Source organism: Phragmites australis, chromosome 13 (assembly GCF_958298935.1).
Source record: "Phragmites australis chromosome 13, lpPhrAust1.1, whole genome shotgun sequence".
Lineage (NCBI taxonomy): Eukaryota > Viridiplantae > Streptophyta > Magnoliopsida > Poales > Poaceae > Phragmites > Phragmites australis.
The window spans coordinates 19,909,045-20,039,248 of record NC_084933.1 but is presented as its reverse complement, the minus strand read 5'-3'; the positions used below and the strand labels follow the sequence as shown (position 1 = coordinate 20,039,248).

The window sequence follows — 130,204 nt, the reverse complement described above, 5'->3', positions numbered from 1 at the left end:
GTTCTGAGGCAACATGAGTCCACGGATGATATATGACTCATAGGTTCTATTCAAGACCATTTCATATGTCTTTGTGCATAAAAGATTGTAATTTTAAATCAACACGAGCTACCTAGAGAAAAAAAAATCCTAAGTTGATAGAATAGAGGAAAGATAATTTAATATCACACATATGTGTGTGAATTTTATACCTCTAATAACAAGAAGAATAATCTCAACAAGGTGAAAACATTAAGCTCAAACAGGAAAAACGAAAAATAACTCGAAAGCTGGAAAGACTTGCACCCAAGCCAAGAGAACCAAAAGAAAGAGATTATAAAGAGATGGACATAAGCAAATATGAGAAAATAAAACTTTATTAAGCACATAGATTAGCTCTATTTTAAGCATATTATAAAATATTTTCCTCTTACAATAACTATAACCTATTACAAAGACTAAGTCTATCTTCTCCTCTTCTCTTAAACCTATCACAATGCTCTCAAATGGCTGACTCAAACATTTCCTACATGTCTTACCCCTCTATTTATAGGTCTAGAGAGGTATCTTAGCCCTTAAAGTTCCTCATACCCAAAATACTCCTTGCTTACAATGGCATCATACTTACCACCAGGATATTTTGGTCCATTTTCCATCCTGTTCATTGAACGGCTATGATAACTTCACGACTTAGCTTCGCCTTAATGCTAGCTCCGTGATGATGTCACGTGCACTTCACCCCTCCACGGTTTTGAGATCAAACCACAAAACCACCTCGCACTCTTATCAAAACGTGACTCATAGCTACTTGCTTTGACCTCAAGTAAGTATCTCGATGTAACATGTATACTACATCTTGCGATCTTGACAGTTGGGAAGTCTCTCCAGCTCTCGATCCCTTTTGCAACCTTGTCACTTGCACCGGTATCTACTTCGCTTGACTTTATCAACACGTCGCCTTCATCATTCCTTTTAAGCTTTACTTGATCTCCATGTGCACAACTAGGATCACCCTCGACTTTGCCCAGCCTCCTCAATCGTCTGGCTCTAAGCACCCCGCTTGGCCTCAATCATTCAGCTATCGACCATCAAGTTGCATCTATTACCTATACATCATGAAACAAGCATATATGTATCTCCAAAACACCATATAAATCTATCACAAGTTAGATCAAATCAAATCCTTGATGAAAAAGATAGTCTAAAGAAAAAATATGGACACCAGATGTTTCGATGTGTACAGTCTCTGAACACCAGACCATCCGGTGAGTACAGTAATTTCTTCTCTGGAAACCTCTAGAAACTCTTTGGTGAGTACAAGGTCTATCACCGAATCATCCGATGAGTTCAACTACATCAGACCTCATTTTGTAACATCTCTGTTAAATGGTCCGGTGAAACCTCCGGTGCTCACACAGCTTATCATTAGACTATCCGGTGTGCATCTTTTCTCTAGCACCAAAAATAGACTTATTTGGACAACTGTCCGGTGTTCACATCCCCTGAACACCGGACCATTCGGTGCAACATTTAAATTTTACCGCCAAAAAAAAAAAAAAATACTCCGGTGTATACTATCTCTGATAACCGAACTATCTGGTGTAACATTCGAATTTTGCTACTACAGAAAAAAAAATACTCCGATGTGCACCGTATCTGATCACCGGACTATCTGATATATATAGTTTTCTACATGCCGAACCATCCGATAAATTTACTAAGAATAAAAACTTAAATTCTATTTCCTTTTCACTTTAAGCCAGATATAATAATATTTATAATATATAGACATGCTAAGTAATTTCAAATCGGCAAACTGAATCTTCAAATTTGTTAATCACTCTGTATATATAAACCAAGCATCAACTTGGTTTCTCGGCAAGTAACTTGTTACGCACTCAGGCAAAATATTTATCAAGCACTAGCATCGGTACCCCTCACCCTCCAATTCCTCATCATATCCAAAGCCCCCCTATGCCGCACCAATATCCCACCACCCTCCTCGTTTTGCGGCCAAGATGGTGCCTCGTCACGCCAGCACGACCTAGCATCATGTCTTTGCCAGGCCTCATACCTATCACTGATCTTAATGCATCCACCTCTAATGTACCTGAACGTAAACTTGTCGGATATGAGATTGTCGTCACTAAGTAGTGGCTATAAGAGACTTGGAAAACGAGTCGGAGCTTGAATCTTCAAGTTTTATCCGTAATTCTACTTAGCTGAATGAATTCTAAGCCCTGTTGCATGTTTTATCCGAAATATTTTATCCGAAATTCTACTTACTTCATAAAGCCGCCTCCCCACATCCTTGCACTGTTGCAAATGTACACGTTTAGTAGTTCCAGATTATTACACATATCATATTTCAGATTGTACCACTCCTTATATAATATTGTTATTTTTTTTTTGAGGAAGCATTTATAATTGTTATTAACCAACACTAGCATTATACAGGGAACACAGTTTGCGGCAATCCATAACATAAACACGGGTATTGGTACTACCTATATACTGTATGGAGTAATTGATAACGGGCATTGGAACGGTCCATGTTCCCTGCCCATGGCATTCGAGCCACACAGGCTTGACCTCGTGTCTCACGGGCGCATGTCACTAAAATAAAAATAGTTATCTTCTACGCGTGAAGCCACCTTGGGAGTACGACAAGTCTGTCATTCATCAAACTTGGATTATTCCGTCAATCTCATTAAGTACGTGGTGATCTAATTTGTGTGTAGTATATAGATCTGATGCGCATACGAGTAGTTATCATTTGCCACACATTTTTATGGATGAACTAGTGACTACCTTCGCAAATCACAACCGATAAGCATAATAGCTGTTTGTGCACGCATTACTACGCTCCTTTTCTGGTGAACATTTTTTCCTACGAAAATTTGTTTTTTTTCTTTCTTCCCTGACGAAATACATGTAGTTCGTATATTTTTGGGTTATGAAAACGTACGACAAGGCGCAACATACCATTCCTAGAAAAATTAATCAGTCTTCAAGGTAAACGAAATTTGGATGGAATTTTTACTTTTAGCCCTTTAAAACATTTTTTTTACAAATAGGCTCTTAAAAAGCTCCAAAAATATATTTTTTTCATGACACTACCACCAGTGACGCAATTAGTAAATTGCACGGCGCCATAACGCCGTGCTATTGTCACGTACGACGTTGAATACCTTGCCAACACAGTCTAGAACTGAAGGAAATTATACGAGACTTTTTACTGAAAGATTTCTATGAGATCTTAATCTATATTTTTATTTTCTGATTTAGCGACTGATATGTTCAACTGAGATAAATAAGGAAGACATGTGGTATACATAAAAGAAAATCTTTCTGTGAGATCAGGTCTTATAAAATTTTCTTTAATCTAGAACAATATATGACGCCATGTGCCGAGCAGACTCATATCATTTCCTGCCGTCTCTCCCTCACTCCTCCCTATCGCCGCCATTCAACAGCAGGTAGGGTCGCCTCGCCGCCACCAACACCGCCCGACCTCCATCGCCGCCTCCTTGTGCCGTCCCTCCCCCAACGTCGTCGCTCCACCACCGCTCAGGCCGTTGATCTTCTCGCATCGGCCATCCCCACTTCTTCCTGCAGCGTCGGTAAGGCCTGGCCGTTTCCCCATGTACTCTTTGGTATTGATAAGTGATTGACGTTTAAATTCTATCAGTAGTGGTAGCACATACCATATTTAGACTCCGTTTGTTTTCTACTTTTGATTTTGGTTCTACTACGTCAGAAGTTAGAAGCTAGAAGTCAGAACAAACAGAGTTATAGAGAAGTGCTTCTTACGAAGCTACAAGCCTGTTTCTGAAGAAAATAAATTAAAGCTGAGAAAGTTGACTTTTTCTGAGAAGCCAAAGATTTACTGTAGAAGTCAACATCCTATTTAAAAAACAGTTTTTCGGATAAAAAAAACACAGTTTTTTTTTCAAAAACCCAAAAATAAAAGTCCAAACACATAGACTCTAGGTCAATGCTAGGAAGCTACGAGTCCTACGGTATGAGGTGCTCCACATTGAATGATATTATTCGATTGCCTGGGCAGTAAGCGTAAACTTTACTGTGTTTCCTGCTGAAACCTACACTGCACTTGCTATGTTTGTATTGCAATAATTGTTGTGTAGTGGCAGCAAGTTCGACAGATTTGGTAGGCTTTGCTTGATTTGGCACTAAAAAACGTCTCCAGCTATGCATGCAGTCCACAAGGGAGAGAAAAAAAAAAGTCCAGAGAGTAGCTATGTGTGTGTGTTTCTGTTTGTTTCCTGCTGTACATATATCGGTTGCAATCGTTGGTTTAATGTGTATATTGTTTTAGGCTCATGTTTGGTAGTACTGGATCCATACGTATATATCAGTTGCAATCCATAAATCTTTACAATCTAAATCCTCTCGGATTTTCGGCCTGTGGTTGATCCACGTCATCCAGAAAGTGCCAGCCGTTGGATTGGAATTGTGCCAGCCGTTGGATTGGAATTGTGCGGTTGTGGTCTCTTCCGCCCCGTTCGTTCGGGAAGGCTCCAGCCCGTCGCTGCTGTACCGCATGATCTCATATCGTGGCGACGGATGTACCTCCACATGGCACCGTCACCGCACGTCCTCCCCTCCCCGTGCCGGTCCTTCCCCTCCCAGCGCCGACCCTCGCCTCCTCCAGCACAAGCACATAATATAGCGTAGCGTATTGGCACGCTGTCCCTATATGTCCCCATCACACTGGAGCCGCCACCCCATGGCGCCAACTACAGTGCTGTTACCACACCGCCCATGCTTGACCACTTGAAGCTGCATCTGCTGGCTGTCTAAGTTGGTCCAGTGCCATCACGCATGACGGCGTGGACGTCTGTCTTGCCTCCACACATCGAGTTGCAAGCACCATCGAAGGAAGAAGGGCGGGGAAGGAAGGAACCGGCAACAATGAACAGAGTCGGAGGCGGCGTGGTGAGCAGAAAAACCGATCCCCTTGTCATCAGGACACTCCTCCCCTGTTTGGATTGCCTTTGATGCTATGCCAAAATGGATGTGTATAAGAGTTAATGTAACAGAAGCACTCTATGCCCCAGAACTGTTCGATGAAATGCCAAGGTACCTTCAGTTGCTGCTAGTCAATTTTAAGAGCAATGAGGATAGTAATCAAGCAGCTATAGCTACGAGTCCAGTTGCTTTGTTTGGGTGCCAACTTTTCTAAAAGAGTTAATGTATGAATATATGTTTCTGATTTCTGAAGGGAATAAGAAGATGCTCATGAAAAGATACATTAATTTTTTCTGAGTAAAATTCATTTGTCCTTTGCCCACCATATTGGGTTTTATTCCTTTGTTAATGAAAGTCTTGCATGATGCATGTATTCAAATGATATAGTTGTTATCTTCCAAATACAATTAGAAAGACACAGTTTGAATTAGCGTAAAATTAGTTGTAATGAACTTGCTTCTGGATGTTTAATTTGACCTAAAGACTAAATTACTCTTGCAGGTTATAAGCATAAACCAAAGAACTAGCTTCTAGAGGTTGGTCTCAACACAAGGATTGTCTCCGCTGGTGGAACTGCAGGGTATGTTGTTGTTCGATACATTGAAGTTTTTTCACACTGTGAGTCATGCTTGCTTAGGATTGAACACATATACTTCCTCAGTTTCAAGAAATGGAGTCGTAATTTAAATTATTTGGATTGATGCATTATGTACGAATTCGGATGTATGTAAATAGCTAGATTTGTGAGGTTGAATCATGGAGGAACTGTTTAGAGGTACAATAATGATAGTGTTGTATTTTTGAACATGCTAGAGACATTGCTATTAGGTGAAACTCCGCCGTTGTTTACTTTGTGTGGCCGTGTCAAAGAGCGGTTGGGGTGGACGGAAGAAGGGGTTGATGTTAGGTTCGAAGAGAGGATTGATATGGGTTCGAATGGACCACGTATAAATATGATGGCCCAAATAGGTAATGACAGTGAATGAGATGCTTACATTAAAATCATGATGGAGTCAGAAGTAAGAGTTCTAGATTTGATGGTCAGAAAGGGGATGAGTGCTCCTTCGTAGCAATGTGGAGTTGAAGTAACTCTACTATTACAACCATCGATTGAAGATGATGTGGAGCTCAATTTGGATACCAAGCCTTTGGCACAGGATGTTCTAGAAGGTATAGAGGTCCCTCATGGTGACCTGATGGAAGCACCAAATGTTGATGATGTTGGAGATGTGGTTCATAATGATTAAGTTGGAGTAGGAATCGCAACCGATCGGGTGGACGTAGTTGTTTTTGGTGAAAACGAGATGTACGAAAACGAGAAAGCTGTTCACTTGAAAGATGATCAGCCGGTGGCGCTTTTTCCACTAGAGAGATTGCTGCCTTGACGAACCTAGTCAAAGGTCGTGATGCCCTTGTGCCTGATTTCAGGGATCTTAGCTAGGCGCATAGAGCAGTTGCTAATGCGTAGTACAGAGAGAATTGTGTCCCACCCGCTGATTCAGCAAATATCATTAGTAAGGGGATGGTCTTTCCAACTATGGAGGCGTTGAAGCTATGGATGCAGGAGTATGCAGTTTTTTACCACTTGCTCCATCGTGTGGTTCACTCGCACGAGAAAAGGCAGTACATAATAAAATACAGGAGGGGTTGTTAGTGGATCGTACGTGCGTGCAAGACTAGAATGGATTAATGGAAGATTACTAGTGTTGTGCAGCCTCACACTTGTGGTACCACTGAGCCTGAGATGAAGCACCAACAATTGATATCTAAGTTCATTGCTAGCCAGTTAGTCAATACAATCAAGCATATGCCTACGATGCCCGTATGCGCCCTTTCATTGAGATGGTTGCGGTTATTTAGAACTATCGCATTAAGTATGGCAAAGCGTGGCGCTTGAAGCAACATGCCCTGAAGATGTGCTGTGCGGTTTGGGATGAAGCATACGAGCGTTTGCTGGTCATGTTGCATGCAATGAAAGCAAAGAATCCTAGGATGCATTTCGAGTATGTGCCAAAACCAAGTGATGGGAGACACATATTCTTCAGGGTTTTTTGAACGTTTGGACAATACATAGAAGCTTTCAAGCATTGTCGGGACGTCTTCTCCATTGATGGAACTTTTCTGACGGGGAAGTACAAGGGCACGCTACTTATTTCTTCTATTGGGATAGATGAAGATCGTCGGTTGGTCCCTCTGGCATTCGGTCTAGTCGAGAAAGAGAGAACTTCTAGTTGGGGGTGGTTCCTGAGGCTTGTCAGGAGAGTGGTTGTGGGATATGCTCGTGAGGTTTGTATAATATCCGACAGGCACACTGTCATTTTGAATACGATCAGAGAGGACATACCGGGGCATAGACAAGTGCATCATCGGTGGTGCACGAGACACTTGGCGCAAAATCTTATATGGCATGACAAGATTAGAGATAATTTCAAGCCATTCGAGGAGGTGTGTCGACAAATGGACCACGCCTATTTAAAGAAAACATGAAGCTGATGTCGAAGACAAATGAGCAGGGGAAAGAATTCCTTAATGGTTTGATGCACAGCAAAAAAAAAAGGGTCCCTCATGCACGATTCAGGAGGTCAACGCAACATGGCCGAGATCTTCAATAGTTTGCTTAAGGGTGTCAATTAGTTGATTGTTACTGCAATTGCCTCGTACACATTCTACAAGTGTGTCGAGTGTTTTGTAGACTGGCTTCATCATGCTAAGGCTCTAACGGTAAGAAACAAGATGTGAGCGCCACGTGGTGCTAGTGAGCTTTTCAAGGCAAAGCAGAGCGTGAATACTTAGAAGGTTACCTATAAAGTATGTGGTTATTGAAGGAGGGGGAACGACTATGGGAGGAGAGCATCGTGGTGCACGAAAGCACAATGTGATTATCACCACGAATACTTGCACATGTGGTGTGCCATCCCACATGATCACAACTTGTTGAGTTTGTGGTCTTGATGCGGAGGCGCCAATTCGAATTGCACACTAGTATATTGTAGGGTCATTATTGTAGACCTAGACTCCTCGGTTCGATCCATTCCTTGATGAAGATCAATGGGAATCATTCTCTCGTTCATGGTACGTGGTGGATAAGGCTCTACTGTGGAAGAAGAAAGTTCCAAGGAAGAGGAACTGGTACAAGATAGACATGGATCGAGCATAGCTCGGTCGGTCCAAAAGGAGACGGGTGGGGACACACTTCCTAGATGACCCCGTGGCCACCCATTGTTAAAAGTGCCATAAGCCAGGACACAACAAACGTAATTGCCCTGAAATACAAGATGAGGTGTGAGGGTCTAAATTTGTTGTGTTTTGTCATTACTGGGATTTGTACTTTACATATACTCTATAATATTTTTGTTTATTCATTTGCTAACATATGCCATGTTTTTTATGGTAGGATGGCATGGTACCGGATCCTGGACGAGTACTACAAGAGGGAACACCGAGCACGGAGGATAGAGGACAGGGAGATCATAATGTTAGAATAATAAGAAAATGTATGTAACATAAAGGAAAAACATAAATAGCTCTTTAGTTACTATGATTACTGCTACACCCCACTCCTTCAACGGGCTAACCTTGTCACCGCCGCAAACATCGTCAAGCAAGGCATGCCACCTATCAACTCCGTTGCACTAACTGCACTCGTCAATAGATGGAGGCTAGAGACACACTCCTTCCACCTTCCTTGCGGAGAGATGACGGTGACCCTACGGGATGTCATGATCCTGGCGTTGCCAATCAGAGGGGAGCCAGTCACTAGGAGATGCATCTTGAAGGGCTGGTGGGATCGCGTGGAGGAGTTCTTGGGTGTGGAGCTTCCACCTCAGCCAGAGGGAAGGAAGAGCCATTTCTTCGGGGTCCCTATTAGTTGGTTGCAAGACCGGTTTGGGATTTGCCCTTCGGACGCGAACGTCGTTACTATCAACTTCTATGCACGAATATGTGTCATACACATGTTCAATGCCGTGCTCTTTCCAGACGCCACTGTAGACACAACCCTCCACCCGAGTTCGGTAAGCGTGGCCTAGTTTGATGCTTTCAACTTGTAATGCTCATTAATAATAAAAGTGTTAATGAATCAATTTATTTACTTTACAAGTTCAGTGGCAGCCGTACATTTCGAGAGAGGTGAAGGCTTTGGAGTATAGCTTGTGCCCCAATCCTCTCTGTCGGTGAGACGAGGACTTATGGACCATGAGGTGCCCATTGATCTGCTTCTATGTCGTAGAGCTAGACCTACCACATAGGGTGATGAGACAATTTAGCAGGCAATAGTTCTTCCCACCGTACGTGGTCTCCATGTCGATTGATTTGCACAAGTAAGATGATTTCCTTCATCGAATATTATGTCCATCTACGGTCATGTGGATGGGGTGCCTTTATTCACTCGTTTCTCCTCTCCTTTTTTTTAGGTTCGACCGGGTGCGTCAACAGTTCGTTACAGACTTCGCGTACCACCACCGTGCCCACATCAATGACTGGAGAAGGTTTGAGCATAATTGTGAGGGCAATTTTAACATGCATCGCGAGTCCACATTTCATGAGTACCCCACGTGGTACCAATCTGCCACTCGATGCAAGTTGAGGCAGAGATGGGTCAAAGAGAACTACTTATACATTGAGTCATCAGACGATGACAACACACCCTATGACTCCCGCACTCTTTCTTAAGGACACATTTGATTTGCAGGGTATGGATGTGAGGTAGTCTGTTAATGAAATTGGCAATGCCTTAAGGGTCCTCGTTGGAAGCATTGAAGAAGTGAACACCTTGAGAGGAACTTTGAAGGTACGACTGATGATTTATATGCAACCACTATTTTGTCCGCAATACAAGTCGGGTTTTTATCGATCGCAAGTAAACTTTTGCAGCACATCCAATGACGCCTTCGACAAGTGGCAGCTTGCTATGGTTGTTAGTCGCTCGCATTGGCGAATGTCGCCCCTCATGCTCAGTCTGCAGGCACCTCAGAGTGGCGGTCACTGGCGTCTGGTGCCTGGTGGCAAGGTCCCATGCCACCACAGGGTCCGCTGGCCAAAGTTCTTTGCGCACCCCTATGTTCTCTACTTCGCATGACAAGAATGAGGAGGACAATGACACCCATGACCACAATGAGATTGGAGCCTCCAGCTGGCAGATGCACCACGGCCTACACAGATATCTCAACGTCCTCATCAGCAGGTGGAGAGGTACACCCTGGGTACGAGGGCACTTGGTCGTGCCAAGGAAAAGGGTAAGAGGTTGAGGCAGTGATCGCTTCGCTGTAATATACTCTGACGTTGCTTTGCTCTATCGTCGGACCATCCGACGTGTTAAACTACACCAAACTGGACTTTGACATCTTCTCTGCAACAAATGCTTTAGTATGCACACTTCAATCACCGAACCTTTCAGTGTGTAGTCCTTCGGTCTTCCCATTGTTGCAATCCTCTCTGCAACAATTGCTTCGACGTATACTCCATCGTGTATACTACCGATCGTCAGACCTTCCGCGTTCATATCTTCACATCACCGGATCATCCAATGTGTAAAAACACCTGGCAAGAAAATAATCTGGCGTTCATAAATCCTCTGTGTCGGATCTTCCGGTGTGGTTATTTTTCCTGGGACTTCTCCAATTCAACTAAACTTTATCCCGCCTGTAGTGGCTTATTAATGTATTGTATCCATAAGACCTACTAATATATATATTTTACAAACATGTATGTATCGTTGACTAATTATTAATCATCAAAATCACGATCATGACATAATATGACCATTTTCGCTACACTACAACACCACATGTTATGGCATCTTACCCCGATCCCATGCCCAAACCTTCTGGGAACACGAGACCTGTGGCTTCATGCAATTTAAATATGGCCAATGGGACTTGGCGCTGTTTAATTTAAATATGACACCACAGATAATGGTGTCGTGCACCTTCTCGAGTGACCAAACCTTCTGCGTCAGAGAGATTAGTGGTGGTGTCATGAATAAGAACGACGCTACATGTAATGGCGTCGTATAATTTAAATATGACGCTACAGATAATGGGGCCGTACACCTTCCCCGGCGACCAAACCTTTTGCACTGAAGAGATCAGTGGCGTCGTCTTGAATAAGAACAACGCCATAGGTAATGACGACGTGGTCTATTCCAACCTGAGGCTATCATCCCACATGCATTTCATTTTATTTACTGCACAACAAATTTTTATTTGGATTATAATTATTTCAAAATAGTGACAGTTAACTATGTTTCATGAAGACCAATTCGTAGTTCACATCATGGCATTCGACCACAAATAAAGGGACTGGGGATAAGAGACACTTGTTTCATATCAAATTACAATATTAAGTTACACGAATTGAAATAACACATCAAGTGTGACATAACACTAACACATTATATCTGACTAGAAGTTTAATCTAATAGCACGTACATGCTAGTCATCGTTGCCATCAACTAGCATCTCATCATCACCATCATCAGGTACAATTACAAGCTGATTTGCAACAAGTCCTTTCATCATCTCCAGTTGCAACTCTTTAGCCACATCCTCTTGACCTTTGTGATTTCTATCATACCAATTCATAGCCTCCTTGCGTAACTTGGACTTCAGTTTTTGACGTTCTCTTTCCATCCGTCGTTGCTCATTCTCTTTACACGGCAGTGGGTACTTGTCACGATTCTTCCTCCACCATAGTCGCGCCTCCTCCATACCTAATTTCTCTTCCCTAATAATCTGGCTCATAAATCCCACGATGGAGATGGCACATTATACTTACTCCTCATCTCGTTCTTAATATTTTGAATTCTCCTCTTCTTTGCTAAAGGTTAGAGCCTGCGTATACACCCCCAACAGTTCATATCAACCTTCGAAAGTCTCCTAATTGCACCTCCGTGTCTCCTGCAGCATAGTTTCTATAAGTTAGACTTTCAAATAACCAACACAAATGCTTCCACAATTTGGTTACTCACCCAGTCATCGCCGACCACGTATCCATGTCTGAGCTCAGATGGCACTACATACTTCTGAGTAGGGATCCCACACTGATACTTCATCAGTGGGTTCTTGTCATATGACATTGCCACTTCTGCCTCCTCCGGTCAATACGACTTCGAACCATATATGAACTCTTCGAAGTTGCAAACAACCCAACCATCACGAAACCATATTAAATTAGCATAATACAAAATTGTTATTATGATTCACATGTTTCACAACTTACATGGTCCCGTCTCGAGCAACGAAAGAAAGGAGTATATGTCAAACATGCAAGTGGACGCTGCAGCTGTGCACGAACACTACAATGTCACAAGGGGGTTACTCACATGCCTAGCACTAGCTTCCTCCTTCTCCGCCTCCGTTATTTTTGGTGGGTTAGGTGGAGGCGGCACAAAACGCTTGAACTGACGGTAGGGAGTTGTGTGATGATACCAATGCAGGAATAGACAGATTCCCAAGTCATACATCTCCAACCCATCAATCCACTAGAAGAAAAAGCATCTCATGTTGTCCTGTCAAATTGTGATAAATAAATCAACAACCATATATTTTTTTATTGCTATAAAAAGACTAATATGCACTTAAATGATTGTCCACATAAGTGTAGTAAGCACGGACAGACATCGAATGATGCCTCGACTGTTTAACCTCGACGGGCATTTCACATATGCAGTTCGGAATGGGAATAACAGGAGGCACCAATGCATCGCAATCTTTGACGGTGGGATAGTGTTTGTTATTCCTTAGCCTAGGGACTCTATAGCTCAATGACATCTCAATGCTGCAAATTCCACCCTAAACTATTAAGATGTAATTGATACACATAAATCTAACTAAATGAAAATCTACATATATAAGGGCACCAAAACCCATTGAGTAAATACTTGATAGACATATGTTAAACTACCTTAAACACTACATATATAATTTGCCATAACTCACATCACTAATATAAAAAAATGACCTACCAACTAAATATTGCAACAAACCTTAGATTCTAGAGGTATCTCCCCATCTCATCACAAAGAGAATTTATATTAAAAAAATTGGTAGATAGAAAGGGGATTACCTTACTAATCTTTTTCCACCAAAAAGAAGGCTTCAATCCCTTCGGATTTTACGTAATTTAGGGAGGGGAGAAGAGGGAGGAGAGAGGGGCAGAGACGGTGTAGAAGAGAGGTTCAAAGTTGGGTGGGAAAGTGAGGGGGTGAGGGTAGAGGAAAACCCAGATTAAGTACTTCCGCAACATGACACTAAGTTACTAGCGCTGTTCCTTAAACATACGACACTAAATTTTTTGGCGTCGTACTAGGCCATATCACCCAAACACTATTAGCGCATATCTGATGTGGCAGAATATGGCACCAAAGTTTATAGCGTGGTGGAGTAGCGCAGTAAAAAATATCTATTTCTAAGCCTCTTTCTTTGGAGATCCATTTGTAAAAACTGTTTTTTAAAGGGAAAAGAACACACCAAAATCCAGATAACATGATACGTCGGATCAACAGCGACAGATGCTAGTGCTACAGCACAGGTAGAGCGAGAGATACGGCAGAGGGCGTGTAGAGAGAGAGCGGGGAGGGGCGGGGGGTGGATGAAGCAAAGCAACCAATGGCCGGCGTCAAATCAGCCGCGTCTGTCCCACGGCTCGGAGCTCCAGTTGGATCGATGGCTCCTCGTGCTGCTGCTTCACGTTAGTACGATCGCCACAGTGAAGATCTGACAAAAAAGCCTGCCTGTGGGTGGCCCAATCACGTCGCCCCACGGCGCCGCACGGAGATCACGGTACAGTAACCACGGAGGGGCGCCAATTATTGCCGACCTGAGCCAAGAGATATATATTACTACTCTGTCTCGAAACAAACTACGTTTTAGTGTTGAGTATATATATTAAGATAAAAAATACAATAATTTATTTTTAATATTATTTATTATATGAAATAAGACTTATATTTGGAAGGAATTTTTTAATGAAGGAGGTAAGACAGGGAAACTTAAGTTCAAATTATTTTAAAATTGTAGACCGTATGTTTTTTGGTGTTGAAGAAAATACTAAAACATCATGTATTTTAAAGCGGATGAAGTGTATATGGAGAGATAATCCAGCAATCCGATTACGTAGGGGTTCTTTTGGCTGAACCGGAATTAGCCGGCAACTCGGCATGCAGCGGTTGGTGCTGGGCAGGGTGTTGTGTTGTGAAAGTGCTATTGGCACGAGGAACCAGAGAGGCATCTCTGGTAACGAAGACGAGTTGTTTTGTCATGTTTGGAATGGGGTGCTGAGAGACTCAAATCCATCGGTCTCCGTATCAGTTACTTGAGAACATGTTTATCTCTCGATCAATTTTTTGGATAGTTGGATGTGGATCCAACCGTACCAGATCAACTCATCATTTTAACTCTACCCCTCTCTTCTCTCTCTGTTATATTCCATCGCTCGCACTCTCTCTTTCCTAAAGCAAAACATGATGTCGCCACCATCCGACCCGCCGCCACTTGCACCTCTCGAACGTTGGCACAGCACGCCGCCACCCTCCCTTCCTTTCTCTGCTAGTCCGCTCTCTTTCTTCCTCGACACTGGCCGCCCTAGTCACGGTGTGCCTCCATCTCCACTACCAAACCGACCGGCTCTAGCGGTTCCTTTGCCACTGGAGCTGTCGCCCTCTACCATAGCCAGTGCTAACCGTTAGGAGCACTCGTCTATCAGTTGCCCTCCGCCACCACAGTGGGTGGCGCCTCCATCGCCTCGCCGTCAAGCTCGCTGCCTGCCACCACCGCCGGTTCAGCCAGCCTCCCTCAGCCATCCCTGTAAACTCGCTGGAGCAAGGTAATCCCCACCCCGACCGTAAATCCTTCATCCTAATTCCCCCATCCCTTATCTCAGTTTCTAGTTCAAATTGATATGACTGGGAGATGCGCAAGTTCTAAGTCACCTGAGATCTGGCGAATATGTAAAATTTATTCAGATTTGAATTATATTTGCTCATTCTAGATAGACTTAAAGGATGATCTCTCTCCACCAACCCATGGTCGACCAAATTATCATCATTGTCGCCTCGCATGATTTGTAGAACCAACTGATAAGAGAAAAAAAAAGGTAATAACACAAATAAGCTTTTGTCAATCAGAGTTTTAAATCCCTCAAATTCTTTTCCTTTTAAGTAAGCCCGCGTGAAGGCGGGCGGCTGAGTTCAAAAAAATTCGAGAAGTGGTTCCAGTATCTGGCTCCACCTCCTCCTTGAGGAGGCGTGTTACGCACGAGAGTTTCGATGAGCATCGTCTGAGCTTTATGGTTTTGTTCTATTTGCATGAGAACATACGCCATACTTGACGCTGGAGGCGATGGAGGGATGTTCTCGTTAGAACCCTCGGGAAGATCTACGAGATGTTGGCGAGTTCTCATCCTGTTGTGGCGATAAGATGAGAGAGGGAAGGTCAAATTCTGACATAGCAACATAGCATTAGCCAGATATCACTCGCTTGGATGCAGAATACCATATTTTTGGAAACTCCAAGCTATATGAGCAATAGAAAAATGATGGCATACTCGATCCTTATCTATACATTTCTTTGCCGAGTGTATCTCTCCGCAACAAATATCAAGATCACATACACTTATATACACAAATGACTACCGATCATCACCCTTCCCGCTACCTTTTATTTCTCACGCGAACGGTTCTTGTGCATTTTACGCACAAACAATATTTCATATGCTATTACCAACGTATTCACTTCTCGTACCGTCACCTTATGTGACATCCCATGTAATCACCACATAGGTAGACGACTATAACTACCATCGTATGGTGGATGTTCATATGTTATTGCTAATGTATTCACTTTTCATACAATCGTCTTACGAAACATACCAGACCACTGCCTCACACGGATTGAGCTCCCGATATTTACCACCATCGGGATGCGTTCTGTACTTTTTTATCGATGCAACATGATTCACAAAGACATCACAATAAAAAAGTAAATAACTTAAATGAAGCAACCAGCCGTATATTACACTTAGGGACATAGTATAGCAATTTATACATATTAGTATGAAGAGGTAAAAAGAAACTTTAGTGGGTTGCTTTAGTAGATTCAACACCTTACTAACCCACGTCTTAAGTGTTTTGAGGCTACTTTATTAAACTAAGGTTTGATGGCACACTGCGCATTCTTGTAATTCATGTGTGGTTGGCATCTATTTTCTATTTTTCAAGAGTTGACTTGTCGAGCATGCTTGGCGCTCAGAAGGGCACGAGAGAAAAAACAAACCAATAAAAGATTAGAAGAGACGGAATTGGTAACATGAATGTCTTTTCGTCTTTTTTTGATTTTCTTCTCTCATTCATGGAGCCAAAAATCTACTCTCATTTTAAATCAGGGGCTCTTCAGAATGATTGGAGAGAGCCCCGCCTCCTCTTGGTTGGTGCCAGGCCCGAGAGTGATGGGAGGAACCGTCCAAATTGCATTCTAATTAATCATCAGGAATGATTATTTAACATAATCACATCTATAATAATTAATCAAAAATCCAATATCGGTAGTTCTGGCACGTGTTTTGTGCTTAAGATCAGAACACATGCATTTTCAATATATAACATCACAACAAAGCTTAAGAAAGAGTGAGTAATTAAATTATATTACAAGTTCTTAAGCATTTAACCATTTACACAATTTTCAACAAAAGGAAGCTAGGATGATAAATAACAGTTCACCTCATAACCAAAATTAGAAACTACGCAGTGAAAGATTAACAACTATGAATAAATCAAAACTAGGTGAAGCCATATGCCCCTACGCTCCACCCAAAAACCTCGCCACACGAGTAGTTTGCACTACTCATTTCTGCCACATACATCGATGAGCGTAAAGTAACATGAGCTCTTCCTCACCGGTAGAACCTAAAAGAGCAGCATTAGTACGAAGGTACTCGCAAGACTTAATCCATAATGAGTACATATAAATAACCGAACTCCAAGGATTATGCATTGAGTCATTAGCAAATAATAGGCCACAAGATTAAGTAAATTCACATGCATAAGCAACCTTAACGCCTATGTGTGAGTACCTATACTTAACCATATATACTTTTCTACTCTGTAATCCTCAACTTACATATAAATGTAAATGAAACCATCTCATGAACATAACTGTAAATCCAACCATCTCAAATCCATCCCATCCAACCATATCACACATCCCACATTCGCAACTCTACGGCTACTATAAATCCATAGAAGCATGCTCATGAATAAGAGCGTGGTAATTCGATTTATTTTTACACCCAGCACTGGATACAACTTTAATCACACGACTCAAGGACCATTCGGCTTGAGTGGCCACACAAGCCCACACAAGGGAATACTCATGTCAACCTTTCTCATACCCAGAACTACCCACTTGCACACGCCCCTATGGCACCGGGGTTATCGTGAGCGTGTCCTGCACACCTTCGACTGGCCCATCACCTTGCTTCTCCTTTTCTTTTTTTTTCTCTTACGCGTCATAGGGACACACGATAAGTATCAGCACGGCGTATAGTAATCGGCTTGTCTTACTATTAGATTAACATGTGGTTAGTACGAAAAGTGCTAGAACCAACTGCAACAATAGACGTTGCTAAAATGATGCAAGCGGTCTATGGCATTCGGGTTGCTCTCCCGAACTTCAACAAGGAACTCCTCTGGTGAAGAAGATACCACTAGCACCATTCACATCTCGCCTCATACTCACAACTCATACAACCTATATCATTATCACTGTATTTGTAAACAATAAGTAAGCCCTAAACTCACGAATAATGGTTGTACCATCGCTCGACTTTTACTGGGGATTTATACATTGCTAAGCATTTCAAATAACTCTTAAGTTAGACATCGACAAGGTTAACAAGGCTGCAAGGATATGGATAATCAACAACTCAATATAGAGGTAATACAATTCAATATATGTTCCACTCATATAAACCCGACATCGACTCGCTAACCATGCAAAGGTACATAAGCGACATCTTATCAATTTATACTCCATTCAATTCAAACAAATGTGCAATATACTTAGATGATTGTCTTGATGCTCCGGTGTTTGACTGATACTCCCAACATAACACTCACACAACTCAAGCAGATTAGAGTCGCCTTCACTCGCTTAGACCATCGGCACAACGCTCTCTAAATGAATCAAGAATGCATTACATAACAAATGAACGATGGAAAAATGTGCAAATGATACATGCTTTGATAATAATATAGCGTCGTGTTTCAAAAATATTTGCAAAAGATCGCAAAATGATTAGGGTTCCTTAGTTTGAAACCTTGGATAAGATAACCTAAGTGCACAAAGCCTTAAAGAGCTGGTGGTCAGACCGACGTGCAAGTGGCGGTCAGACCGAAGGAATGGCGGCGGCCAGACCACCGACCAATTGTCAGACTGGCCCTAACGGTGGTCTAACTCCTAAATTTAGATATTTTGAACTAACCTACTAGCGGTCAGACCGGCCCTGGTGGCGGTCAGACCGTTAGACCCTGCCGACAGCACCTTCATGTGGTCACCGGCGAGGACTCCGGTGAAACCTTGGACTAAGGGAATATATTATATGATTGTTCGAACGATATTCATGGTCCAAACATGTAAAACCTCAAAAAAGAGATCTAGACCTAGTATTCACTAGGGTTTCACGGCGAAAATGGAAACGACGATCTCCTAGGGCTTGGAAACGATGGGAAAATGGTAGGGGGTGTTTACCTCGCCATAGAGGAACTTTCTGTTGGATCAAAATCCTCCAAGGAAGCTTCGATCCATTGATTGGACTCCCAGATGGTGAATGAGCTCCCGGAGGAAGAAACAGCAAGGAAACCCTTCCAACGAGGAGGAAAGGGGCAGGAAGCTCGAGGAAGTCCTTTAGGAAGCTCGTGGGAGTCCCCAGCTCCGATCTCCGGCCGTTGACACATTGATTTGGAGCTCTCTCTCTAGGGTTTGTTGGAGTGAGAGAGTGAATGAGAGGGGAGAGAGAGAGGGAAAGAGTGAGAGAGGCGATCGACCACTTAAGGGAGCCTCTGTGCGCTGGCGGTCAGACCGTGGAAAGCCCACATGGCTGTCCACCTAGCAGTCAGACCGCGGTTGAGCCCAGTCGGACCGCGAGAAGGGTTTTTGCTAAATTTTATTCTAATTTCCTCTCGTTTCTTTCTTCTTTCTTTTCTTCTTTTCTCGAAGGTATTTAGAGTCTTCCTATCTCTTTCTATATCATTTTCACTCCCAAAATATCCAAAATAATAACTAATCATATAAAATATACCGCCATGATGATTATGCATGCTTAATTCTGTAATTAGCATTTTTGGATGTGACACCCTTTCCTCCTGAGAATCCATTTTGCTTCATGACTGCACTCACGATATGGTATACACACTTCATGATTCACAATTTAAACAACATCATAAGCATTATTTACATATCACACATTGACAAATTGTTCAGAACATTGATCGTACATTGTTTATAACTTCAACATAGGCATTTACATATCACAAAAGGTTAAGAACATCACACTGATGCACATTTTGCTATACACAATTGTAGGCTCAATGATACCGACTAGAAAGGGTGAATAAACAGTTTCAAAACTAGTTGCTAAGGTATCCAATAAAACTTGCGGAAATTAAACTAGAGAACACTAGAGCAAAAAGAGGCAACTACAACTAAGTCAAGACTTGCAATCCTAGAGTGACATGTAACAATTTATACTCTAGGAAGATAAATTACACGAAGTAAACAACACAAAAGATAACACACGAATTTTATCATGTGGTATCAGTAATTTGCCGATCACCCCTAATCCACGTTAAGGTGAGTTCAAGCTTCTAGTCACTCCTCTATCAAGTATGCAATTTTGACCATGAGAAAAGGCTCACACCAAGTAACATGCTGGATTAGAACAATGAACTACTCAATTCCTCGATTCCACTAAAGTAACACTTTACGCTCTGATGAGGCATGCCTAAAACCTCTCATAATCACCACTGGGTCTCCTTCACAAATTTCTTTGAAGGACTCAATGGTACAATCATCTCCAAGTCAACTAGGTAGCGACAACCTCAAAAAGTAACAACTCGACGACACTTGCTTAAGGATCACTTGTGCCACAAAACTCAAACTCTACAAAGCAATGCACTATATGCTCTCACGCTCTCATAGATGCAATCACTAAGCCAAGAGAGGGAGAGGAGGATGTCAAGTGATCAAGAGTTCAGAAATTAAGTGCTAGAGAGACTCCTTGAACCAGCAAGGGGGCTATTTATAGGCTACAACCTGAAATGTAGCTGTTACCTAAAAGTTGACTCCTCTACGCATCTGGAGGTTAGACCATAGTACAACTAGCTGTCAGACCGCCACTAGTCCAACGGCTATATCAGTGCAATCATTGCTCCGACTTTGAAGAAATTTTGACATGGCGATCAAACCGCCATAAGTCTTGGTCAGACCACAAACCTGGAACAGAGAGCCAAAACTCTTTGTTCCCCTAACGGTCAAACAAAGACGCCCCACGATGAGATCACGAGCCAGAGCAGAGAGTCCAAACTCTCTACTCCTTTGACGATTAGACATGGAATACCCACTGTCAGACCGCGACTCAAGAAACTATGGAAAATCTGCCCTTGCTCATTCAACAGTCAGATGGGCCACCCCTGGCGGTTAGACCGCTAGCTACTCAGAAACATCTCAAGGGCATTTTTCCTTTTCCTCTCAAAGTGAATTCATCATACAAGATTCTCGGCTTCTCTCAAAGTGAATTCCTCGCTCTAGATGAAATACAAGTTTGAGCAATTATGATACTTTTGATATCCCAAGTAAACGCACATCAACCCCTCTTAATAGTACGTCATTTATCATATCAATCCGGTCATTTTTTCTCTAATCATTATTGATCGGTAAAAGAAAATACCCTATATTTTATATCTTTGCCTTGAGCTAACCATTTACATATCTTTCGCACATGTTTCTTCTAGCTCCTCAACAATTCTTGTACTAATCTTCTCATAACTCAAATAAACATGTTATTCTACATCTAAATATTGTCATTAGTTTCTAAAACACAAAGTAGAGGCCTAGATGCTTCAACAATCCCTAGCTATACACATTTAGCTTGCACATGGACAAGATACTTGACATCATCGACGCAGTCTTCTAGAAGGATGAGATGGTTGACATCATTGGAGTCGCCATCTTCCAAAAGAATGAGATAATTTACATCATTGGTCGACGCTGTCTTTTAGAAAGATGAAATGATTGACATCATCTCAGCCTCATATGTTTCAGCACAATGTCAATCCAAGCATCATCATCAATGATCATCTTGCTATCATCCGAATGAGGCTCCATTCTGACTAAATAAGTCATGTGCAAGAATCAAATTGCATTGCTGCCAAACTGCGAACCACGATTAAGCAAGAAATGCGCGTTCAAACCAGTCTTACAGTTCACGAAATGTCTCCATTGTGACAAACAAGAATAGAGAAATTTCCATTTGTAAGAAAAGAATGTAGAATGCATTCATAGCAAAAACAGGATCTACAGAGGGCCATTCACAACAGCGAAGAACATGAAGTCCATATGACCGAAATCGACAACAAGCATTCGCACCGTGGAAGCAAGCATAGGGACAACCCCATCCTGCCAGCACTGATAGCGGTGAAGAGATACATTGCATATGTACGATGAAAACACCACATTACCCTCAGTTACATAGATCAAAGCAAACCCTATGAAACCCTAACAACACCGTAATGAAAACCCTACGATACTCACCTCGGTGCAAGGAAGGGGATTTGACGCCTAGAGCTTGCTCCTCCGATAGGAAAAAAACCCTAGCTAATCGTCGCATAGAGCGAGGAAGGTGAACACTCAATGTAGGGATGACAACGAGTAGAACGATGAAGATGAACACTCCTCGTCGCTTTATTAAGGGGAGACGGGCGGGTTGTATGTGTAGCAAGCCAAAGAGCCAGGGAGATGAACGAGTTGTGTGCGGAGGAAGCCAAAAGAGCAAGGAGAGATGAGTGATCAAATTTAAAACAATACCTAGTTAAGTACAGATCAGTTTTTAGAAAATCTGTCTATGCCCATCATACAGACACAGACGGATCTTACAAGAAACCATCTGTAACAATATCACATACATGTTTTTCTAATTGTCATCTGTGTCTATATGATAGTAACAGATAGATTTGTAAAAACCGTATGTGAGTTCAAGGACACGCAAATGGTGATTTTGTTACAGACACGTCTGTCTTAGTAACCGTTTGATGGTAGTTTATCAGTGATGGATCATAAGAAATCGTCCGTGACACACCACCTTTTTTCACTAATTATGATGTGGTTCCCCCTCCCCTTATTATCTCTTCTTTCTCAATTTTTTGAGTCCCATTTTTTAGCCAGGACACCCATGAAAAATATTGTCCACTCCACCACTATAAAAGCACGATAACTCTTCTCATCCCTCTTTGTTGTGGAAGCAGAAGGGTAGGTTAATGTTGTTATGTCAATGCTCGTACTTACGTTTGTTGTAGCTTGGTAGATTTTGCATTCTCGTCGCACCCTGGAAAATCCCATACTCACCCCCTATATGTTGTGCAGGGTTTAAAAGTTCGTTTGACAATCGAAATGCAGAAGTCAGCGATGTCATGAAATTCAACAAGAATTTGATTGAATTCACATTAAACTAAAAAAATGGTCGAATTGACCGAGCGAAAACCGAAAAATGACCACATTGCGGTCAAATTAGTCAAAAACCATTCAAATTTCTCGATTTACCGGGAGCATTGGTTGAATTTCAGTAACGCTCAAGAAAAACAAAAAACCATAAAAATCACAAATATCAGAAAAAATAGAAACAAATGTGGCATGACATTTGCTATATTTTGTTTAATCTCTACCATCTACTCCACGCATATGTCATACATAAATTGTCATTCCATTGTAAATCCTTTTCTATTCGAAGAATGTCAAAATTCCATTTCTATTTTGTATGATTTGGTATGTGTGGTTTGGAACCATTTTGCTAATTCAAAAATCATGAAACCAATTTTTCTATGAAAAATAAAGAAATATGACAAAATAAAGTTCATTACAAACTTTATCACTCACCCATCCAGCTGGGCCAAAACCAGCCGTTTGCATTGTGCATTCGGCTTGTTTTGGCCTTTTTAAATTTTTTTTGTCCTTTTTCAATCCATTAATGTTTGAGCACATACAATCCGATTTGAATTGTCTCTAGTTCTTTATGTTTTTTTATTTTTTTAATCTGATTTGAATTTTTTGAATTCAAATATGAATTTTGGTAGCATTACAAAACCGAACCGCACTGAATTGATCGAATTTATCGGTTTTCATTGAATTTGCAAACCTTGATGTCGTGTTGCCAATGGCGGCAATGTGCAAGAGCCAAAAGGACATCATATGAAGATATCCACTGAATTAAAGATGTTTTTGTCACAAGCATCTCTCTACCGCTGTTGCTATAGGTTTGCATAATAGAAGACCGCTGAAAATTGGCTTAGATCCGAAGGGAGAGGGTTGTCTCAGAGAGAAAAGAGGGGAGGGTTAGGCACACCACAAATGGTACCAACTAACGAGGATATATAATTATTATTATTATTATATATGCTGTAAATATCATATATCTAGAAGGGGTATATGATGATTATATGTATCCTACTCAATCTGAGGCTAGTCGTAGCCGTCAATGAGCAAGGGTATAGAGATAAAATACAAGTAAGATAATCGTGTATTGGATAGTATAGCTATCTCCTATTCGGTTGGAATCCTAGATATTTGGAAGTCTACCGATCCGAAAAGATTACGTCCGGAGAAGTCCAGGTAGATCATGCCCGAATTCCCTCGATTATAAAAGGAGAGGAGAGGGGTACATTCAACACATCCAATCCAATCCAAGCCAAGCTAATTGAAGCTTCTTGTGATTTTAGATGTCTGAACTCGTGAAACTCCGAAGTAGGTCTAGTTGGGGAGAACACCTACACCCATTGAAGATCGACGCACTATGACAGAACAACACATTAGTGACATATGATAACCGTCAATAGTGATGATATCGTACCTGTCACTCTTATTGCGTCACTAATGATGAAACATTAGTGATGAGGTGGAACCCGTCACTGATGACTATCACTAGTGATGGGTTATAGTTGAGACTTGTCACTAAAGTGCGTCTCCTATGGCTTGAGAAAGCATGTTGCCCATCACTGTGACTGTAATTAGTGACGGATGGTAACTACAACCCATCACTGTTGACTGAGTCATCTGTGATGGGTCTATTTACCACCCGTCACTAATGATATAGATAATAGTGATGGGTACATTTATCACCCATCACTAATAACCAAGTCCCACCGAGGGATTGAAAAGCTACGTGTCACTAGGACTTGGTCATCGATGATGAGTGAATTTACCACCCATCACTGGTGGCCTCTATAGTGATGGGTGAAGTTTTCACCCGTCACTAATGGTCTTGTCCACAGAAGGGATTTACTTGTTCCCTGGCTGCATTGTGAAGCAATGTCAAGATTTGACAGCCGTCTTCTCCTGCAAACAAGACACATTAAGATACCCACATCAAAATCACTCAAAACATTCATGCCGCACCATGCATTTCAAGATACCCACATTGTAGGTACCAAGTCACGAGATATGCACATATACATAATCAAACGTACAACGGCGCAAGTCCATATCAAGATAACTACAAAATACATGACTTGAAAGTGCAACCACAAATAACATAAGACAGTACACCGTGTCCATACAATAGAACTTGTCTTTCGAATAGATGACTTCTGTCATTATGAACGTGGTGATCCGTCCTCGAATTTGGTGAGTGAGACTCCTCGATATTGCCGTCTGGTAAGCTGAGTTCCTTCTGAATGAAAGTAGTTATGGAAAAAGTATGCAATTAGCGTCAGCAAAATTATTTTATCATCGGATATTAGTAATGAATAAAAGCAATTATGAAAATACTATGCAATTATCTTATATTTAGGGATTTCATGTACTTGGCTGCCAAGGTTAGCAGCATGTGACGTGCAACATAGAAGCCATAGGCGCTGCCCAATGGTTGTTGGTGGCACTGGAGAGGGAAAAACTGTCAGTTCGAAAAAAAAGTAGTAGTAGAGTTTTTGCAAATATGTATGCTGGCACTTACCGTGAAGCAGTCTTATGTGTCAGTGTGTGGGGTTTCTTCGGATCGTATTTTGGATCACAACGCATATACCTCTCAAAAGCCCTACATACGAAGAGGAGTCCAATAGCCAACACTTGTGTAAGTTTGAAAAGTTTAACATGTAACCTAAGTTATGAAGAACTTACTTGTTGAGTATTTGTTTGACCAAAGTATAGTCACGTACTCCTAGTTCATCGTTAGGTCCTACTGCTGGTCTTGATGAATCGAGGTACCAGATCAAGGTCCACTTGGGGCAATGACCAGTAAGATCCAATAACCACCCGTGTTGTGGGCGGCCATCAGGTAGTCCCTCTTCAAAAAGTGGCTCATTGCATTAGCCACATTTGCTGCAACGAATTCCCTTTGTAGTTCCATCATAGAAATAATCATAATTTGGAGGTCAAGGAATGCGAAGGGCTCCTTCTTCCTCGTTTCTTGCATCAAGTGTCTACAGATAAGAAATTAGTTAGATTGGAGAATTAGTGGTAATAATTAATGAACGTCTAGTTTGAAAGGGCTTACAATGTAAAGCATTACAATAACCCTACGCCGAGGCCATCGAGGTTAAAGAGGTCGTATAAGTCGTTGAAGCCCATGAGGAAGTAGCCATCCCCTTGCAAGAAGTGACGATTTTGGTAATAGATGACAATGGAATTCTTCTTCCCTCTACTGCCTTGCAAGTAGTAATAATGGAACTGGATAAAAGGTTGTCCAGCCTCTGAAGTGGATCTGCCGGCAGCAAGGGCTTCCGAAACTTGAATTTTGGGATGTCCTGAGTCCAAGCTGTCGCTATCTGGCTCTTCTCGGCGATTGAGTCCTTACTAGAGGACTTGAATTTCTTCGGTAGCTACTTCTTGGACCCTAGCTTGGACTTCTTATTCTTCTCTGGACTGCCCTGAGGTTGCTTAAATGGAGATGGCAGAGCAGGCAAAGGCGACACAACTAGCGCATCTCAAGGCTGAGGTTGGGGTAGGGAACTTGGAGCACTTGAACATCCAGGCAGATCGCTCCTAGATGGTTCTGTGTGCACCATGATGTCCTCCATCTTCCATTAGATCCTTTGAAGATGAGTTTGACCCAGTTTTTGGATCTCATCATTTGGGGGGAGGGGGGACGGAAAAATCTGTGTATATGGTATTGGTATGTACAAAATCCACAAAAACCACGACATAGTCAGGACGTATCGGGATCGTATGTAACACCTGAAACTTTCGATGCACCTGGCCCTTTACAACCTCAATATAGTAGTCACCATGTCTTATGACCAGCTAGCATGGCATGGACCCATCGAGAAGGTCTATAGTCTCGAGCCCCATGGATGGAGAGACAGGTTGTTCAACATCCTTGAGGCTTGACTACTCTTGTGTGCAGCATTGGAGCTATCATCCGCTGATGCACTAGTAATTACTACTCCTTGTGCCGCAAACCTTTGCAGGATGTCTTGATAAATGCTTTTCATGATTGATTGGGTCAATTCTTGCACATCGATTAAGATCGACCTCTTCCTGTTCTTATACATCCTGACGTGTTTGAAGAAGCCTAACTTTCAGCCTTGGGAACTGGACACGCCTCGAACGCGACCTGGGTGCTCAGGGTTTCCCAGCGCAGTGTAGAGCACTTCAAGTTCCCTGACCCGGTGAATAAACCTTTGGAGGAGTGGGCTACTATTTATTTCACCTTTTTAGTGACTGACTCGGTTTCTCTGGATTTGTAGTTGATTTCTCCACTATCTGACAGTGAACCCCTCGCTCGCAAATACGATTGTGATTGTCCCGGGAATTACCGCCAAGGATTTGCGTGGCCTGCGTTGGCTAACTATGCATTATCCGCTTGCCATTTATCCTTTTTCCCCATGTACCCGCCTATGCCCAGGTTATAATTATGCTTGTTCTTTGCCCGAAACTGCTTCTTTGCTGAACTCTTTGTTTGAAATGCCTATGAGCCCTTCAACCTCACAAAAGCTTCTCAATCCTCTCTTTCGATATATGGGTACTTGCTGAAGGGCTCCAACCCTTTTGCCATATACTCGTTCACAAGCTTGCTCTTGTGGTTTTTCCAAAGTTTGGCGATCATTTTCATAACAGCTTTGCAAGCCTTCGCCTTCATGTTCTTCGGGAACTCCATAAACATATTGACACCATCATTGAACAAGGCATTCTTTTGATCCACAGTGAGGTCATCAAAATTCGAAAGGGTCAATGACACCCTCTCCTGAGCATTAAGGCATGCAAGCTTCCATAACATCTACATGGCCTTCTTCTCCGTGGGCATGCCGTCATCATTGATTTTCATGACGGTAATCTTGTCCGTCAGTCACTTTTCTTGTGCCCTTGTCCTTCGTACTGGTTGCTCCACTGAGACCTGGTTGTGCAGACGTCTGACTGGGAGCTTGTGCTTCGTCAGAGGATCTTGATGAAGACTAGTTGGAAGATATCTAATAGATACGAATATGTAGATACAATTGATCCAGGATTAGTAACTATATTCATTTTTATATGAATTTATAAAAATAGGATGTATTTCTTATCTAAAGCGAAGGATCCTAGCTAGTTTCTAATAGGCAAAGATAGGTCCTAATCTCATTCAAGGATATGTGGCCCGAGTAGGTTTCCATGCTCTTGTACGGTTCTAGAGAAAATTTTGGCAGTACCTCTCCGCTATTCTCCAAATACACGTCTCAAAAACGAGTCGAGAGGGTGTGTATCTAGAGAATAACAGGGAGATGCCACCAAAATTCTCTCTAGAACCATACAAGAACACAAAAACCTACTACTCATGCCACATATCATTGAACTGTCCAAAGTACATGAACAATTTAGGAGCATATTCTTATAAATATGACGAGTTGCCAAGTTATATGTAGACGTAGGTTACACATGTACACTAAGGGGGACAATCCACATATATCAAGATCAGAGAGAAAGAGCAAAATTGATGATTTCAAGTACTCAAACTCTAGAATCCACCATGCATATATGAGTAAGAGGAGGAGGAGAAGAGGAAGGCAAACCTTCAAGGCCAGGGACAATCCTAACTTCAAATCACTGACATTTGATTTGGCCTCAACAGAATCGCCCAAAAATTGCCCCTTTGCTGAGTAACCGATGGACAGACACTGTCTGGTTGTGCTGCTCGGCGCATAAAATAATAGTAAACATCAATAATTAGTGATGGGTTAGAAGGATACTCGTTTCTAATAACGTCACATTAGTGACGGGTTGTAAGGAAACCCATCACTAATGACTTTCATGACACATTAGTCACAGGTGAAAACTAAGACCCATCACTAATAACTTCTACAACTTTCATAACAGAGGCATGTATGCAAACAGAGAGTAGTTCAATAGATCCCATTCAACAGAATAGAACAGAACTTCAATGAATGACATCCTGAAGCAATGTCAGGATTTGACACCCGTCTTCACATTTAAGAACACAGATATACATCCATAAACTTCAATTTCACTTAAGTCAGTCATACAATATAGTTATGCATACATTATGTACTTATCCAAATATCCGTACATCATTACACTTGAGCATTTGCCGAAACACGTAACCTGAGATATTTAATATAGTTCAAATCTACAATATTGTATCCTACTACTTCATCGATATACATTAGCGTATGAATTAGCGCACTCTCTTTCGCTTGATATGGACGACCGATGCTTTACCATAGATAGTAAACAATGTCTTGTTAGCTGATTCATTTTCTCTTAAATGAAACCTTATATCAGCCTGGAAGTTGCCTTCAGTAGTGAAGTCCACTCTGGGGCCATAAAAGCTTAACTCAAGATGCTCCATGGGTTGATCTAAGATAGCATGAAAGCTAATTGACGCAAAGGTGTCACCAAAAATATCCTACAAGCAATACACGCTAATAGTCATCTATATCAAAACAACTAGATTACATATTATTTTACCATATCATATTCATTGAAATGAGCAAGCTTCTCATTGATAGAAGCCAAATCCTCTTCGCCCTCCTCAAGTGCTTTTATTCGAAAATAGTTGTAGCCAGGCAAAAAGAACCCATGCTCCTCAAGCGCTCTCAGGCACCCTTCCACGGTGGTTTTTTGGGTATGCAACGCAATCGGTGATGCATTTCCATAGGCCCTAATAGTGATATCCCCACGAATTTCTCCCCTAAAATGTATGTCAAAAGAGATAGATAGCTCCATTGCATTAAAGGTACAGTACCACATATCGCAGGGATTACCTCTTTGAACCATATGATTAGTTTCAACATCTACATGATAGGATGATATGAATTGAGCCTAATGTCCTATAAACTCAATTAAATTATTGTGTCCTAATGAGTATTACTATGAGGCTAACAATGAGGTAGAAAAAGGAAAGAGGTTACGTACTATGCTTGGGCTCGATCCAATAAGTTGTGGGGTCATCACCTGGGACGTCACCGGTGGTCGAACGCCTGGAGAGTAGTGGATGCCTGGTGCACAAGATGATGGAGGAATCGTCCGGATCCATCCAAGGCTGCCGCAGCCACGGCCCCCTAGCTACCTTGATCCATCGCCCTAACCCTAGCAGGTAAAAGGGGGGCAAAGTTAGGCTATGGTGGAGGCGGGAGGATCGTGGCAGCATCGGGCAGCGCGGTGCTAACGACGGCGGTAGTGGGAGGAGGAGGTGAGCGGAGATGAGAGTGACCGAGAGAGAGAAATGAGCGGATAAGAGTGGTTGAGTAGTAGATACTTAGCATAGAAATTAGTGACAAGTGATAAAGACACCCATTACTAATAAGTTAGTAATTAGTGACGGGTAAGAACTACGCCCCATCACTACTTACTTTAATATTAGTGACGGCTCTAACAACAACCCATCACTAATTAGTAGGTTATATTAACGTGTGCCCTATCTACCTGTCACTAATTACTACATTATTAGTGATGGTTTTTAATGTTACCCGTCACTACTATCTTTAATGCGGGGATATTCTCTCGCCATCACTAATGAACCCTTATTAGTGATGGGTCTTGGTCGGGTCCCAGCCCGGGCTACACATTAGTGATGGGTTGGCACTGGATCCGTTACTAATAGTGCATTAGTGACACACATTGAGGATCCACCACTAATGATGTATTTCCTTTCATGGTTTTTTATGTAGTGACGATAGAATCAACCATCATCCGGCTAGATCATAGCAGTAGAAATATTGAGCAATTCGCCTAGTTCTTAAGGTTAGATCCATATACAACCTCTTTGTACTTTGTGATCCTGAGAACAATCAAGATAAGATATGACGTAAGGCTATTATTCAACTTGGAGACATGAACATGTATAAATCTGGTCCCTCTTTGCGATACTCTCCGAAGACTATGCATGCACTATTACAAAAACAATTTCCAAAGGCGGGCACCCGCCTCTAGTCGAAGGCATGTGGAAATAGATGATTTTCATATGCACAAAAGAGATCGCTTGTAGAAACCTATTACAACATGTGGTTCACTGGTAATAGATTTCTATAAATGACTCCTTAAGCGGACCGCATTTGGTAATCGATCCCCGAATTGACATTTTTTTGTCAAAAAACCCCCTTTTTTCCTGACCAGGCACCCTCCCCCAACAGCCAAGCTGTCGCAAGTCACGTTATTTTTTGCGTCACGCAATTTTTTGCTCGTGTGCAGTTTGTGGAACTAGAACCTAGAACCTCTCAGCTCGCGCGATACGTCCTTACCATCCTATCACAGAAGTACTAGTAATACTAATAGCATAAGTAATCCTTTTGATCTCTCTATCTAAAACTTCAAATGATTATTTGGATATTTAAATGGTCTTAAATGAAAAGCTTTCACTGCAAAGTTGTATATCTCATTGAGAGCTATAATTTTTATTTAAAGTTTGTCCTCATCCGACTTCATACGGAAAAGTTATGATTTTTTTAAAAATAAATTATCATCTATTACCAAAGATGAATCACATAAGTAACCGCATGTGTTAAACATCCTATTTCTGAAAGTGGTTCATATAAGAAATTATCGCTGAAAATGACCTTTTACACAAACGATTCATATAAGTAAATATATGTGGTAATTATCATAGTTTCAGAGACAATTGTCGTAAGCAAACGCATATAAAAACTTATTTTCATAGGCGGTCTAAAATCGTAGAGGCTTGCTCAAATAATTTGTCATATGAGCCGCATATGAAGAGATACCTAGATGTCAAAAATAATTTTTATAATAATATATCTCTATTTTTATATTACGAATAATAAACAACCATATACAAATACTCGACACCAACCAAATGCCTGCTAAAGAATATATATGGCAAATTGCGACTACAAACCAAACAACCATGGTCACCGAAAGGTTTCTTGAATAATGGTTGCTTCTAGCAATCTAGCTACTACGAGTAAATATCTGTTACGCGGTCTTTTGAGATATGGTTTCTCGTTAAATTAATTTTGCAGAATTCCTACTCCTATCATCCGTCTAGGCTTCTACTAACTAGGAAGGTGCATGCTTGAGCTTGACCCGGTAGGTTTTAGTTTAATCCATCGGTCGAGTCCAATCCATCTTTCACTTTCGCCGAGCTCCCCAGACATAAGATTGCGCGATTTAAAGAAAGCGGAGTTAGTGGGTGGGCGCGCGTGATGCTGCTGCGGAGTAAATAATCTTCTATCCCCCCTTGACATGAGCAACATTGTACTATTGGCATCGCGTCGATCACTTGATTAGCGCTCGAGGAAAAGTTTAATGAGTCTTAGTTTAGTTTATTAATCTCGTCCCGTCGTCGCACGCTCACGACTTTAATTACCTTTGATCATTTCCCGTGTGCCTTTTTCTTTTTTTTTTTGTTAAAATAATCTATACATCGTCTGGGCCGTCCATTAAATCATAGACACTAGTATTAATCTATTCTTGGGGATATAATAATAATATGGGAATCAATGAATAAGCATCTAAGAAGTCTCAAGGTCCAATATGCACGCAATGTACGTACGTGTAGCTTGTTGACGAGCCTTCTTTATTTTGATTTGTGTTGGCCTCTTGTTGGATCTTGTGAGTTTTATCTCTAATCATTAGTTGGAATTCATTAAACATCTAAGTAGTTCTTTTATTCATCTTTTTATTTATATCATGTGTGTTTTATCTCTATCCTATTCAACTTATTTGGGATAAATGCTTTGTTGTTGCTGTGGTCCATTGCTGGCCTCCAAGGACAATCTGTGTAGTCAGGGTAGTATCGTACATACTTACGTGCACCGTCAGATACGTGTGCATATAAACACTGTGTATATGGATGCTGGATTATTGCTTCTAGATCTAGACGACCTTCTAAGCGGAAATACTGTTGCAGCATGTACGTACGTACGTATAATGCCAGGAAAGTTCTATTTGGTAGCACAGAAAGTACGTGGATATTCCATGAGAACATCTACGGTGTGATTGGCCTTAGCTGTTAGCAGCTTCTTAACTTTTTCTTACAGCTATACTTTTCTATTGAAAGGTTTCCTTGCTAGTACTACTCGTCTACTCCATTTCAGGTTCAGGCACACTCTCGGAGTCCAATCGTTCCTTACTTCCATTGGATTCGTTTTGGTTTGTAAATAGGTGCCATTTCGGATTTTTCGACGAAATATTTTAAGTCGCCAATGATGTTAAAGAGCATCTAAAAAAAATGATGGTAAAGAAGTGCACGCCTGCACAATGAATAAGGGAACTAGCTAGAAACAAAAATGTATCAACTTTCTCAAAGACGCATGAAGCGCATAAAGGCGGCGAGAGAGGAAGAGGCAGATCGGTGAATGCAGACCAATATATTGAGGAGCTAGCGTGCTTGCGTGCGATCGTCCGTACGTACACATGCAGGTGGCTATAGTTGTGGTTGCATGTTCGGGAGCAGTACGGTGCACTAAAGCCGCTGGCCTCGCTTCATCTTTTCGGTCCATCGATGATGATGATCGATGATGATGGTATATATGTGCCTGCACCTTGCAACTCTCAAGTTGCAATTTGTGATTCATCCGTGTGCCATCCATGCATGACCGCTCGTCTCCTCGTCGGCGGTCAATCCGGCGAGCGGGAGGGGGTGGGCGTTGCAGATAGCTAGATCGAGCTAAAAGGTTTGAGGAATGGTACGGCGAACGGGTCATTAATTTTGTTATAGAACGGTAGAACCGGACCCGATTTATTTGTTTGATTTGAGAAATGGAGGGCATCACCATCTCAACTCTCAATTGCACGTATCTAGTGAAAATAAGCTACGGTATCACACATTACGATTAGAAGACAATACTGTGATAAACCAGTACGATGAGCCGTTGAAATCATTTGGATTTTGTGTGAACAACCAAAGTTTTTTTTTTTTTTGACTTTGTGTCAAGAACAATACGCAGTTCTAAGCCGAGGTGGAAGTTTTTGTCATTGGTGCTCACTGCCGGCCGGTACTCACACCATGTAACTTTCTTAGGACCTGATTTCTCGGAGGGTCATTATTTGTGACCAGAAATTGGACAAAATTTCAAACACACAGGTCATGCACGCTTTCTACTTAGACCACCTACAAGGATTTTCGTTAGGGACCAATATCTCTTCACGAAATTTTTTTTATTTTCTTTAGCGTTCTAACGGTTTCTCTTCACGATTCCTGTCACAAAAGAATTCTCAAGGTCATTCTCTTTAGAACGGGATTCTCTCTTTTTCTCTTCACGAAAGTCTTCGATGGAAAGCTGTTAGAGATGAGAAAAAATAAAAAGAATAAGAACAGAGAGAAAAATCGAAAAAAACAAAATAAAAAAATATGATTAGAGATAATCTTAAAACAACCACAATATGATAAAAAAAAACCATATAGTAAACAATAAATACTTGCTTACTACCAATAGAAAGCACTGTCAGAGGAGTTTGTAAAAAAAGCCAGCCTTACTGTTATTGCCAGCTATATACAAATAAAATATATTATCTTTGATTTAGTATTATTTACAAAAAATAAAGAAAATAAGATAATTGTTTGTTGCCTTCCGGGCGTTGCCTTCTAGCCATTGCCTTCCCGACGTTGTATTCTAGTACGAAGTGCCCATCTTCTTTCTACGTAACAGAGACACATCAAAAATAAAAAAAACAACTCTATATTTCGTCAAATACTATTAGATAAAATAGATCCCTCCAAGAGAAATTTTATGAACTTGCTAAACCAAGTTTCCCAAAACCAGTTGTCTGCTATGTCGTACAGTGTCTACCACAAAGCATAATTGCTATGTGTACACATAGCTTCGGTTTTCAAAATCGCAGCCAACTTTTGCGGGCTGAGATGGGACAAAGGCCATTGTGACGATATGGATGGGCTACGCATGTGTCGGCACGAGCAGCAATTTCATATGAGAAATTTGATCCGAAAAGTCTTATTCCAACAATATTGTGAATAAAATGCCAAACCCAAATACTACTCCGTACGTAATTTGTTAAAAGTCGAATTGCTTTATCACTGCAAAGGAGAAAAGGCCCGGTAACAACAATAACATTCAAGGGGACCATGAAGTTTGATGCCCCGTCATTTTCTTGCTAGAGTGACCCAAAGGAAAGGACCCCACAAACCATAGTATATGTTTTTTTGTTTACTACCACATACTCCATGGGAATTTCATTTATAAAATTATGTCTGCGTGTTTGCTGCTGCGGGTACCGAAAAGGTCCTAAACACTAATCATATTAACCATTTATTGAGTTGGGTAGAACAATGCATGTTCATCTATGAATAAGTATAATTTATACAACACCATTTCATCTTTGGTTAATGACCATATGGTCCTCGAGTTTGTTGCAAACCCACCCACAACAATTTTGCATCAATCTAACACCAAAGTGGTGCCAAAAAAACCTAGGTCTTTTGTTTGTTGTTGCCTTTTTTGTGTTTGGTGATGATATGCAATTCAATGTTGCTTTGTGGTAATTGTTGGTTATGGCACAATGAAGCAATAGGACACATTGTTGCTTTCCTCTAGCTGAACGAAAGAATAGAGGAACATGAGGAAGAATGCCAGTATGATGATCAGAAGTAACCTAGGTAGGATATAGAAATCTTTTCGGTGCTGGAGTGTCACCTCCCATGTATGATGGTTACCTAATAAGTTGGTTTCTTTCTTGGATGTGGAGTGTGGGGGGAGGGTGGGGGATATAAAATATATGAGTGTTAGAACTAGCACTACTTAAAAAACTTATATATGATGTCTCATTACTACCGGTTCCTTACAAACCGGTAGTAATAAAGCATTATCAAGAACCGATAATAAAAGTTCATTTAAAAAGAATTGACAGTGATAATTGACTATTTTATTGATCCTTCTTATAACCGATAGTGAAACTTGACTATCAGAGTCACTTCTAGCCACGAACTGACAGTGATAATAGATGATAATTTATTTTAAAAAATAATAACTTTTTCATACAAAGTTAGATGAGACAAACTTTATATGAAAATTGTAGCCCTCGACGCGACTACAACTCCGTAGTTAAATCTTTTTAAAAAAAATTAGGATTAGTTAAATACCCAAATAATCATAACAAAGTTTCAAGAAATAATGATAAAAAAATAAAGCATGTTTTATTATCATCACTAGTACATCTGTAGTGGAATGGTAAGGACGGACCGCATGAGCTAAAAGGTCCCGAGTTCGAGTGCCACAAACCGCATGCGCACGTATTTCGCATTTTCGCGTGACTTGTTACTTGTGACTTCTGATGGCGTGTGTTGGGAGTGTAAAAAATCATTTTTTTGGGCCAAAAAATGTCGATCGGGGACCAACTATTACTGTCAGCTCAAGGCTCCAACCGGTAGTAATAATAGTCAGGGACCAACTATCACTGACGGCTCCCAGGCTGGCAATGATAGTCAGAGACTATCACTGCTCGTTACCTACTGCCGACTGGAAACCCGGCAGTGAAGGTGGTTTACCAGCCAGCAGTGAAGCAGGTTTCTGTAGTAGTGTAGAGCACAACACCATGAATTATAAGTGAGTTGATCCAACTTAAAAACCAATACTACTGCAGAATAGGCTATCACCGATTCCAAACTAGCATCACTGCCAGTTTTGGAACCGATAGTGATAATCAAAACCGGTAGTGATAACCCAACTACCACTATCGCTTCTAGCCATGAACCATCAATGATAATCCATCCATATGTGCGAAAATACTCTATCAGGAATTATTCAGTATGGGGATCTATCTTAAGTTTGATCTCAAACTTGAGACATAAACTCCATACCTAAATATTTGTGGTAGAGTATTTTATATCTAAATGAATGGTGAAATCTAAATTCACGATAGAAACTCAATTATCATTAGAATCAATGTGCCTATGATGCAAAACTGCTCATAGCTCCTAGCTCCGGGTAGAGCGGTTTTGCACCATAAGGCACATTGATCTCCATGCTCAAGCTTCATCCTAATTTGAAAACACAATCTTCTTGAAACCGTAGTGACAAATAGGAATGGATGTTGAAAAACTGCTCTACCTGCAGCTCTTCACCTTGGGATCTAGTATTGCACCATACGTCAAAGAGCTCCTGGTAAAGCAGTATTGTACCATCCGTTTTACATCTTACGCTATCCGAGTGACAATAGTAAGTCTAAAAGAACGGTGAAAACACAATCATCTTGAAGTGAATATGTTTTTGTCACTCGTTTATATCTGTCTATTGCCACAATCTTGAACACTTAGTTTGTCACTTGTTTAGTTGGGGAGATGGAGACGGAAAGATGAGCTCGGGAGATGGGGAGACGGGGGGAACGGTCTCAGGACATGAGGCAACACGCTCAGGAGATGAGGAGACGTCTCGAGCGAAGGGGAGACAGTTTAGGGAAGATGGCTCGAGCGAAAGGGAGATGTGGTGGTGCAGCCGCACTAAGCACATCCGCGAGGTCAACGATAGGGAGGACGACTTTAAGGGGTAGAGAAGATTGAAGTGACGATAGTGAACATCGCACCAAGTAGCCACTACCCGTCGGGATTGATTTGTGGAGATGAGGAGCGGAGTGAGGGAGACGGGCTTGGGATTTATAGAAGATTATCACTGTCGATTCGTATTCCAAAGTGGCAGTGATACTTCAATATGAACTGGTAGTGAAGTATCACTATCAACTTAGAATACAAATTAGCAGTAATAAGGATTATCACCGCTGGTTCATATTGGCTCAATTATTGCTGTGTCGGTGAGCTTATGAAGTGTATGTATCTACCAGTTTGTAGCTAGAACCGGTAATGATAGTTGATATCTCTACCGATTTTTAATAGCTCAAGGTTAAATCTTTCGATTCAGCTCATGAACCGACAGTGAAAGGGAGGCAGGGATGACCAATAATGCAGGTTGTTCCAACTGTGATATCTTTGGATCAATCCTTTTAAGTGAAACTAGGGTGAACACGTAAGCAAGTTATTGTGTAGGTGTGGTCAACCTAACTTATGAGTGGGCATGAGTCACTTTCAGGCCCGATGTTACAAGATCTCAAAAAAATCATAAAAATAGTTATTCCAAATTGTTTACCCTTAACTTGTATGTTGAGAAATGTAAACTTTTTTGTCAAAATAACTTGCTAAGAAGTTGATGTTTGCGATAATACTCATGCACAATGACATTAACAATGTATCATTAAGGCTTTGGAGTAAACATCTTAATGTAGTCTATGATATCACTCTATACATAAACATAAAGTTGAAAGTTAGAATGAAATATGGTCATCTAAAGTAGGAGGAGCATATAGCTTTATAGATATACATCAGAAGAATAAATGTGGATATGGATTCACATAAAGAGAATCTATCTAAAACCAACAAGGAATCAATTTCAAAAGGTTGAGAAAAGACCCTCAATATATTCATGTTGCCACCTAACATATAATTCTTCAACAAGTAGGCAGATGAAAAAAAAAACCAAGTTGGAAAATTGATAAAATTAGCTGAGAAAATGTAGAGGACAACACGCAATCTTAAGAAAACTATATCGGAGCCAGGTGAGCCAAGATGTTGTCTCTTGGTAGCAGCCCCACGAATTGAATCCTCTAAATTAAAAGGTAAATGATTATAAGAAACTTTTTTATCTTAAGACTCACAACCTATAAATCATGAGTTTAAATACTATTCATGACAAATAAAAGCTTGGCCTAAGGTAAAAGTTAAAGTTGAAAAAAGACAAACTATGAAAAATTATACGATGAGATGAGGTTTGACTTAGGCAAACTTGGTAAATCTTGACCGATAGCCATCTTGGCCGAGCTTGGGCTGGGTTTTCTAGCCTGGAATGGATTGAATTCCATGGCCCAACAAAGCATATGCTCATCAACCCAATTTCACTTAGGTGTGAATAGAAGTCTTCTCCTTATCGGTAAAACTAAGGTTAAAATGCACCCATTTGTACCGTTGTTGATGACACATCGCGAAAATGTGCTAGTTACTGGATGACGCATCGCCACATATAATCTACTACTACCATGATACATGAGCATTCTTTCCTTAAAACTTTCACACTAGATGTGCAGATGATTGTATGCCAACTGTTGGATGATACATCGCAACAGTGTGCTAGCTAGCTGTTGGATGACAGGTTACCACAAATAATCTAATGCTATAGTGATAAAGGAAAAAATAGCATCCTTTTACTTAAAACTTTCAAACTAGATACTACATAGATGACTATATATTAATTGTTGTATGACACATCACGACAATATGCTACCTATTGGATGACACATCACTCCACAAACAATCTACTGCTACATGGATAAATGAGCATTCTTTTTATTAAAACTTTCAAATTGGATAGTGTGTAGATGATTGTATGCCAACTATTGGATGACACATCATGACAATGTGCTAGTTGTTGGTTGACGCGCCATCACAAATAATCTACTACTGCAGTAATAAATGAGCATCCTTTTACTTAAAACTTTTAAACCAGATACTGTAAAGATGATTGTATGCCAACTATTGATGAGACATAATGACAATGCACTAGTTGTTGGATGACGTGTTGCCACAAATAATCTACCACTACATGGATAAATGAACATATTTTTTCTTAAAACTTTTGGATACTCTATAAATGATTGTTTCCCAATTGTTAGTTGATATATCACGATAATGTGCTAGTTGTTGGATGGTGCGTCATCACAAATTACATCTACAATGATAAATGAGCATCCTTTTCCTAAAACTTTGAAATTGGATACTGTATATTTGATTGTATGCCAACTGATGGATAACACATCGTGACAATGTGCTAGCTGTTAGATGATGCATCGCCACAAAGTAATCTATGGCTATAGTGATTAATGAGCATCATTTTCCTTAAAACTTTCTAACTGGCTACTGCAGAGATGATTGTATGACAGCTGTTGATGACGCACCACTAAGTCAAAGAAACTGATATAAGGAGAGCCAAAGCAAACTTTGAAAGATTCCAAAGAGGCAAGCACTAATAAATAATGTAACTATTTTAAGGATGAAACTAGAAATCAAATTTGCATGGCAATCCTAGAAAACAAATAATGTGCATCACACAATTCTCTTTTCTAAATTTACACTTCATTCTAAAATACAAAAACATTTGACCTATTTTCTCTTTTAGTATTTATGGCCCTTCTTGTTCCCAAGTCTGGATCATTTTCTTTCTGCACTATGTACTTGAAATGTTGTTAGCACACATTTTGTCTTTATTTTGTTCAAGTATGAATATCTTTAGGTGTGTGAATTAGAATTTCAAGTACTATTCCAGTCTAGATGTAGGATGTCACAGGGTGCATGATGTAAAAATTTAAAACATACAGCTAGTATGTATCAGAATATTTAAATATGTGACATAGTAAAGGTATTAATAGATTTAACATTTAAAATATTTATAGATTGCTACAATTACTAAATGTTTTTAATATATATTTAAAAAAAACAATGGTCAAAGATGCCCAAATGTTGTAAATGACAGTAAATCGCATATTTTGAAAAAACCTTTTATAAACTATTTATATTTATGGATTGGTAAAATTATTAAATGTTTTTAATATACAATTATATATTTAATAGTTTCTAAAAATCATGGTATTGAGAAACTACATTTTTAAAAACAAGAGCCACATAAATATCACAGTTTAGAAAAAAAAATCTATGTAGAGTTCTTAAAACTTAAATAAAACCACATTTTTTGGTAATACTATAGTTTTCAAAACTACACTATAGATTTATATCCAAACACCTCCCGGTTTTATAGAATCATAGTATTTTACCAAAACTTTAAAAAGACTGAGGGCCATAGTGTTTTTCCGGAAAGAAAAACTGGTGGCATTTCGGAAATTTTCGTTTACGAGAGGACGAAATGGTGGCGCTTACTTCAATACAATCGGCAAGACAACAAAAGGAGAGCTAAGAGAGAGAAAGAGGAGTTGAAAAAAAAAGAAAGAGTTAGTGTAGGATAGGACAGGTCCCAGAAAAAAATACTAGCTCATATCCTCGGCTCAGCGTTCCTCTTCTTTTCTCCTTCCGAAAGTAAATACACACTCTCTCTCCTGCTCTCTCTCTTGAGTTGCTGTTAATGGTACAGTCCTGCCTTTGTCTTGGTGGAGAACCAGATGCTTTTGATGTGTGAGTGGTTGGTGTTTCCTTCTCCCCCTTTTTTTATTTCTTCACCCCTATCTCTTAGTATTGCAGTGTGGGACTAGGAGAGAGAAAGTGGGATACATAGCAACGCAACAAATTCAGCAGCGTCTCTCTCCCCATTTCTTCCCCTTTTCCTCACCTCTCTTCCTTCCCGTCTGCTTCCAGCCCCCAGAAATCAAAGCTCCCACCACCACAGAGCTCCTCACCATCCTCTCCATCTGCTCACTGTGGGGATCTATCAGGATGCTCGCTCTTGTACGCGCGCGGCTGGGGGAACAGATGTGATTTAAGGTGAGAACTTTGGTGTTCTTACGAGTTCCTGCTGTGATTTCTTAGCCTCTTCTTGGCTTCCTTACCTGAATCCGTGGGAATATTCCTGATTTATTGTGCGTCGCTGCCGCTTCTTGTTCACTTGCTAGCTGCTGGAAGACAGCCATCTACGGAGTGGATCTATCTTGGGCTTTCACATATTTTCTCTCGCTGCTTGTGCTAGATCTCCGCTGTTTTTCTCTCTTTACTTGATGCGTATGTTGTTCTTGGCTATGCAGCAAAGGATCTTGATCCCAGCGTCGTGCCTTTTCCAGATTTGGTGCAGATTATGCCCTGCGCTCCACTCTTGTGTAGTGCTCCCATGGCTCATCCTTTTCCAAGCCAAAAAAATCTCCATCAGGCCAGAGATTAGGCAGCAAAATCCTTCCTTTTCTTGATTACCCATCATATTTCTGGTTATTAATCCTCCTTTTCCCCTTCCCTTCTTTTGCTATTTATTTCCCAATCAAGAAAGCACTACCATACAAGCTCTCCTCCCGTGCTTGTTAACTGTTCATGTCTTGGTCACTGCTGTTCCCCTTGTGCAAATCCTTGCAAGAGCTGTGTGATTTTTGTAGCATTCCCCCTCAATCTGCTTCTTGATTGTCCCCTCTACCTTCTTGCCTCGGAATGATATTTCATGTGCTTTGAGCTAATCTCACAGCAGCTTCCTCCTCTCTTCTTCTCCTCTCCCTTCCACTCATATCTCTCTTGCAGCATCTATCTACATAAAATCACACCATTAGATTCCCCGATAACAGCTCTTCTGACGTGTTGACATGAAATAATATGGGCCTTGGTTTCTCTTTGCAGGTGCCTGATGAGGTAGTGAGCGGCCAAGGAAGCAAAGTATCTTGCTTTCCACCTGTTGAACTTACCATCTTGGTATGCTGGAGTGCAAGGATAAGAGCAGGCCCAATTGCTGCAGAGCTCTTGGGTTCTTGGTGCCAACTGTAGCTGTAGCAGATCTGGTGGGAGCAGCGAAGGCGTTCATCAGATGTTATCCTGTGAGCACCCTTCAGGCCCCTCATGCTCCTCCAAGTCTGCTGGCTCGGGTGTGAGCGCTGATCCGGCGACGTCCGCGGCGGAGGCGCCGGCGTGCCAGGATCCCAGAGATCTGGTCCAACCGTGCCCCAAGTTCTCAATAAGGTGAAAAAGAGGAACCTTTGATTCAATACCTTGGAAGATGGATTAGTCTGGGTGTTTAAGTTCATGATGGTGGATCTGTGTCTTTGTGATGCGTCGAGTAATTATTGGCTGCTACTTTGAGGGGTCGGATTGGGTATGAATGGTTGCTTTCAGGATTAATCTGTGTTATTGTTGGGGGTGTTTAATTAGTTTAATTTTCTGTTGATTAATAAAAAGGTGGCCTTTTTTTCACCCCTAGAATCTGAAAAATAAAAGGACGCTCCTTTGATGAATCTTTGTCCACTCTCTTCTTATGTTTTTCTTTTCCAAAACTTGGTGTTTCTGCAATAAACAGGCAGGCGACACATTTTGTATATTTCAGTTTCGATATGACAGCATGTTCAGTAGGTCCATGTTTATGTTGTTTCCCTCTCCTCTTTTCAACATATAGCGGAGCGGTTTGAATCTTATACAGTTTGGCAACACTATACGTGCAGTGTTCTTCATCTAGGTACGCATTAGCATATGCTAATGGGTTCATGTTTCTGTCCCTATTTCCCAGAGATTATGTTTTCGCTTCAAGGAGCAAAGGCGTCAAGAGAAGCTGGCCTTTCCATCCACACTCGTTGCAGCTTTGCCTGAAGCGTGGTGTGAAGGATCCATTGCCTCCATTTGAGCCTCCTGGTTTGATCCGGTCACAGTCATTTAATACTTTCACAGACGTCGAGCAATCTGCTGCATGTAAAGAAGCCATCGCTTGTGTTGGTCTGGTGAAGACTAGAGATGCTAGTTCGTCAAACGTGGATACAAGTGATATCAACTCCCAGTCATGCCAACCAGTAGATGAGTCACTTGGTCCGTCACCATACACATCACCAGAGGATGGGAAATCTGGTATCGACCAAGTGGGGAGTACAAATGAATCAGACCATACTGATGAAGCTGTAGCAGTAGATCTGCAAGATAATAGCTGTACAAAAGCAAGTCGACGAGCTGAGGTTGTTGTGCCCTCGTGGCGGTCTAGAAATCTTGACTCATCGTGTGAGCCATCTGAAAAGAAGTGCAAGTTTGTAGTCAAGTTAGGCACCCCGGCAGATATTCGGCGGACGGAAGACATAGCATCTAACTCTAGCTCAGTTTCAGACCCAATGGCTTCAAAGACTTGTCCTGTTTGCAAAGTGTTTGCTTCCACTTCGAACACCACATTGAATGCCCACATAGATCAGTGTCTTTCAGTTGAATCTAATACTGAGCTCGTTGAAACAGTTCTTGTGAAGCCTAAAGTGAAGCCAAGGAAGAAGCGATTGATGGTGGACATATACAAGACTGCCCTTCCATACACACTCGAGGATCTTGATCGAAGGAATGGCACTAATTGGGCAATTGAGTTGGCTATGCCTACTGTGAACAAGGAGGTTTGCACGGAGAACCGAAGCCCAGAAGTGGTACCATTTAACCCAAGAGATGATGAAAGAGAAGGAGATGTTTATGTTGATTCTAATGGCATAAAAATTCGAATTTTGTCCAAGTGTAGTGATGCACCTTTGGTGTTGGGGGATGAGCTTGGTTCAAGGAAAGTTGCAAAGCATGACACTGGGAAAGGTATACTCATGAGCAAAAAGATTTTGAAGTCGAAATTTTTGAAGAATAAGAAGCTCAAGATGCAAGGAAAGAAGTACGATAAAGTAAATCGTTTGAATTCCCAGGTACGCAGTGTCTATTAACTTGGTGTACATGTTGCTGTTCACTGAACTGCAGTACTGTATTTATTATCTGGCTTAATCTGATAGTGGACCATTATTCCATGGAGTGCATTTGTCAGGCCTCTTAGATTGCAGTTTAGAATGTTTGGACTGATGCGGCTGTTGTTTTATGAATTCGACCGACCCCGTCTCATTTTAACTCCACGTATTGTAAAAGATTTGTAAGAACCGAGGTTATTTGGGCATGATGCTGTTAGATCGCAAATGTGGATGCAAGGGTATATGCAACTGTTTTTCTGAACTATAGCTGATTGTTTTATTACTACTTGGTCTTTTGTTTCATAGAAGATAATAGTGGTCACAGCATGTTGATAGAAAAAAAAATACTTTTAGGTCCTGGAGACAATATTCTTTAATTGAATTGTTCATACCTTTGTTGGGTTCTCCATGAGTTAATTTATGTTTGATATTAGTTTTCCAGATGATTTTTTTTTGGGGGTGGATACGAAGATATCTCTTATTATTTTAGGTGTAAAGCATTCCTCAATTGCATATGATAATAGTTTGTTCTGCAGTCGATTTCATTCGCCTGCTTTTTCTATTTTGCACATTTGATTTATTCCTGTGAGACATGCACAGGTTCAAGCATACCCACGTGGAGGTATCAGTGAAGACACCTCTGAGGGGGAGATGCATATGTGGAATCCTACTGAAAGCACCAGCAACCATGGTTCGGGGACTATGAGGCAGTGGGTGTGCTCCAAGCGCTCAGATATCGCAAAGAATGCTAGCAGAAAGCTTGGTGACAAAATATTTGATAAAGTGACATCTGGAACTAAGAAATTGGCTAGGAGCAGCATGCCTTCCTTTGATGATTCTCAAATTCCAGAAAGTCCTACTGGGGCATTTTCTTCCCAGTTACCAGAAGAGACGGCCACTACTTCAGAAGCCAATGGCGTTGAACAGAGTAATGGTTCTTCAAGGCTGCTCAGATCAATTCCGAGATGGTCGTCGGAAACTCCTCGGCAGAGCATTGTCCCGCCAAAAGTACCTAGATCAGCTGCTGCTCTTGCCAAGAGAAAAATTAAGGAGATTGGAAGGAGAGAAGCTAATAAGCTAGATAATTACGATATAATGAGGGACTCCACCTCAGAGAAAAGCTCTGAAGCTAGGAGTCTTTCGTTCTCCATTGCAGGGCCGGGCGATGGACCAAATAGACTAGCATCTTCCTCTAAGAAGTTCCGGAAGCACAGGTCTCTGTTGAGGACTGGCAGGCGTGCATTTTCACCTTCTGGCGGTAGGCTAGCTCATGGTTTTGTCCAAGACTATGAACCTGATGCAAGACATGTAAACAAGAAGTTCAGGGTTACTAGTAACGGAGCCCCCAAGAAGTTCGTGAAGCATACTGAAGAGGATACTGCAGATAATGACTTCTCTTTTGGAAGTGACATGCAAATATTGGGACAACAGGATGATCAATATGATGTGGCACAACAAACAGACTGTACACAAATGGATTATGAATGTGAGGAACCTGAAACTGATACACCACGGGCTTCAGTGTCCAGGCGTAATCCTGCTGACTGTTGCAATGAAATACGCTATGGTTCTCCAAGTCCTGAAAATGACACAACTGCCAATGATGTTTTGGTTGAAGGCATTGGTGTAGCAGTGGAGGATCAAAGCTCTAGTGACCAATCAGCACGTCATGCTCATGAATCCAACAGTGCTGTCAATAATGAGATGGAGGAATGGCGGATAGATCCAGCTTCAACAAAGGAATCTAGTGCCTGCTTGACTAATAACAGAGACATGGGTCCTGGAGCTCCTCAGGATAACTCATCAATAACGTCAAATAGAGAAGACTCTAACCAAGAGCATGGTTTGCCATTCGAACATGACTCACTGGATTCTCCTATATCAACTGCCTCAACTATGTCTCCAACTGCTCTGAAGGATTCTAAGATTAAAGAGACAGAACCAGGTCCATCTACTGTTAAGACCATTGAAGAGCAAATCACTGGGGGCTTGAACCAAGAAATCAATTCTACGCCTATGGCCAGAGAAGGTGAACAACTGCCTAATGAGAAGCCTTTTTGTTGTTCTTGTCGGGAGAGCATTTCCAGAGAGTCTCAGCTACACCATCAAAGTGCAATAGACAGACCAATGCTGAATTTTACTGGAAAGAAGGTTCCACCGTTGCACATCGGTTTGAGGGCATCATCATCTTTCAGCACATACCAAAGAACCAGCACAAAGGCTAACCCTTGCTTAGATTCACATGATCAACCATTAGCGGCTAAGGTTTCAGCTGAATCTGCTATGAACCTCCCATCCTATACAACAGACTGTATGAGTCCCTCATTACAAACTCAGCTTCCTTCACCATCAAATCCTATCTTGAGACTGATGGGTAAGAATTTGATGGTGATGAACAATGAAGAGAGCATGCATCCTCAAGTACCAAATTCAGACTACATCCTGAGAGGGAATTATGTGGCACCTGTTGGTTTTGTGCCTCCAAACTACCAGCATCTCAGTGATTCTACATTTATCAACACGGCTCCAGCCACAGGCAATCACCAAATTCCTCTACCAAGTGTTCCAGGTGGCAACTTTGTTGTGCCACCATTGCACAGTGGTTCCGTGATGCAGTCCGACCTTCATTCCCAGCAGAAGTCCTATAGAAACCTTGTGCCAGTCATGCATCATCCAACTTACATGATGAAAGAAGTGATTGTGATCAATGACTCTCCTGAACGCAGAAGTGAGCCTCAAGTTAGCATGCTTCTCCCCTCTGCCCCTTCTCCGACAACAATCTCAGTGCCAAATGCTATGCCGCCCCGGCCATTTTACTGCCTTCCATCGCAAGGCTCAAGTTTGCCAAGGGAGAGGGCTGTTGGATCCCTACCTGGATTTGCAAACGTTGGCTCAATGGTTGGTGTCAGCTCATCTAGTCAACGAAGCCAAACAGAAGTAGCCAATCCTTACATGCCAATGGTTGGGGTCAGCTCATCTAGTCAACGAAGCCAAACGGATGTAGCCAATCCTTACATGCAAAATCCGTTCTTCGTCCAGCCTCAAACTGGTTACATAAGCCCACCTGTGTACTATTCACAAAATTTGCGGTGATAATTTTTCAGCAACTCAAATGACCAGGAGAGCTCCATTTAGCCTACCGGTCATCACTGTCAAAGTGGGGGAAGTGAGTTTTGTGATGGGTCTAAAATGCTGAGATTAGCGAACCTGCATGAGATGTCTGACTTTCATGAGGATTTTCGCATAGGTTGCTTCATTAGATTTTGCTTCAAGGTAAACATGTTTGCCTTCAAAGTATTTTAATTACATCCTGCAAAGCTGCAGTAAATTATAGTATGCAATGCCAATAGTTCTCCAAAGGAATATATCTCAGTATTTATCGAAAAAACTAACATCTTACATTCCAGCAAGTTTTTTCGTTGTTGCTCTGTCCTTTTATTCTGTTCTGTGAATGGCTGCTCATCAGTTTGTGAATGGTTACTAACACCTTACTATAGATAGCCATAATTTGAAATGGTGGAATTCAGATGGATCTATGTAAGTTTCAGAGTAATTGGAACTGTAAAAATCTTGGGCTCATGGTGTCCACCGACAGCATTGCCTGTAGAATTTGAATCCTTGCAATGATGCATCAAGATCACCTGAAGAACAACTAACCACATGTGATACTAGAGATCATTAGCCCAACCGAGTGGTTCCACTAATCTCTACTCTGAAAAGGTGTTTTCTTATATATATTCTCTTCATGTTTAGCGTGCATCATGTGCAACCGATTGTTCCTTAGGTTTGAAATAGTTGTCTGGTGAAGAGGGCGTTTGATAACCTTTCAAAGGGGGGGAAATAAACCTTAGGAATTACGCACAACACAATATGGTGATAAAATATTCACCTTGGATGCCGAAGGTTGAGATTGGAAAAAAAAACAGGTGGTATCAAACTGCGTACCCAACTCATCCTACCAGTTTCGTTACGACATTTCTGACTGTGCGGCCTTCTTGAGGAAGCTAGACGTTGTTACTTGCTAGCCAGGCTCTAAAAATCTGTCTCATCAAAACGGGTTAGGCATTTACAGTGTAAAAATGGACAAGGAGAACTTGGAAATCGGCCAATACGTTGACAGGAAGAGAGAGAGAGAGAGAGAGAGAGAGAGAGAGATTGCAGATTTTTTGGGAAAGGAGTAGAGGGAGAGTAACTAGCTGTAGCAACGAGCAAGTGGCGGTCGGAAAGTTTGGAAAAGACACTGGCGCTCCCTGCTTGCATGGCATGGCAGCCTTCTGTTGTGTTCTACGGCGTCCAGACTCCAGCCCAGCCTCGCGCGGTACGGCACCAATTGGATGGCATCATTAACATCCTCCTACTCCATCGCGCTTCTCTATCCGCAGACCGGATAGGACTGGAGTGCTGGGGCGAGCGAGAGACTTGGCCGGTCAAAGAGGCAGAGGCGGTTGGATTTCAGGGTCGGTGCCGGTGGGGATGCAGCAACGACGGACGGACGGGGAAGCGCTTAGGCGGGGCGTGGAAGGCACCGACGGTAAACAACGGCAGGACGGATCACACCGGGCGCGACGAGACGAGAGGATAGGTCCTCCAAGGTCCTCCTTTTCAGCGGGATGGTCCCAACGCCGGCAGCTGCCTGCCGACCACTAGCTAAGCTAGCTGGGGCCGTGCACGTAACAGCCGTCCGTGCCAGCAATCACTCCATAATTAGCCATGGCGCGCGGGGGCCGCAGCGTCACATGGGCCGTAGCTGTTGCGGCCGTACGCTCTGCTCCGTTTCTAGGTGCCATCGGTCCCTGCCTCCCTCCCTCCTTCCCTCTCGATCTCGATCTCGATCTCGTCAGTGCTTACTGTTCGATGGGGGTGCGACGACGAGACGAGGACGCGTCGTCTGGCCTTTTGGGGGGGCTGCTGGTAAACAGCACCCCAAATCGGTCCTGGAGAAGAGGGGAAAGGCATGGGGCGCGAAAGAGAGAGGAGGGGCCATGGGCCAACGCCCAACAGTGGGGTAGCGAGCGAGGGGTCAGTTCACAATAATGCCTTCTGGAAACTCACAGCTGAGCTGCTCCAGGGTCCTTTCTGTAAAAGAACGGGGATGTTATACGCTTCCTTCATAATACAAATCCCCTTTCGAAAAAAAAGAATGCCGCATATTTCTAGCAGCAACATGAAGCACATTTGGTTTTCTACCATTTGCGCTGCACTTTCGCGAATTCGGCTTGGAGCTCGGTTGGGTTATTTACTCCTGTTTGTAAGAGTTTAAGCTTCAAAAATTCTTGAAGTTATACATCTTAGTTTAATTTTTTTTAAGCTAGAGCTGTAGACATATTGAAAGTTTGGTTCAGAAATTTTATTCTTATTTTAAACTAAAAATAGATATTTAAATCACTTTATTTTATTTTATAAATTTTATATTTTATATGGTCTCGGAGCTAAAGCTCGGGCCGAATAGAATCTTTATCATTGTCGACTTTTCATCCCACGGCTGCAAAAAGGCGTCGATGTGCTTTGCATCCTAAAAGGATGGCAGGCAGACGTCTTGAAACCCATCAATGGCTGGTACCATCGCATCTTGTACCACAGCACATTCATCTCAAAGAAATCGTCCACGCCGTGCGGGGAGCACAAGACACGGAGGGCTCCTCCGTCCGGCCTTCCCTGGCGGTTCCAACATGGGCCGCTCTGTACCGCTGTTGTGATTGCAGTTGCTTTGTTGCGAGTTTCGCTGTTCTCTGTAATTGCTTGTGATGAATTGGGCTAGATCTGCATACCAGTGCGGAGAAATGTCTGAATCTGGATACTCGCTTACCAATTTGTGCATTTCCTTGTCCCTACACAATAAAGTAATCTTGTTTCAGACCATTGAGGCTTGTTTGCCGTGATGCTGAATTTTGACTGAAGCGGTTGCAAATGCCATTGACGCTTGTTTGCTTCAGAGCCATTGATGATAATTACAGTCATGAACGGATGACCGTTTCTTATGAGCAACAGAGCAGGTACCAGGCCATATGAAGTGCAACCTATTGCTGTGATAAACTTGGAGTTATCCTGATGCAACCACAGTTATATGCAACCTGATGACTTCTTCTTTAATGAAACGTGCTATGGTCATCACCCAACCAACCACAGCTATTGCTCTTTTCATTTATGCCTGTATGTCGTCTTTGTTTTGCAAGTGAAGAAAGGTAAATGATCTGTACTTCTCATGGCTGATGCTGTTGTAGAGTTTCAATGATCCTCATGGATGATGCTGTTCTGGAGTTCCTCACGACCGATGCCAAAGCACACAGCACGGAGGTTCATCAACCCTCGCAGAAGGATGTTGAGAAATAGTCAGAAGAGTTCAAGTGCTAGCTTTCTTTCTTGGAAACATGTGGTTATGATTATTCAATCCATTGGTGTAATCCAGCAATGTGAATATATCTATATTTGAACTTCTTCTCCGGTGAAGGAATATTGGAATTGTTCATTTGTGCATCCATCCCAGGTCCAGGACGTGGATAAATTCAATGCTGCCACACTGAACAATGGGGATAACTCCACCTCTGACCACATCACGCCCAAAGCAGCCAACCAAACATACAGACAGTCGGCAATGCAGCTTTGACCCTGTACAGCTAACCAAACACGAAGAAACGAATACAGGCTTAGCTAGCGCAGGCAAATCAAACACCAGCAAAAAGCATTGCTGAATCATGTGTTGGCCTGGATTGCCCATGCAACCAAACCAATCACGGGAAAGACTATACAACTAGGGATATAAGTTTTGCATTTTTTTAAAAAAATGCTAGATATTTGTCGACAGATTTAAGAAATCTGTTGAATTTCTGATCTTAGGATTCACAAGGGGATTCGTGCTCCAACCATCGTCTCCGTGTGAACTCTGGCAATGTCTTCTTCTCTGACGACGGTGAGGTTAAGATTAGGGTTTAGAGCTGTGGGGTTAGGATTTGGTGGTTGTCAGCTTAGAGGGAGGCCTAGGGAGGTTGTCGGCCTGACGGTGGTGGCGAGCGACGCGCGGGATGGCGAGGCGGTGGGGGCGCCGCTTGTCGCTGTGGTGGGAGACGGTCGGTTAGCCTGTGGTGATGGCGGGGACACCATGATTGAAGAGGCTAGCGTCGACAGCAGTCGTGGGTGGAGGTTCCAGCGGCGATGGCATCGTCGGAGCTAGGAGGGGTGACGGCGGAAGCGGGGTAGCTCGGATTCATGGCTAGCAACGGCGAAGAACCGCGGCGGAGGGGGAGGGGAGGTAGAGAGGGCGGTCGGCGGAGAAAGTCACGGAGGTCACGGTGGGAGGCTACGGGGAGGCGGCACGTGGGTGGAGGTGGAGGTGGAGGTGCGTGGCGGCAGTTGGGAACGACAGTGGGGAGGGGATTAGGGATAGGTTTCTTGTATAAAGTGCAAATCAATATCATCCATTGATTTAAGATCTAATGGATGGAAGTTTGATAGATTTTGCCCCATAAAATCTATCAACAGATAAATAGATTTTTTAATCATTGGATCAATCTAAAATAAAAATTAAATTAATTAAAAATTCACTCCCACCTAATTATATTAAGAAAAAGTGAATTAAGTAATGATTTAGAATTGCCTATTGGTTACTTGCATCCTATGTACAACGCACACACGGTTTAATGGCCCAGGTCGCACGACATATAGGTACACAATTAGATACAAATGTAAGATCCAAATATAACGTACATATGTAAGGCAAAAATCTTATAAATATAATATTGATATACGCTAAACACATTTACATTTGGTCGTCGTCATGACCTTATCTACATAACAGGTGTATTTTTCGAACAATACTTGTATGTATGACCTATTTCATCGCATTTGCTGTATCGCTTTACCCTTAGACCCACCTCGAATTCATCCATATTGTTTCGAATCTGTCGAGTCTATCGACGTCCCAATGTATATTTCATCCTCTCAAAGTCTGGCAGATAGATTCGCGAGGGACCTAGATTACTTATAAACGTATCAACAATGTCGTAGTAATAAAACTCATGGTTCCATATGTTCAGTATATGATCCTTCACAAAGTAGTGGGAAACATATTGTCTGAATAGTATATTATGCTCCCCACATGCAGCTATGACGCGTGTACACAGCATGTGTAGTAATTGTGGCTTCTGGCACGCACAGATGCATGTTCCAATCCTAAGCACGCACTCTTGCATATGACGCTCACGTCTGCCACCCTTACGACCCTTATCACGACCCAAGACATTGAATTTGTGCTTCGTAGTTCCCTCCTAATTGGCACGGTGCATATGTACCTTCTTTGTAGCCTTCTTTATGTACTCGCATAGCATCGATCCATACAGCATACGGTTCCCATTGCCTTTGAAGCAACTGCGTAGCGATCAATGAAATATCTGCAAATTCCATACATAATATCTTCAACAATTCTAACAAGTGAGAGGAACCTCATATCCCCTATAACCCAGTTGTAGATATCAGCAAGATTAGTTGTCATTATCTCATATCTTGCCTCTCTAGTGTCGTACATCAATGCTCATTTCTCTCTTGACTCATTTTATATCCACTGCGAAAAATTCCTAACAGCTGACCCTAACATCCTTATTATCTGAGGAGTATCTGTTGGGATGGGTCTAAGGGTAATCGGATCATCTCTTGTGTTTACTAGCTCAGTTATTTGCTTCGTGGTTAGTTCGTCTAGTCTTACCCATAGTGCGTTGAACTTTCTATGCTGATTTTGGCTACTCAATTTCTTGAAAAGATTTATCAAGTCCTTATTTTTGAATTGTCTATAAAAGTTTGCACACATATACCTTGTGCACCACCTGCTCTTCAAGTCGGAACACTTTTCTCTTACACACCGTCGAACACTGCCGTATTCCATATACAACAAAGCCTGCAACAGCCCTGCATATCTATCATGAATCAAACATACATCGAGCTGATCTAGAACAATAGCATGTTTGATCTACTCAAGGAATCAATACTAGCTCTCCCCGTTCTCACTCACCATGAAGGCAAATCTCAGTGGTATGACTTGGTTGTTCCCGTCTACCCTAATTACACACAATATCTGTCATTTATATTTTCCAGCGAGGAACATCCCGTCGAAGCAAATGATGGGTCGATAGTGTCTAAATGCATTGATGGTTGACATAAATGCAAAAAAAGCACGTTGCAATACTCGCTTCCCTCTATACATCACATCAGTCGAAAGGTAATGCTTGAAGTTAAAGTAACTTCCAGTGTTTCTTGCACATGTTGTAGCTAGTTGACATGGTAAGTTGTCATATGAATTTTCGTATGTCCCAAACCTCATCTCAATAGCCTTCTGTTTCGCCCTGTATGCCTTGGCGTAGTTTATTGTGTATTAGAACCTTTTCTAAATAGCACAGATTATTGATCGTGGCTCATACTTTAAGTTGTCCATAATCTCTCCGTGCATAATATTGGCAACAAAAATAGATGATAGGTTCCGGCGGAAGAACTCTATTTTCTCAATGTGACAGTTATGCTCCATAACTATTGAGCACTTCTACTAGTCAACCCACTTTCCACTGAATGCATGCACCCGCCACGGACAATCAGGCACCAAACACTTAACGTTGTACTCACTTTTGCTCGACTTCACAACCTTGAACTGCCTCCGAAGAGATAGCGACCAGAATTTCACTACATCAATAACACCCTCCTTACTAGGGTATATAGCACCATGAGACACCTCGTTCTCATGATATTTATATGGTGTATGATGAACTTTACTCACTACTAGCTTTGAAAAAAATCTGATTTCTCCACTCTGTAGGAACATAAGCATTTCCCTCCTCGTCGAATGAATCCTCATCGGCAGTGGCTTCCTCCAGCTTTTGATCCTCCCTCTCCATCTCTTCAATTATGCTAGGGATGTGCTCTCCCTCATTGGCTACATCCCTCGGTTTCATCTCCTGCATATCCCCAACGTTTTCTCGTCCCCTACAATTGTCGGGTCTGCTTCATCCACCGCTGTCTGATTTGTTCCTACTACTGCTTCCGTAATATTTATCTCTGTTAGATCCTTCCGGTACGCCTCAGCTAGCAGCACAAGAGTGAGAGCACATTCGTATGATATATCTACATACCGCCTCCAAGTAGATATCGCATTAACTGAGATGAGCTCCCTGAAGTACCTCTGAATAGCATGACTTAGTACAGCTCTTAGCTTAAGCTCATGTTGCTAGGGATCTTGTTGAAAATAGCGCATCAACTACTCGCACACGTCCACTATGGTCCTCTCATTGGCTCTACTAAGTCTCTTGACGACATGTTGAAATTCAAAGAGATCTACAATGCTAAAAGCATAACCAATCTAACCTTCACCATAATATATCTGAAAATATAATTGGACATCCCTAAAAACTTCCTACTTCTAATTGTTAAAACTCTAACAAAATTACCAGCACCCATGATCACATAACAATACGTTTTGTTCACTACAATCAATATTGCTCCTAAGCAAACTAACCGATTTAAATTAATTAACTGTCCACCTACTTAATAAAGTTTCTAATTATCTATAATTATTACCTACATTATTATTCTATAAAATCTAAATAATCGAAACTACCGTACTCTAAATACTACTATACATCCGATTACTATCATACCATATTGAAATTAATCTTTACAATATACAACAAAAGATAAAAAAAATATTATTTTCTGATTACCTTTTTAAATCCTAGGTATCATATAATATAATTAGTATTATGTCGCTAAACCCTAGATCTAGTGATACTTTAACTACTAATAAAAATATAAGTCTAAAAAATTTACCTTAAACCTATATCCAAAATCCACAGATAAAAACTGTAGGGCTACGTCGCGCTGTCTCCCTCTCATCTCCTCCCCCATCTCTTTCTTTATTTCTAGATTTAAATAGCTATTTTGACTAATTTTCAGTCTTTTTTATAGCATGAGGGCAGTGGGAGAGGGGGCAGGTGCGGGGGGCTAACTGCCCCTTAAGAGGACGGTAAGGGGCTATCCACCCTCTCAGTGAGTGGTAAGGGGCGATATAGCTGGTGGGTACGAGGGTGGGGCCTACCGTCCTCTCAGAGAACGATAAGGAGCGCTGCGCTCGGAGTGTGCCCTACCCGCCATCTGAGAGGGTGGTAAGGGGTGGCACTGTCACTCTAATATTTTTATCACTCTCTGAAAGGTCTGCAACCTTTTTAGAAGGCGATAGACGTTTATTTGTACGAATATTGTTATTAGAAGTTTATTTATTTAAATATTAATGATAGAAAATATAAAATAAAACCCACCCCGTTCCTTTTCTACTTTGGGCCGTATTGGGCTTTTTCTCGGACTGACTCGTCCCTTCCTTTTCCTTCTCGCGGCCTTCACGATGCGCCTGCCTGCCTCCCCTGGCGTAATCGCTCCCAAATCGCAGATGAAGCCTCTCTTAGAAAAGGAAAAAAATCACAGACAGAGGCGTGGGATAATCTAGATTATTCCACCGCCATGGTCACCCTCTGCCTCTCCGGTCGGGTAGCAGCGTCCGCGTCCGCGCGCAGCTTCATGTGCCACCGCGCTGGAGCGGCACGCACGCCGGCGTAGCCATGGGAGCCCCTGGCGCAGTCCTCGCTACGCGCCGCCGTCCATGCCGACAATTCGCATCCTCTCTCGTTGCGGTGCGACCATGAGTGCCTACTTACCTGTAGGGATGCTGCGACGACATCAGAGGCACCGGAGGACCGGAACTTTTCTCCTGTATGATTGGAACTTTTTTCCCTATATATTGCAATATGTTTTTCTCTGTGCTGGAACATTTGTTTTTATGGATTGGAACCTTTTCTTCTGTACTTGGAACTCTTTGCTATGAGGCGAGGAGTCGCCGGAGGGGCTCGCCGGCGAGTGGGGGTCAGCAAGTGGGGGCGGTGTGGGCCGAGTCGATCCCGAGCTTTGGGCTGGTGCTCCTGGGACGGGGCGACCGCGTAAGGCTTCGCAAGGTCTCGAAAGAGATTCTTCACGAAAAAATAGACGGATTCCCCAATCTCGTACTTCCGCCGTCTCTTCGTTTCGTTCTTCTGCTTGTCGTCGTCTGCTTCCAGTCCCAGCCTCGCACCTCTTACGACATCGCCGCTCGCCGGCCGGCCTCCACTCACCAAGCCGCCCACCTCCTCCCCTTCCACCCGCACCGGCAGCTTCTCTCCAGCGGTCTCGTGACTCGTGGTCCTCGCCGCCGTCGGCTAGCCAAGGCCCGAGGTGCTGACTAAGCACAGAAGCCTGTGTTGTCCCCTCAAGCTCCAAGAAGGCGAGAACAATAGCCCGCCTCTTCCACGGCGGCAAGGAAGCGAGACGAGCCTACTCGAGACGAGCTCCAGCTTCACCGAGCCGCATTCGAGCCTGCCTTGAAGCTCGAAGGTAGAAACAAGATCGCCCGAGCTCGGCTCGAATTTGTATCGAGCTCGAGCCTAGGAATCCGAGCTCGGCTCGTTGACAACCCTAACTCGGTTGTTCTTTGCGTCGCGCATACCCTTTACCTCTTCCTCTGTTTCGTGCTTTCCTCTGTCTTCCTTCTTCCTCTTCCGTGGGCGGCGCGCAACTTTGCCCAACTCTTCACGGAAATTCCCCGGGGTATATATATCCCACAGGGCGGCACGTTGGATGTAGCTTCCACTCATCCGCTACCCTGACCGCATCCCGATTCCGAGAACCTTCGTCGCGGCAGGTGACGTTGTTTCTCCCCTACTCGCTTCGTTCAGTTCTTTCTATATTTCAGCAGAAATTCCGGCTCGTTGAAACCAATAGAGACGACTTCTAGGGCAATTTCTTGGATTTTATTCGACCGCCTGCGGCGTGCTTTGAGAAGTTCGTGGGTGAACTGGGGTGTAGGCGTGCAGCTGGGATGGGAACCTATAAATTCCATGTGATGTTTGAATTGGGAGAAACGCAGTGCCAAACCCTAGCAGCCTAATTGCCTTCGGGGTTGGGTTTCTGTTGCCGTGTAGGGTTGAGGTAAAATGGGTGAATTCGGGATGGCTCAATCGGAGTTTGCAACTAGGGGCCAAAATTTAGCCGAGTTGCCTCCGGAAGTGCCTTTTGATTCTTCTCTCGTTGAGACGAATTGGGGCAAGGTGGCTCGATTCGGTAGTGCAAATAGAGAGGACAAGTTGGCTGAATTGCACTTTATGGGTATCAAAACTGCTAGCTTGGATCGTGATGTTGCCAAGGAGAATAGAATCCGATTGTTTCCGGAGTTGCCTTTCGATGACAAGGCAGTGGTGCCCAAGTTAGCTCTCCCCTGGCTAGGGCCGCAAGATAAGTATTTTGTTGAAACATCCCCCAAAAAATGGTCTAGGTCGAGGAGATGGAGAAGAGTGAGTAGGCAATCACGTGACAACCCACTGCAGCTGAACATTGATTTTTGGTGCTAGCGACAGGATATCCACTAGGCATAATAGGACTGAAGACCTATGCAGATTGTAATAGGAAAAGGGTTAGGGTGAAGGATTTTGGTGTGGGAGGAAAAGGGTGCAAGAAACTAAGAAGATCTATTAGGGACAAGAGACATGCTTCCTTTGTTAAATCTTACTTGATAGCATATGATGCAGGTGATGCTTTTAGCAAACTCAGACATAGAACAATGTCGATGAGCTATGATGGGGATCGAAGCGAGGACCGGCAAAGTGAGGAGGTTCAGTCAGCATACAAAAGGTTCAATGAGGTTAATGAGGAGATGGTAGTAAGGAGGAACTTTAGTTTGGGTCATAGTGGAGAGCAAAATGATGAAAATGAGTGGAGTTGGGTGCTCCAAGATACAGATGGTGATCCTCTTGCTGAATCAGTTTCTTCACTTCATACGACACAAGAAGTCCTTGAAAGTGGTAACAATCTTCTCTTTGTTCAGGTTTCTCATGCACTCCGTTTTAATTTGCTTGTGTACTAAACTACTAATCAGTAGGTGCCTTGTTACCCTTTGTGCTTTCAATCCATCTTAGATAATGCACTGTCATTAAATTTGCTTGTGTACTAATTAGTAAGTCCTTTTTGGATGCCATAAAAAATATGTTGTTTTTCATAGCATGTGCATGCTCACTTTCGTCATGCACCAGCTAATACCTCTAATATAAGGATAAATTAGGTAGTTTTGTCCAGTTATATGTGATGATAGTTTGGACCCCTCCCCCGAAGGTGCATTGATCCTGAACATGTCAAAATACACAGAAGTTGAGGCCTATGGCTCCCTTTCTTCCATTATACAATTTTTCTTTCAATAACAGACAAGGTTGTTTCTTTACAATATAGTGTGGAATGTCATGGGCGAGAGTTAAGTAAGGTATGTGTGATGCGCAGGGAATACTGTTCACGTGCGCGAACAGTATCGATGGAACTGTAGCGGGTACTGTAGCGCGGTTTAGTATATGTTATGTCAGGTGATCAAGGCTTATCATTTAATTAGGTGATAAGTTTGGTATGAGTTAGATTTAATTTGGTTGGGAGATAAGTTTGATTTGTTTCCAATTCAGTAGGAGATAAGTTTGGTAAGTTAGGATTTGGAGTTGATTTAGGATTGTAATATCTCCTATATATAAAGGGGTATCCGTGCATCATTATAATCAAGCAAGAAAAGTTATTCTAGTCTCTCCTGATATTCTAAGTCTCTCTCATCTAAGGTCTAACCTCTTATCCCCAATTGACGTCGCCTGGTTATCCTCCCGCTGGATGTTTACCCCAGTTATGATCTAAGGATCATAACAAATTGGTATCAGAGATGCTAAGTTTCGAATTTGGCGAGAGTTCTACCTCATAGGCCGTGGACGCCCTAGCCAAGGTGGTGGCAGAGACGCTCGTGGCATGACGACATCATTGCTATTGCTGCACCTTTGTTTGGCGCGAACAGTGTTGCCTTTTCAAGCGGTGCTGGCATGGTAGCTTTGAAGATCGACATCCTGCGACAACGGCGCTGTTGCATGGAGAAGTGGATGCTTCTACTCTACTTACGGTGGTCGTGGTGTCGCACTGGGTGGCAACATCCAGGAATGGTTGCAGGCAAGTTGGGGTGGTGTGCTCCTTCCTGAACCTTACCATTGTGGCATCTTGCAAAGATGCGTGCAGGCCGGCATTGATCAGGAGCGGTGGCGACGTTCACACACGTGTGGTACAGCGACAGTCGAATTCTTGAGGCAAGGCGGTGCCTTTCGGGATCCTATTCGGTGTGGATCGGAGTGTGATGTGGCTCACCCAGCGCATTTGCTCTTTCGATCGGTTGCGGGCACGGATGGGTCATCACGCGACAAAGTTCGGCCGTCATGTGCGCATGCAGAGAGGAGTGGCGCGGCTCATTGGAAGCTGCTCGTTGGCGTCTGGGTGTGATGCTACATGCAGTCGACAAGGCTGCCGAATGATACCACCATGGCCACCACCCTGCAACTCGAGGACAAGTTGCTCAAAAGGAGCAATGTAATGTCATGGGCGAGAGTTAAGTAAGGCAGGTGTGATGCGTAGCGATTACTGTTCACGTGTATGAACAGCATCGGTAGAGCTGTAGCGGGTCTTGTAGCGCAAGTTTAGTAGCTGTTATGGCATGAGATCCAGGCTTGCTATGTAATTAGAAGATAAGTTTGGTAGGAGTTAGATTTGATTTGGTTAGGAGATAAGTTTGATTTAGTTTTTTTTTTGAAACGAGAACTTGCTCGGTTTCTATTGAAAGCCAAAGAGGAGTCTTACATCAAAGGCAACAAAAACCAAAACCGAAACAAGGAGAAAAACATAAGGGCTGGGGGAAACCGCGCCACCAGACAGTCGCACAAAACATCGTAGCTCACCCATGAGCAAACCACCTAAGAACTGACAGCCTAAGCAAGACCAAAGACCAGGAATTACAACTCCACAATATCAGAGGCCAAGATCTGACTCCGTTTGAACACCGAGATCCACTGAAGGATGTTGGATAGAGTTGCCTCCAGGTTTTTCCTATCCTCCAGTGTGAGCAGGATCTTACATTTCTACAAATACGAAATCCCAGAAAAAAAACACATCAATGGGAAGCGAAGGAAATTTCTTTTCAATCGTCATCCTATTACGAGCCCTCCAAATCGCCCAAGCTAAACTTGCAAAAAGGAAAACACCTAATTTTGTCGATCCTTTACGAAACAAACCAATCTACGAAGACAGAAACTCCCCCATAGAGTTGGGCTGAGAATTCAAATCAAAGCATTCCTTGAGACAGCACCAAACAAAACGTGCTAAATGACAGGTAAAAAGAATATGATCATTAGATTCTAACTTCCCACACAGACAACAGCAAACATTTCCTTTCCAACCCCTCTTCTTCAAAGCTTCAACAGATTAATGCTTGCCAGAGAAAAATTTTGATTTTCATAGGCAACTTGCTGGACCAAATCACTTCAGCACCCTTGCTGATAACTCCACCAAAGGTTATAAACCTGTATAGGGATCTAGTGGAAAAATTTCTGGTTTTATCTAAAGCCCATAGCACCTCATCTTCCTCACTATTCAGAACCACCTTACTCAGATTTTCATAGAGGTTCTTTAGGTTTTCCTGTTCACTCAGGTTTAAAGACCTTCTAAATCTAAGGTTCCAACCATTACATCTAACACAATCTGCAATTAGAATGTCAGGGTCATCACAGAGTCTGAAAAGGTCAGGGAACTGAACATGAATTGGAGACTCCCCAAACCAAACATCTTTCCAGAAAGTGACCTTGTCTCCACTGTTGACCTTGTAGTAAACACCCCACTTAAAGAGATGCTTAACTCTGTGTAGCCCCTACCAAAACTAGGAAGATCCTCTTTTCTTGGAATTAAAAAACAGACCATCAGGCATGTATTTAGCTCTCAGAATTTGACACCATGTCTCTGTACTATTCCTAATAATCTTCCAGACCTATTTCACCAATAGGCATTCATTCAGAATCCTGGTATTTGCAATCCCCAGACCACCAAACTCCTTAGGTCTACATACAGCCTCCCACTTCATCATATGGTATTTGAACTTGTCATCTGCCCCCTGCCAGAAGAAGTTAGCTCTAATAGAGTCCATCTTGCCATGCACCCCTGCAGGCAAGTGATAGAATCACATGTTATACATAGGAATGCTACTTAAGCAAGAGGTGGTTAGGGTCAATCTGCCTCCTGATGACATGGTCTTTCCCTTCAAGAGACAAGTCTTTTAGACAACTTTGCACTTATAGGATCAAAAGCTCTCATTCCAAGATTCTGATCAGAGATGGGGATACCCAGATAGCAGACATGAAAGATACCCAATTTACAGTTCATCATATTAGCAATCCTTTCTTTGCCCTCTTGATCAAAGCAAAAAACAAAAACTTCACTTTTATGAAAGTTGATCTTAAGACCTAACAACCATTCAAAGCAATAAAGGATCACTTTCAGATTGAGGATTGACTGATCACCACCATCAACTATCACAATAGTGTCATCAGCATACTGAATGTGAGACACCCCTTAGGTAATAAATGATTCACCACCCCAGTAATAAGCTCTTTATCAATTGCCTTATCAATCAATTCACCCAGTATATCAGCCACCAAATTGAACAGAAAAGGGGATAAAGGGTCCCCTTGTCTTAAACCTTGATAAGTCCTAAAATATGAGCTCCTTTGCCCATTAACATTTATGCAAACCTGACCTCCTTGGACAGATTGCATGACTCATTTAATCCATAAATCTGGAAAGCCTTTTCTTTCCAGCACCTCCTGTAAAAAGCTCTATTTCACTTTATCATAGGTCTTTTCAAAATCAATTTTAAGAATGACCCCTGTCTTCTTTTCGTAGGATAAGGACCCCTTCTAAGATAATTCTCCCTTTAACAAAGGTTGTTTGTTGCTGTTTAATAAGTTGTTCAGTCATAGAGCTGATTCTATTTGTCATCATCTTGGTGAAAAGTTTATAGTCTACATTTAACAAGCATATAGGCCTGAATTGTTTGATGTTGATAGCTCCAGCTATTTTAGGAAGCAGAGTGATCACTCCATAGTTTAATCTCTTGAGATCCAGATTCTCCTTCTGGAAATCTTTCACCATATCCATGACCTCTCCTTTAATTACATCCCAGAAGTTCCTGAAAAAAGCCACCCCAAAACCATTCGGCCCAGGTGCTGTGTCTAACTTCATGTTAAGCACCACACTTTTCATCTCTTCTTCAGTAATTTCTTTGATCAAAGACTCCCTGTCTTGATCTTGTATTTGTTGATCCACATTCCAAAAATCTTCTTTGATATGAATGTGGTTATCTATAGTAGAACCAAATAAGGACTTATAAAAGTTCACCACATGATTCTCCAAATCATTTTGTTCAGAAATCAGACCATGCTCAGTCTCCAGAGAGAAAATCTGACATTTCCTCCTACCATTTGCACAACTATGAAAGAACCTTGTATTACTGTCTCCCTGCAGGATCCAGTCCTGACCGCCTCTTATTTGCCAATAGATCTCATCCATTAGATACAAATGTTCCATCTCCTCTCCCAGCTTATATCTAAATTCACATTCCTCAAAGCCAATACCAGCAAGCTCTGCCCTTTGGTCAAGATCACTTAAAATACCACTGATTTCATTTCTCCTCCTTTTATTATCACCAATCTGGGCCCGCTCCCATTCTTTACTGAACTGTCTGGCCCTGGACAGGCACCCATGCCACTTGTCTAAGGAATAAATCTGATCAGGCATCCTTCCTTTCCATTCATTCCACTTGAGAGAGACCATATCTCTAAAGCCTTCAATCATCACCCACTGTTTCTCAAAAAAGAAATATTTCTGTCTAGGCCTTTGTTTAACTATGGGCGTATGAGCAGAACCAACCCTAGTCAAGCTAGACACAATGCTTAGAGGAAAAAGAGATTCTCAATCACAGGAAACCAGAACCCTATCCAAGTTGACCATAACCAAATTTTCCTGTTTGTTTGTCCAAGTAAATCTCCCTCCTTTTCTCCTCAACTCAATAAGATGATTTTGGTCTATAAAACTGTTGAACATATCAACCAGTCTGGAATTGACATGTCCAATACTAATATCCTCCTTAGTTCTAATCAAATTAAAATCACCACCAAGAGCTAAAGCTATGGACACCTTGTCACAGATACATTGTAACTCCTTTATAAAGTCATAGGACAGGTCATGGCTTGCAGGACCATACACAGTCACCAAACTCCATCTTACATTGGATCTCCTATTTCTCAAGGAAATTTGAATACAGAAATCCCCAATCCAGTAATCTTCAACCTTCAGAATGCCCCCTTTTAAACCCATAAGAATACCCCTAGACATGCCCCTAGAAGGTAACCAACTCCAAAAGAAGTTTACACCACCAACCAACAAGGACAGCTCCTTGCTATCAAAGTCAGCTTTCATGGTTTCTTGCTGTCCAATTCCATTTAGATTCTCTTTTTTGATGATATCTTTAACTTGACCCTTTCTGGCCTTACTAGCCAGGCCTCTAACATTCCAAAATATAAATCTCATTTTTTAACCTCTTTATTAACAGACCCCTTCCTTTTAGCTCTCCCTGGAACATTACCTGCATTACCAGAGCTGTCTCCTTCAAATAAACTCCTCTTGCTATTATCAATGACCTCTATGGTCATATCAGCAAGAGAGTTTTCTTCATCTCTAATATTCCTATCAGCTAAGGTTTGAAGGTAGGCTTTGTAGTTAGCTTCTGCAATAGCAGCTCTAGCACATTCCTCTGCTCTAAAAGCAGATATAGTATCTTTCATATCATCTACAACTATATCTAATTGCTTTATAACAGAGCTAATATGTTCTTCAGAAGCATTATTGAGAATAGTAAAAGGATTGGTAGAAAAGATTTACCTTTGTCTTTCAAATTTTTAATCTTCATTCTGAGTATGGCCTTCTCTTGAATTGGGACCCCATCCCTAGGGGCTCTAGTACTGAACCTAGTAGCCAACATATTCTGTTTACATTCCTTCCTTGTCTTTTTAGCAGCAGGGGGGATAGACCATCCTTGGTCTTGGGTCTCAATCCTACCTTCCTCTTCTCCAGAAAAAATATCCTCAGGCTGTGTATCAACCTTCAGACCCATCAAACTATCATCACTGTCAGCAGTGGCTTTGTTTAGAATCTAGGAGGGTCATATTTGAAGCCCTTGTGTTTCATTCCCTGAGTTAACAGCTATTTGCCCTTCTTCCAAATCAACAGTTTTCCCAGATTGGAGGTTCAAATTATGCCATTTCGTAGCTTCCATTAGATATGGACCCTCCAGGCTATGTACAACTATATGATCCCCAGACATCCTAGCCTGGATAGCATTATCAGTCTTTGAGTCTTCTTTGTCATTAGGAATGCCACATCTTGTTTGGTCAGGATCAGCAGCCACAACCATTATTTTATCTTGTGCTAATTTGGATAGATCACAGCCCTCATCCTCATGCAACTGACCACCCTTATCCCCTGAGCTTTCACTTTTCATAGCACCCATCATGGGTAATTCAATGACACCTTTATCAAGGAGCCTTTCAAACTCTGTGAAAGCCAAAACATTACCCTCCCTGGGATCAAAAGCAGCAATTGGAGTCACCTCTTCAACAAGAACTTGATCACCAGAAGTTAGTGAATCATGATATTTCCTGATATTGGATAAATTTTCACTTTTGGATCCCCTTTCCTGCCATGACATCAGACCTCCTTTATGACCTCTTTTGGGATTATTATCTTCATTGGATGAGGATTCATCCATATCATTATCCTCATCATCTGGGTCTTTGGGGTCAGGTTTGGAGGGCCCATCCTCCTGCCTTTTTCCACCAAAGGTTTCCACAACAAATGTAATATCTTTACCTATTTTGTTAAAAAAGATTTCAATAGTAGTCCTTAACTTCAAAGGATTCCTACAATTCACTTTCACCCTGACAGGACCATCCCTCAGGAGACTTAGTTCATCCACAACCACTGGCTCAGCAACTAAAGAGGTGATCTCCTTGACCAAATCCTCCTCTTTAGCATAATCAGGGATCCCAAAAATGTTTATCCAAGCTGTTTGAAGGACATTAGTCACACTAGGATCAACATTTCTTTTGGAAATCTTAACAACCAGAGAGTGTAGAGCAAGTTCAACCATAGTCAACCTAGAAAAGGTCTCCAGAGACTCTATTGTAGGAAAAAACGCTAAAAACTCCCTACTATCCATCCTCCTAATATTCCAATTCCAATCAGAATTAATGAGGTTTTTTAGTTCAGCTTCTAACTTCTTCTCATTAGCTTCACCTTTAATGATGGAAATCATTCCCGTGGTTAAGAACGACTTGGTTTTAGATTCAGGGATGTTAAGTAATAAAAACCTTGTTCTGGAATACTAAAACCATACATCTTAAGCTTCTTTTCCTTATCAGCAAGAGATCTACATTCCGCAGCCATATGTCCAGGTTTCTTACATTTATAGCAAACAAGATCATTATTACAATCAATTTGGTGGTGACCTTGCTGGCAACGAAAACAAGTGATGGCATCAGATTGTTTGGTTTTAGAGGCCTTACTTAGAGTTGGATCTCAACGTAGATCTGTGACCTCTTGCCTCGGGAGATCCTCCATCCTCTGGGTCCTGACTCCCCCATGAGCCTCTTGTGCAATATTTCTTTTTCCCCATCCACCTTGTGGGATCTGATTTCTACCCTCCTGCATGAAGTTCCAGCGACCACCTTGGTCACGACCACCTCGGTCATGCGCAGATGTCAAGAATCCCCTTCTCTCCACAGGACCAGATCTCCTCTGAAGCTTCTGACGAAGATCCCTTTCGCGATTTGAATCGCCTTCGAGGAGGTCGTCATCGTCCATCCACGATTCTTCCTCTTGCCTTCTTTTCCCCCACCCACGACCCTGGCTGTGATTCGGCTGATTAGCCATATCTCCTCGCCGGACCACCTGAGCAAACGAGAAAGAGAGAGGGGGAGGAGGGCCGATGCGCCTCACCATGCGCGCAGCAGCTCCGAATCGCTGGATCTCGCTCGATCGTGCGGGGAAACCTAACCCTAACAAAGCGCTCGCTTTGGAAGTCCAGACTCACTCCGCCGACACCGGTCGACTGGAGTGGGCATATATACCTACGTGAGAATGGTCCGACAATATCGGGCCCAACTGCGACTCTCGATCCTGGGCCAAAACCGGATGACTAACTTTTGATCTGGTGTCCACCCTCTTCTCCCTCGTCGGCAACCTCGCCGGACTCGTCCCCGAGGTTGGCTGGTCGTTCCGCCTGGAAAAGTTCAACTCAAATCGTCCAACAGAGCTCGGGATACGTTCAATAGCTTGATCTAATTCATCCGCAGCCCTTTTCAGCTCAATTCCCTCCACCTCCCTTGATGAAGGTACAAACAGAGAATTCCGAATTTCTCTCTCGCAGGCATGCTTTTCTGCCTCGAGTTTCCACTGTGTTTTTGGAGGTGACGGATGTGGAATTCGAAGAGCAGGAAGAGCAGGCCTAACCTAATATGCCACATCCGCTGTACGATGTTGGAGAGACGGCGATGGAGGTGGACCGCAGATGGTCTTACCGGCGAAGGCGCACGCGTTGCCGGAGACGATCCGAGTGTTGCGAATCGGGGCTTCCACCCTGCATGCTGCCGCCCGCCGAGGGCTGGGAACCCTAACCTCTCCTCTTACCATATCCCCTCCCCTTAACCAAGTTTGATTTAGTTTTCAATTTAATAGAAGATAAGTTTGGTAAGTTAGGATTTGGAGTTGATTGAAGATTGTAATATCCCTTATCTATATAAAGGGGCATCCATGCATCGCTGTAATCAAGCAAAACAATTATTCTAGTCTCTCTTAATATTCTAAATCTCTCTCATCTATAGTTTAATCTCTCATCCCTAACAGCTGGCGCTGCCCGACTATCCTCCCAATGGATGTTTACCCCCGTTATGATCTAAGTATCATAACAGTGGAAGTTGTGGAAGTTGTGGAAGTGTTCTTTTGGCTAGGTCTGGTTCTGATGAAAATTGGTTCTTGGTTATAACAAAACTGTTTTATCCCAGTTCTTAGTGAATTAATTTGTTCTTAGGCACCACTTGATTGCCACAATGTTTTTATTGTTCAGTCTTTGAGTTTTAGTTTATGTTTGTGTTAAGCACCTGTAAATTGTACTGAGTGCTTTTTTGTTCCTGTATTTTGTTTAGGGATACAAAAACTGTCAGAACTTAACAAAGAGTTTGAAGCAGAGGAGTCCAGTTGTGGTAACAAAGACCAAGATGTGATCGTTTTACCGTATACGGAGGTTGATGTGTTGGAAATGAAGATGGAGCATCTTGAACAGAAACTGAAAGAAGCATCAAACACCATCAGAGAAAAAGATTTAAGGATATCCAATCTTCAAATAGTTATCGATAGTGCACACAGACCAATGCTGGAGGACGACGCCGCTAACATTGATCAGTTGGAGATGGAGGTCGAACGCCAACTGCAGGACAAAATACAAGCCGAAATTCAGTGTCTGGTGATGGTGAAGGCAAGACAGAATTGGCAAGTCCGGGCAGAGGATCAGATCGCCTTGGAGGAGCACAAGTTGTCTGCCGGGGACAACACGAAAATGATGCTCAAGCTGCGAGACACGGAGAACAAGATCATCATGCTGAAGGAACAGGTGGACAAGCTGGAGGCCCGTGAGAAGGAGCTCTTTGGGACGACCGAAACCCTGAAGATGCAAAGCAGAACCTTCGAAGTATCCCTCTTTGGTCTCGTCCAGCTGATAATGCTGTGCCTTTCCTTGAAGATGTTCTTCACACAAGTTTCAGTCCCTTTCGCTGACGTTGTACCAACGTGATTTAGTTAGTGTTCTTTCAGTCTGTAAATTCGCTTCACCTGGTTTGCAATATCTTAGGAGGTATAGCTTCAATACAGTTTAGTGCGCGCGGTGATGTACATAAAAAACTACGCATATTCTGTAAAATAGATCTGTGCATAAATTGGTTTCAATTGACTGGTCGAATGACTGACGGGTTGCAGCTACTGAACAGCGTTGGCATCAGCTCCTTTTGTGCTCAACTTGTTTCGTACAGGGAATTCTCGGTTCATGTCCCAAACAACAGTAAACTGTCATTCTTCTGTTTCTCTTTGAGCATCAGCGAGCGCTTGTGGCCTCGCTGGATAGGGTCCACAAATTGGATAGATCCTTGAAAACCATCTGGGGTTGGTAATCACGGTAACTTACAATAATTTAGTAGAAACTAATTGAATTTTATTAAAAAAATTATTTTTAAATTTTGAATTTAAGTTTGAACAGTAACCACTCGGTTTCTAAATACGATACAAACTAAATTAGTTAGTAACCAATGATAACCGAGCAGATATCGTAGTCAGCGCAGCAAGCGAAAGCAGGCGGCTTGCGTGCTGGAGCTGTTGGAGTTGGGGAGCGGCTCGCCTTCTCGGATTCAACCCGTCGTGATCCACCAATGAATCCGTTGCGCACGCAGTTAATCGACCTCCTCTATCTTCTTGGGCAAAAGTAAATCGGCTTACTAGTTTGACGATTCGTTCCTCTCAAAGAAAGACAGAAGGAAAGAAAAAAAAACTTCGATGGCTCCTTCAGCGAGCAGACTTGAATCTGGTAGAGATGAGGTGATGGCCACTATTCACCACCACTCAAAGCCCATTCATGTATATCTTCTGTCCCGCGGAATGGAGGGACAAGAATAGGCCCATGGTCGAAATGAGCCCACTTTTGTCCTCCACTGAAACATGTTACATGCACGCGTGCCATGCCAGCTTGAGCTGAGCAGCTGACCAATCCAGAGGCCAGACCAGCAGAGAACTCACCAGGGCTCACCCCAGCAACGAAACCGTCCCGGTACGCCCATCTTCCTAGGGAGCAGAGACACAACAGTCCGGCCAGAACGCACACTAGGAATCGAAAAACTATCGACGCCGCAGTCGATCGTACGGCCCGTACAACGAAACGAAACGCGCACCACTTGATGAGCGGCGGAAGACCAGCGGCCCACAGCGCAGACACCGCGCGCGCGCCGTGGATGCGCATTGGCGCAAGACCCTCGCGGCGGATCTGCCGCCTGCTGGCGCCCGCCCCCGCGCGCGTACGTGATCTGCCGTGGAGTGGTTGCGCGCGCCGCGGCGTGATTCGCGCGCGCGCGCCCGCCGGAACGTTGCGCCGGGGACGGGTTGTGGTGGTGCGCGTTGCGCCCATGCATCGGCAAACTGCCGTCGCGCGCTGCGGAGGCGGATAGGCAGAGCAGATGTGCGGCACCGCACGTGGACAACGTGGTGTACCACACCATGGGTTGGGTCACCTGGCTATCAGTGGAAGTCTGGGTCGAATTGGTTGGTTGGTAATCATAGGCTATACTGGTAGCAGCAGTCTAGTAGCCAATGATCGATCCCATCATGGAACGAGCAATTGACAACGGCAGAATTTCGCTGATGCAGTGTCAGTTGGTGCAGAGAAAGAGTCGCCGACGCCGATTGCCATACCAATAAAGACAAGTTTGCCTGCATGCATGAACATGTTTTGGGCTTCTAGCAGAGCAGCTAGATAATACCAGTAACGGTTCGCCGCTTGGTATATATCATACTGTTGCAGCAACAGTGTTGCTATTTGTAAGTGGGATCCAAGAACTGAATAGTCCCAACTCCCAACAGGTCAACAGTCATGTTCTCAGCTGTTCTAGCTGTCAGATCACTGCAGCCAAGAATCAAAACCGTTACCACTAGTTAAGTACGGAGAAAATGCATGAACATTAACTGCAGGGGCTAGAAACTCTGGAAGAAAACGCAACTAATGCACGAGAAGAAATTGTAAGTGGTCTTAGACAGCCCTCCTCTGAGAAAACATCGAAACCAAGTATTACAGCTTGATCTTAGAATTCCTCACGCCATATTTAAGGACATATGCATCCCAATACAAAACCAAATATTTCATTCTCACTAGCCGGTACATGAGAATTCAGAACATTTTACCTTCTACATTTAACCAGATACCGCTGGTGAGCTCATGTGTTTCGAAGCAAATATCACAAGAGCTGACAACTGAACATTGTAAACCCCTAAATGACACAGTGACGACACACTAGGACACTGCAGTGATACTTCCTGTAATATCCCTTCAAAATTGATGCTTCCTTCAGCCGCACGGATTTTAAAGCAGAGACCAAATGTTCCAAGGCTTAGCTAGCTAGGGCTGATTCTCCCCTCCCCTTTCCTTGGGCAGCTCATTGAGGTCAAAGTCCCGCGGCGCCGCCGCGGCGCGTGCAGCTTGGGTGCGCTGCTTCTCCGGGAGCCAGTGCTTACGCTTGTGGCCGCCGAGCGCCTGCCCTGTGGGGAAGGTCAGGTGGCACTGCGCGCACACGTGCGGCGGCTGGACGTCCTGGCGCTCCTGGTCCGCGCCAGCTCCAGCGCCCGCGCCCACGCCGCCGGTGACGACGTTGCCGCCCTGGGTGTGGTGCGCCAAGACGTTGTGCACGGCCTGGGACATGGCAAGCGCGTCGTGCCGCGCGCTGTGCTTGCTGCCCTTGACGTGACTGGCCATGTGTCCGCCTAGGGCTTGGTAGGTTGGGAACGACTTGTGGCAAGTCGGGCACTCGTGTTTCTTGTCCGACGCTGGCGACGGTATGCGCCTCGCCGGCGGCTTGACGTCGGCGCCATCTGCTGGTGCTGGCGATGCTGCCATCTGCTCGAGATCCAGGAGTCGTCGCTTCTCGACCTTCATGGTGCCCGCGCCATAGCCAGTGCTGGGGACGATGAGCTTGTTCGCAGGGACCACGACGTGGACAGCTTCTGTGGCAAGCTCCAGTTTCGTGACCTCCTCTGCCTTCGGCGTCGGCGACTCCTCGATGATCTCAGGGACAAGCTCCGGTCGAACAACCTGCTCGGCTTCCGGCATCTGGTAGCCCGTGACAGCAAAGGCGACATGATCTGGTCGTATAGGCTGTTGGACTTCCGCCATCTGGTTACCGGCGGCGACATGATCTAGTAGCATAGGCTGGTGCCCAGAGAAGGCGTCGGGGGCATCAATCGGTTGTATTGGCTGCTCGTGTTCTGAAGTCGGGCGCCCAGACGCCATCTCCAATAGGATCATCGCAGCCTTCTCCTCCTCGCTGCAGCTGCTCGACAGCGTCGCCGCCACGGGCGAGCTCCCCGCACTGGGTGTGGACGGCGCGCGCCCGCGCTTCGCCTTCACTGGCCACTTGGTCGAGAGCTCGGCCTCCTCCCATGGCTTCTTCTCTACGGCCGTCGAGTTGATCGCCGACAACTCAGCCTCCTTCCGCGGCGCCTTCCTCAGCTTCTTGTCTCCAGCAACGGCAGAAGCGGCTCTGGCCGTCGTCGGGCGGGTTGCCCCCTTGTAGCCCTTCTCCGGGTGGGACCTCAGGTGCCCGTACATGGCCTTGTCCGACAGGAACGCCTTGCCGCACTCGGGGCACGTAAGGTCACGACCGCCGCCACCCTCGGCGGCCTTGCCATTGCCAATCTCCGCATCGCCAAGCCCCATTGCAGCAACGCCACTGCCCTGGCACGACGCCGGCGCGTCAGCCATGACTTGGACATCGAGCTTCATCAGCACAGAATTCGAGTTGGGCTCCGGCACTTCATCATCTACTGCATGAACTGCCTCGGCCGCCGCCTCGGCCGCCTGGAAGTATAAGGTTCGCAAGTCCATGAGGTGGTGGTGAGGGCTGGTGCTGAGCTGATCAGAGAGGAGTTATGGTGTTGCTGTGGCCTCTGCCGTCTTCTGCTGGGTGGTTGTATCCGTTTCAGCGAGCCAAGCAGATTAAACCTTCAACTTCCTCTATGCCGCAAGCTAGTAACCGAAACAAACTCTGGATCTCAAGAGTCTCCCATCTGAGAACTAGTCCTTCCTCACCTGGAAAAGAAGAAAGGAAAGTGACCAATTAGATGAGAACTAATTAACCTATAGTACAATGAACAAAGAGTTTGTTTTAAACAGAAAGATACAATCAATTTTCAGTGTGAGAAAAAACATAAAATAATGAGCAAGGTGTAACAAGAAAGTACATCTCCAACAGTAATTCTAAAACCACCCAAAAAAGAACCAAATCTCCAATGCACACTGGAACCTTGGGGGGTGACACATTGGTGTGAGAATCAGTAAAAGTAGCTATAGGCTCTAGCTAGCTAGCTGCTGCAAGGTTCACCTACTTGAACTGGAGTTCACAAGAGTGAGAACATGCAGTACAAACGGTGAAAGAAAAAGGAAATTCCATGTACTGAAGTGGCAAGAGATCTTGCAGCCTTTCTGTCCTCTTTTCTGTCAAAAGAGTACCAGAAGCCCAGGGATAAGATGAGAATGAACTACCTGAAGTGCACTGCCACTCCAGCTACTACCAGCATTGGGAAAGAAAGCTAATGATTCTTTTCACAGAAGCTAACCAAGGCCTGCATGGCAGCACCCTACTGAAGTTACTAGTACTACTAAAACTTTGATGAGAAAATCTGTTCTAATTCTCAGAAGAAAACTGGCAAGGCTCGGATCTGTATCTCAAGCACGCATTGCAATTGGAAGGAGATCAATAAAAAAGGAAAGATTTGAGGCGCCCATTAGCAGGAGATCCTAAACAATGTAAACATGGAACCGAGCCGCAGATATTTCCAGATTAAAAGGCAAGGTAACCGAGTCTGAGATAATAGCAAGCTGGGGATCCACCGCAAATAAGGAATGAAATCATGCTGGCGAAGAAGCAAATCCAGCAGGCAGCAAAAATTAACCCGCATTGCGATTTCAAGAAGAAGATATCAGGTCGGATGAAAAGAAGAGATGAACAGATGGGTGTCAAGCCCCACCTGGAAAAGAGAAAAGATGGAGCTGAAAAGAACCGAAGTAGCTCAACTCGACGACCAAAAACGGATCAAAATCTTGCACTGAAACCCCATGAACTCGGAGGAGGGTATCACCTCACAGCAGCAGTAGTACTAGAGCATCACCGATGAGGAAAAAGAAACAAGGCTACAATAAGACCGGAGGCAGGCAAAGCGAAACCAATCTCGCCCAAATCGCAACAGCTAAAGCTGCCTTCCAGATGCACACGTCGTAACCGCGCACAACCGAGAAGAACACGGCTGGATTAACGATCAGTATTCCACGGAAACCACCACCAAGGAAGCCGGTAAGGACGACCGAATGAATCCACACGAACGGAAAGAAAGAGCACCACCAATAAACCGAAACACGTACGATCTAGCAGATTGATCGCCGCTTCAAAACCTCGCTCACCGTACCTCCGCGCAAGACCTAGCTACCGGCGGGGCGACGAGGTCGAGGCGCACGCCATGATCAAGCGGGCGTTCGCCTATATATCTTCAGGAGGCGCCTGCTTGCATTGACGGGAGATCGAGGAAGGGAGGGAGGAGAGGCCGGGGAGAGATCGATCTCACCTCACCAGCAGGCAGGGAGCTGGAATTGATACCCGCGCGCCAGAGCTGGCTGGCTCCTCCTCCTTGTAACCGCCAGAATCCGCGAGCAACAAGAGACCCAACAGAGAAGCGAGCGGAGAGGGAGGCGAGGCAAGGGCCTGAGGCTCAGTTGGTAACTCTCACGCACGCACCGGCACCTACACCTCAGTGGGGCCTAGCCTAGCAGTAGTATCTCAGAGAGAGAGAGAGAGAGAGAGAGAGAGAGAGAGAGAGAGAGGCGTGTGCGCGAAAGCGGCAGAGATTTCAATTTGGTTTTACAAATTCTTTTTCACAGGTAAAAAATTAAAAGTTATGAAATTTCATTGAAATTTCGATTATTTTTCACTCTCTGCGTTGTGAATCTGATATGTCAGCCAGAGAAAAATCTAAAATTAAATATTTTGTTTTTCTCCAAGATTCACAAAATTTTGCCCAAATTTTGATGAAATTTTAATCCAAGATGCGGTGGTGGGGTGAGGAAATAAAGGGGTGAGCGAATCGCGATTGATCTACTGGTGGGAGGGGTGAGACCACACGCGCGCGCTGCGTGCTTGTTAAGCTTGTTTTGTTACTACTTACCGCTGGTTGCTGCGATCTCTTCGAGATATTTTCTTTTTTTACTCCACTTTCTTCGCTTTCTTATATACGGTGTAATTATTTATCTTTAACCCTCCTTCTAGAACCCGAGTCGGGCGACGCGGGTTAACTAGCGACGTGCTGTACGTTTTATTACTGTGCTAGGCTGCTGGCACGTACGCACTAGTAGGTATACTGTAGCCTGTTCGATTTGTAGTGCAGATTAAATTAAAGATGAGCTGGGTAATAAACATACGATATTTTTACTGCGTTTGAAAAGCAGCAGTAGTAGATGTACTGGTATCAGAAAGATATTCCTTTCCTTTCCTGGTGCAACGGGCAGTATTGGGAGAGCTCGCTGCCTAGTTAGGTGTCCTGTTTTATCGTACGCACAAGATACGCAGTGAGCAAACAGGCATCGTCGACGTTCAGGCTGCGATCGACCGATCGATCTCGACCCGGTACTCGGTCAACAGCGCTTAGGATTTTCCATACACGCATTGAAACGCGTTCACATGCCAACAGAGTTTACACACATGTATATCTTAGACCCCTGCTTCACACAGTTTATTTATTATCTTAATATTTAAGAGAAAAAAATAAACGATCTTAAGGCTATAAAATTACCATGTTAATTTTAAAAAAGATTTATATCACTTATTATTATGAACATCTAATAGTCTAGATTTAACTAAAAAATCAATATTAAATACGATTTGTAATTAGGTAATTTTAGAATTAAAAGATATGGAAGATTAACAGTTAGATTTTCATAGAGATTGGAAAGCAAAACATATAAACAAAGAGCCCAAATAATATAAAATAGATAATAATTAAAATTAGGACTATAATAGAAAAAATAAGGATCCATATCAAATATAGTCTTAGAAAAAAAATCAAATTATTACAAAAATCAAATACCTAAACAAAGAGTCCATGTAAAATATAATTAATCAAAAGTTATTGTGATAAAATATTGTAACGAGACTAGCCACGCTATTCGCATGAGCTACCTTGCTAATTATATTTACTACTATTGAGTTTTTTTTACTTAACCCCTCCATATGTACGCCATACTTTCCTATAGGTGGTTGTTGTGACATCCTAATTTTTCAACTTTTTGAAAAAGTAACAAATTATCATTTTCTTAGATTTAGGTGTTATTCTTCGTCTTAAACCCTAGGAGAAAATTTAAAATTTAAATTAAATAATTAGTTTAGATCATTATTTATTTTTAATGTTGCATTCATGCTAGCGTAGTAGCATTAGGGTTTCTTTGTGTGGAAATTAATCTTTAAAAACCCCACCGTGTGTTGTTGAAATTTTGGAAAAGTTTAAAAAAATGCATCCATAAAAGAAAAATCCAAATTTTCTATCCTAGGCCGAATCCCCTTCCCTTTTCTTTCAGCCCATTTTCTTTTTCATCCTTTCTCAGGCTAAGCCCGTTCCTCCCTCCCCTTTCCCCCGCCACCCCGTCTGGGCCAGCCCAGCAGGCCATCTTCTCTCTACCCCTCTCGGTTGGCGCCCCACGAGCCGCATCATCTCCCTCCTCGCGTTGTCATCTAAGTCCGAGCCGATCTCGATCGTCGTCGCCTCTCTGATTCGAATCCCAACAATCCCAATTGAATCCGGACTATCCTCTACACGTTTACCCACTATATAAGTTCACGCCCCCGTTCTGTTTCTTCGAACTGAGCCACCAAGTTTCCGCTTCCCCAAGCCCTAGTGTCGCTGTCGCCTTTGCCAATTTTGCCAAGCTCAGGCAAACCATAGCATCAAAGCCACCCCGCCCTCACCAATTGGATCGGCTTCACAAGCACGAGAGCAAGCTCATCGGCCCATCTCTGACTCCCAACGGACGCCAAAAGGACCTCTTCACCACTCATGTCCTCCTGTCATGGCCAGGTTGTTTGCAAAGTTTGCACTTACGTAGGCCATCAATAGTATCTACTTTATCCATGTCACCTTGCAGCCTCGTGGCTCTAGGCCTTCCTAGATTTGTGTGTCATGCTCGGGGATAAGTTACCCATTTAGGCCCCTCTGTCGCTTTGTAGTTGCTTCTGATGTTGAAGGACCGCATCTTTGTAAGACATGTATTCCTGAATGCATCGATCGTGAAGTATAGTGCTATGAATTGTGATCCGTCATTGCTGTCCAAATCCTTGCAAGCGGCTAAGTCATGCGAGCACATGATATGATGCAGCTTTGGCTTATTGTCTGTCCACTTCACCTCACGAGCCCCAAGTTGACATTGTTGCACAGTGTCCCCTACGCTATACCCTGAAGCATACCTACAACGGCACATGATCTCGAATTCATTGTTGATCAAGTCGTAGATCCTCATCCGATGAAAGTGTGTCGTATTCCTCCTTGTGGATATGATTTCCTCCATCTTAGGTGCAAACTGCGTGGTGCAATTCATAGCAATATTATCACAGTCTCGAAAGTAGTCTTCCGTTCTATAAAATGTGATCTCAATGATGGCACACAACGGGAGACCCTATACTCCCTTTAGAACATTGTTGAACACCTCCGCTATGTTCGTTGTTATGATACGTTGGATACAATAATTTTAGAATGTCTATTTGTATAATAAAGGGTACAATATGATCATTTAAATTCTATGTGCTAATCTGATACCATAAGTGTCATAGATTATAGCCCAACGCTCCACCGGCTTCCCTGTTATTCACTGGCTAAACGTAGCACGTGAACGGCTAATGATAGTTTATCCCTCAACCATTTGCGTTCGCAGATGATCCTGCTGTGCTTGTTGATCTTCCATCATCTTGCGAATGGTCTCATTTAACTCTCTCCATATCTTGTTAAATTTCTTCTACTGGTTCTGCAGACATAACCCTTTGAATCTCTTTACAAGAGACTTGTTGCGATACCTTGTGTATAGGTTCACTCCCAAGTATCGCATGCACCATCTTCTCTCCACATCATGCCATACAATGAACTTGTTTGTGCTATCGTATAGCACGTCCAACGGATAAAGAATGCTCTTATTACAGTCTGAGATGATGCAAACTCGTTCTCTATTTCCCATGACACGTGTCCTCACCAAAGTGAAGAACCACAACCAGTTATCATTGTTCTCACTCTCAACCATTACAGATGCGAGAGGAATGATCTGATTATTTGCATCTGTTGTTATATCTGTCATAAGGGTAACGTGGTACTTGCCGCTCAGAAATGTGGCATTCACATATACAACTGGCCTGCAATGTCTGAAGCTTCGATGCATTGTCCAAAGGACCAGAATAACCTAATGAGGTATCGGTCAGTTATGTTGTATGACACATCTTCTAGCCTGCTCGATTCATCCGCTATGGCCCACTGAGTCCCTAGATTCATCATGGCAAACTTCTATAGTAGCCTCAAAGCATAGTTGTAAGACTCTTCAAGGCTTTCAAACAGCATCTTCAACGCATTTTGCTCACTCGTCACGCGATGTGGTAATTGATTAGCATACCCGTCTTAGTCCGCTTCCAAACAGCATCTTTGAGATGCTTGATCTAACGCATGATACAATATGGAATTGGAATTTGAATAACGTGCAATGACAATAAACTTATGGATAACTTAAAAAAACCGTAAATACTAGAAAGTAAATGTATTACTTTTATTTCAACTTTTTAATTCAGTTTCTCATTAAAAATGTTAAGTCGGTTTTTTATATATTTTGTAGGTTATCGAGGTTGAATGGTGAATTTTGCTAATACCGATTGTATTTTGTTCGTGATTTTGGTGTTATTTATCTTTACTATACTATTTTAACCTATGTTATAAGATCATTTATTTTGATAAGCATTTCTATCGTTATTTCTTTATTATTATATATTATATTAAATTTTTATTATGACATATATGGAATCTTGAAGTATGCTCCAGCTTCGCTCCTGAGCATAGCACCATAGCCTGCCATATACTATTAACAAAATGATCGACAGGTAGCACCAACGCGTGGGTCTGCATGCTGCTGCAGCAGACGGCCCTGTTCGGCTCCGGCATCGCCTACACCATCACCGCCTCCATCAGCTTCAGGTACGCTGCATCCTGTATCCAAACTTGCTACGCTTCATGCAAAACTACTACAATTTCACATGCAAGCATGATACAATATGGAATTGGAATTTTGAATAACATGTAATGACAATAAACTTATGAATAACTTTTAAAAAAACATAAATACTAGAAAGTAGTGTATTACTTTTATTTCAATTTTTAATTCAGTTTCTCATTAAAAATGTTAAGTTGGTTTTTTATATATTTTGTAGTTATCGAGGTTGAATGGTGAATTTTGCAAATACCGATTGTATTTTGTTTATGATTTTGGTGTTATTTACCTTTACTATACTATTTTAACAGATGTTATAAGACCATTCATTTTGATAAGCATTTCTATCGTTATTTCTTTATTATTATATATTATATTAAATTTTTATTATGACATATATGGAATCTTGAAGTATGCTCCAGCTTCGCTCCTGAACATAGCACCATAGCCTGCCATATACTATTAACAAAATGCTCGACAGGTAGCACCAACGCGTGGGTCTGCATGCTGCTGCAGCAGACGGCCCTGTTCGGCTCCGGCATCGCCTACACCATCACCGCCTCCATCAGCTTCAGGTACGCTGCATCCTGTATCCAAACTTGCTACACTTCATGCAAAACTACTACAATTTCGCATGCAAGCATGTCGAATCTGGCGCGCTCTGTGGTGTCGCCGTAGTATTGACGGAGTACCGTTGGCCTCCTCTCCTCGTCCTCGGGCCGTAGCGGTTGGTCTGGTTGCCCGCCGCGTATCAACCAGCCGAGCCCATTTTGACTTGCTAAGCACGCTTGGGCTGTTGTTCAGCTCGCCGCGGCACCGTACTGCGGACGGTTCGGCCCACCTCGCCGAACCCATCCTCGCCAAGGGTGCCAAGACCGAAATAACCCGGACGCTATCTTCAAGCTGTGTGTAGTTGTAGGGCTAGCATATACGTGCATTAGGTGTGTGTGAAATGGATGCATATGTGTAGAGGGTGAGTGCGTGCGTTCATGTTTAGATACTACAGCTGTATTCAGTGGTGAAGAGTCAAAAAAAAAAGACCGAAATAACCCGTGCGGCGTTCGTTCGGGTGAGCCCGGGATGCGGCGCGTGAGTGCAACGCACGGCCCGGAGATACTGGCGCCCGCTTTGAGGTGTGACGGGGTCTTATCCGTATCGACCGTATAAGCAAATGAAGAGAAGTTGGTTAAACAGAGTCAGAATAATAATTAGATAAGGTAGCCTCTACCAAGTCAACAGATAGCGAATATTATTATTTCAGTATTTAAAGGAGTCATCATGTTTATTCTTAAAATTATAAAATTATCATGTTAATAAAAAAATAAAAGATCTAGATTACTTATGGTTATAAACATCTAGCGGTCTAGGTTAAATAAAAAAAATCTATATCAAATACAATTAATAAATAACTAATTCGAAATATAAAATTATGCAAAACATAGTTTGATTTACATACAGTTTAGGAAGAAAATATCTAAATGAAAAATTCAAATAAAATAAAATAAATAATAATTTAAATTGAGGTTAGAATAGACAAAAGAATGATTGAAATTACGGCGAGGCTAGCCACACTATTAGTGTGAGCTATCTTGCTAGTTTATTGAAAAGAAATGTGTTTGTTTAGTTGTATCTGTTTAGACAGACTGAGCTGGATTTTCTATTTGGTTGATTGAATCTGAAATCGTATGAACGAATGTAAGATGGTGATTGATTGTTTGTATAAAGATGATTTTGTGACACTAACAAATGTGTCCATCTGCATGAGCAGATATAGAAGTCCACATCCGCCGGGTCAGGCTACAGAGGAAACTCGATTCGAGCATCCCTCCTTTCACATGTGCTAGACATATATTTACATCCGTCTAACTAGATTGTAACAGTGTATGCGATAAATAATACATACTTCTCTCTAAAATTATACGTATTCATCGTGCAGGATACTCTTATGCGGGTAAACAATCAAACCCTAGTGCATGTTCTGTGCACCGAGTTGAGATCTGGCAAGCTCATGATAAGCATGGGGCCATTTCCTCATTTGCTCAGAAGTAAGGCAACCCTAGTCCGATCGCGTGCATGCGCTGCACTAGGCATGAGATCGCTTTGCTGACTCGGTGCAAGTCGCGCGTTGTGCCCATGGTTACCACTGGCTCCATGGCTGCGCCACCCAACTCCAGATGGTTCGCTAGTTCTATCAAATCTACGCACACATCACTGCTTTCCGCCTAGATTCAGCTCCTGGTCGTTTTCTCCGGAAATCATTGCCAGGCTAAGAAGAAAACAGAACCCAAACTGTCTCCGCGTTGTCAGGGTCTGTTTGATGGGTAGCGAGGCAAGGAATGTCACGGAGAAGATAGCCACGGAGAGTGGTTCTCTCGAGCTACGCGAAACGACTAGGAAGTCAACAAAACACAGATCGAAGGGCGCGGCATTGAGTTTTTTCTTTTGACCTACGACAATTCTATGCTCCTGCAGTCCTGGTCGTTACCACGCTTTGCCGAATTGATGGTGAACAAACGCGGGATAAATTTTCGTTCAATCTAGAGGCTTGTTTGGGGGTTTGGAAAAAAATATATATACTTCCTCTGTTTTTCAATACTTGTCACTTTTGATCATTTTATTTATTTAAAATACTTGTCACTCCACGTTTTTTAAGACATAGTGTCCAATTTTATACTTATAAAATATCTCTTACCCACGTATTTACAGTAGGTTCTAGAATATTTGGGCTAGTTTTTTAAGGGTATTTTTATCATTCCACATTTAAAATTGGTACTACCCTTAGTATGATTTGGTATACGTGTTCGGTCAAAATGACAAGTATTGAAAAACGGAGGGAGTATACAGGCATAAGGCATAGAAGCAAATTTTATATATTATATTCTACGAGAGATCATCTACTCTGCGATGACACGTGTTTATTCTCTCTTCTATCACAGAATGGATGATATAAATAGAGTCTCACAAAGATCTTTCTAGATATGATACTATAGAATTTACTTCCGTACTACATACCTATGGTCTGCAGCACGTCCTAGATTCAAGCCAGCTGTCATCTGCGTGCATCTCAAAGCATCCACGTGATCCTGACGCAGGTCACGATCGGCCGGAGAGCCAGCCACACCATCCTCATCCGAAGATTCCTACTCGGCCGTCCATCGCCTCATCTCCCTTCCCCATCACCTCCATGATCCCTCACATCGCCGCTAACCTCCATCCCCACGCCGCACATCTGTCACACTTAAGCAGAGATTTAGGCGTGACAAGAAGAATTCGAAAAGGAATTGCAGAGAAATTGATGGATTTGGAGGAATGAGCCAAAGCAGTTCATCCCGTTTTCATAGCATATCTGGAATCATCCAACAAACAAGTCAAGTTTGTTTTCCCCACCGATGGCCGGTTATATACTCTGGTCCAGATTACAACTCAGATTAACGCTAATTATTAGCTAAACAAGCTTAAGACAGCTAAGAAAGGTAATAAAACTGAAGTAACTGTTGCGGTCCGACAATTAGCAACAACTGTCCACCGATCTTCCCTCCAACGGAATCTAGCAATCTTGGACGTTGATGTAGCTCTGGTCATAACAACATCGCCGCCGACCTCCCAACAACCAACTCGCCGCCGCCAAGGGGCGGAGCTAAGCCCCGGCCAAACTGGGCAGGTGCCCGCACCTGCATCTCCGCCGCCGCCGCGCACGCCACCACTGTCCGCCGAGGGGCCGTCTGCACGTCGCCGTGTCGGACGGAGACGTCCGCCGTCCTGGGCTGGCGGCCGTCTCCGAGGTCGTGCCCATATGATTATCCACTTTACGATTATGCACTCCAGGGAGAGCCTGATGGCCATTTTATGAGTATGGACTTGAGACCATAAATTAAATTAAGACTTCATCGTATGATCTCGTTCATGTCACGATCGTAAATGAAAAATGATTCTTTGGGTGCAGTGGTGATTCTGTGACGTCTAAAGGTTCCAAGACATCATCTGAGAAAATTGAAGTGGCAAGATCTCTTAAATACATCAGGGCACCTTGGAAGGTTTGGATTATCTCAGTTCATGTGTGGCATCTCTTTACACAAACCCTTGTCTTTGGAATGTTAGTCTTACAATCTATTTTCTTCCCAGAACAAAGCTTCGAAATCTGAGGAGCACAGGCCTGTGGTCCATCCAGAAGTAATTCTTTGTGTGGAAATTTATCAGAAGAGATATGTCTCTGTGAAAGTAATAGATTACCCTTTAGTTACAACTTACACATACTTATTCTTATGGTGAAAGCTCCAGTTTTGATTTCTATGACTTGCAGAGCCAGGAATTTCTTGTGTTGGGAAGCCAATTCCTTAGTGGTCTAAGGGACGACACCGAGAGAACTTTTGTGACGCTCGTGTCAGGACCTTCACATTATACTACTACCAAGAACATGCGCCCTGTTGTTTCCTTTTCAATGAAACTTCTCTGTTTTCCTCCTAATCAGAAGACCATAGCTCATGAACAAACAATGTCGAGCTGCAAGGTAGTGCTCAATTATGAAAGGCACCTGGCATACAAGCTGTCAGTACAGCATCAGCTTTGCTTCCGGTTATTCTTGTGTGTCATGCAAATGATTATTCTATTGTACTACCTTGCAGAAGCTGTTGTGGGTGCTGAAATTAGCGAAGATGGGCCTTCCGACAAGTGATGAAATGCAAAAGTAAGAAATTGCCTGTATATTTCATCGTCTACGATGAGAATAGCTGAAAATTTCAGAGCGTCAGCATATGCACTTGGGCACACTCAGATTACCATTTTATTGGAGAATATGACCTACTCATCTGAAATTTTCTGGTCCTAGAGCACCAAACACATGTATGCCAACTAGCCAAGCTGTTTATCTGCTCAACTTCACTGACATCATTTCTGGCTCTGTCAATTTGACAGTGTCAAAATCGAAGAGAAACTGTATACTTTTCAGTTTTAATAGTGTCAAAATTTTCGTATGCCAAGAAACTTTACAGGTATTCAGTTTTGACCCAGACAAATTCTTGCAGAGTCACACTAGTCTCATGGTCAAATAGTGATGAGATGAGTAGAATGAGCTTATCAAAACTGAAGGAAAGAAGGAATACTGAAGCAAGAATTTTGGGCTTCAGAATCATAGTAAAAGTACTTGCCATCATAAGTGATATTGAAGTTTAAATCCTTTAATACCTAATGACACATAAACTCGCGCGAGGAAGCATGCGGCTCCATGGACCTGGCGCGGCGAGGACGCTACGAACCTGCGTGCGTTCGACCTGGGCAGCGCAGGACCTGGCGTACTTGGATCTGCGCGTACTTTCGTTCGGCTCCAGCACTAGGCTCATTCGTTCAGCTGCATGTATTAGCATCGGCTCATCCGTTCGGCTGCATGCTAATTGTCTTTGAGATTGATGTCGCGTGCAGCTGGCTTGAATCCAGGGCGTGCTGCAGGACAAGGGTTGTGCAGCACAACCGCAGAGAATTTTTTTTTTCCGGTTTGGGCAATATTTCTCTTCAGCTGGTATTACTAGCTTAACAAATTTTAGAACTGAAGCAAGGGTCCAACTAGTGAGGTTTGATTGAGAAATCTTATTCGTATTTTACTAAAAATTCTTCGAACTGGATCAAGGATCTAACTAGAAATGTTTGATTGAGACATCTTATTCTTATTTTATATTAAAAATAAAAATAAAAATAAAAAATGTTTTATTTTAGCTTAGAAGCTATATATCCTACATAAATTAGAAAGATAGAGCTCTGTCAAACAAATCGTAAAACTCTTGTTGCTGGTAATATATCTGTTGCAGCCAATGCGGAGCTGAGTATCATCAGCATGCCAATATGGATTTGGCTCGATGCTACCTCCTTTGACATGAAAAAGGAATCAAAATGGTCCATATTGTCCCAAAGGGTGATAAAAACCTCCATGACAACAACATTGCAATATGATTGGGCAACTGCAACTATGTAAGTCAAAAAAGGAGCTATGCTCGGTAGCTTGGGCTGGAAAACGGATATTTCGGGGAAATTGCTCAAAATGCCATCAATAACCAACTAACTTGAAATATGCCACTGCTTTCCACATACCCTGTGAAAATATCGTAGTTAGCATACTGTTATCTAAGAGATGTCAAATACTCTCTCCATCAAGAATACAAAGTATATTTTATTATGGCCCTGTCTTCAAAATTAGATTTTGATCATGGTTTACTCACAAAATCGTTTATACCTACAAAACCAATATATTATGAAAGTATTTTAAAAATATAGATCTAATTGTATAGTTTTATACACTAAATATATTTATATTTTGATTAAGTGTTGGTTAGAATATACAAAGTTTAACTTTTTTTAAATAAAATATGTTTTGTATTTTAGACGGAAGGAGTATATCGTAACGTTCCTTTATCTCTTGCTCGTACTATTTAACCCCTCCATTTATCACTCCTTCTCAAGCTAGGCTCGAGTTCACCATCGTCATTTGATGGCGGTAAGATTCTAGTTTTTGACCTTGGCATGAATTCCAAAACATTGTATGCCACCCCAGCTCCCGCCGCCACATAGCATTTCCCCGCCATGGAGCAAGTGGCATGTTTCCAAATTCCAATTATGCAGCTTTCGAAGGAAATTTTAGCTGTTGATGTTTACTACTGGTAAGACAATCTTCCCAGGCCGCCAAGATAAATGATTGGGGATGGGCAGCCAATTTCCCAAGCAGAAGCAGCAGCGTCTCGTGGCAAACAACCGCGGAAACGTGCGCTTCGTACTCTTGTAGAGCATTTTTGTCAGAGTTATTAGAGCATCTTTTAAGTAAAATAAGTGAGAACACCGTTAAAGATTAGTGATTCTGTAAGAATGATTTTTTGAAATAAATTAGATATTAGAAGTTGAAAAAAATAATTTCTTCTAATTCACTTCTCCAAAAGAATATTTTTTCAATAGAACTAAAAAATTACTTTCAGCTAGGACTAAAAATGTAGCTCAAGACTCGTGAGCCAGATCGGACTCGGACAGACTCAGCTCAAAAGGCAACGAGTTGAGTTTGAGCTATTTCCCTAACTCGGCATCAAATCGAGTCGAGCCTGAGCTGACTTGCGAGCCTTTCGTTGGCTCGCTCATCGGCCCAGGCACACAGCCATCCCAAGTCTAGCCACACGTGGTGTCTTTAGGTTTAGGTAGAGGCCAACCCAGAGGCTAAAGCCGCTAGCCGCCACAAGTGTCACTCTGCGTCTCGTGAGAGCAGTGCAGCAGCGCTGACTACCTAGAGGATGACTTCCGCACCGCCTTTCGCATGGGGTCGCGCCACCTTCGCCATGCTCTGCAACACGCTCGGCTCCGCCGTCACCAAGGAGGACACCGCACTCCGCCAAGCCATCCTCGTCCGCGAGCGCATCCTTGTCTGCATCTAGCGCCTCGCCACGGGGAGCCACTCCGCTTTGTCTCCAAGCGATTCGGTCTTGGCATCTCCACCTGCTACAAGTTCATCCTCGAGGTCTGTGTCGCCATCTGTAACCTCCTCATGCCATGATTCCTCATCTTGCTCGACGCCAGCGCCAGTGCCAGTGCCGAGTTCAAGGCCCGCTTCGAGGCAGATTCGGGCATCCCCGACGTCGTTGGTGCCATGTACACCACCCACATCCCCATCATCGTACCTAAGGTCTCCGTCACCTCATACTTCAACCGCTGCCACACCGAGCACAACCACAAGACCTCCTACTCCATCACCCTCCAGGGAGTCGTCGGCCCTGACAGCACCTTCACCAACATCTGCATTGGCTAGCCAGGCTCCATGCCGAATGACCATGGTCCTCGATCGGTCCGCCCTGCAGTAGCGCGCCACCGCCAGCATGATGGCTAGGTCCTAGGTCGTCAACGGCGCCAGCTTCCCACTCACCGACTGGGTGCTCGTCCCCTACACGCACCAGAACCTGGCGTGAGCGCAGCACGCGTTGAACGAGAAGGTCACGGACCTCCGACACGTGGCCGACATCTGTGGCCATGACCTCCTTATGTTCGACGATTTATTTTGATTGGCATATTTAATCCAAGAGAAATGAAGGTGTAGCTGGCTTGAGCTTTCGCGAGCTCAAACCGAGCCTGATTTTCAGCTCGTTAAGTTGATTGAGCTGAGCCTGCTCGGCTCCCTCACAACCAAGCTTATTTGAACCGAGCCGAGCCAGCGCTCGTTTTCATCTATACTTTTAGCCGAGCCGAGCCTCCGCTCGTTTTCATCTATATTTTTCAACCACATAATTATTTTTATAATAAAATATTTCTTTAAAATAATTTAAATAAGAGAAGCTCTATCAAAGTGGCCGCAGTCCTCCTCTCCTAGCTCTGTCCCTGACCCAGCGTTGCCAGACCACATGCCCTGCCGACTCGTGACACGGTACTAGCCTGTCTCTCCCAGCCTATCCTGTATCTGTGTATCAGCATGTGGGTTGGCATGCAGTTAACTGTATTAGCACAGGTATGGTTTTACGAATGTACTCACTTCATCAATTAACTAGTCGCATTCAGGTCCAAATGCGCCCAAAACTTCAAGATACAGTTACACCCAGATTATATCTTATTCCATGATATTTGATTTATCGCAACGTGAGCAGAGCAGATCACGCACGTACTTTCCAGAGCCAGTGCTGCCGGACTTTTCTCCCTCCGAAAGGTTTGCACGGCGCATTCGATCCGCGTCCAAAAGAAGTGGACAAAATCGCGGTAGCAATAATGGGCCAATGATCCACGCAGCAGTCAGAGGAGGCTCACCTCACCTGCTACGGCTACACGGCTCTACGGCGATGTCGATCCGACCACGTGGACCCCTAGGTCGCCCCGCCGTGGACCCCTGGTCCGACCTCTCCGTTAATGAGTTTATCATGTCCCCCTGTTGCTAGCTATAGCAGCTCCATCCGCGCCGACCGATACCTCGACACCGTGCAGCGCAGCCCACGGTCGTCGCTCCCCCGGGTAGCCAGCCAGCCTCTCGGCCCAATCAATCCTAGCTAGCCGTCGAACGGCGCGGAGATCTCGGAGCGCATGCAATGGCGGTGCACCACTCCCTCGAGGTGCTCGACGGCCGGTGCGACGACGACGGCCACCCCCGCCGGACCGGTAACGCACCCGCCCGCCCGCCCAACCTTTTTCACCTGCGGCTCGGCGGCCGTCTCCTTTCCCTCCGCGTCGTAACCAAGGCCGGAACGTGCGTTCGTTTCGCTCCTGTCCGTGTCGTCCCGTCCCGTACGTGCAGGGACCGCATGGACGTGCGCGGCGCACATCATCACGGCGGTGATCGGCTCCGGCGTGCTGTCGCTGGCGTGGAGCGTGGCGCAGCTGGGCTGGGTGGCCGGGCCGGCCTGCATGCTCTGCTTCGCGCTCGTCACCTACGTCTCCGCGGCCCTGCTCGCCGACTGCTACCGGCGGGACGACCCTGAGAAGGGGGCTCGGAACCACTCCTACATGGACGCCGTCCGCGGCTACCTCGGTATACCACACATACATATATAGCCTCTCCGACCAAGCTAAGCACGTACTTAATTTCTGACCAGCAGTTACGGAAACTATATATGGGAGAAACTAATCGATTAAAGTAAGATTTTTGGTGTGGTTTTGTGACTTAATCCGTGCTGTGCTGCTCTGTGGCGACGTGCTCAGGCAAGAAGCAGACCTGGGCTTGCGGCTCGCTGCAGTACGTGAGCTTGTACGGCTGCGGCGTCGCCTATACCATCACCACCGCCACTAGCATAAGGTAGTCGTCGCCGGTAACAATTTTTTTGCACAACTTTCTTACAGCTAGCTGAACCTGTAATCGTGCTGCCTGTCCATATACCGAGTAAGAATCGGGTGATATATGGATCAGTCTCGTTGCTTTGTTGCGCTGCTGCTTCTGCTTAGTTTCGCTGACTAATTTGATCAACTGCGTGTATGCCTGTTTGTGTCCCGTTCCTCTGCTGTTGAACGCGGCAGGGCGATTCTGAAGGCGAACTGCTACCACGAACACGGGCACGACGCGCCCTGCAGCTACGGTGGCAGCTACTACATGCTCGTCTTCGGCGGGGCGCAGCTCTTCCTCTCCTTCATACCGGACTTCCACGACATGGCCTGGCTCTCCGTCGTCGCCGCGGTCATGTCGTTCTCCTACGCCTTCATCGGCCTCGGCCTCGGCCTCGCCAACACCATTGGTATGCCCTGCTTAGTTCAGGAATCGTCCAATCTGTTTTCATCATTTCAGTTGAGCACTACTAGTTGGTACACAAAAACGACATCACTATCGTTGTATGACCAGACCAGCAATGAGTACTACCAGAACGCTTAAAGGGCTGTAAAATCAGATAAACTCACAGACTTGTTGCTGTTCTTCAGCTAATGGAACAATCAAAGGAAGCATGACAGGTGTTCCAATGAGGACTCCTGCGCAGAAAATATGGCGCATCTCGCAAGCCATCGGCGACATCGCCTTCGCATACCCCTACTCCTTGATCCTCCTGGAAATACAGGTAAATGGATTAGTACAACCTTGCAGAATTACTAGTACTCAATAGAGAAATTGACTAGTAATCAGTTACTATCAGTAAGTACCAAGCGCACTAAAAAAAATTCTTTGTTTCACTCATGTCGATGTAGGACACCGTGAAGTCGCCACCAGCCGAAAACAAGACGATGAAGAAGGCATCGATGATCTCAATCCTCGTGACAACCTTCTTCTACCTCTGCTGCGGCTGCTTCGGCTACGCCGCCTTCGGGAGCGACGCGCCGAGCAACCTCCTCACCGGCTTCGGCTTCTACGAGCCGTACTGGCTCATCGACTTCGCTAATGCCTGCATCATCCTCCACCTGCTGGGCGGGTATCAGGTGCCCCGACACTGACAGTCTGAATCATCAGAATCACAGACTGAACGCTGGAACACAACTAGTTCATAGCTGAGATGCCGGTGGGCTAGCACCTTGGTGATGAGCGATTGACAACACGGTGTGCGTGTGACGTGTCTCTTGGCAGGTTGTGGTTGCAGGTGACAGGTGGAGACAAGGTACATGCGGCGACGAGTGAAGAACGAAGATAGGATGCCGCGTCGAAAAACCGCAGGGGCGGAGAAGGGCGGATCGAGGCTTGCGTTCGAGGGACAGGCGATCGTGCGGTGTACGTCTACTGTACCTGGCTACACGGTGGGAGGACGTCGAGGGAGGTTTCCGGATTATGCCACAAAATCCGGGGTTTGCTGGTTGAGCCACAAAGCCATGCATCGTACCGGGACGCTCGTGCGGCGTGCGTTGGCCGAAGATGGAAATTCTGGCGATCGCGATACGATTTCGGATGGTCGTGCGGCGACATCGCGAGGATCACATCGCGGAGATGGAGGGATCGCGGACATCGCGGAATTTGCCATGGAGGATGTAATTGGAATTTACGCCCCTATGTTGGATTTATTTAGCGTAGGGGGCTATGTGAAAATAGGTCGTGCCACCCTTTGGAGATATAAATATGTGGCACCTAGGGTTGAGAGTGGGTAGACGTTTTGGACTCCCGGCGTGAACAGTACCCGTGAACGGTGCTCGTGCCCTGGGGTTCCACGGTTCAATTTTCCTCTCTCCGGTCTAGCCTAGGGTTTGAATTCTAGTGAGAGGTTTTTGTTGATCTCTCCGATTAAGAGAGGGAGGATGTTCGGGCGGAGGCTAGATGCACTTTTGTAAGTTCAATTACTCGATTTAATCTTTCATCTATAATGATTGATCTTGTGCATCTCGATTGGTTCTTTACAATTCTCGTCAGCATCTGACATAGTCTGCTTGTTTTATTTTTATCTCAAGATCCGTAAGTCCGATTGACGTGATTCCAGTTGGGTTAGTTTCGTAATTTCATCTAGTTTAATCTGACAAATTTTTAGGTCGATCGGAGTTACGGATTTTCGTCCACATCAGGTTTACTAGGTACATAGAGTTCTATCCAGATTTGAAAAACGTGATTTATTCAGGTTTTGTGTTTAGGGGAAGGGTTAGAAATTTTTGTTAGAAAGTTTTGGCTTCCGCGACCATTCACCCCCCCCTCTGGTCGCCCGTTACGATCCTTCAATTGGTACCAGAGCCGGTTTAGGTTTTCTATACCTTAATCGGTGCTGAAAGCTATGGCGACCAATGAAAAGTTTGATGTTCGCGCTCCGTTTTTTGATGGGACTGATTATGATTACTGGAAGGCACGTATGACCAACTATCTCAAAGGCAAGTCGCTGAAGCTATGGAAAATCACACAAAATGCCACATATGTGATTCCAGCTGAGGAACCGACTGACGCCGCTGAGATCGGGCTTCTTGAAACCAATCATCGTGCTGTTGCTATTTTACAGGCTTCTATTTGTAAAACTGAATATGATCGGGTTTCTAGTGAAGATCTCGCTTATCAGATCTGGGAGAAACTTAGAAAATATCATGAAGGCTCAAACACTGTGAAAAACCGAAAATTTGAGATTCACCGAAAAGAGTTTGATGCTTTTTGCCAATTGCCTAGTGAGTCTATTGATGACATGTTTGCACGTTTTCAAGTGATTGTTAATAAGATGAAGGCCATGAATAGCAATATGCCTTATGATGATCATGCTAGGGCTCTCAGATTATTACATTCACTTAATGATGAATGGGATATGAAAGTTGAGGCGATCGTTGAATCTGTAGGTTATGAGACTCTCACCATTGATGAGCTTTACAGTAAGCTCAAATCAAAAGAGATTGAAATTGTTTCTAAGCGTAAATTGAAAAATCCCACAGCTGCTTCTTCTTCTGACGTTCCAATGGCTTTGGTTTCTGGAAATAAGACTAACACTAATGCTAATCCAAACGTTTCCAGTTTTGCTTTGTCTTCTTTGTGTCATGTTGCAGATGAGGAGTTGGAGGTGCTAGATGATGATCAGCTTGTACTGCTCTCCAACAAGTTTAAGCGTGTGTATGACAACAGGCGTAATAGAAGACGTTCAGATGGCTGCTTCAACTGTGGTGAGCGAGGACACTTTGCTGCTGATTGCCCAAACAAGCAGAGATCTTTTGAGCAGGGCAATAACTCCTCCAGGCGCCAGGAGAAGTTCAGGGAGAGGAAGAAGAAGAAGAAGGATAAGCAATGGAAGAAAGGCGGACAAAAATACTCTGACAAGCAAGTCGCTAAGGCTGCAAATGTTTTGTTATCTTCTCTTGGACAGTATGTTTCAGGTGGCTCGTCAGACTCCAGCGATTCAGATTCCGAGGATGAGACACCCAAGAAGAAGACAGACGGACTTTGCTTCATCACTGACGCCGGCATCAATGATGGGATATGTACTATGGCCTTGGAGGGTGATGCATCAACCGACAGCAACGATGAAACTTCTGATGATGAGGTAGATACTTCTGCAGAACAAAGAATAGCTAATTTAACTAAAATTGTTCATAAGCAAAATAAAGTGTTGGCTAAACTTAAAACTGATTATGATAAAACTTGTGCTGAACTAGCTACTCTCAAAAATGCTGCATCTAATCCTGCTGAACCTGATGAATGTGAAGAATGCTCAATTCATATGATTTCGCTTTCTAAATTGCAAACCAAGTATTCTTCCATTGTTGATGATCGAGATAAACTTTACGCTGAACTAAATGAACTTCGTTCTCGGTCAAATTTGCTTGGTACTTGTGTTTCTTGCCCGCTTCTGAAAGTTGACTTGGATAATGCTTTATGTCGGGTAAAAAATTTTGAAGAACACACTTGTCCTGATTTGCCGGATTGTTTGATTTGTCCAACTTTACGATCTGAATTAAATGTTGCTAAATCACATATTGTTGAGTTGGAAAAACACACTTGTCCGGTTCTTCCTTCATGCCTAACTTGTCCTAATTTTGTTGTTGAAAATAATGATTTAAGGGCCAAACTTGCTGATTTGGAAGAAGAAAATAAGCATTTGAGAACTATTCTTGGTTGGTGTTCTATTCGTGAGCCTCAAATTGGTATGGCTATTGCTCAAATTAAACGGGGTGAGCGTTTTGGTCCCGGTTATGACTTGAAACATGTTTTTGGTGAAAAAAGTGGACCGCCTGTTGATGAGAAGAATCCACCTTTGGCTAAATATACTGGACCACCTCCTAGGAAGGGTTCAGGTGTCTCCTCTGATGGGTTGCTGGTTGAGACATCTAGATCTGCTCCTAAAAAGCAGGTTTGGGCGCCTAAGCCAAAACACTTCAAGGATGTACAAAATACTAAGCCAAATGGTTCTTCTTGTGATCATTTTGCTAAGCCTGTTTTTGTTGCTTCTAGTTCTAATGCTGAGGCTTCTGTCGCTCCTGCACGCAAGCTTTATCATTGTGATTTTTGCAGTCATGATGGTCATCTTTATGAGTTCTGTTATCGGAGGATGCGTGCTGAACGACATGAGCAGTACCCCACACGTGGTACTCATGATCGTCGTGTTTTTAGATGTGAGCAGTACCCTGTACGTGGTACTCATGATCGTCCTATTTTGAGACGTGAGCCATTTGTTCGCTCTTCTGGTTTTCGCTCACGTACTCGTGCTCTTGCACAACATCGGGATGACAGACCACGTTTTCCCCCTCGTGGTTCTCATCGTTTTTTTGAGAGCTTTGATTTTGCTAATGCTTCTTTTGAGCAAGTGGCTCAGCACTGGTTTTCATTACATTATCCTAACCCCAGTGTTGAGTCATTAGCTCACCCTCGCTCTCGTTGTTGATTGCAGGTTGGAGGCGAGGAGGACATATGGATAATGGACTCCGGTTGTTCGCGCCACATGACCGGAGATGATAAATGGTTCTCCAGCCTCACCCCCACGAGTGTAAAGGAAAACATCACTTTTGGGGATAAAAGTCAAGGTAAGGTAATGGCGCATGGCTGCATCAAGGTAACAGATAAATACACGCTAAAGGACGTCGCATTGGTAAAGAATTTGCATTATAATTTGCTGTCTGTTTCGCAACTTCTTGAGGATGATTTTGAGGTTCGTTTTAAGAAAGGAAATTCGCGTGTTCTTGATTCTGCTGGTAACCTTGTTTGCAAGATTTCTCCTTTTAGACGGATTTTTAAAGCTGATTTTTCTAAATCTTTTGGTGAAACTCGCTGTTTAGTTGCTCATGGTTCCCCCCTGATTTGGAAGTGGCATCGTCGATTGGGCCACTTGAGCTTTGATTTGCTTTGTCGTTTGAGTTCATTGGATTTAATTGATGGTTTACCGAAACTCAAGTTTGAAAAGGATTTGATTTGTGCTCCCTGCAAACATGGAAAAATGGTTGCTGCTTCTCATGCACCTGTGACTCAGGTGATGACGAGACGACCGGGTGAACTGTTACATATGGACACTGTTGGTCCAGCCCGTGTTCGGTCTGCTGGTGGGAAGTGGTATGTGCTCGTCGTTGTGGACGATTTTTCTCGATATTCATGGGTGTTCTTTTTGGAATCTAAGGATGAGGCCTTCTCACATGTTCATGATCTTGTTCTGAAGCTGAAAAATGAGTTGTCAAATAATGCCGTTAGAGCAATTCGCAGTGACAACGGTACGGAATTCAAGAATTCTCGCATGAAAGTTTTTTGTTCAGAACAAGGTTTAGATCATCAGTTTTCCTCACCTTACGTTCCTCCCCAGAACGGTGTTGTTGAGCGTAAAAATCGTACGCTTGTTGAGATGGCTAGGACAATGCTTGATGAACATAAAACTCCTAGACGTTTTTGGGCTGAGGCTATCAACACCGCTTGCTATGTTGCTAATCGCATTTTTCTGAGAGCTTTTCTAGGAAAAACATCTTATGAGTTGAGATTTGGTCGACCTCCCAAAGTTTTCCACCTTCGAGTTTTTGGCTGCAAGTGTTTTATATTGAAAAAGGGAAATTTGGATAAATTTGAATCGCGTTCTTCCGATGGGTTATTTTTGGGGTATGCCTTGCAAGGGCGAGCGTACCGTGTGCTTAATCTTGATACTAACCGCATCGATGAGACATGTGAGGTCACCTTCGACGAGACAATGCCTTGTTTTTCTTCTGCTTTTGAGTGTGCAGGTGATGACGAGATCGGGCAGGATATTTTTGAGGATGAGAAAGAGGAAGATGGATGTGACGACGACGATGACGATGATGCCCAGCCTGCGATGCAGGGGGAGCCTGGCGCCCAGCCTGAGCAGGCGCCCTCCACCACTTTGGAGGATGGACCATCGCCGACACGTACATCTACAGCAGAGCCTGCAGCTTCACCGACTGTTGATCATGTACCGGCTGCAGTTGAGGGGGAGGCGATTTCAGAACGTACAGCACCACGACACATTCGGAATCGTCATCCTACCAAGAACATAATAGGTAATTTGGATGAACGCACGACAAGGAACAGAGGTACGAAAAATAAAAATTATTGTGTCTTTGCGAATACTGCCTTTATTGCCTCTTTTGAACCCCGAGATGTTGGACATGCTTTATCTGATTCTAACTGGGTCAATGCCATGCATGAGGAGTTAGAAAATTTTGCACGGAATCAGGTTTGGGTTTTGGTTGATCCTCCTCCTTCTTGTAAACCAATTGGAACTAAATGGATCTTTAAGAACAAACAAGGGGAAGATGGTCATGTTGTTAGAAATAAAGCTAGGCTGGTTGCTCAGGGCTTTTCTCAAAAAGAGGGTATTGATTATGGTGAAACTTTTGCTCCTGTTGCTCGTTTAGAAGCCATTCGTATTTTGCTTGCATTTGCTGCTTCACGTGGATATAAGCTTTATCAAATGGACGTGAAAAGTGCTTTTCTGAATGGTTTTATAGAAGAAGAAGTTTATGTTAAACAACCGCCTGGTTTTGAACATCCTAATTTTCCTGATCGTGTTTTTAAGTTGCAAAAGGCTTTATATGGTTTGAAGCAAGCACCTCGTGTTTGGTATGCTAGATTGAAAACTTTTCTGCTTAAAAACGGGTTCAAAATGGGTTCAGTTGATAAAACTCTTTTTCTCCTCAGGCAAGGCAATGACACTTTAATAGTTCAGATTTATGTGGATGATATCATTTTCGGTGGTTCCTCTCATGCTCTTGTGAAAAAGTTTGCAGATGTGATGAGTAAAGAATTTGAGATGTCTATGATGGGCGAGCTGAATTTCTTTCTTGGCTTACAAATAAAACAAACTTCGGAAGGTACATTTGTGCATCAAGAAAAGTACACGAAGGATGTCATGAAGAAGTTTGCGATGGATGATGCGAAGCCAATTTCTACGCCCATGCCGACTAGCGCTGCTTTGGATGCTGATGAGGACGGAGAGCCCGTGGATCAGAAGGAATATCGAAGCATGATTGGGTCGCTGCTGTACTTGACTGCTACGAGGCCAGATATACACTTTGCTGTGTGTATGTGTGCTCGTTTTCAGGCGTCCCCCAGGACTTCTCACCGTCAGGCGGTGAAGCGCATAATGAGGTATCTTCGATTTACTCCTGCATTTGGCCTTTGGTACTCTGCTGCTTCAACTCTCAGTTTGTGTGGTTATTCGGATGCTGATTTTGCTGGGTGTCGTTTGGATAGAAAGTCTACATCGGGTACTTGCCAATTTTTGGGTTCTTCGCTTGTTTCTTGGTCCTCTAGAAAACAATCTAATGTTGCTCAATCTACTACAGAGGCTGAGTATCATCTGGCGTAACGCTGTTGCATGTCTGAAACCTGCAGGTGTACAGCCAGCCGATGTTCCAGTTCGCGGACAGGTTCTTCGCGGAGAGGTTCCCCGACAGCGGGTTCGTGAACGACTTCCACACCGTGAGGTTCGCATGCCTGCCGCCGTGCCGGGTGAACCTCCTGCGCTTGTGCTTCCGGACGCTGTACGTGGCGAGCACGACGGCGGTGGCCGTCGTGTTCCCCTACTTCAACGAGGTGCTGGCCCTGCTGGGCGCGCTCAACTTCTGGCCGCTGGCCATCTACTTCCCCGTGGAGATGTACTTCATCCAGCGGAACGTGCCCAGGTGGTCCACCAGGTGGGTCGTCCTCCAGACGTTCAGCGTCGTCTGCCTGCTCGTCAGCGCCTTCGCACTCGTCGGATCCATCGAGGGGCTTATCACTCAGAAGCTAGGGTAGGGTAGGCTAGGCAAGGCCATCCTCTGTTTTGGATCGCTGTTTTTTTCTCGTGTAATGGTAATGGAGATTGCAGTAGTAATACGTCACAGCAAATGGTGAGGTGGCTTTCGTCTCCCTCGTGATGAACAGGCAGAACAGCGGCATACTAGCTGGTCATCTGCAGGATCAGAGAGTGGCAGTGGCACCCTGTTTTACAGTGCCTTCCTTCTGCGTCTGAGCGAAGTATGTACACATGTTAGTGCAATACGGCCAAGTTACTTCAGAGTTCAGATTTCAGAAGAATGTGAAGAACCTGTGTTACCGCCTATGTAGTTTCATATTTCAGACTTTCAGGGTGTTGTGGACTGCTCAGAATGCTCTCCTTGCAACTTCGTAGCACTCAATTTGCGTCTCATAGTTGATTCAGCTTGCATGATCATTTGAGGATGCATAAGCCGTGTACCTGCGTGCCTGATTTTCCGAACATGATCCGCGGGTTCATGAAATTGCAGTCCTTTGGCCTCCGTGTTCTTGATGAGATAGGAGAATAAAATAGCAGCCTCATCTCAAGAGTGTAATCAAAGTGCATCGCATAGAAATATCGCCGAATATACTACCCCCTTCTATGCCCAGAAAAAATATCTGACCTCTTGGGTCCGAGATTTATAATATAATGCAGACAGTAGTATCTCTACTTCTCTACTACTTAAAACGTTTGTAAAATTCTTCCATCGTGTGTGGTCTACCTCCGCTCCTCCGTTTGTCCGCAATCCAACGTCCCTTCTGCTTCAGCTTCCGCTTCCACTTCATCCCGCGTTCATCCCCTAACCGCTTCGTCACATTCCTTCCGGTTGTTACGCTAATTTGGAATCCTCATTTGGAATCCAGCCGTGAGGCCGTGCCGTCGCAGCCTCCTGTCCTCTGCCTCCGCCGTGTCAACCGCGAAGTTGTCCATCGCGATCCCGCTCATCCCCAGATGCCCCCACCTGCACCAATACATGCAAGGTCACCGCCTCCCCTTCCTCGCCTCCGCCGCGTCGTAGATCAACACCAGCAACAGAGGCTAGAGTTTTGATGACCCCGAGCCGATCTGGCGGCAACCGGTGCTTTCTCCCATGTGGAATTGCACGGATCCGGGCCTAAAGTGGCCAAATCTTGCAATGGAGCATCACGCTGATCCTAGTCCTGTTGGTCCTGGTGCCAGCCGTGTCGGCGGCTTGGCTAGACCTTGATGATGACGACGAATCCTGCGTGCTAGACGAGCTGCTAGCTATCGACGAGGAGGCGGAGCGGAGTGGGCAGGAGGCGGCGGAGGCGGTGCGGCGGAGGAGGCAGAGGCGGTGCGACGACGTAGTCAATGGTGCTGGTCCTCGACAACAATTACACGCCCTGTGCAATGGAGGACCACGCGGAGCCTCCATGTGATCATAATAGCTCGTGAGCCTCCATGCACACTTTTTAGTATGAAAAATCATGGCCGTCAAACGACGAAATATTTTCACTTCTCTCCATGTCGCCTACAGATCACAAAGCCGATTAAAGTCAACAAGTGATCAAACCGGCTCTGATATCAATTGTTGGACTGAAAGTGGCAACTATAGGAGGTGAAATAGATGACATTCTCCTATTTTTAATTACCCAACACACATCAAACCTTGAGCGAAAGCAAAATACTCAGAGAGACAAAGCAGGATGGAAAGTTTCAAGGCAATATGATTCCACGGATGGAATATGAACCATATGTTCTATTCAAAACGTGTCCAAAAGCTCGTAACTTTGAAGATGAACAAAACATATACGAGATCACCGGACAAGTAAACTCTCCAAGATGATAGTATAGAGGTAAGAAAATTCAAGACTCCATCATATATGCATATGTATGTTAATTCTATGCCTCTAGCATCAAGAAAAATAACTTTTCAAGATATTGAAATTTCAGCTCAAAAAGAAAAACGAAAATCAACAACAAAACATCAAAAACTTGCAAGAGAAACAACAGAAGGAAACTAGAAGGAGGAGAATTCAAGCATATGCAAAAACTTAACTTCATTACTCAAAGAGGTCAGCCCTATTTTAAGCGGATTATAAAGATTTATCTCTCAAAACTCTTATATATTACATAGGCTAAGAACTCATCTCCCTCTCCTCTAAAACCCTAACACAAGGCTCTCATATGGATGAGCTTCCCAACCAGCCATACCCCTCTATTTATAACCTAGGAAATTTGACCCCGAGTTTTTTTATTGTTTCCAAAATACCTCTCTCTTGTAGTATATTCCTACTACCACCTGTGGTATTTTGGTCTATTTTCTCCTCCATCCATCGGACGATCGTGGTGCCTTCACGACTTAGCTTCGCCTCGATGCAAGCTTCATGATGATGCTATGTGCACTCCATTCGTTCACGATTTTGTGGCCAAACTGGGAAACCAACTCGCACGTTTCTTAAGACGTGACTCACAACTACTTTCTTTGACCTCAAGCAAATCTTCTATTGTTGATACATGTCCTCCGTCTTGCGATCTTGACCGCCGGCAAGTCTCTCCTGCTCCCGATCCCTTGGGCCGCCTTGTCACTTGCACTGGCATACCTTTTGTTTGACTTCGTGAACATATCGCCTTCATCCTTCATCTCATGATTTGCTTGACCTTCATATGTAGAGCTAGGATCACCCTTGACTCCGCTTGGGTTTCTTGATTGTCCAGCACCAAGCACTCCGATTGGCTCCGATCACCCGCCATCGACCACCAGATTACATCCATCACCTGCACATCATGGGACCAACAAACATACATCTCAAGAACCATATAATATCATCACATGTTAGTCCAAATGGGAATCAAGTTGAAAAAAATCAGACGTAACAAAAATGTGAAGGATGGTCCGACGTTCATACCAGTACAATACCGGACCATCCGGCGAGTACAACTCTACTGAAACCCAGTTTGCATTCTTCTCTGAAAAAATTAGTCCAATGATTATAAAATCTCAACATCGGACAATCTGGTGAACACCTCCACATGCTAGTCAACAAATGAGTGTAAGCTTCCTGCACAGTTAGAAAAAAAAATCAATATTGCAATATATAACCATGCATATGCTAATCAACAAAAGCCACACAAACGTCAATCACTTGTCACATAAGATAAATTAAGCACATCTCAACTTAATTTCTCAGGTTTCAAACTGACTGTAGTTAGCCTATATGTAACAGTGGTCCTTGATGCTATCATGAGTCATCATTTGATGATTAGACATCATTAGAAGGCTAATCGACAAGAACAAATCATTTGATTCTTCCAACTCTAATTCACAAACAAAATCTAATGAAACTTGTATTGCCATAAAGGGGCTACGATATAAAATATTGTAGCAAGTCTAGCTGCGCTATTAGTCTTAACCATCTTTTTAGTTCAATCAATTACACTACATTTCTAAATTTTTGTTTAATTTGAGAAAAATAGTGTTATCACCAATTTGCACCCCTAGTTGCAGGGTAATGCACAGAGTATTTGACAGTTCCCGTTCAAGCAGATGGTTTAATCCTCCTGATTCAATTGGAGTTGTCTGACTATATTACCAAGCACTTTGTCCTAAAATTTATTAATTTTATTTGATTTTGTGAATTCCACATCTATGTAGGACCGGAACAGTGGGTGACTACTTTTTTTGGTTCCTTTTTCTTTTTCTCTTTGGTGATCTGACGGCCTCCAACGCACCACGTGCCACCGATAGCATCCAACGCTTCGGAGAGTCTATAGCGGTGTAGCCCAAGTTCCCTTTCCTTTTCCCCGGACCCGAAGAATCCCATTTCACCGTCTCAGGTCCCCATGGCGGCGGCGGCGCAGCTCCACGGATCGTCCGCGGCCAAGGCGGCATACCGGCGAACACCTGCCTTTATGATTGCATCCTCATGCCGGTGGCCGCAGAATTCTCTCGCGGGCTCCACGAAGGTATAGTTCTGATCCGAACGATAAACCCTAAGTTGGTGTTCGTGAATGAAGCCTTTGCCTCTGCGTGTATCACGAGCGTTTTATTTAAAGACTCTGATTCAGGAATTTGCTGACCGTTGGTCATGACCGTATGAAAATGAGATCAGATCACGATGAGATGGCTGAAGAGGTTATTTGGTGCTATTGGGTTGATTAGGCTTTTCATGGATTTTCTTTTATTTCGCCGAAATAATTAAAGGAGTTCATCGTTGGTAGTTTGAGGTGTAGTCGTTCCTGGGGTTGGTTTTTGTGTAAAATGATGAACCGGAGATTAACCCGGTGTGCTTGTGTCCTGATAGTGTCCTGTGTGACGGCAAACAACCGAATCCACATAATTAAGCTGTGTCTGCAATTCTCTGTTTGTTGGGGCTTATAAGGTATTTTGGATGATCTGTTTCTCAAGCACACAGTATAGATCATGGTGATTATACGAAGTTACTTGAAAAAAAAGGATCATTATCGGGAAGAAATGAATATTTGATGGATACAGGGAACTGGATGCATTTTTGTGCCCATGTTGATATTTGTACCTTTCTCAAAATGTTATGGTAAAGCTTTGAGTTAGTCCTGCATGTCAATCCATTCTCATTCTACAAGATTAGCTTGGCTATAAGTACTAAAGGAGGGATCAATATAAAAAGTAAACCCCATAAGTTTTTTCTCTTTGCTTTAAACATACAGACACTTTAACATATTTTGTTCTCCCTGCAGCTTTCCATTTCTAACAGTGGAATGGGTATGAAGCCATTTGGTTTTGGTGCTACAATTTCGACAAAATGTGCAAATGAAGCTCGGGTTGAAGAGTTAAACTTGCGATCAGATCAGGTGAAGGATCAGGTGAAGGAATTAGTAAAAGAAGATGAGCATGTTATTCCTCAGAAGAGGAGTGCTAAAATCCATGATTTTTGCTTTGGGATCCCTTTCGGTAAGTTTGAATTTCATTAATGCAAACTTTGTTTTGCATTCAGATGTATATGAATTTTGCGCCTTGTTTTCTTTTTTTTTATCAGTACTACTATCTTGTAAACTGTCAATTCTTTCCTGTTCTTATTTACTCAGAAGTTTACCTGCTACTATTTGCATGGGATTATTAGCTTCTATGTGCATAATTGCCCACAATTGTTATAATGTGTTGGTTGCTCATACAAGTTTTAGAAGATACTTTTTTTTTGTGTGTAGCAAAGCTCTTGGAAGTTCATCATATATTATCTTATGTCATTTAGTCTGAAATGTCACATAATAAATCCTGAATTGGTGGAAAGGGACATCATCATTTCTGCGTTCTTTTGCACCCAGCCACCCATACCTAAAACACGAATTGATAAGTTATTACCATATCACAGTAGTACCTACTGTATAGACTTTGTTGTTTTCGCATGTATCCATGTGCAAATAAGTGAAATAGGAATACTTCATTTGTAATGCAGGTGGTCTTTTATTCTCTATGGGGCTTCTAGGATACATCTTCTCCAGAAGCACCATAAGTCTTGTCTTAGGCGTTGCACCAGGGCTCACCACTCTCCTCCTCGGTACTCTTAGTCTGAAGTTTTGGAGGAGTGGAAAATCCAGCTTCCTATTTATCCTGGCCCAAGCAGGTGGGATAAATATAATTATACTAAGCTTTCAGTTGCAGTGTATCTTAGTTAAAATTTAACCTTGGTGTACGCGTTGCTTATGGACCTCCTCGACTTGTGTTTTTGCAGCAATTTCTGTTTTCCTGGCATGGAAGTACTCTCATGCTTACTTTTTGGTAACTGTTGCTACTCTCTTTCTTATGGAATATGGATGGCTATTACTGTCTTCATATTGCATTAATCTTTACTTCTTTTTGCAGACAAACAGACTCCTTCCTTGGGGCTTCTATGCTTCACTGAGGTAATTTACTCTACATTGTCCATCGGAAGCCGTCTTTCTTTTGGAAAAATATCTGACGTTCTCTCCCGCTTGAAAATGGTACAGCACTGCAATGACATGTTTCTACACATATGTGCTGCTTGCCGGAGGGAATCCCCCACCGAAGAAGTTGGCTGCCATTCCACCGCCGTATCCAGCTTAGTGTCAGCGTGGTTTGACCTTTTTGTTCATAATGCTGTGACAGCGAGTATAGTAGAATTTTGATTATCCCCGTTGTATATTCTCCGATCTTTGGTTCGCTGCTGTCTGGGCTTAGTTTTTTAACTCTGGCAGCCTGAAACTTTGAGCTAATAAGCTTCAGAGGATAATAGCCCTGCCTGTAGCGAACATGCTGGTTTCCTCCGCATGAACGTGATAATGGATACTCCATTTGTCTTCCTCATCTTTTACATGGGACACTCCATCAGGGAAACTTGAGACGTTTTGAAGTCCGGATGAACCTGTTGCTTCAATTTTCAAACGAATGAACAGAATTTTTCTCAGTACTGGTACCTTGGCACCTCAGTAGTTAAACTGTCTCTTTCTGTCCAAGAGCTACTTCCGGTTTTGAAAAGAAAAACATGTTTTTTGAAGAACACTTTTTTTTTTGGCCAAGAACAAAAAGGACACATTGTTAACGTTTTTTTTTTAATGGATTTGCAATTGCACCTGAAGTTAGCTCCCGCCAAGCCCAATACAGATGGCCCACTAAAGGCCCAACGAAGCCGCTCCGAGCCGCCTTCCTAGCTTCGTCCGTCGGCCAGATCAGCCTTCAAACTAGGGTTTACTCCTCCCGCTCCGAGAAAGCCTACAACTCAAGCTCCTCCGGGCCCTCTCCGTGACACACCTCCACCTCCGCTCCTCCCTGCCGGCGCCCGCCAAGATGAAGCTCGTCAGGTAACCCTCCCTCCCGTCTTCGCCTCCTCTCTGTTCTGATTAGATCCTCTTCGCCGTTCCTCGCTGATCCGTTTGGTGCAAAACCTCGGCTGATTCGGTGCGGATTTGGGCGCGGTGTTTGGTCGCAGGTTCTTAATGAAACTGAACAACGAGACGGTCACTATCGAGCTCAAGAATGGCACGGTCGTCCACGGCACCATCACCGGTACGCTTCGACCCTCACCTCCGGCGGGGAAAGCTTTGTTTTTTTGTGATCTAAAAAAAGCTTTAAATTTGGTGCGTGCATTCGTAGGGTTTATTAACCTTGTGCTCAGCTCGATCTAGGAGATCGTGGGATTTGCTTGTTTGCTGCGGTGTTGTTTGTCTGGGAGTAATCTGCCATCTGACTTAGTTTTAGGGACTGCAGAAATGAGCATGCCTTTTGTGCTCAGTTCTTGTTCTTGTTCTTGTGATTCACTGCAAATTATTACAGATGAAGTCATAAGTGGGCATTACACTGCCCCATTGGCATATGCTATTTAGGTATGTTCAGTTTGACTTGGGTTTTAGTCTTTTTATCCTGCTTGGTTCATAGATGATTTGATTATTGTGAATTGCTTGAAGGCGGCTTGCATTTTTGTAACTCTTCGTCAAGGGGCTTCATTCCTGACGGGTGATGACCTGTTGGTGGAGATAGTTGAAATCATCAACCATAGATTTCTATGTTGAATTCTTCAATCTTAGATCAATTAATGCTAGGTAATGGTGGGATATGTCTTTGTGAAAATAATGTGGAGTGCATCTTTTGTTGATGATTCAAGAGTGCATTTGTGCCAGGCTGTCAAATGTGCAATAGTTTTAGCGTCTCCTGAAGTTACTTTTGTGGTTTCCTTGAGGGATCTTTTACTTGTGAGACTTGGTGATACTATACGCTACTTCATATACTGAAAGACACGAATAATGTAAGATCCTTTTTCTATAACATTTAGTTGCTAGTGGGGAATATTAATTTTTTTCGTAATAAGGATTTCATAGAAGATAGGAAATTAAGATAGAAAGGATAGATTTCAGCTTTCTACATTTATTCATGTTAAATATAGTGTTTTGGGCGAATAATAAATTATATTTTGATATTGGGGGCATGCAAGACTATACTGTTCATGGGAAAGGGGGGGGGGGGGTTATGCATCATGAAAGGTTTTGAACCTTTTTATTTGCTACAATTCAGTAAAATCATTCTTCGATCGCATTTGTAGTTCTTCAATGATCTGGTCTCACAGTATTATGCCGCCACACTTATTTTGTTAATAGTGACAAGACTGGAATATGATTTAGTTTGTACTGCAGATCCTCTGATTCATGCACATTTTTGTAGGTGTTGACATAAGCATGAATACTCATCTAAAGACAGTGAAGCTTACATTGAAAGGGAAGAATCCTGTGACCCTTGACCACCTCAGTGTGCGAGGAAACAATATTCGCTATTACATTCTTCCAGACAGCTTAAACCTGGAAACGTTGCTGGTAGAGGAGACCCCTAGGGTCAAGCCTAAGAAGCCAACTGCAGGTTTGATTTTTTCTGCTTTTGTCTTCTATTTGAGCCTAATTGTTACTGACGCTATCAACTTACTGGCCAATCTTTGTTTCAAATCAGGAAAGCCTTTGGGGCGTGGTCGCGGCCGTGGACGTGGACGGGGTCGGGGCCGGGGTCGCTGAGCTTTATTATTCCCAGCCTTGGACTCTCTTGCACGACATGTTCCCTGTGCAATGTAACCTGCTTTCCCTCCGAGCTATTTAAAAGAATGTTGCATTGTAGCCCTTCCGTCCAACGTGAACCAAATATCTCAATCTTAGTAATTCTTGTTGTGGAACCACCCTGTCGATCTGACCTGCTGCTTATGTACATCTTAGGTTACATCTTAATTGGCTTGGTTCATTTCTTTCCCTGGAGGTTTGAGGTGCTATGCTTGTGTTTTCAGTTGCTACTCCAGAATTAATTTCCAATGGACTATGCCTTGCAGTTGTCACGTATTCAAACTACCTCTGTTTGCTCCGTAGCTCTGTTTGTTGAAGCTAAATTGCGGTTGAGCTGTTGCACAACACTGATGTTGAACATCGCAGATAATGATTTAGCTGAATCACCTTACATCTACAATTTCCTTTTATATGATGTGATGTTGAGTTTTATCGAATTTTATGCCGTACTGATGACTAAATGCTTGATGAAAAGGGTTGCTTGGTTACATTTAATTTCAGGTAGCCTTATCTTTTGGCAACTAAAGAAGTCGTTTCTTTACTTTATAATTTATAATGCAATATCAGCATTGCAAGTGTGTTTTTTCCCCCATGCTGCCCGGTATTGCATTGAGGTGATTGGACATCAATAGTTCTCTTCCGCCCTGTATGGCTGTATCCTCGAGTTTTCTGTTGATTTGGTCGGCGTTGCCCGGTCATCCATCGATCAAGCACTGATGACTGGTCAGGTCGGTACAGAAGGAAATTCTATGAGATTCGGTTTCATAGAAAGACCTCCTCTTGTGTATGCCATGTATTCTCTTAGCTATTGGATAATAAAGTACAACACAGATCAGAATGTTATAGAGGTATTTCGATGAAGGATTTCGTATAATTTCCTTTCGGTCGGCACCCTTAATACTGTCACACTCGGCTGGACTGCTCTTTGCGGCGTCCCAAAGCCACGGCAGGCAGGCAGGCATGAGCGCCTGCGCGAAGGGGCCTGGCACAAGTCGTGCATGCGGTGACCCCCTCGTCCATGCGCCGCGCCGCACACGCCTTTGGCAGGGAGGCTCAGCGCACCTGGAGCCACGAGCGGTGATCCGTGCCCACATGCCGCTCGCCGTAGCTGCGTGTCGCGTCGCTCCGGCCCCAAACCTTTTTTTTCAAAGCAAAGGAAGCTTATTCCAAAACTGAAATAAGGTTCCGACTTTTGCACCGAGTCTTTTGCTCGCCGAGGGCTGGAGCCGTCTAGATAGTCCGGTTGCACCTGCAAGTTGAGCGTGTTGATGGAGATCGAAGACGAATTAAAAAAACATGTATGGTTATTTTCTCCAAAGATTTCGAGAGGTCTTTTATTTTAGCGTGAACGTGGTCTTTTATTTAGAAAGTATAATTGAGCACATTATCCCAAGGAGAGAGGAAAAAGGTTGGCACTACTATGAACCTTTCTAGTTGTCCGAAATCAAAGTAAGTACGCATCGCAGTCGTATTTACTGCTGCTTGCGACCGCATCATCCATTCATCCATATCTATTGTGCCTGAATCGCATCTCCCATTCAACAAACTGCATTAACCTTGCTAATACAATTGGCTTATAGCAGAATCGATCGTCTTATCCACCCGTTGCTCTCTTCGAATTAATTTCTCTCACACGCCCTCGTGCTATGCTCGTTCCATCGGTCGTTTCTTCCTCCTTTCCTAGCCACGTAGGGATGCAATTGGTACCTAATGGATCGTTCTGAACCAACCGTTTATTTTGTTTTCTTAACTTAATTTATAAAGGTGATTTAGTTAATTTTTTAAGTTTTGAGTGAATCCTATCACCTAAAATATACGGAACTTACATCTTAATGTCCACATTATGTACCAACCACTCGCACAGGTCGAAAAACGGAAGAGCCATGTGTCATGGAGTAGTCCATACAGTCCCCTGCAGTCGGATTCCGAGCATGGCACAAAGCAAAAGCCCCATCAGCCCCATCATAATACCGTTGAAGAGACAGAACGACGCTCGTGCAATCGTAGCAGTTATTTTTTCTCTCCCCTCCGATAAGAAGCCGTGCGGTTCTGCCCGTGCGAAGCCTGCAGATCATCACCCGAAGAGAGGCAGGCGAGGCGACCGGGGAGGCGCGCGCGATGTGCAAGCTCAAGTTCAACAAGGAGAGGATGGGGTGCTACCTGCTCGTGATCCTGGTGATCGTGCTCCTCGTCGGCGTCCTCTTCGGGCTCGGCGTCTTCAGGCACGGCTACGAGCAGTTCAGGGACCTCGGCCGCAACCACACCTGCTACGACTGCAACACAGGGTAGCTGCAGCACAACAGGCACGGCATGCTGCATGGGTTCTTGGATGGACTGATCCCAGCGTGCGTGCATGTGTGTGCATGTGTATATGTATGCGTTCTTCGCCGGAGCTACCGGAGCCGGCAGCAGACGTTGTAAAGTGATTGGTCGGTGTAGGTTTCTGTTGCTTCTGTGGTAGTTACTGAAACTCTGGAAATGGCTGGTTTGTGTAGAGTGCAGACAACAAGTTCGTTATTTTCACTTTGGTGTGAAGATTTGTATCCGGTCAAAATACCACTTGTGTGTCTATGACATGTGGGTTTAGATCCCACGTGTCATTGAGAAAGTTCAGTGGTATTTTAATAAAGCAGGAGAGAGGGTATGGTATGTTAGCAATTATCTCTTTCCTTTTTGGTCCCTTTCTTCCACGAAGTTCATGATGCTTTTGGCTCGTTATCTTCATTTGTTTGCCCTTGTTGTTTGGTTGGGTTTACATCCCGGCAAAATCTACCGGACTTCTATTTTATTTTGCTAAGAGGAAAATCCAATCCAATTCGAGAGGCCACGTTTGATTGCTAGAATTCAAGCTTTACGTCTGATGAGCAAAAACTACTGGTATGATCTGAATGACAGAAACACGAACGGCTTGTTCTTCGCATCAATCCTAGAAGGCTGGAACCCTTGTACTTGGGCTTGCCACTGGGAGGCCAGTAACATGCAGTACTCGATGAATTCAGAAAATGTATTTTTCAACAATTAGTTACATCCCTAACTAGAAACAATATATTTTGAAAAGCTACTACAATTCCAAATGGAACCTTGAATTCCCTATAAAAGCAGCGTGTTCAGTGACTGGCCCGATTGTCACTTGATAAGCCCTTACGACCAATATGCCTGATGCTCATTTGCCGAAAATGGTATATTGACAACTTTACATGGCAAGCACCCAAGGATCGAGAAATTTGGAGAAGATAAATTAACAGCATCAGAACAAGCCACACATCGTGTTATTTTTATTTACACATGCAAACGGACAGAATTCGTGGATGCTAAATGACTCGAAACAGGAAGAGTCTAGTATATTACAGAGAGCGGACAGTTTATGAACACCTGCCATAAATCAACTGAATCTTGTAAGTCGTTCAGGGAATGAGGGAACAGAATCCATTGGTGCGTGAAATAACAAAGCACCTTGGAGCAACTACTTTCCACTCAGCAACATGAAGATAATGCAGTGGGTATGTGACACACGACAGACGTTTTTGTACATAATCGAATTAGCTGCAGCAGCCACCACCTTGAGAAGATGAGGCGCCGGCACCTACAGATTGGCCAGGGACTGCGTATCCAACTTTGATTCCATAAGACTGCAAAGTTAAACAAATGTGTTATCAGATTATGCTTGGGGGGATAGAAACACAATACGGCAATGTAAGCAAGCACAAGTGTACTAAAAAGCAGGAAAATATTCCAGTTTGGGCACTCTGTCCGTCAGTATTATCCTTTCCATGTTTGGCATGCTATTCTCAGTGCAAGGTTTCAGTATATAAAGGTTCTCAGCGAAAGAGATGGGCTTTCTACAAGATGCCAAGATGGAGAGGTACAGAGAGAAGGATCTATGCACATCTGAAGGCAAGTATCCATATATAGGAGTGGAACAAGGTTTTAGGATCACACAAAAGTCTTGTATCAAAATAGGGGTGATTCTGCTTTTTCTCAGGGAAGGCTTTTGAGCTGCAATACATGGGTTAAGAATGTACTGAAGTTGTGTAAATGATGCTCAAAGTAACATCAAAGGAGCTCACTAATTTTATTTTATTTTTCAAAGTAAGCGGAGCAAAGAAATGGTTTGAGATTCAAAAGTTACCTCATTAGATACATCAAAGACACCATCTTGGATTTTCTTGTATATAGATCCAGCAGTCTTGACAAATGCCTGCATTTCAAAACTCAGATGGATGAGCAATTTGGAAATATTCTAAACTGCACATAGACACACCACGAATCAAGCATCACCTCCTCAACGTTCTGTGCGGTTTTTGCAGATGCCTCCATGAAGATTAGACCATGTTCCTTTGCGAACTGCTCGCCTTCCTCATAGCTCACTGCACGTCTGTGAGACAGATCACATTTGTTCCCAACCAACATTATCGTCATGTTAGCATTGGCATGTTGCCTCGCATCTTCCAGCCAGCTCGCAAGATGATTGAAAGTCTCCCTCCTGAAGTCGGTTTAACAAGGATTTGAATGCTGCCATCAGCACGATTCCAGAAACCATCCACATAAAAAGACTACTGAAGCACCTTTGAATTTGTCGGGGAAATACCTGGAGATATCATAAACCAAAAGAGCGCCAGCAGCACCTCTGTAGTATGATCTGGTTATAGATCTGAATGACTCTTGGCCTGCCTGTAATGTTAGAAGATAACCACATCAGATCAGATGAATGATGCATGTGACCACGTGGGTATTCCATATTAACTTTTAGCACAAGAGGGGGACCAAGCATAGAACTAAATCAACAAACGGTCCAATGGTTCCGATGCAACGCTAAAAATTCGCTAATTATCATTCTGAATTCCAAACTCCAAAAAAATTGTATGCTACAGCAATTGGCACATCCAAAATTCCAGTTTCCAACCGGACTTGAGTAGCTTAAGTTCTATAAGTAATCAAGCAAGCAATTCTAACTAGGATCGTCCTAACTGGTGGCACAGGGAAGACGGAAAGTCGCGGAGGGAGGGAGGATACCGACCGTGTCCCAAATCTGGAGCTTGATGGGCTTGTGGTCGATGGTGATCATCCTGGCGCCGAACTCTACGCCGATGGTGAGGTCGTGGACGGGCTGGAAGCGCTTGTCGGTGAACTGCAGCAGCAGGCACGACTTGCCGACACCTGCGCGTCACCGGCAGCCAAGGCGAGCAAAGCAAAGCCGTCAGTACAATTTACAAGCAGGCGACCGGGCGGCCGGGCGGATAGAATGCATCTCCCAGCAGCAGCGCGGATCCAATCACGGAACGGGAAGGGATCGGCGGGGGGAGGGACCTGTGTCGCCGATGATGATGTACTTGAAGAGGTAGGCGTACGACATCTCGTCTTCCTCCGGGAACGCAGAACGCGTGCGAGGGAGGAGGAGAGGGGTTGCGCTTGCGGGGCGGAGACGGGAGAGGGTTCCTTAGCAAGAGGGGAGGAGGAAGCTGCTGGGCGGAGGAGGAGAGGGGTTGCGCTTGCGGGGCGGAGACGGGAGAGGGTTCCTTAGCGAGAGGGGAGGAGGAAGCTGCTGGGCGGAGGAGGAGACGTGACTACGTGAAGGAAGCAACAGGCGGACAGCTAAGACTGTCCCCAACAATATTTCCTTCATTTTCCGATTACCTTCCCCATTTTCATTTTCTTTATTTCCTCTCATCTCCAACAGCTTCCCTTCGAGGGGAATCGCGAAGGAAAGGAGAGAGAAACCCGTGCTGAAGGAAATGACCCTGGGAATCCCTCGCGACAGGAACCGTGAAGGAAATCCGTTGGAGCACTGAAGGGAACGAAAATCCCGTCGTGAAGGGATTTTGACCCCTGAAGGGAATCCATTAGACACAGTCTAACTTGGGGGCGGTTCGTTCGGAATCGGCGGTGGCGTGCGGATCATTTGGATCGTTACGGGGAGGGGACGGGGCCGGAGAAAAACTGCCGTGCCGTCTTGTGCCATGTCGTCTCCCGTTTCAAATGTTCGCACAACGGGTGACGGGGATTATGATTTATTTAATTGTTTTGGATTACCGGATTATGTTATACTTTGAACACGGCATCAGAACAATTTTCCACGGCCAATAACGTTTCCATATATGCATTTTTTTAGTTAAAACTCAAATAGAGTCACACAAATTTGTGTCATTCTATGTTGGAAAAAGTTCATCTAAACCCTGAAGTTTCATGGTGCGCCCACATGACCCACTAAGGAAATAAAAAGTCTATCCAGCATGTCGATGTTATAAAACCGAATCAATACATGTAATACATCAGTCAATTAGTGTTTCTGTTTTTGATATATGTGGTCTAAGTATTCTGGTGTGATGGATTTAATACTCCATCGTCCGTTTAGAAATAGTAGGTGTATTTTTTTAGAAAAAATAAACTTTGTGTACTTTAACTAATATTTAATTAAATTATAAGAATATATAGTGTATAAAAATTATACAACTAGGTTTACAATTTAAAATGATTTCATATTATATAGGTTTTGTAGCTATAAATGATATATTTTATGAGAAAACTTTAATCAAAATCTAATTTTGAATAACAAGCCTAAAAATACTATTTCTAAATAGAGGAAATACTATTTTGATAGTTTAAATAGGTTGACGCTAACTTATAAACATTCGTGCTCTAGTATAGAATCTTCGGGTTAACTATTTTACACGAAGGGATGACAAAAATATAATAGAGGTGCTATACGTATACACGACCCTGCCTCATAGATGAAATGGGTTGTAAGTGAATTTTAGAACGACCATGCCTCATAGATGAGATGGATTATAAGTGAATTTTAGAAACGGGTGTTACAATACAAACCATATGTGATTTTAAAAATGGTTTCTCTATCGTGACTGCTTATGTGGTTATCACGTGGTAATGAAAAAAATAAACAGTGAGGAGGTTGTTTTTTACCTATCATTTTCTTCTCGTATTCCATTTTTCACTTCCTTTATATAATAGGCACTGCGATGTGGCGATGACATTGCTGCCACTTTTTTTATTTATTTTTAAACAGTGGGAGCTATTTTATGTTAATGATTAGGGGACAAATAGAAAGTAGAAGAAAAGGTTAATGAAAAAAGTATACTTTCCACTATTTTAAATATAAATAGATAATTATCAGCCTATGGTGTTCACGTCAGCTGCCATGGTGGCAAAACCACCGTATAAGGTTGATTGAACTGGTTTTGCCAGGTGATAAGTTGAATATATTTTTTTTCCTTGAGGACCTACGTTAGACATTTTCCTACATAGACAAGGGAATGAATAAGAAGGGAGAAAAGCTAGCTACTAACTAGTGATCAGTCTATAACACTCTTCAAAATACATGCAGACTTTAATACACCCTATTACATTTGGACCCTAATTAAATTTGAAAGTATATTATAGCTAATCCATTTAAGGGATAGTCTATTGTATTATCAATGTGACATGGACAGCTATTGTAGCTAGTAATTAATTATATTATTGGAGATGTTGTCAAGGTATCATGGGCATATTTGGTTGCTACCCCTCATCATCATGAGGAAAAAGAGTGTCTGCTCAGGCACAATTCTGCTTGCCTACTCAGGCATAGTGTGGAAGTAGTTGTTTGGTTAAAAAAGGGCATGAGCAGGCTAACGGCGGGAGAGAGGAGAGGGACGTGTGGAGCCGTAGGTCAGTTAGTAAAGACTCTATGGAGGAGCCGCCGGCCCGAGCTTGAACCCCGAAAAAAAAAACCTCCAGAGAAGGCTGGGTAAAAAAAAACCCTTTTTAAAATAAAAAAAGAGAGACGTGTGGGCTCACACGCTCGATTTTAGACACCTAAGTCTGATAGGCATGTTTAGGCTCAGGCAAATCTAGCTCGGGTCAACCATCAAACATGCCCTATGTGACCGCACAATCAAATTTGAGAGGTTTGATAGGCTTTTTCCTTATACTTTTTATATTTTGTGCTCCTCGAAGAAAAAAAAAACCGAATCTCAAAACATATCTGACGGACACGCATTTGAGAGATGGAAAAAAGTCACTCACCACCTAATTAAGGCCTTTTGAGTTTTTTTTTCCGAGTGGAGGCCCTGGAACTTGGAACAACATTCGTTTTCTTCCCGAGCAAAAAAAAGAAAAAGAAAAAAAAAGCACAGCTCAAAAAAAAAAAAGCAGGAACCAGCCTTCCTACCTAACTGGGCTAGCCGGCTGAAGGCCTATCACTCTCTCCTTTTCATCCTTAGAACAGCCCATACAAAAATGGGCCAGCCAAGCTATGCTGGCTTTCTACTCGGTGGAGAGAAATTTAACGAGCTGCCAGGGCCACCATAATCTTGCAGGCCGGAAACCATGACACGGCGTGAACTAGCTAGCCACGACGAGCCCAGGATTACATGATCATTCTGCGATGGAGTTTTCTCCAGAGAACACATATCCGCTTGGTATGTTTGCCCACGAGCGGATCCAATATAATTCTTCGACAGTGATCTTACGTACCACGCAGCACGAGCTGGCTACCTGGCTAGCACACGCGTGAATATGTCTGCAGTGGGCACGACCGCAGCAGCTCCCGCACTGTGATGTGCATCACATCGTTCCTGTTGACCGGGCCCTGCGATACCTCCCTCGTCGCGAGGAGAACCACCAATCGATTCGATCGCGCCGCGCAGACAGCAAAGTGACGCATTGAAGCGCCGGGGTCGTCTCGGTGTTTAAAACTTTATTATACTAGTTTTTAGATAAATTATTAGTAAGTACAAATTTTACAACAAATGATAATATAATTATACAACAAATAAATGATGAAATAAATTCACCAAATTAGTAATATATAAAGTGCTCCGTAGAGGCTCGCGAGCATACAATATCGATAAGGTACGGTTGTAAGCTTAATTTTTGAGAAAATACCAAGTAAACAGATGCAAAGATTTTTTTATAAGGAGGGTTTGTGAAAAAATATATCATCGTTATTAAATGAAGGAGGGATTCAGCTATGGTTGAAGATCACTAGAGCTCAAGTTTTAACGTTATCGGACAATCCATACATAGCAACCCACTGCATAATATCAAACCTATTTTCAAAAACAGGCGCACCTATGATAGTTGTTGTGGCCAAATCGTAGTTCGTCCATGACCGTAGACACGGCTATTCGAATAGTTTTACCTCTGCAGAATGGTACACTTTACCCCAAAGCTGAGTCTGACAAGATACCACTGTTGAGTGTGACTCAATAAAATAATTACACACCTTAGCATCTATGGGAGCTAATAAGAGGTTCCTAACCTTCAAATTAGGCCTCCAACCAGGTCGACAAGCTTGTATATGCTTACACCCGCTCCTTGGGCCCCGTTGCACTTCTACCTCCGGATGACTAGTAGACTAACTAGCAGTTAGACTAAGTCCTGGCGCACATACGGTCAGGTGGTTGTACTACGAAAATTATACTATAAAGACTAGTTAAGATGTCACACCAACTCAATCCTTAATCGAGCTAAAACAAACGTCCCCATGATAAACTTGCCACATAGGAAACACTAAAAACCCCATAAGCATTCCTGACTGGAATTCTACTCTCCCCCAATTCTAACAGATTTGCTTACTTTTGTTAAACTCCCATAAATTATTCAATCCTGATAACTCACACAACACCAAAGCATCGTGTTTCATATATTTTGCAAAATTAATTATAATTAAGCATTAAATAATAGTAAAATACAGGATCCTAAGCATACTTAGTAACAAGTTGTTCGTCTTTGTGTAATTAAAATTAATGAGAAGAATATCATAGAGTTACCAAGGTTATATTCGAATAAAAAATAATCAGGTTGGCTAATCTAAAATAAGACATAACTAGATCAATAATTCAAATTATACTGATAAGTAATACTTCATACAATTATTTGATGAAAAATGACTGCTACGGGTTATAGTGATAAAACTTAGGTTCAATACGATCAATGAGGGAAACAAATTGAAACTTGTCTCCGCTGAAATCTCGAGAGGGTCCTATTCGAAATCCTATGGTCCATGCTCCTCCTTCTCCTCAAACTCTCCGGTCTCTAAAGCGGGATACACAAACAACACAAATAAATACACACAAAACACAACTAAACTTCAAAAATTATAAAAATGATGATAATGAATAGAATTTGAATTTAGATGAATATCGGTGAAAGAATCATTGAAATCGGTGTTAAAACAGAGAAGATATAGGCTTCGAAAGTTGGCTGGAAAATAAATTCAGAAAACAGAAAAGGGGAGAATATTCTCTTACAAAAGATTTCTAGAATTTATAAATATTTTTGGAAAATAGAAAAAATCCGAGAGGCTGACCGGTGGGGCCAATCAACAGTAAAGTTGACTTGATTAACATGGTTACTAGGCTGTAGGCTAGGTTCATGGACCTATGCACCATATGTGCTCTAGTCAACAAGGTTACTAGGTTGTAGGCTAGGTTCATGGACTACGTTGACATGGCAGCTAACTGGGTTAAAGGGGCGGGGTCGGTGGCGAGGTGGTGTCGACGTGGCGACCAACCCGGACGTGCACGTGGCTCTAGGACATCCGTGGCAGGGGCTTACCGGAGAGCTCGCCGCCACCGGCTCCTGGCCTCTGATTGGAGCGAAAGCCGGTCCAGGAGGACCAACATGGCACGATGAAGCCACTGGCGGGCATTTCAATGGTGGGCAGCTGGTAGAACAGTGCCATTAGCTTGCTGGAGTTGGGAATGACGGCGGCCGATATAGGAAAACGCGGAGAGGCAGTTTGGGCAGGATGTTAGGGTGTCGGGAGTGAGCCCAGGGCGGTGGGGAGGTTGGCTCTGTGCTTAGTTCGACCGGGGGAGTACCACTGGGGGTCGGTGATGGGGACGGAGCCCGATGGCCATGGCGATTTGGTGAAAGTTTAGGAGAGAGAGGGAGAGGCTAGGTAGAGGGGCGAGGAGGTGGAGGGTGGTCGGGTGAAGCTCTCTGCGGGGCACAATTGGCCGGCGGTGGCTCCAGGGAACAGATCGACGACATGTGCCATCATCGACGGCGAGGAAGGAAGAGAGAAAGGAGAGGGGGCAAAGAATGCCTTGGTGATCTCAACGAGTGGTGGTGAGGTGCGGAGGAGTGAGTGGCCGGCTTTTGTAAGCGGTCGGGGAGTGACAGTGCTGATGGTGGGGACCAACGATGGAGCTCCACGTGCGGTACGGCGTGACGACTTATCAACGGCAACCTAATGCAACGATGTAGCGGCTTTGGATGCGCGCATGCTTGCACTGGCGAAGCTTTCAGATGCTGTCATCGTGCACGATGGTAGAGGAAGAGGAGTGGCGAGATGGCAGTATGGACGATGACTTTGTTGTTGGTACGGGGCAGAGGTTAGGCGGGTGACGTTGTCGCGGCTCTACGGCGGGGTCCAACGGTTGGTGAGCTCAGGCGCGTGCGTGCGAGCAGCGGGAGCAAGAGGTAGAAGAAAGGGGGAAAGGCGACAAACCGACTGGGCCAGTGGGCCAGAAGGGCGAGCTGGGCCGCGGTGGAAAAGGGAGAGAAAAGGAGAAAGTGGGCCGCAGAGAGGTGTTGGATCAGATTGAGCCAAAGAAAGGGTAGGGAAAGGAAAAAGGTATGAAATTTGGTTTTTTATTTTAAATTTTGCTGGGATTTTTGGGATGTTAGTCGCACGCGCACAGTCAGTTACGTGTACGCCGGCACAGCACCGCGCGCCGCTGCAACAGTGGATCAGGGGCAGCTAGCAGCGCGCGCATGAATCACGAGACGACGCATCGGCGCCTGCGTGCCTCTGGCCTAGCCGCTTCTCGGCTAGCCAAGCTTTCACAGCAAAGCCGTGGCCGTCGGCGACGCGCGCAGTGCGTGCGCGGCTCGAGGCTGGTGCGCGCGCCGCGGCCCGCTGGTGGGGTTCAACCACCGAGCACGCGCGCGGCTGAGAGCCCCAGCCTACCTCCAACTAGCTCGGTCAAAAGCGCGCCGCGCAATTAACTAAGCTACTCGCCGGCCGGTCACGCACCATCGATCGTTCGACCGGTCGCTGGCTAGGTCTTGGCAAACAAGCTAGCTAGCCATCATTACGAAGCTAATCGACCGATCGGTTGCGACTAAAAGTATAAAGGTTAGTTTCTGCCCGTGATCATGCGTTGCGATTAGTCAATGCTCACATGACCGAAAGCTAGTGCGGGGGCTGGGAGAGATCATGGCGTTTCGCGGCGCCGTTTATGGTCACCGGCCCGCAGGTTGCCATGGCATGGATTCAGTGTACGTGCGCTGCTTTGTTTTGGGGTCCGTACGGGACTGATCCAATCGGACGCCACCATTGCATGTGTGTGCTCATGCTTATGACTCGTGAGTTTGGAGTGCATGTAGCAGCCAGTAACTGGGAAAAAACAAGAACTGCTTTCAGGGAAACCATCGGATAGAGGGGACACTTGTGAAGGACCATGGATGCATGCATGCATGCAGAGTAGGCCAACACTAGCGGCCGGCCACCTAGAGGAGTAGACCTGCATGCGGAGGGCCCTTGCATTGATGCAGGGGTTCCACATGTCACATTGTGCTTGGTTGAATCTTGGAAATAAGGACTGATTGCATGCAACTAAAAACGCGGATGGTGTTTTTATGTTTCAACTTTCTCACAAAAACATAGTGAGCAGCAAATACAAATACATAACTTAGGATACAAACTATACAGGGATCGAAGCACTCCTCCAATGAGTAGTGAGGTTGCAAATGAGTTTAAGAAAGAAATGAGTGTGCATGTTTTCAAGAGAAAGTGTAGAGCTAACTAGCATTGTTCAATTATTCTGCACACATATTTCCCTATCACAGCAAAACCTTGACATATTTTAATAAGCTTATCCTCCGTCTATCTCAAAATAGACGGCATTTTATTTTTTCTATAATGTTCAAAATACATGACGTTCTACAATTTTAAAGTAACTTTAATCTAAATTTTTAAATCTTACCCCTCTATTAAGTAACTTCATTCACAATACCAGTCTTATTTTCCACGCAATAAATGTTATTCCCTCCGGTCATAAATATATATCATTTTAGATAATACACGGTCTTCAATGCATAACTTTGACCACTATTTCTACTAAAATATATTTATAAAATTCATTGAATTTGTGATATTATGAAAGTATTTTTTAGATAAATCTACACATATGATTTTTAAGTTTTACAAACTAAATATTTTTAAAACTGTTGTTAGTCAAAGTTTTAAAAGTTTGATCAAACATTTTCTAAAACGACATCCAATTATGAGTATAGCCAAGATCCAAAGGAATATGATTCCCACATGCACTCAGAAAAACAAACACAGCAATGACAGAACATATAGTAGAGTAAACAAATCCCACATCAAATCACTAACGACCAACCATTAGTTAAACACGAACTCATCGAATAGAACTCCGCCACGTCACCTTGCTTACCTCGATTAATTAGCAGCTGCAGCTTTCTCGCCAGATGATTAAACGCGATCTGTGGACTGCATTAGCTAGCATCAGAAGCAAAGATGACCATATGATTTCAATGTACGTAGTTGCAGTAAAAGTGGTACTCCATTGATTGCAAATATAGGTCATTTGAGTCTCTCAACTATTTTATAAATATAAGAACTTCTATGTACTTTTTTACACTTCTTGCTTTTATTTAATAAATATAACCACCTCACAAATAAATAATTTATGTTTTTTAATACAGAATAAATAAATAGCAATAATATCATTTAATCTATTTTTTAATTTTTATACACAAATTTAAAACAACTTATATTTGTAATCGGAAGATGGAGTAGTTTGCTGGCGGTTGTTGCATTGGTAGCCGATGGATGATGGCCAGTGCAGGACATGCATGATTTTGTTCTTTTTGTCAAATTGGCATGGCTTTTGGGTTTGAAAGGCAACGTAGTTGCACGTACCACACAATATTCCATTAGCAAGTAGGGGGATTACAAGATGGCATCTTTGATCGAGCCATCATATATCCATACATTGTTTTCGGTGGTCCTTGACGGCCTTCTTTTGCAGCCTGATCGATCATAGAAAAGCAAGGTCCTCTTTGGAAAAGAGCTAAAGCTTCATAATAAGTGACCATCAGTTTATTTGCGTTACAAATCTTTTTGACGAACCACTTGCGTTACAATTCAGATGTTGCATATCATGGCTGGTGACATGTCCAACTCGATCTACTTGCAGCGGGTGGCATTTGCTTGAATCGCCTTTCACCATGCAAGCAAGCATCCATGTGCACTCTCGAGAAAGGTTAACGCTAACGAAAGTAGCACTACTTATCCTTTTTTTTTTCTTCGTGTAAGTACGTACTGGAGTCTGGATGGATGGTCTACGGACGTTGACGCAATCACGCACATTTGTACGTGGGTCGGCACTCATTTTTCTGATATTGGTAGAGCGGGGAAGACGAAACAAAATACTGAAAAAGCGTGCATATGCATGGACTAGCTAGCTATTTCAATTCCATACTTTCAAATTATCAGGTGTCTTAAAACGAGCTCGATCTCCCTGACCATAAAAAACGGCGGCTACCAACAGGGTTAGAGGAGGGGGTGGCGGAGGAGACAAGCGCAGGACGGGGCTACAGGTAGCAGAGGACTATCGGATGGGTTCGTATTAGGATGTGAGAGCTCTAAAATTAAGAGGTTAACGTAACGGTGGGTTATGGATGCGGATTCGACTGGTGGGGCTACGCTGGAGACGGTGGAAGGCAGGGTGGGGTGGGGCGGGGCGAGAGGTTCGCTTCTTGGGGTCTCGTCCATTTGTCAAGAGGTTGAAAAAACGACTTAAATCTTTAGATCTCTATCCGATGGTCAGAGATTCATCGACTGAATAAAAAAAAAAACAGACGCATGTATAAGCATTAGCCTTTTAATCCATTTGCTACTCAAACTAACGTACGTACTTACGTGGTCCTAGCTAAGATCAACACATGTGCTCACGTACGTGCTGTTAAGCTTGTACAACGTACATAGAGACAAGGTGGATATAGCTTTATAGCCATTCATATGGGTGACAAACGAACGCCGGACTCCATCGATCTTAGCCTCGTGCACGCATCGCATGCTATGACTATCGCGGATGTAGTACTTCGTGCACATAGATGGTCCCTTTCATCGAATTATGTAAGTGCTGCATAAGTGCGTAGATGCGATAGGTCCCTGATCGATTGAACATCGCCGGAATCGGTACGAGTACGTACACATGCGTACGGCCGGCATTCCGAATTGGAAACCCGTGCAGTTCAGAAACCAGCTGGTTTATAGAATATATCATCTCGGACTCTGGTGATAGACAACTAGCGATCATTCATGTGCATGGAGATTACTTTTAAAAAAGCTATTTGACCTATAAAAATAGATGATTTTTATAGGCGCACAAGACACCGTATATGAAAATTTATTATCACAGGTAGTTTATTTAAACGAACTGTCTATTAAAATAGATTTTCATAGATGGTTCCTTAAACGAACTACGTGTGAAAACTGATTTTCACAGACGATTCCATATACGATAATCGGTCCCCGAATCGATATTTTTTACATAAAAAACAAAAAAAAGACCGACCTAGTACCCCGTGGTCGCGACATCATAAGTCACACATTTTTCACGTACGGTTCTTGCCACTTGAACTTGAAACATCTCAGCTCGTGCGAAACCTCCTCACCATCCCGCCACATAACTACTACTGATTGTAATTGAAAAGAGATCTGACGTCGCATAGAAGGGGTGAATACACGTATTCTGAAATTTTTTACAAACTAAATGTAGCGGATTAGTAATATGCGGACAGTCCGTAAATTTTTTGAAAGCTCCGTAAATTACAAAGGTTCAACAGAAATCTATGAATAATATGAAGATTTTAGGGAAAACTCAAGTAGATGCCTATACAACTCAACGTGGATCAGATCCACGAATTATCTAGCACAAGTGAATGTATTCTAACCTATTTTATCAAGTACATGCAGCTCAAACCTCACAAGAAAGTAGATCGAGCAATATGCACAAATAATGAACAAAAATTCAAGAATAAGAAACAAGAGAGGAGACACGTGATTTATTTTCCGAATTTCAGACACCTCAATTAGAGGGTCCTACTCTCTATTGAGGGGCTCGATCACCTTGATCTAGGTCTCTCTTAGCCCTTTTCCTCTTCAAGCTCGGTCACTTTTGAGCTTAACTTTCACTCTTGATTTGTTCCCATGTGGAGGCAAAATCGAAGTCTTTACAAACTTTCACGGCACACTACAACCTTGGGTGCTCGCCAGCGATGCCTAGCCGCCTAGGGATTGAATCCCCAAGAGTAACAAATAATTTCCGAACTTCATGTCGATGAACTCAAGTGCTAAAGATGAAATTTAGCTCACTTGCACTCAATATTTTAATTTCTCAACCTAACTCACTTTTCTTCTCAAATCTCACACTAAAATAGAGTAGGGAGAGCTCTATTTGGCTTTGGCTTTAGGTATTTTCATAGAGGCACCAGCAGCTCTCAAAGAGAGGGTGAGAGGGTATTTATACTCAACCCTAAAAAATTAGCTGTTACATCTGTTGAAATGCGGACACTCCGCAAAAAGTGCGGACCCTCTATACATCCTAGTTAACCCAAATTCCGCTCAAGTGCGGACTATCCATAAAAATACGGACCCTATACATTTGCACATCTTAGAAAGGTTAGGGCCAACCTAGGTGTATATGTTGTGTTTGATGTGTCGCTCATCTTTAGGTTGATTAGAAACCCTTGAGCACTAATATACGATAAATAGCCTTACGTTGTATCCCTCTTGATAGTATCGCATACCTATACTCAAATTTTAAAAATAAAACACATTTGAATCACATTGAGCATTTGAATACATACAAGTATTGTTTCTTTTCTTCAAACTTAGAGGGTTGCCAATTTTTATATCGTCGTCACTCTATCTCTTCTTGATTCTTCATGTGATTGATACGAATCACGCATAGCTTTCAATAGCCTCATATGGTATCGGTACAAAGCCTTCGCTCGCTTCACCATCGTCTTGGTCCTTCGACGCCAAGTCATTTGCTTGCCCTTCACCATCGGATGGTCCATCGCAGCCGAGTCTTACTTGCCCTTTACTGTCTTGCCATAGAAAACCATTTTGTATCCGACATCTTCAATAAATTTACTTTATCATATATGAAGTCTAATTTTGTTCTTCACCCTTGGCATATATGATTTCAATTCAACTTATGCATTTTTATAGACCCTAACCCCAGCTCACTCTCAAGCACAAAATACATAGGTTAGCGCATAAAAGGCAATTGATAATGACATACCTTTAGTTACTTATCTCCACAAGTAACTTAGCCTTCATGCTTATCCACAATCTTTTGAGCTTTTTCTTCTCCTCATGAGCATCACTAAGAGCTCAATAGCATCGATGCATTTTCTTTTGATTTTATGGCATTCCTCAATGAATCAATGTCTTATTACTCATGCATGTCTTGTAGAATAACCTAATAACAATTTTTAACAATATTGTTAGTCTATATGTATTGTCATTAAATTACCCGTGCATCACTTAGAGATCATTCATATTGATACATATCTTATCTTCATGTATCACCTATGGAAAAACCTACTAATAATTCTTAATAATATTGTTAGTCCATTGGTATTGTCATTAATTACTAAAACCACACATAAAGGCTAGATGCACTTTCAGTAATAGCATATGCATTCTTTTTTATATCTTCCATCTGAAACTTTAAACGATTATTTAGGCATCTAAATAACTTCAAATAAAAAAGTTTTTAACTATGAAGTTGTAAATCTCGTTAAGGGCTATAATTTTTATATAAAGTTTGTCCTCGTCAGATTTTGTATGAATAAATTATGAATATTTTAAGCTAAACTATTATTCATTATCACAGGCTATTCGCATAAAAAACTACCTGTGGAAATATAGAACCATTTTCAGAGACGGTTCACATAAGAAACCACTTTTAAAAATGGATGACAACTTATTTTAAAAAACATAAATTTTTTATATGAATTTTTTTATATAAACTCGGATGAGAATAAACTTTATATGAAATTTGTAGCCATCGACGAGATCTACACTTTTATTGTTGAATTTTGTTTCATTTGAAATCATTTATATTTACAAATAATTATTTGAAGTTTTAGACTTAAGCTATTGATGCAAAACAGTAGATCTGCTATTGTTATCACTAGTACTTCTGTAAATCAAGTCTTATTGTTGATAGTGATGATCTTTGATCTTCTTCTTATTAATATTGTTGGAGATGTTGTGTGAACTTATGTGTGAAATTGTAATTGATTACTTGGACACCTAAATAATTTTAAATAAAAAAGTTTTCAGCTATAAAGTTGCAGATCTCATCGAGGGCTATAATTTTCATATAAAGTTTGTCCTTATTCAAGTTCGTATGAAAAAGTTATGAATTTTTTAAGATAAACTGTCATTCATTTTTAGAAGCGTTTCTTTATATAAGCCGTCTTTTAAAATGATCCTCTATTTTCACAATTAGTTCACATAAGGAATCGTCTCAACATTACCATAAATAGTTCCTTATGTGAAACGTATATGCTAATCATATCATTTCCAGAATTGTTTCACATAAGAAACCACGTTAAAAAATGATCTATTTTTATAGACATTTTCTTATGTAAATATCTTATGGTAATTGTAATATTTTCAAAGGCGGTTCATATAAGAAACTACTTGTGGGGATGACTATTTTCATAGCCGGTTCTTTATGTGGTCTGATTGTGGTAATTTCTTATGTGAACCGTCTGTGAAAATAGTACGATTACCACATGTGGTTTACATAACAAACTGTATGTGAAAATAACTTTTACACGTGTGACTTTTTATATCATCCGTCTCTAAAAATCGTTTAGCCGGTTTGTCATATGAACCACCTATAAAAAACACTTAGGTGCCTTGAAAAATAGTTTTTTTTATAGTAGATTACACTCATGTTTATTGGTTAATTAATCTAGCATGTTAATTTGTGCACCAGACCTGGAAGGAAGGTAGAGTAATGAATATAAAAACGATTTTGCTACTTGTAATGTTGTGATCAAAACGGGAGCACTAGGCTGTAGGGACGGTAGCATGGGCGGACAAGCGTACAGGGAGTGATGGAATATGTCCCGCTCAATTTTTTATTTTTAGTGAACTTAGCTTGTTTTTAATGAAGTTAAAAAAGATCAATCATTAGGATGTTCTCACTTAATTTTTTAGGTTATGTCCGTCCCTGCACGATAGACACAACGAGGTACTGTACACAAGCACGTTTTGGCTGGATCATGCGACGCACATAGCTAGGCTCCAAGCCTTCCAAGAGCCACACTGTGCAGGGATGGATCGGAGGGAAAGCAGGAGCAAGTACGTGCGCGAGATGAGAAGTTGGGTGCTCCGATCCGTTCACATCCGAGCTCATGTCTTATAGCTACTAGCGCCTGTACCGCCCTCGTCAGCTAGCGGATCATCCACTACTCCACCCCGCGCGTGCATGCACGTACGCGTACTAGCTCTACTGCCTACACTCATACCACTACAACCACATGCATCATGCATGCATGCACGCACGCTACGCTACTAGTGCCATGGCGCATGTGCCGGCCGGGTAGGGTCCGTGTAGAGTGGGCGTGTGCGCGTGCCATGTACCGTGCACGTCCCCAACTGCAACGCAACCGCTGCTACGTGTACGGACGAGTCGATGAACTTACTGTTCCCTCCTTTCACAACACCTGGTAACTTTGACGTTTCGTTCATGTTTTGTCTAACAACAATTTTAAAATATTAAGTTAGTTAAAGTGAAATAGTATTATTAGATTTTTCACGAGAGATACTTTAAAAATATTATATACTTAAAAGTGTATTCATATGTATTAGTTTAAAATTTATATTTAAAGTTGGAATTTAAAAGTAGAAAATGCCAAGTACTGTGAAACGGAGGTAGCACAGCATATGTATGCGCATGCGTGAGTTTACACGGATTCCAAAACCATGAGCAGATCACCAAAGAAGTTGAGGGTGTAGGATAGGGGTGACAATTGTACCTCTGGGTTCTATGTCTAATGGATTTGAGTTTGAATTTTATTTTTCATTCATAGGTTTATCAGGTTAGGTTAGATTTGGATTTTTAAATACATCCACAAGTTAAGTCGAATGCCTGTGAAACTTTTTCAATCACCACTCAGCCCATCTGACCTAATGGATCACCCTCACACCCTCGCATATCCTCTTCTAGTGCTCCTCCATCTCCTCCAGTCCACCTTTACCAGTCTTCCTCCAGCCCTTCACCGGTGTCGCCCACCTCGGCCCCTGTCCTTCCTCGACGCTGTCCAGCTCGCCCGCTGCCACCCCGTCGAACTGAGGCCACTGCCACCCTCCCTATCCGTCGCCGCCCTATTGAACCTGAGCCTGCTACTCTTGAAGATTCCAGAGTCGATGAAGATGTCACATCTGAGCTGCATCATGAGGGCAACGTTAGCTGGGGTGGTGATCCTGCTCACAGTGAACTAGACGATAGGAAGGCGGCACTGGTCTCGCCAAAGCTCAGTTCTGTGACGACGTGCACACAAATACGTGATGGTGCGAGCTTGTCGAGGTGGGAATTGACCGAGTGGGGAATGGCAATGCCAAGCACGGTGGGCACTTGACGGGTGCGGGTTCAGAACCACATCTCGCCTATTTATACTATCGGGTTTAGATTGAACAGAGAGTAGCAGGTTTTAGATCCGACATAATTTTACTTCGCATGACCTAATTCGACTCATTATCGCTCCTAGTTTAGAAAAACAGTCATATAAAACGGACAGATATACACAGATGTACCCTCGGCGTGTCAAAGCTCAGTGCACACAAACTCGTATGGTGATCTACTGCTATGCATGGTACTCCACATTTCCATGTAAGTAATGCAAAATGGGGCACGTCCCGTAGCATGGTTTTGACCAGTTTCTCTGCTGCTTTCCATACCGCCGGACTGGATCAATTGAGGACACATCAATACATCATGTCATATCATTGAGTAAACATACATACAGGGATTAGAGGCCCACGCTGTAGGCAGGCATGGGTGCGATCGATGCTGACAGAGACTGCATGCGTTGTCATCTTGCCCCTGGAAAATGCGATCGGCAACAAGCAAATCAAGACTTCCTAAACAACGCTTTCGTACAAGTCCTGTCGTGCTAGAGCCTTTTGAGTTTTGACTAAGCTCAAACACTCCCACGTCCCAAGCATGAGAACGACCCGCTCGGTATCGCAAAAGAATCCACCTGACCCCGCCTGTCGGTTACCGCGACGAAGGGTGGATGGCTATGCATGCATGCTGACGAGGGGGAAATGGCATTGGGCCGACCGAAAAGATGAGACGAAATGGACGCGCCCCTCGTGCGGCTGCGCGCACGGGTGGCCACTGGTCAAAGCCCGCCCTCGCCAGCGCAGCGCATGGGTTGTCGTCGGGCGCGCGAATCCCGACCGGTCGCAGCGACGCACGCGCAGGCCTCTGTCTCTGTCTGTCTCAGCTGAAAGATGGTCAGAGGACAGAGGGCGCCTGACAGGCCCCCGTGCCGTCTCGAGACGCGCGCGGGCACGACCCCCGACGCGCCTTGCGCGAGACCGAGACCATGCAAGTCAGGTCGTAGACCGTGGTCCTAAATTCTTTAGAATAATGTATATTTATTTTTTCTTTTTTTAAACTCATTTATTAGATTATAAGATAGATAATGTACTATATAAGATCTTATAAAGGTCTTTTTAAATATGATTTTATAAAATTTATTTCTACCGAGAACGACCGTGACCTCTCCCCTGCCGGGCTGCCCGTGAGGACAGGCGATAGAAAATTGAGGGGCGCACGTCTGCTGCTCACTCACTTCGGTTGATTGGCTTGGTCAATGAACCTGCAATGGCCAGGGTGCCATGACCGCTCGCTTTTCTTTTCTTTTTATTGTCTTTCTTTTCTATAGGAGCATTCATCGGTGATCTTGGGGTCGGCAGGTTGGTAGCCATTGAGGTTTTTGCAGCAAAAAGAAGAGAGAGGGGAGGCGCTCATTGTGGAGCACTCCATTTCGCCATTTTCCAGGTATCATTGTACCTAGAAACACGATTAGCTTCTTCAGAAAACCGATGAGTCTTATCTAAGGACTCGTTTAGAATAAGGGAATTTTATACTCCATTCGGAATGCAGACTAAGAGACTGTTTGGAAAAGGAGATTCTAAAAAAATAGGATTTAGATCAGGAATGTATTAAATCCTAACGATTGGATCTGAAACCTCATTTCCAAACAGGTCCTAATGGAGCGCAATTTAAAAGCTACAAATCAAACGAGTGCCAGTTCCGCGGTACTTTCTTCAGGATGACAGAGATTGCTGCATGCATCCACCGTGTTCATTGTTGTTTTCACGTAGCTATCATACTCTGTTCCAAACCTAGAGACCGAAGCATGCGCCTAATGACTTGTATCAGTATCCGTCGAAATACAGATTTAGCCTTCCCGGAAATTAATCAGACAGACATTGACGTCCAAGCTAGCTAGGAAGCCGCACCAGGCCGGGCATGCAAACGACGAGACCATGCGGAGGAGAAGCTGCCGGGAAACAGACATCACTCTCAACACAAAAAGTCGGCAGAGGACATGACATCCGTGCTCCTAATCTGCTATCAGCGCTGGCACCGCGCTGCTAATCGGTTGATAAGTGAGGCGAAAGCAGTCAAACGGGACAAAACAAACGCGAATGAGTACGAGCAGCGATCCAAATCTCGCCGTGCTGGAGGAACAGGCGAGACGGTCCAAGGGAACTCACCACCGCAAATCCACAGGAAGATACGCGGAAGGTGGGGCAGAGGTCAGGACAAGATGCGCACGAGGGGGCATCTCGCGGGGCGGAGAAGAAGACGGGGTTGCCTTGTGCGGCTACAGTTCGTCGAAAATGCGGTAGCCCTCACATGCATGCACGCAGTCGGTTCACTCCCGATCTGTATTGGTGAGACTTTGAACTCAGGGTTAACAAATGCGATCAAGGACTGAAAACCGGACCAGCATATTCTTCGAAAACCGGAGAATGCAGCCAAATTCAATCAAGTTTTGTTAAATTTTCGAATTTGAATTTAATTGAAAACTGCTCGGTTTCTAAATACGAATCAGACCGAATCGACCGAAAGCCACACATTTCAAGCGGTTTTTTTTTCTCATGTGTTAACCCTTGCTCGTGTCTTGCTGTCCAGCAGCAGGTAGATGAATATAGATCATAAGACTGCCGAGATTATGGATCATGTAGTTCCTTGACTTTTTTTCATCAGGTCCATCGTCGTAAGTCCAACTAGTATGCCCCTGGCTTCAAAAAAAAAAAAAAAAAAAAACCCTACTAGTATGCCCGGCCGGTGTCAAAGGACTGCAGTGCACACGCACACAAATACACAGTCAAATTGAAGAAAGACCTTAAAGTCAACCTACACCGCTCGTGATACTTCTATTTACCACACCATTCATAGATTTACATGAACGGATTAGCATTTAACAATGACTGCGAAAGTGAAAGGAATATGCAACAGAGCACTCTGCCTTCTATGGTTGATACCCTTCAAGGAAAGGGAGAAAAAGAAGAATAACGGCAGTTTATGACATGACCGATGCAGATTAGTACTTTTAATTTTCCGCAGATTAGGCCAGCCGCCATTCCACGAAGAGAAGTGGAGAATAACAGCGCAAAAATTTCTGGAATAGTCGTAAAATAACCCATTTAAAAAAAAGCCTTTGGTCATTCCGCTTAATCATGTTGAATGCAATAAAGACAGTAGCATTCGAGTAGAAAACCTTTGTTCAATTCATTAATCGCTCACATTTATATGCATAGTAAATGAGTGTTCGTTTGGGAGGCGATCAACTGCAAAGGTGATCAACTGCAACAAATCACACGCCGGAGCATCAAGCGATCCAGCGGCTAATCTATGTTTCTCCGCAGCTCAATCGTAATTCCGAAGGAAGCAACGGTATCAAATCAAAGCTGCGATTGGCTAGTTAATCATGCCATTTACTTGTCAGCCCAAAGCCCATGGTTAGCTATAATTTCCCAGGGTTTTATCAATGTCTTGCACGATATAGTGGGTATTTTGGCGATGACGAGGCGTATCATTGCCTCGAGTACCTTCTCTTAAAATCATGTTAGAGAGTAGTTTGGTCTAATCTTACTTTCCGAAGGAAATCTTACACCAAATCGGGGAATATTTATGAGTGCACGCTCTACAGCATCGGCCATTGTTTTGGACAAAAAGCATCATCTGTTCGCTAAACAAACCACATCACGATCGAAATCGAACCAAGCAAAGCGCAAAAGGGTTAACACAAGAGGGAGGGTGATGCAAAGGAAGGTCAGATCTGACTGGTCCGGAAAATTAAAGATAAAAAAAGGGGAAACCAAAAGGGTAAATACGGTATTAAACATTTGCGTTTGCTGCATGTGAAACTTTTTTTTTAAATAATATTATTTTATTGAAAAATTTAGATATAGTTTTTCATATATATGAAATTTCAAACTATTTTCTAGCATCTAAACTTATTTAAATGAAAAATATATCTAACTATAAAGTTGTAGATATCATCAATACGTACATTTTTATATAAAGATCATATCTATCTAAAATTATATGAAAAAATTATATATTTTTTAAATATCATTTAGGGACATAGAGCCCGTCAGCAACGTATCGATAGGCCTTAGGACCCACTGTCACGTAACATGTCGGCATATGAAGTGTCAATAGAGTGCCAGCACTTCGCGTGTCGACGTATAACTATTTCTATAAACTAGTTTTGTACTCGTGCTTTGCACGTTACGCGAGTACATATGGGAGTCGCGGGAGCCATAGGAGATGCACATCAGGCACAAGACACTGGAGTGCGAGAGATGCGGACGACAGAACCACGTGAGAGATGTGAGCGTGTTGGAGATACGGGACGCAGGCCCACGCAGGAGCAGCAATAAAACCTAGGACCCACATCGGAGGGCACACACAGGAAGAAATACTACGTATTTTTTAAGTAGTAGAGATATTAAATTTTAAATATTATTATTTTTTAATAAAATAATATTACTTTAAAAAATATTGCCTGTGTGTAGACACACCTATCGATGCTAAAGTGGACCTATCTGTACTGCAACCGCTGCCACTCGTGCGGCTCCTTAAATTTGTCACCCACCATCACCTCTCTCTTTCATCAAGGAATATTTTTTCCTCCACAGTTGCTCGTGTCTTTGTGTCCTTTGGGCCAAGTGCTACGAGTACATCTAGATGTGCTCGTGCGAGCGTACAAGCCCGGTGAAAAGTGACGCAAACTTTATTTTGACTCCGGGAGAATATTTGCTGCCTACAGAGAGCAGAACTGTTTGGTCTTGTATATCTATATGTAGTGGCGAATTCAGAGCTCTCTCTCGTTATCTTCTTCTTAGACTATTCTCAACCATATTCCCTTCATTTCGTTCTATTTTCGATTCCCTTCCCTGTTCCCATTCCTTTTATTTCCTCTCATCTCCAACAGCTTCCCTTCGAGGGGAATCGAGAAGAGAACGGAGAGAGAATCCCGTCCTGAAGGGAATGACCTTGGGAATTCCGTCGTGAAGGGAACCGTGAAGGGAAACCGTTAGGAGCGCTGAAGGGAACAGAAATTCCTTCGCA

General features: G+C 43.3%; 6 protein-coding genes and 2 long non-coding RNA genes across 12 annotated transcripts; 6 read left to right on the top strand and 2 right to left on the bottom strand.

Annotated features, from left to right (window-relative positions):
* Positions 1 to 40,728: 40,728 nt before the first annotated feature.
* Positions 40,729 to 47,429, top strand: LOC133889037 (uncharacterized). The gene is made up of 4 exons (XM_062329475.1): positions 40,729 to 41,103; positions 41,935 to 42,270; positions 42,812 to 43,955; positions 44,592 to 47,429. The coding sequence occupies exons 2-4, from the start codon at positions 42,119 to 42,121 to the stop codon at positions 47,082 to 47,084; spliced, it is 3,789 nt and encodes a 1,262-aa protein (XP_062185459.1). The 5' UTR covers positions 40,729 to 41,103; positions 41,935 to 42,118; the 3' UTR covers positions 47,085 to 47,429.
* A 2,018-nt stretch (positions 47,430 to 49,447) lies between these two features.
* LOC133889642 (uncharacterized) lies at positions 49,448 to 50,457 on the top strand. Its single transcript, XR_009903911.1, has 2 exons — positions 49,448 to 49,984; positions 50,213 to 50,457. It is a non-coding gene; the product is annotated as an uncharacterized LOC133889642 (long non-coding RNA).
* Positions 50,458 to 55,394: 4,937 nt separating this feature from the next.
* Positions 55,395 to 67,944, top strand: LOC133888672 (uncharacterized). Of its 2 annotated transcripts, none has more exons than XM_062328999.1 (3): positions 55,395 to 55,727; positions 57,572 to 57,844; positions 67,136 to 67,944. In XM_062328999.1, exons 2-3 carry the CDS (start codon positions 57,604 to 57,606, stop codon positions 67,777 to 67,779), a joined length of 885 nt encoding a protein of 294 aa, XP_062184983.1. In that variant the 5' UTR covers positions 55,395 to 55,727; positions 57,572 to 57,603; the 3' UTR covers positions 67,780 to 67,944. The 2 variants fall into 2 exon arrangements, with proteins under 2 accessions (XP_062184983.1, XP_062184982.1); XM_062328998.1 differs by lacking the exon at positions 55,395 to 55,727 and adding an exon at positions 55,841 to 56,688.
* Positions 67,945 to 69,934: 1,990 nt separating this feature from the next.
* Positions 69,935 to 71,622, bottom strand: LOC133889509 (uncharacterized). The gene has a single exon (XM_062330006.1). The coding sequence runs from the start codon at positions 71,620 to 71,622 to the stop codon at positions 70,141 to 70,143; it is 1,482 nt and encodes a 493-aa protein (XP_062185990.1). The 3' UTR covers positions 69,935 to 70,140.
* A 9,926-nt stretch (positions 71,623 to 81,548) lies between these two features.
* Positions 81,549 to 82,771, top strand: LOC133889297 (uncharacterized). 2 transcript variants are annotated; one of them, XR_009903898.1, is made up of 5 exons: positions 81,549 to 81,862; positions 81,956 to 82,046; positions 82,135 to 82,230; positions 82,313 to 82,519; positions 82,635 to 82,771. It is a non-coding gene; the product is annotated as an uncharacterized LOC133889297 (long non-coding RNA). The 2 variants fall into 2 exon arrangements; XR_009903897.1 differs by having other exon boundaries at positions 82,313 to 82,771.
* A 17,023-nt stretch (positions 82,772 to 99,794) lies between these two features.
* LOC133888901 (protein FATTY ACID EXPORT 1, chloroplastic-like) lies at positions 99,795 to 102,302 on the top strand. Its single transcript, XM_062329290.1, has 6 exons — positions 99,795 to 99,971; positions 100,722 to 100,935; positions 101,438 to 101,605; positions 101,714 to 101,760; positions 101,845 to 101,885; positions 101,970 to 102,302. Exons 1-6 carry the CDS (start codon positions 99,849 to 99,851, stop codon positions 102,064 to 102,066), a joined length of 690 nt encoding a protein of 229 aa, XP_062185274.1. The 5' UTR covers positions 99,795 to 99,848; the 3' UTR covers positions 102,067 to 102,302.
* A 246-nt stretch (positions 102,303 to 102,548) lies between these two features.
* Positions 102,549 to 104,723, top strand: LOC133888902 (small nuclear ribonucleoprotein SmD1a). The gene is made up of 4 exons (XM_062329291.1): positions 102,549 to 102,800; positions 102,929 to 103,005; positions 104,155 to 104,346; positions 104,434 to 104,723. Exons 1-4 carry the CDS (start codon positions 102,787 to 102,789, stop codon positions 104,493 to 104,495), a joined length of 345 nt encoding a protein of 114 aa, XP_062185275.1. The 5' UTR covers positions 102,549 to 102,786; the 3' UTR covers positions 104,496 to 104,723.
* Positions 104,724 to 107,772: 3,049 nt separating this feature from the next.
* On the bottom strand, positions 107,773 to 110,130 carry LOC133889748 (ras-related protein Rab-2-B-like). Of its 3 annotated transcripts, none has more exons than XM_062330212.1 (7): positions 110,031 to 110,130; positions 109,842 to 109,951; positions 109,552 to 109,691; positions 109,123 to 109,205; positions 108,813 to 109,017; positions 108,664 to 108,732; positions 107,773 to 108,163 (listed from the first exon to the last, which is right to left on the bottom strand). In XM_062330212.1, the coding sequence occupies exons 2-7, from the start codon at positions 109,885 to 109,887 to the stop codon at positions 108,074 to 108,076; spliced, it is 633 nt and encodes a 210-aa protein (XP_062186196.1). In that variant the 5' UTR covers positions 109,888 to 109,951; positions 110,031 to 110,130; the 3' UTR covers positions 107,773 to 108,073. The 3 variants fall into 3 exon arrangements, with proteins under 3 accessions (XP_062186196.1, XP_062186195.1, XP_062186194.1); XM_062330211.1 differs by having other exon boundaries at positions 109,842 to 110,013; positions 110,094 to 110,130; XM_062330210.1 differs by lacking the exon at positions 110,031 to 110,130 and having other exon boundaries at positions 109,842 to 110,024.
* Between the last annotated feature and the right edge of the window lie 20,074 nt (positions 110,131 to 130,204).

Excerpts from the sequence above, each read along its gene's own strand:
- LOC133889748 (XM_062330212.1), bottom strand. The coding sequence starts at position 109,887 with ATGTCGTACGCCTACCTCTTCAAGTACATCATCATCGGCGACACAG. Across the intron at positions 109,692-109,841 it reads CATCATCATCGGCGACACAG|GTGTCGGCAAGTCGTGCCTG; the intron begins GTCCCTCCCCCC and ends GGTGACGCGCAG. Across the intron at positions 108,733-108,812 it reads CCGCACAGAACGTTGAGGAG|GCATTTGTCAAGACTGCTGG; the intron begins GTGATGCTTGAT and ends TTTGAAATGCAG.
- LOC133888902 (XM_062329291.1), top strand. Across the intron at positions 103,006-104,154 it reads CGTCCACGGCACCATCACCG|GTGTTGACATAAGCATGAAT; the intron begins GTACGCTTCGAC and ends ACATTTTTGTAG. Across the intron at positions 104,347-104,433 it reads GCCTAAGAAGCCAACTGCAG|GAAAGCCTTTGGGGCGTGGT; the intron begins GTTTGATTTTTT and ends GTTTCAAATCAG.
- LOC133889037 (XM_062329475.1), top strand. The coding sequence starts at position 42,119 with ATGTTATCCTGTGAGCACCCTTCAGGCCCCTCATGCTCCTCCAAGTCT. Across the intron at positions 42,271-42,811 it reads TGCCCCAAGTTCTCAATAAG|AGATTATGTTTTCGCTTCAA; the intron begins GTGAAAAAGAGG and ends CCTATTTCCCAG. Across the intron at positions 43,956-44,591 it reads TAAATCGTTTGAATTCCCAG|GTTCAAGCATACCCACGTGG; the intron begins GTACGCAGTGTC and ends AGACATGCACAG.
- LOC133888901 (XM_062329290.1), top strand. The coding sequence starts at position 99,849 with ATGGCGGCGGCGGCGCAGCTCCACGGATCGTCCGCGGCCAAGGCGGCA. Across the intron at positions 101,606-101,713 it reads ATTTATCCTGGCCCAAGCAG|CAATTTCTGTTTTCCTGGCA; the intron begins GTGGGATAAATA and ends GTGTTTTTGCAG. Across the intron at positions 101,886-101,969 it reads GGCTTCTATGCTTCACTGAG|CACTGCAATGACATGTTTCT; the intron begins GTAATTTACTCT and ends AAAATGGTACAG.
- LOC133889509 (XM_062330006.1), bottom strand. The coding sequence starts at position 71,622 with ATGGACTTGCGAACCTTATACTTCCAGGCGGCCGAGGCGGCGGCCGAG.
- LOC133888672 (XM_062328999.1), top strand. The coding sequence starts at position 57,604 with ATGTCGATGAGCTATGATGGGGATCGAAGCGAGGACCGGCAAAGTGAG. Across the intron at positions 57,845-67,135 it reads ACAAGAAGTCCTTGAAAGTG|GGATACAAAAACTGTCAGAA; the intron begins GTAACAATCTTC and ends TATTTTGTTTAG.